Source organism: Sceloporus occidentalis, unplaced genomic scaffold, assembly GCF_023333645.1.
Source record: "Sceloporus occidentalis isolate IW3139 unplaced genomic scaffold, rSceOcc1.0.p SCAF_68, whole genome shotgun sequence".
Classification (NCBI taxonomy): Eukaryota; Metazoa; Chordata; class Lepidosauria; order Squamata; family Phrynosomatidae; genus Sceloporus; species Sceloporus occidentalis.
The window spans coordinates 1,733,829-1,849,301 of record NW_028317048.1 but is presented as its reverse complement, the minus strand read 5'-3'; the positions used below and the strand labels follow the sequence as shown (position 1 = coordinate 1,849,301).

At 39.9% G+C, this 115,473-nt stretch overlaps 4 protein-coding genes across 4 annotated transcripts; 2 read left to right on the top strand and 2 right to left on the bottom strand.

The window, feature by feature from the left end:
- Positions 1–8,264: 8,264 nt before the first annotated feature.
- LOC149286487 (phosphatidylinositol 3,4,5-trisphosphate 3-phosphatase TPTE2-like) lies at positions 8,265–32,475 on the top strand. Its single transcript, XM_089493994.1, has 18 exons — positions 8,265–8,314; positions 11,411–11,485; positions 12,357–12,404; positions 16,399–16,560; positions 19,968–20,087; positions 20,335–20,434; positions 24,031–24,094; positions 24,732–24,796; positions 25,452–25,512; positions 25,719–25,800; positions 27,078–27,166; positions 27,647–27,708; positions 28,289–28,369; positions 28,513–28,618; positions 29,781–29,878; positions 30,284–30,379; positions 31,007–31,077; positions 32,376–32,475. Exons 1-18 carry the CDS (start codon positions 8,265–8,267, stop codon positions 32,473–32,475), a joined length of 1,530 nt encoding a protein of 509 aa, XP_089350120.1.
- Positions 32,476–38,950: 6,475 nt separating this feature from the next.
- LOC149286486 (mitochondrial ornithine transporter 1-like) lies at positions 38,951–44,134 on the bottom strand. The gene is made up of 6 exons (XM_089494005.1): positions 44,080–44,134; positions 43,027–43,285; positions 41,087–41,224; positions 40,690–40,862; positions 39,712–39,870; positions 38,951–39,075 (listed from the first exon to the last, which is right to left on the bottom strand). Exons 1-6 carry the CDS (start codon positions 44,132–44,134, stop codon positions 38,951–38,953), a joined length of 909 nt encoding a protein of 302 aa, XP_089350131.1.
- An 11,101-nt stretch (positions 44,135–55,235) lies between these two features.
- On the bottom strand, positions 55,236–58,625 carry LOC149286485 (mitochondrial ornithine transporter 1-like). The gene is made up of 6 exons (XM_089493913.1): positions 58,571–58,625; positions 57,178–57,436; positions 56,906–57,043; positions 56,286–56,458; positions 55,900–56,058; positions 55,236–55,360 (listed from the first exon to the last, which is right to left on the bottom strand). The coding sequence occupies exons 1-6, from the start codon at positions 58,623–58,625 to the stop codon at positions 55,236–55,238; spliced, it is 909 nt and encodes a 302-aa protein (XP_089350039.1).
- Positions 58,626–65,058: 6,433 nt separating this feature from the next.
- Positions 65,059–90,638, top strand: LOC149286484 (small ribosomal subunit protein mS31-like). The gene is made up of 7 exons (XM_089493912.1): positions 65,059–65,153; positions 66,472–66,783; positions 68,371–68,523; positions 70,502–70,645; positions 80,912–80,982; positions 86,992–87,135; positions 90,406–90,638. The coding sequence occupies exons 1-7, from the start codon at positions 65,059–65,061 to the stop codon at positions 90,636–90,638; spliced, it is 1,152 nt and encodes a 383-aa protein (XP_089350038.1).
- Positions 90,639–115,473: the final 24,835 nt, after the last annotated feature.

The window sequence follows — 115,473 nt, the reverse complement described above, 5'->3', positions numbered from 1 at the left end:
TATTGTGCTAATAGAAGTACTTTGCACTTGTATTTATCTCTTGCTCCTTGCACCTCCATATTTTCTCACGCTCATACTTTACGACCAACTTAGATTGCGGTGATCTATACCTTATCAGTTTGTTTTACTCTTGGAAACGGCCTCTGTTCGTGAAAATAGGTAGAAAAATGGAGGAGGGACACATTTATGAATCACTGACACTGTGTGCTGAGAAGCGATGTCATACCTGGAAGTGCAGCACAGTGAAGATGGTACAGGCTACAAGGATATACACACATGTGTATGTGTGTGTGTGTATATGTATATACAGTATATATATATATATATATATATATATATATATACATGTCCTGATGAAAGTCAGTAATGACTGAAACGTCGACTTGACTTTGAATAAAATGAAATTGTCAATTTAAAGACCTGGAGTGCTGACCATCTTTCTGAAAGTGTTTTATATATATATATATATATATGGGCAGTGTTCCCTCTAAGCTGTGAGCTTGTGCGCGCGCACATAGTATTTTTAGAGAGCGCACGCATCCAAAAATTGTGCGCACAACAGTTTTTCCCAATAAAAAAAAAAAATATATATTATTTTTTTGGATACTTTAATGCGGTGCGGATATTGTGCGCACATAATTTTGGCTCTGGGAAAATTTTTGCACAAGAGAAATTTTCTGCGCACGCCACCTAAGAAAAATTAGATGGAACATTGTATATGGGTGGAGGGGCAGAAAAGAAGTAAGAAATGTAAAATCAGCAAGATAAAAGAACAATGGAAAAAGAGATAGGGGAACTTGCCAAAGAAAGAGGAAAGAATAAAACAGAAGGAGAAAAGAGGAGGCAGAAAGCAAATAATGAAAAAAGGAGGAAAAAAGCTGTGTACTTACAGGGCCCAAATCTCACGTGAAGAGAAAATCTACTATGAAACCGTAAACCTCATTGGAAACTTGGTTTTATGTCATTTTGTTGAGACAGAAATCTAATTCTTAATCTAATTCTTATATCTTAATGGTACATTTTTATATAGAAAGCTTCACCACTTCACCATAGCATTTGGTGAAGCGGTGCTTCACTAGGAGAATTTATAGGTTTGGTGGTGCTACGACGAGCCTGATTGGCCAAGAGGAAGATAGGCCCCCTGTTTTGCAGCAGAGGGTCTGTTGTCCCCTGGACCTGTCACCCCCCTGGACCTGTCGCACCCCTGGACCTGTCCCACCCCTGGACCTGTCGTGCCCCTAGGCCACGTTGGCCTGGACCAGAACACACCACTGGTTGTAAGGGCTGTAGAACACTATGATTTATGTCCACCAAACCCTCTGAGCTCCTAGAAGAGAGGGACATTAGGAGGAGAAAGAGAAGGATTTGGTGTCCAGGAGAGGGATTACCCCCCTAAATACAGGGAAAAAAACAACAATCTATGCATAGTGTTGAATAAACATTATCGTTTCTTTTTTATTGCCCCGACAAAGGTTATATTGCAGTTTCCTTGGACACTTGGAAGGAATCCCATCCCATTGCTGCAAGGTAGGGACCTGCTCCTTTAACCCTCCATTGTCGGTTTGGCTTCTGGAATCCCCTCAGTAAAATAGGATCATCTAAAATGACCTTAAGGGACGTAGAAAAATAAATACATTTAACAGTAACAAGGAAAAAGAGAACTATAAATTGATCCAAAGTATATTTATTTACGATGCATTTATTTTCAATTCTTTGTGCAATGCCTTTTGGGACGGTGAATATGGACCCAACATGACTGGTGTAATTTAGGGACATTTATAGGTGAAACGTTTTGTTAATGAAATAACGCATTTCTTTTAGAGTTAGTTTCATCACGAATGGCTGAGAGTGATGAGATGTTCTTGTCCAGCCTTGGCAAAGAATGTGTCTTGAGCTGCAGGCTGTAAAAACAGCGCATTACTTAAGTCAGGCAGAACTCCAGATGGAAACTTTTTTCCCCCAAAGTTCACAGACTGCTCAGGAAGTAAAATCTGCTGGATCTGCAGAGAAGAGACAGGGGGAGGAAAAATTAAGAGGAAGCGAGAGATACTGGAAACAGAGAGGAAGACTGGGGGAGGACAACCAGAGAAAGAGAGAGGAGAACATCAGCCGCAAGGGGTGAGGGGAATGACATCTTATCAATGACATGGGACAAGGAGCTATAAGGAAGTAAAAGAGAATCACAAGAAGTAATACACAAAGGTGAGATCAGACTGCTGCCAGCACTTTGTTTATCTCCTGCCCTCCCCGTTCAGCCTATTGGTGCTTGGCTCTTCCTCTTAAATCAAGTTCATTCAAGTAATTTGAGCAGATGACAGAGAGACTGAGAAGGCTAGGTGCAGCTCCCTGCCGTATGGACTGCATTTATTGATGAGCAGGGCTGGAAGAAAGCTGCGGTCAGAGAGACACATTCCAGGTAAGGTCATCTCCACAGGAAAACACATCCACGAGGGATCAGGGACACACATCCACGGGGGGTCAGGGACACACATCCACGGGGGGTCAGGAAAACACATCCATGGGGGTCAGGGACACACATCCACAGGGGATCGGGGACATATATCCACGGGGGATCAGGGACACACATCCACGGGGGGTCAGGAAAACACATCCACAGGGGGTCAGGGACACACATCCACAGGGGATCGGTGACATATATCCACGGGGGATCAGGGACACACATCCACGGGGGGTCAGGGACACACATCCACAGGTGGTCAGGGACACACATCCATAAGCGGTCAGGGACACACATCCACAGGGGATCGGGGACATATATCCACGGGGGATCAGGGACACACATCTACGGGGGATCAGGGACACACATCCACAGGGGGTCAGGGACACACATCCATGGGGGATCAGGGACACACATCCACGGGGGATCAGGGACACACATCCACAGGGGGTCAGGGACACACATCCACAGGATTCAGAGACACTCATTCAGCGGAGTTGGGTGACACTCACACATCCACGGGGGCTCAGAGTCAGGTGTATACAGAGCTGAGACAAGACAAAGGTGGGAGGACCTGAAGCGTTGATGGTTCTGCGAAATAAACTACTAAGTTATTTGCAAAGTCCTGTGAGTGCGAGACTATTTTGATCTAATTATTCTATTCAAATCTATTTTAGTGAATTTACTTGTATGTATACATATACTTCTCTATCTGTACATATATACATACATCCATACATACCTATACCACCAATCTAAAATATATATATACTTGCCACACAAAGATCTTGTTTTGAGAGAGACACGGTCTTTGTACATATAAGGTATTAATATATAATGGTAAGAAGGCAGAGAGTTATTTTAGACAGAAGGGGAAAAAGAAGAGTAGAGCGAGTTGTTGAGTTGTCGTGAAGATCCTATAACCTGTTTGTAATGTACCCGATCCATTCCCCGCAACAAACAGATCCGATTAACAAACAGTGCGGCCCCCGCTGGGGTCTCCGCGGAGTGAGATACGTTACACTCATCCATTAAATAACAGGAACGGCGATACGTAATCAACAACTTGCTTGAAGCCGATGTCAGGATAGTTGTAAGCTTGTTACCTAATGTATGGTTTTGAATGTACGGACTGTAAGAAGCGCTGCGGAAATTGGGTGCCCTACATATATAAAAGATAATAATAAGATCTGAAATCACTACACGTGACAAAGTTCATTTACTTTTTATCTGGCTTAATGGTCACCGTGTTAACTGCAGAATATCTCGATGTTTAAAACGGCATCTTTATCTGGCACTGCAAGCTTTTGATCCATACATTGTGCTGTCCTAGTCTGTTAGCCATTGTACAGACACACATTTATCGTAAAGATTTTTCGGACCACCTGCATAAAGATTTGAGCTTCAAATATGTAGCATGAATGGGCTGATTTCACATTCTGGGACTTGATATTAATGACATTTGGCTAATATTTTTTACTGCTGTAATGCCGATATCCCCTCATTTTATCTCGAACGGGCTAAAGCGGATGCAGGCTGGTGCATACGTCACAAAGAAATCATATCTACCTTATTATGTTATGTGTGAATGAATGAATCAATGAATATGAACTACGAAGCCCAATGAATAACACAAAACATTACGAGCTGAACCTTAACTCAAGGGGTTAATTTGCTAAAATACTGCACTTTCTGTATCATAGGATGTGACGGCAGATGAGAACCGTTCATCTAGTCTGCCCTATATTCCTGATGTAAGGGATTCAAACTCCTATCAGTCCTTGGTCTGGTCCCATAGTGAGAGTAGCTTTACGTCTGTCTCATCTGCGGAGACCACAGTGGTTTCCTTTTTTTGCAAGTGAATGCAATGTTCTGCAGCCTTTAGCAGAGCATCTCTTAAATAGTTCCATCTCTCCTGGACTCCATCTAAAGATGTCCAGACCATCCTACAAATCCCACCTTGCTAAAGTTGAAAACCTTAGTTCATTTGTGGCTCAATGCAACCTTCCTCCTTATATTAAAGCATGCTGATTGATGATTGCTGGAGCCAAACCCTCTCCTGTCACTATCCTTTACTATCCACGTAACGTATATACACTTTAACTGAAAATCTCCATACTGTCATAGTAACACGGAATTTGACAGCAGATACGACCAATTTGCCCCATCTAGTCTGCCCATTTTCCTGATGTAGAGACTCAGACCCTAATCGGTCCTTGGTCTTGCAGGATAACTTTATACCTACCCCCTGCATGATTCAATCCCCTCACTGTATTAGCCTCTACCACTTCTGCTGGGAGGCTGATCCATTTATCTACCACCCTATTGGTAATATTTCCTTACATTACACCTAAAATGTATTAAAAACCTTCACTGATCTCATCAACCTCTGCTACGACAGAATGTTTTACCAGCTACAGTACGACGTGACTCTTCCTGGCAGTGGAGACTAAATGGGAAAAATAGACTCATTTAATGTTTTTAAACATAGTATATCTGGCTTATTGACTTAACCCTGGTCCAAATCAATCATTCCCCCCCCCCCCCAGCTTTTCTCCTAAGTAAATCTGATTGAGGGCGGCCGCTTCTGTGTGTTTCACTCCAAGGAGTGCTTATAGTACAATCTGTGACGGGTTACGTTTCAGCGAGTCCCTTTTATGATTGGATGGAGTGCGGTAATTACAGTCGGGTAAACAGAACTGTCTGTTCGTTGGACACATGATTACAGGGAACCTACTTTGCATGCGGCGTCTGACCTAGAATAGCAGGAACATGTGTGTTTCTGTATGCAGCACAGATTATGTGATAGTCCCCTGCTGGATCAACAAGCGGCGTGCGCTTTCCCTTCACTTAGTTCATCAACAAGACACGCTTACTCTCGGATACCAATGTACTAAATCCTCTGGCCGGCACAATGCTGCGAGTAAGAGACCGCTGTTCTTCACCTGATACTGACTGTATCCTGGGTGACTACTTTATATAGTTCGTCACACAGCGCGTCCTTTTAGATGATGGTAATTGAGAGTGTGCGGCTGGAATTGGACATTACTGTGCGGTCTTTTGTATGTAAATGTACTGCAGTTATTGGTATCATTTACATGAAAATGATCTGCCCAAAAGGCTCTGCTTTGTGTATTTTGCAAGCTTTTGTATCCGGGTAATAAACTACGTTCAACCACGTTTCCTGCTCTTTGTTGTTGTGGAATAAGTAATCCCATTGTACAGCGCTACGGCATTTGATGGCGCTATATAAAACAATAAATAATAATGGTAAGCTAGCCTTTATAGTCAGGACTGAATAGCGAGGACTGAGCGTGCTGTCTCGGCTTCTTTATTACTGGGCCTTCCCGCAGGACATACTCCATTTAGGATAGTGAGGGGTCAGCTTTCAAATTCAATCTGTGACTCCTAAGGAGGTCCAAAGAGCACAGGGTCAGGGATTAGCTGGTTAGAAAATCTCTACACTTCGAAAACTCCTGCGTTATTCATTAAACTTCAGTCGGGTAATATGATGTCATAACGCCAGACGCAGCACTACTGCAGTTTAATGACTGACTTATCATTTCTTTACATGTGGAATTGGTTGAACGAGGGTATATTTTCATAAGCTAATGGAAAGAAAATATAGTTTTAGGCAGCCTTCAGGTTTCTTTTTGGTTTATGAGTATACACACATTCAGGCATGGCTGTGCGTCTTGGACTTGGTGTAACGATCCTAGTAATTGTGTTGTGCGGCTTCACATTCCTGAACAACAAGATCATCGACAACTGGGATTAATGTATAAAGTGTCTCCCTTGTAAAATCCGTGCAGTTGCAACACATTTTGTATCTAAACCTGTGCATAGTATGACTACTGCTAGGTTTCCGGGTTCCGTTCAGGAATAATAATTTGTGATGTCACACACGGCTCCCGCTGCAGGATGTGAGTCCATAGGGAATGCCCCTATGGTATGGACCACCTCTATTTCTCTTCTACCTGCATAGTGTCCGATCCTATGCAAAATGTGCCAGCAATGCCATTAAATGGCATCCAGATGCCAGGACTCCCATAACAACTTTGAGAATGGTACCACCTATGCTAATTTAATATTATGTCAGCCTGCTGTGATCTAATTTTTAGCTGTATACAGTTTATAGTTATTTTAATCCAGAATAAGCTCGCTTGAGCCGGGCCCTCCTTAGCTTTTGTTTCTGCTATGTCCTGTCTAGTCATTGTACAGCGCTACGGAATATGATGGCGCTATATAAAAACAATAAATTATAATAATCATTTTGAGTAAGATACTTTTTTCTCTTGCTAAAAAACAAAAACTTTTTAAAAGCATCTGTGCTGACATGAGATGCAAACTCTTCGAAATCTGTGATTATTTCAGGAATTTCCTTTTGCAAACCCCACATCCTGTAATGATAGAAATTGCTATTTTTGTATTATTTACAAAGGCAAAGGTTCCGAAGTAACACATTTTTCTCTTCTTCAAAACATGTTTTTGAATAATAGTGAAACATTGTTTATTTTTCATCCAAACATATTTGCCCATGATTCTTGAAAAGAAAATATTTATATATATATATATATATATATATAAATATATATATTAAATAATACATATATATATATATATATATATATATATATATATATATATATATATATATATATATATATATATATATATATATATATATATATATATATAGTATTGAAAGGCTGGGAAACCGCAGGAAAAAAGGTCACTGTGTTCCAGGCAACGAACTATACCAGCGTTGCTGTTTTGGTGGGGCAGGGGTTACAACAACAAGGGGAACAAGGTGGATGCGTCAATAATTATTACTATTCTAATACATGGTTAGATAACGATAATAGAGAGGTGCACGTTCTTAAACACTTTTAGGGAGGAATAGGATAATGGATGAGGAATTGGGGTATAGACAAGATGTACTCCTTAAGCAGGTGATCTGTAATCCTTAGAATCATTTAAATACTTAGCGAGTAATAGGGTAGTAGATAAATGGAACAGCCACCCAGCAAAAGTAAAAAAAATCAAAAGGAAAAAATGGGCAAAATTCTGCATTTCTGTTAAATTCTACATTTCTATGTAATCACAGTGCCTTTGGTCACTGGCTGGCTTATCTTCTCCTTACCCAAAGCCTGTCTGAGGGTAATGGGTGTTGTCGCCCAACAGCTAGGGTGGGGGGGTTCGCAGTTGCTAAACACAGCTACAGAGATGGGTTTCTTATAAGGAGGCAGTTCAAGTCATAATAGTCATAATAGTCGCAAAAAGGTAGTGAGTGTGAGAAGAAAAGAAGGGGTTAAAAACAGATTATTTAAGAATTCCGAGTGAGATTATATTAAGATAAAGTGGGCAAACCTTGGAAAGGTCATAACGCGTGGTTTCCTCGCTGGTATATTGGAGTTGAAACCCCCACTTTACCAGCGGGCAAATAATGGTTATGGTAAGGACTGTTGGGCCATCACTATCAGCGAGTCGTTACATCTAATCTTGTGATGGTTGGGAAAAAGTTTGGAGTCAACAACAATATTGTTAATGAAGTCGAGAAGCCAGCAATGTCGGCAAGAGCTGAGGGTTGTGAAGGTCCTTGGTGATCTGGGCTACAGCACAATGGATTCTATTATCTGAGCTCATCTAGGATAATGTATACTTTTATCATTTTATTCACTTATTATGTCTTTGAAGTGCAGGTTTGTTATGCGGCTTTAAGATCTACTCAGCTAATCATTCCTAGTTGTCTGAAAATAATCTTTTTTATTTTTTATTTAGATCCAGACATTTAAAGGCAGCTAAGATGTCATCGGTAAGGTTTGAATCCGGCCCGGACACCTCGGCAGTTAATGGGTGAGTTATGGAAATAATGATTAGTCCGCATTCTGCGCTAAGTATTAATATGTGATGGTCGAAACCGTGTATTAAGAAACTCGGGTGACTTATTAACAGAGAAAGTAATATTTTTCTGTCTTCTCGTTTAGTAATCGCCAATAGAAATTCTCTAAATGGTGAATCATTGTGCGCCAGTAAAGTATGTATTTGTAGAGCTTCTTAGAGACAATTACAGCAGATATTATGGCTCCAGGTTATCAGTGTAATTAGTAAATTGACCTTAATGATACCATCACCTTTTCCTAAGAGTTATCAAATATAATTGTTATGTACAAGCTATGAATGGAACTTTTCTGGCATCCAAATCTGAGGTTGTGATTCACAGTCAGTTGGTGGCCTGTATTCAGGCCAATATGGTATTTATTCAGAAAAGATTATATCACTGCCTTGTTACAAGTACTGTATATTTACATTAAATTAAATGAAATAAAATGGGGTCATGACAATGAGAGCCAAAAATTTATAGGGGGTTAGAGTTTTTATTGGTGGTACTTGACTGTCATATCAAGAAATGGATGTTTCTCCTTGAGATGTATATGATTCTCTCAATACCTGAGCAGGGATTATTCAAGTACTTGGTGCCCTTCTCCCCTTTGGCGTATTCTAGTGATCCTTTTCCATTCTGTCCTGCTCTATTCTTACGTTCACCTGCCATCTCTCTGACTTAGCCCCCCTTTATTCCACTCTGAATATTATTCAGCATCCGTACCCTTTACTATGCCTATTCCTCCTATACATTGGTCTCATTTGCCCTTTTCCTAACTTTCCTGCCTTTTTCCTTTAATAACATTGTCTTTCATTCTTTCGTTTTTTTTTCATTCTTCCCTTGATACTTTCTCCTCCCCTTATTACACTGTTAATGGTGGAGTGGTAATTAAACCTCCTGCCTGTTGCCATGGGGATTTCAATTGGAAATCTACCCTTGGGAGAGGCAAGGAGCCTTTTTGTCCCTCTTTCCCTCCCTTCTGCTTCTGTCCTGGATGGAAGGGGCTCCCCACTAAAATGTGCTATTCAGAGTTTGAGGAGTTCTAGGTCAACGCATCTGTATCTAAGGAGTCAAGGTCTGTCAGGTTGGAGCCCTTCGACTTTGTGTGAAAATCTTACTTAACAACTGAGTTGACGTTCATGTCGGGCTGAGTCATGTTGAGGTGTTTCGAATTGGCACTGGATCTGGTTATAATGAATAGAAAACTTTCTCCGTTTCCTCCGACTCAGTTGAGTTGGGCCGGAGAAAAGTTGGAATGGCGTTGAGCTAAACATCACCTGAGTATCTGTAAATAGACCCTAAAGCACGTCACTGAAGAGTTTCATGGAAATAATACGAGGTGACGCAAAATGTTCTCCATACATTTCAGCTCCTCCAACAAACCTTTTGTGTTTAGGTTTCTTTCTCTCCCAATAGAGATTAATTAGGGGATTCCTGCTCCTGGAGGACCAATGACTTGTGTTGCTGTCTGGTGCACTGTTTTGAGGATTAAGAATCCGGGCCTGACTTTTTAGCAGCCTGGTATATAATCAGATTGTGTAAGGATAAGGCAGGGAGGGTGACGCCATTGGAATACCATGTGGAGTAAAAAGCCACAGGGTGGTTGTTAATGCAAAGGTCTCATTATTGAGTAATTGACTAATGATAGTTCTCATTAGAAAGATGTTATGGGTATTTTTAGTTATTTCTAAATCACTTCATCTACATTCAATAGTGATTAAACTTATAATATTATGAATTTATCAAACTTTTTAAAATTTTTGGAACTTTAGAAGTCCCCTGGGCCTCTCGGTAATATCCAGGGTATCATCCTGAGGAGCACCTTGTACCTTCTCGAGGACAACTCTCTGAAAAATTCTCTACTTCTGTATTAGTTCCCACTTTTTTGGTTATGTATATATAAAAATACTTTCAGCACAGTATTATGGATTCTTTTTCAAATCCAGCTATTCTGAACACTCTGTAGTATAAGGAATGCAGTTTAAGGAGTGTGAGCGACGTCACATTTGTAAAAGGAAAGGGAATGTGATGTATGTAAAAAAATAAATATTGTGAACTATGTTGATACCCAACATGGGTGTTACTGTTTAAAATAAATGGTCTCCAGCACACAGCTGCATAACAAATATTGCCAGCCCCCCTGTGAGACTAACGGTGGGGGCCTCAAGCTCCTCCTACACACTCACATGGTAACAAGTAACATAGTAACATGGTTTGACAATTCGATTGATTTTCTCCAAGAAACCAAAAATGTTTATAAAACAGATGAAACCTCTGTATTGTGACATGCAGGTAGTATTTACGGAAGGCCTGTCCTTAGAGCGCGAGTTACTAATGACGTTTCGCAATGCATGGATAATAACCAATAGTAAATAAATTGTCTTTGCTTTGTGATAAGAGACAGACAAGGCGTTATTTGTTTTGCCGCGATGGGTTAACCGCGATTGACAGATATGTTGTATTGTTCCAAATTCCAAGTGTGGCTGTGATCTCAGGATTAAGTGAGATTGAGAATATATTTAGCAGAACGTTGCCTTGGCAGTGTTTCTGCCACTTAAAACAGGGTTTGGGCAAACAAAATCCATATCAAGGAGCCAACCATTGAACCGAGGGGCCGGGAGCTAATGCCTGAATCCCTAGGGGCCGGGACGCTATTCCTATTCGCCATGGTGACCTGGTACCTACGTTTTGCCAAGGCTGAGTTGTACAGCAAAATAAATTATTGATAAATTATTTTCATATAAAACATATGGGGGGGGCGACATAGATCCTTCTTGCCTGGGGGGCTGTTTGGTTAGGGACCAGCCCTGTAGGGTTGAATTGTATTACAACTCCAATGCACATGCAGATTATTTGATTTAACACAGTTACTTCACATGGTTAAACATCGTCACCGTAATTATTTAATCCAACGTCCAGATCAATCCAGATGAAAGACTAGCTTTTCTATCCTATGATGAACAAACAAGCATCACTAAACTGATGCAATGAACATAATCTTTGCCTTGGATGGTGTTGAGTATTGCTCTATAGGATATCGCTGATGGGGTATTTGTCTATTTAAATAGGTTTACTAAGACAGAGGAGAAAATACAGATTGATGATGGGAAAAATGAAGCACAGGAGCCGGGGACAAGGACCAGGTAAGCGATGTGTGTTTGTGTCAAACACAATGGGTGCTTTTAACGTGGACACTGGGACGTGAAGTGCTCACTATGTACACTTGCTTGTTCTTAGGTCATGGTCAACGACTTGGAACACATAATACATCAGAACATTCCACTCATTTATATGACCCTATTTATAGAAACCTGTCGGTTACAATGTGATACTTTCTGCATCATAGAATTTATTCATTCACATATATTCTTGTGCATCAACTGGAAAACCTGTTGTCATTTATTCCTCCCCACCATTTATTATTAGCACAGGATACCTTAAGCAGTTATTGGCTGCCGATTGTAATGTACAATGAATAAGGATTGGACACTTTTCAGTACATTCTGATATATATATACATCAAATTGTGCTGTTTAAATTGTTCAAAAGGGGCTAAATGGCAGCTATTGAGGCAAAACCTTATTCAGACGTGTAGCAGCCTCTTTTGCCACCGGGTTTAGAAAGGAAAACAAAATCAGTAATTGTCTTAAATTGCATAGAATAGATTGTGGGTCCCTCAGGCTTAATATTATAAATTAACCATACTGCTGGCAGTGCCAGGGAGCTTACAATCTACTATAAAGCCGTATGTAGTGTGATTATGTAGCTTTAAAGAAATGGTTAAATGACTTCCGCTGTAAATATGGTAATTTAGTGGATTTTGGGTAATGATCATTTTGAAAGTACCGCATAAAGTAAATTCTTCTTACATATTCCTTCTGAAACCAAAGTGATATTATATATTGTCCTTTGCTGAACCGTGTCCTGCACATTTCACCACCATGTGCTTCCTATTTATTTCTTATCTTAAAAAAAAGAAGTATTCTATCAATGACTGTCTCGTTATTCTTACAGCATGTTAAAGAAAAAAATGGCTCCGTTTGTGATGTCTTTTGGATTCAGGTAGGTTTCATATCCATTTCTTGTGTTCATTTTTACACGCTGTAACATATTTATCGCAAACATGAAGAACAAATATTATTTGGCAAAGGAACATTAATCAGGCCTTATCATGGCCGCTTATGATTGTAAACTAGCGTTGTATGTTTTTTGTCTCCCAGATGCATCATATGGTTCTTCATAGGTTCTGATCCATCTCTCATATGTAGAAAACGAGCTGTATGACTTTTAAGGCTCATAAGCATTTTGCCACAGAATGAAGAGTTTCGGGAAGTTTTTCATGTTATCTTTCAGCACGTAATCCCATTTACCGTAAATATTTAATCTGGATCTCATCCACCAAGGAAAGACATTTTAAATGTTTACCGTTGACAAGCATCTGTACTTTATTGACAGTTTGATTCAATGTACAATAGATAAGTGATCGATAGAACATGCAAAGGCACTACATTAAAAAAAAAGCACCAAACTCTCAAATGTAATTTCACAAAAAAACCTCTTAAATTTGATTAAAACAAAACAAAATAAATACATTGGAATGCGGGCCCGGTGCGTGTTTGGAGGAGTGCGAATATGTGGTGATGTAAACATAAAGTGTAAAATCCAATAAGCATATAAAAGATATATACATACACTGCATTCTGAGCATAGAAAATGCATTAGATGTAGTCTTTTTGGGCCAACGTATATTAAGACTATATGGTGTTTCTTTTTACCCTTTGAGCACCAAAGTGGATTGAATCCCTCAGAGTCCTTTTGGGATAATATATCAGAAGAATCTTAAGAAACCCATCAGGATTAGATATATGAGCAGTGATAATCTATTAAAAGTACTTATTGGGGACAGCAATATAGATTATTTAGATTATATGGAACACACTATGGTGTTTATGTTTTGTTTCTCTCTTGTGTGAGTCTGGTCAAGAGATTAACTCGAATTGAGTAGAAAAGCACTCCATATATACTCCAACTGACTGCACATAAGTATACATTTTTATTATTATAGTAGCTCCATTTTTATTATTAAAGTGACAGCGCTCCATTGTTTTTTCCTTTTCCTTTCTTCACAATAGCCATTGAAAGCTTTTTTTGTACGGTCAAGAGGACTCAATCACTATTGTAAAAGCCGTCCATTTATTTATCCTCTTTTGGGCTGGTTCACTAAAAAAAAATTGCCTGATGTGTCCGGACTGATTTATTAATATTAGACTGATGGCACAAAATGTGCTCATTGCTTCAACAGTTAACCCCCCCCCCCCCACACACACACACAAATTAAAAGAAAAAGTTTGAATAAAAATAAGGTAAAAAAAAATGTGTATATAATAATATTAATAATAAATATAATATTAATAATATATAATAATATTCAAAATAAAGCACATTAACTAACGGATCCTGCAGTTACCTCCCTACCAAACCCCACCACTCTTGGCAATGAGTGTTTCGGTGTGAGTGCGACTAACGTAGAAGTGTGCCAGTTGCTTAAACTAATAACGGTGGGTTTTGAACCCACCTTCTGAGGGATAATGCATTCGTATTAATGTTACCAAATCTTGCTTATTTGTCCCAATTCTTATGCCTTCAAAAGGTCTGAGCTTGATCTACAGTTTATCTCAAGGTTAAAATTCCTTTCTTATTTCTAAGAAAAAAAACAACACATTTTTGAAGAAAAATTGACAGCTGGCGGTAATAACAATAACAATCCAGTTTAAAATAATAACTTGTCAACAAAAAGAATATGCGACGGTCATCAAATAACATTCATCTTTACCATGAGTTTGTTTTGATTTGACAAAAACTGTCTACCCAAAATAGAGTTTCTTCTTTTGCATGATTTTTACTCTGCCTTCAGGCGCCCACACCTTCAACGCCCTACGGGCACTGGGAAAAAACATTTCAAGACGCTCGTCTGTTGTGTTTGAGGACACAACTACAAAGTTCTTCTGCATTCTTTTTTAGAATCGCCAATGGCAGTGACTTTGGCTTCCATTCTGACAAAGAGCTGGGTTCCTATTAAACTGATGGCTCAAGATACTTTGGATGGAGCAGCCAGTTTTAACTGGGCCTTCCTGCTATAAATAATACTGGACCATTTTGGATTTGTTGAATAGGTGTTTATTTGTCCTGTCAACAATTGAATGGCCGACTGTTTCTTGCGTGTTACTAGAAGACTTTTCTGTTTCCTAATGCCTAATCAGATAAGAATTCTAAGGCTGTAACATGCCGTGAGTAGTTCAGAGTTGCCCGGAATTTATTTTGTTTTCATCTTCGTGTGCTGCGTCTTACACACCTAAAGAGGACATCCATTTGAAGGTCATTGCTACACTTGGCCCCAGTGAACTACATCAGATCATGCCAAGCTGACAAAGCACTTCATTTTAGAGACAACTTGTCAGGGGATGAGATTGAAGGATGCCGGTTTCTTCTTTGCTAAGAAAGTTTTTTGGCCATCTCAGATCTTAATGAGCCCTGTCGTAGGTGAACAAGCAGAGAACCCGATACTCATCGGCTCCGTAAAAGTCTTTTTCTGGTTTGAAGGGTCAAGTGTCACCTTTAATGGTGTTGCTCACATAGATGATGACGTTGCAGGACACAATTTTTGGCACACAGACCAAAACATCTTTAGGACCTCTTTAATAAGAAAATAATATTCGATAAGCCATGCTGTCCACCTGTTTACAGGAATCCACAAAGGGTTTCCCTATTACAGCTAGACGAGTCTTTAGATGAGACGATGCATGGCAGCAGATATGCAGCTTCACTATAGGTGGGGTGCAAGGAGCAAGCCCTCCCAGATACTGTGCCTGCGTCAGCCCCCTCTGTCCTTATTGCCCCCGCACAAATATCTTTGGCCACATTGTTGGAGTTGTAGTGTCAACATACTAATTTGCTGTAACATACAAATTTGCTAACATGTACAGTACCACAAAATTGTGTAAATGCTTTTCTATTTGAAATGTATTGAATGTTAAAATACAGGGAATATCTATGAATCACTTTTAGAATATCTATGAATCACTTTTAGAATATCTATGAATCACTTTCTAATTTACCTGTTCCTTTAAAAACTCCTAGCATACAATGCTTGGTCCCAACATACAGGTGACTTGCCTGTGTTTGTAAGCAAGTGCATGTAGAGAGGGGCACCTGACACATGTATGCCGGGGCCATTAGAAACCCTAGGGTTAGCCCTGATGGGGGTATGGGTTTTGTTGAAGGGGGTCTTCCTGCTGACGGGACCACTCCATTGGTTGAAAGCCGTTTTCCAAACCATACATCAGAATCTCTCTTTTATGCACAACCCCTGTTGAGTGAAAATATATAACTGCTGGAAACTGTTAGAACATCCACTTATCTCATTAGTTGCATGTTTATGTTAGTTTGAGAAACTATTATGAGATCACATTTCTGATTATTTCAGGTTATGTGAAACGGAATAATAACTATGCAAGGTCAGGTGTCTTCAGGTTCAGGGCAGTCTGATAGCTAGAAATAGACTGTTTGGAATACCTGTCCTGTTTTATCTGCACCAAGCGACGTCTCTGTTTACACATTGGTGGAACCCACTTGTATAATTTTGTGTACGTCATATATATCATTTTAATGGACGATTTCGTAAACCTCCCTGAACTACGCATAAACTGCCAGACTGGCACTGGGAGGATTTGGAGTTTCCCAGCTTGTGGCTGAGAAAATTGTTCATTTTAAGAAATGTTAAATTCATATCAATATCCGTTTACTAGATATTAATGTCATGAAATACTCTCTGGCTTATATATCAAGTTTATGTAAAATATTGCATTGAGCTGAAGTAAGGGGTAACCAAGACATAGCTCTCTAGTCGTGGAACTGCAACTCCTATGATGCTCAGCTGACTATAAGCCCATTCTTTTCAGGTTAAAAGGAAAATCTGTTCACCATATGCCAAAATGTGTATATATAACTGTGTGTTTTGTGTGTAATCTTAGTTAACTCTGTATTGTTTATATTTCAGGGTTTTTGGTGTCATTCTCATCATTGTGGATTTTGTCTTTGTTATTGTGGATCTTTCTGTCACTGAGAAAAGTGCACAAACCAGCGCTACCATATCGGGCATCTCGTTAGCCATATCGTTCTTCTTTCTCCTTGACGTTCTTCTACACATATTCGTGGAAGGGTAAGGGATCAATATATCCTTTGGTACCTGGATATTGCCCAATAATTATTTTTTAATGATCAAGCGTAATTATTAAATACTGCACATCTGGCAGTTTATTTTCATTAGTAACTGCATCTGCTTTACAAATGAAGAAAATGCAACAAAAGGAAGACACTCAGTTTGTTTGATATAGAATAGCATGAAATTATATATATTTTTTAATTTGTTTTTTCCTGCTTGCTTCCTCGATAATTATGTGAACTGCACTTTGTTCCTTAATGCCACCAATTACAGCATTAGTACACTTCATGGCTTTGCTTCTATTGAGTTTTACAATAGAAGTCCACAGCTAGGAGGAAAATCATTTAATATATTAATTTACATTTTTAACATGTTTTCATATTATTTTAAAATAAACATACATGAAATGTTAAAGTTACAGTGCTTTGCAGTCTCATAAGTATCAAAAATGTTATACAACAGATATTTTTTTGGATACAAAACACTGACCATATTTAACCACACTCATGCTGACCACTTGTTGCCACACTGACTACTCTCAGCCACCAGACTGCCGGAATCTTGGGCATAGACACTAACCTGACCAGTTACCATTCATACCATTCGCTTTCTGTCATTTACTGGTATATGTTAAAGGCAATGATAGAAGCAAAAACAGAAATAGATTTTTCAGTCTGTTACTCCCCAGTTTTCATTAAAATTAATACAAGTTACAGAAAATGTAGGAAAAATTCAACTACCGTGAAATCAGGAGTTCTAGACCGCAACATATGTTAATTACATAAAATGCATCCAGTTGTACATAACATTATATAGTAAACTGACAGTAAAATGCTTAATTGAGTGCTACATGGGAGAAACATTCTGAATTAAACATCACTACATACATTAATAATATAGTGCGGACATCATGCTATGGAACTGTGTCCACGCAGGAGTAAATACAAAATCTGTAGGTTTTCTCAGTATTCCTGGTGTATGGAGGAAGAATTTTTATTTGTGATTAAAGCTCTTCAAAAGGTTTTATCATAATTCACTGCAGCCAACTGTTGCTTAGTATTCATAGAAGAGAGCCATGGCATTATTGATAACACATCCTTTGGGGCGGCCAATTATGGACGAAGTACTTGGACAATTAAGTTCAATTAAGGCATTAAATGTGTCCAGATCCCCTTGATACAAGATGCAAATACAGCCTCTACATATATACTCACGTTTCCATTATAACCTAGCATAATGTTAATGTTATTTTCTTCAAAATATCCCAATGTTTTTTTATTATTTTTATTATTGAACAACTCAGCCTTTTCGCTTAGCACATGTATATTTCATAATCTGATTGTATATAGAAAGAAAAATAAAAACAGTTCTAGAACCAGGTAATTTACATAAATTCAGTAAGAAATAAACATGCAAGAAATGAAATGTGGCGAGTGGCAACTTAGAAGGAGGACCACGAATAGTAGTGTAAATGCAGGAAAATGGCAGTAAAAAAAACCTCATTCTGAATAATTTAGAAATGATCAACAGATAGAGTAACTGTTTCCATTTCCCCTTTCACGCGATGACAGCTCGAATGTCTGAATCGGGCTTTTCCTTCCATTCTCACGTGTCACTTACAATTTGGATTATCACCTGATATATTTGCCTTAAAATACTAAATAAAGCTGATACAAGGGTAAAGGTGATGTGTCACATTTACTGCCGTGTAGATGATACATTCATTAATACTACGTATAACTTGAATGATTTTCTTTAATATAAAAGCCCTCAGGTTAGTCAAGATTTAGTTTAGATGAAACTGGCAAATCTAATCGATTTCTCAAACCTCTCCAACCTGTACGTCTCACCCTACGTTTTCTACCATAATTAGTTTAGAGAAGCATACAATATACCCACAACCTGCAATCTGAAATAATCCATCTTTCGTCCCCACTCGACACCACTGGCCTCTCCACGCGGCCCTCTCTACAATTGAATCATCCTTACCCAAGCAGTCGTTCACCTTCTGTCTTAGTCCTCTTCAACCTCATAATTGACTGTAAGCTCACCAGAGCAGGGCCTACTTCTCCTTCTTGAACCGGTATGCTGCAAAGTGTATTAATGTTATCGGCAATTGTCATGTTGTTTTCATTTACACTCATGAGTGTAAATAAAATGTAATATTTGAGAATATGTGCTTGGCTCATGGGCTCAGCGGTCTAGAGGTGGTGGCTAAAGACTGTTTTTGGTTCTGTTGGCCACCGGCCTTCACCGGGTCATACGATGAGCTAAGGCACAAAAAGGACTTTATCTCATCTACCCTCTCTGTTATTTTTAGCAGCAATTTTATAGTTTAAGTTTATAAGACGGGTGTAAGATTCAGGGCTCTGAACAAGTTAAAATATTTTAAATAATATAGGATAGCTACTGGCTGATACGGCGCACTATACTGTATATTCTTATTTTTCTAACCGCGTTTGCTCGATTATAAGACGACCCTGATTATAAGACGACCCCCCAAATCTGAATATTAATTTATGAAAAAAAGAAAAAGCCTGAACATAAGATGACCCTATAGGAAAAAAAGTTTTACCAGTAAATGTTAATTCATGTAAACTATGTCAACAATTTTTAATGAAACCTATGATTGAGAAAAATATTTTGTTTTTATTTCCTTTTTTTTCAACCTGCCCCCCCCCCCAGTTATGCACATCTGCCCCCTGGCTTGCCACTCTGCCCCAGAAATGCCTTATACCCCCTATATGCCACTGTGCCCCATGATATGGGGCATATAGAGGGTTAAAAGGCATTTCTGGAAGCACAGTGGCATTAAGGGGGTTAAAAGGCATTTCACAGAGCACTCTGCCTCCAGAAATGCCTTATGCCCCCCATTTAACACTCACTCCCTCCTCCAAACTTACCGGACCTTCTGATCTCTGACAGCCAGGGAAGGTCTGCGCGATGGGCGCAGACAACCCCTGCTGCTAACCGCACCTCCTCCCTGCTGCAGCGGAAGTTGTGTACGCGAATCGTGTAGAGCTCTACACGCTGCCCAGTGCTTAGTCCGGGCAGCGTGTAGAGCTCTACGCGAATCTTGTACCGGTAAGTGTGGGGGGGGGAGACAGGAGGATCCGGGTCCCCTGCATCGCTGCGGGGGATCTGGATCTTAGTCTCATAGTCAGACCTATTTGAGGTCTGATTATAAGACGACCCCGATTATAAGACGAGGGGTATTTTTCAGAGCATTTGCTCTGGAAAAAACCTCGTCTTATAATCAAGCAAATACGGTAATATTTTAGTTTCCATGTGCTAATAAATTTGGTCGATTCTGTTAATTTAATTCATTCTTTGAGTAAGGCCTGGATTACTTGGATCGCTCATGTCATGTTATTTTAAACTCCGTTTTGTCTTCTGTGTTTTAGGTTTCAGCAGTATTTTAGTTCAAAGCTAAACATTTTTGACGCCGCCATCGTTGTGGTTACGCTGCTTGTCACTCTTATATACGCCTTCACGGACTTCAGTGGCGCGACAAATATCCCAAGGTATATAGCGCCTCACAAAGCGGCGAGACATGATCTAATACTTTACCTCCGCTTTCTGTCTCTGAAGCGAAATAAGTTTTGCAGTTCTAGAAAGTTGATCGATTAACTGAGACCACTGGTTATGTGAACGCATGTATTCATTTGGCCAGTCGATTTGAGTTTTCAGTCAGGACACCGATATCTTTTACTGAATATATACAATTCAAGTGACAGGTTAATTCATTGATTTGCTTTTCCTCTCATTTAGACTGGTGAACTTATTCCGAGCTTTGAGAATAATCATCTTGGTAAGAATCTTCCGCTTGGCTTCTCAGAAAAAACAACTGGAAAAGGTTACTCGGAGGATGGTGAGTCACTCGGCAAACCCTTCAGTTTATTGATGAATACCAAACAAGAAAACATTCGTCTGTTGAGTTCTTTATGGCATTTATAAAGGATATTCTGTAAATCGTGTTTTATTCTAACGACAGAGCTATTTGTGGTGGCACAACAGCCCGATTCTCAAGGAACCTTCTTGAACTTCTGTAATAGAGGTCTATAAAGGGGCATCATATACTTCTGGGCCACAGGATACATTATTATTCTGTTTTATCAAAACGCCATATATCTTAACGATTTGTTATGCAATGTCCTTCACATCCTATACCTTCTAATTGAAGATTCTTTCATGGGGCTTTCACACAGATGATGTTGGAGCTACTCTGTTCCCTAATTTTGTGGTAGCGCATTATCTTTTTTTGTGTAAATAGTGTACACAAGCATCCATATTTGTGCTCTTTACAGTGGTTCCCCTACTTACATCTCCTCAATCATCTCCCAATACACTCCTATCCTTTCCCTCCGCTTATCCAATGATCCTCGTCTCTCCTCTAGATACATGTGCCTTCTACTGGTTATTGTGGACCATCTCTATGTTTGCTTCATGAAGCTGTTTGTGGACAGCATCTATAATGTTTTTTTTTTCTAAGAGCACCTGAAATATTAATCAAGCATTTTTTGAAGCGGAAAAGTTTAATTGCAGTTTATTAAACATAAGTGCCTAGTTGTCAGGAACCACTTTTTTGCTGCCTGAACCATGGCTTTTTCATACCTGTGCCATTTACATCTGCTACCACTAGTGGCCACCCTCCGCCCTCTGGAGCACTCAGAACTCAGGTGTGCCTTGTTACCTGGGTTAAGCCCTAGTCAATACATCCAGCTGGGCCTTGTTACCTGGATTACCCTGCCTTTGTGAACCTGCCCTGCCCTTGAGTCAGGGCCTTTGTATTGAAGTCTATGGACCTTCCTGCTGTGGCTCTGCACCTGTGCTGTTCCTGGTTCCCTGCTTTTGTGTCCTTCCAAGTGGACTCCCTGCTATTGTGTCCTTCCAAGTGAACTCCCTGCTATTGTGTCCTTCCAAGTGGACTCCCTGCTACTGTGTCCTTCCAAGTGGACTCCCTGCTACTGTGTCCTTCCAAGCGGGCTGTGTGCCTTTCGTACCCTTCCAAGCGGGCTGTGTGCCTTTCGTACCCTTCCAAGCGGGCTGTGTGCCTTTCGTACCCTTCCAAGCGGGCTGTGTGCCTTTTGTACCCTTCCAAGCGGGCTGTGTGCCTTTTGTACCCTTCCAAGCGGGCTGTGTGCCTTTTGTGCCCTTCCAAGCGGGCTCTCTGTCTGTCGTGCCCTTCCAAGCGGGCTCCCTGCCAAAAGACTTATTACCTGTATTTTATTTTGCCATACGTCCGGTTACTTGCTTAGACTATTACCCTTATTTGCTGGTTCTGTTATATACATAAAATACACTGCATTACCTGGATTTTTGTTGGTAGTGTCTTTGTTTGCATAATCATGCACCCTGGGTTACATACTGAACCCCAAGTATCCCCTGCGCATGGGCTCCTACCCGACCTGATCACCCGAGTCCTGACAGAATACAAAGGCCATTACAAGGAGTCTGCGGGGTTACTTTCAGTCATCAAAGTGATAGGAGAATGCTTGCTTGAACTGTGCAAATCATTAATGCAAATCTGGGACTCCAACTCCAATCACTCTCATGAAGACCATTCACCTACACCTGCTAAAGCACCTGAGAAATCCAACGAGCGTGTTACCAGTATTAAAAAGGAATCTCCTAGGAAATCTAGGAAACGTGAACCCCTTACCACAACCGAACTACAACAAAGGCGTGATGAGGAATCTTGCTTTTACTGTGGCAAAAAGGGACACTGGATCACCCAATGTCCTCTGAAACCTCCCAAACCCTCTGTACCGGTTGAACAGTCTACGTCACAAGCACAGAGCTCTCCTAAAAGGGGAAGTAGCTTTATTCCCCAGGACAGTGAACCTATGGAGTATATACCAACCCCTGTGATTCCTAATGCTTATCAAACTCCAGTGGATGTCCAGCTGAAGCCTGATGATGATTGTTCTGTGATGGAATGCAGCGTCTGTGATCCTATAGTCTGTAGCAGTGTGGGTTGCTCCCATATGGATAAACTTCCTATTGCTTTCTGTTCAGCCGTGATTGCAACTCCTATCACTGCTACCTCAGCAAAGTGTGATACACCAGAGACTACCATAGCCCCTAATATCTCCTCTGGACTGGTAACAAAGATGCATGACCCTATTCCATCTCTGGGTAAGAAGGGGCCTTCCATCAATGCTTCCCATACTGAACTGCCCTCAGTGGTGCCCTGGGTACAGGGCAGCTATGTGACCCCTGGTACATGGACAGAGAAAGCACTGAACCATACCTTCTCCTCAACTTCAGCATCCAGTCCTACTTTGACCTACAATTGCACCACAGATAACCTCTCCTTTGATTGTGTTATTACCCCTAATGGCAATATAATCCGAAAGGAAGACCTGGAGATCTGTGAACAAGCTTTACCGAAAAAGAAAAAGAAGAAGAAAAAGAAATCACATTAAGTACACCCTTCTGCTCAGTTTATTAAAGTTGTACAGGTTTTGTTTAGACTGTTCGCGTTCTGTGACCGCTCCTTGGGGAGGGGGTACTGTCAGGAACCACTTTTTTGCTGCCTGAACCATGGCTTTTTCATACCTGTGCCATTTACATCTGCTACCACTAGTGGCCACCCTCCGCCCTCTGGAGCACTCAGAACTCAGGTGTGCCTTGTTACCTGGGTTAAGCCCTAGTCAATACATCCAGCTGGGCCTTGTTACCTGGATTACCCTGCCTTTGTGAACCTGCCCTGCCCTTGAGTCAGGGCCTTTGTATTGAAGTCTATGGACCTTCCTGCTGTGGCTCTGCACCTGTGCTGTTCCTGGTTCCCTGCTTTTGTGTCCTTCCAAGTGGACTCCCTGCTATTGTGTCCTTCCAAGTGGACTCCCTGCTATTGTGTCCTTCCAAGTGAACTCCCTGCTATTGTGTCCTTCCAAGTGGACTCCCTGCTACTGTGTCCTTCCAAGCGGGCTGTGTGCCTTTCGTACCCTTCCAAGCGGGCTGTGTGCCTTTCGTACCCTTCCAAGCGGGCTGTGTGCCTTTCGTACCCTTCCAAGCGGGCTGTGTGCCTTTCGTACCCTTCCAAGCGGGCTGTGTGCCTTTTGTACCCTTCCAAGCGGGCTGTGTGCCTTTTGTACCCTTCCAAGCGGGCTGTGTGCCTTTTGTGCCCTTCCAAGCGGGCTCTCTGTCTGTCGTGCCCTTCCAAGCGGGCTCCCTGCCAAAAGACTTATTACCTGTATTTTATTTTGCCATACGTCCGGTTACTTGCTTAGACTATTACCCTTATTTGCTGGTTCTGTTATATACATAAAATACACTGCATTACCTGGATTTTTGTTGGTAGTGTCTTTGTTTGCATAATCATGCACCCTGGGTTACATACTGAACCCCAAGTATCCCCTGCGCATGGGCTCCTACCCGACCTGATCACCCGAGTCCTGACACTAGTATATCTCTATTAAATTGCATTTACAATATCTAATAATACAATGTTTTGTTTGGTAGGTCTCTGAAAACAAAAGACGCTATCAAAAGGATGGATTTGATCTGGATCTCACCTATGTCACCGGTTCGGAGCTCATTTTCAAACCTTATTTGTACTAATTTTTCAGTGTTCTATATGCTTTCATCTGTGGGAATTGCAGTAGATATTTAGGATTCTGAGACAGCTTGAAAGAGAATTATATGTGTTTATATTAATATACGGTATATTTTTACAGTGGAAGGTTTTACATTATGTTAGAGTTGCCCTACTGCCATTCTCTATACCGCGCCTCTCTCAAACTCCTTACCCTTCACAGATCCCCAAACACCTCAAACGTTCCCCTTGCTTTTCAGAGTCTTTTTAGCTTGATGGCACATTGGCCTTTTCACGGGACAGTATGCCATTGGCACAAATGGCCGCAATCAGGGTCCAGGATTAGGAAAAGCATTGTATATGTATATTATTATTATACTTTATTTATAAAGCGCCGAAAAATTCCGCATCGCTGTACAAAGATGAAAATGCCCCACTTGCTTTTGCCCCATCTGTCTATACATTGACAGCCTCCTTTCATTTTTCCTTCATCCACTTTGCCCAAATCCTTCCTCCCATCCTCCATCTCCTCCCAATTTTCACCATCTTTCCCCTCCGTCCTGCCCAGGTCTCTGTCCTAATTATTTATCAATGACCTCATATTAATATGTTGTTTTCCTTTGAACAGATCGTATAATTGCCATGTCATTTCCCTCGTCTGGGAAACAGTCCTTTTACAGGAATCCCATCAAGGTATGATGTGTAGCAGACATTTCACACTAAAAACCATTGTTTCTAATTCTACCAGACAGACCTCGTATTCATTTCTAAATCTGCTTACCCCGAGATACATACAGATATTAATCCTAGAGGATTCTACTTATGAAGCCATCGCCAGTTGTGCAAAATGTTTACAATCTTAACTTTTCTATGATACACGAGTCCCCTTATTACATTGGCCAAGGTTATTTTGTACCAGAATTTTATTGCCATTTTTACCGAATGTTTGTTTAACGTTTTTCACGCTTAATGCATAAATGTATTGTTTCTCCAAGGTCGGAAAAAACTTTCTTTTTATCTCATTATATCGGCAGTCCAACATTTAGTGTGAATAATATTCATTTCTCTCCTTGTATCCAAAAACTTTCATGGAGGTTCAGGTCTCTCTTGGTGCTGATATTATAACACAAAAAAGGGGAAAATCACAAAATAGATGATTATTTTTATTTATCGTATTTTATTTATTATAGTAGTATTATTTATTGTTTTATATAGCGCTGCAGCGCTGATTAAGCCCACATCTATCTATCTTTTGCATTTGAATTGGTACTCCAGGAGATATTCTTTTATCAATAATAATAATATTTAATAATTTATTTCGTACATAATGTGTTATCTCTTATTTTAGGAAGTAGCAAGGTTTTTAGACATGAAACATAAGGATCACTACAGGATCTACAATTTATGCAGTAAGTACTTTTACTGTGTATGTAATAACATTTAGGTTAAGCCTTCTCGGAACAGATTCTTGCATTTCTCCTTAACAAGGCTATGTTCAATAATAAACAGCTTCGATATTGTTATCCATAAATATGGACTGATTATTATTATTTGAGTTATATTCGGCAGTATGGATATATAGGATATATAATAACCACAGTATTCTGTCTCCTAGGTGAGAATGGATACGATCCCAAATATTTCCACTACCGTGTGGAACGGATTTTTATTGATGATCATAATGTCCCTGCTTTAGCGTAAGTATTTTTTTTTTACATTGATATGTCTATATTATTCTGAGATGTTATGGTGATACAGAATTAAATACCGTATTTGCTCGATTATAAGACGAGCAAATGCTCTGAAAAATACCCCTCGTCTTCTAATCAGGGTCGTCTTCTAATCAGACCTCAAATAGAGGTCTGATTATGAGACTAAGATCCAGATCCCCCGCACCGCTGCAGGGGACCTGGATCCTCCTGTCCCCCCCCATTTAAAACCCCCCCACACACACTTACCGGTACTTCCTGCTGTATTGCAGGGGCAGCGGGTTGACGTCTACGCGATCCGCGTAGACAACGTCCGCTGCAGCCGGAAGCAGGTGTGGCTAGCAGCGGGGGTTGTCTGCGTCCGTCGCGCATACCTTCCCCGACTGTCAGAGATCAGAGTTCCCCGCACCGGTGCGGGGAACTCTGATCTCTGACAGCCGGGGAAGGTATCCGCGACGGACGCAGACAAACCCCCGCTGCCAACTCCACCTCCTTCCGGCTGCAGCGGAAGGAGAAGTCAACCCGCTGCCCCGGCAATACAGCAGGAAATTGGAAACACCGGTAAGAGAGAGAGAGAGAGTGTGTGTGTGTGTTAAATAGGGGCATAGGACATTTCTGGAATGCCTTATACCCCTATATGCCACTCTGGCACTTAGGGGGTTAAAAGGCATATTATGGGGCAGAGTGGCATATAGGGAGGTATAAGGCATTTCAGGAGGCAGAGTGGCGTTAAGGGGGAATTTAATAGAGCACTCTGCCTCCTGAAATGCCTTATACCTCCCTATATGCCACTCTTCCCCATAATATGCCTTTTAACCCCCTAAATGCCAGAGTGGCATATAGGGGTATAAGGCATTTCTGGAGGCAGAGTGCTCTATACAATGCCTTTTAACTCCCTTAATGCCACTCTGCCTCCTGGAATGCCTTATACCTCCCTATATGCCACTCTGCCCCATAATATGCATTTTAACCCCCTAAATGCCAGAATGGGATATGCGTAACTGGGGGACAGGATGGAAAATACAAGGAAATAAAAACAAAAAAAATATTTTTCTCAATCATAGCTTTTATTTAAAAAAATAGTTTACATGAATTAATATTTACTGGTAAAACTTTTTTCCTTTAGGGTCGTCTTATATTCAGGCGTTTTCTTTTTTTCCTACGTTAATATTCAGATTTTGGGGGGTCGTCTTATAATCAGGGTCGTCTTATAATCGAGCAAATACGGTACTAATTAAAATTAAAATGTAATTAAACTTTTTTAGAGACATGCTGACCTTCACTGCAAGTGTACGTGCATGGATGGCAGAGGATCCGAAAAATGTTATAGCTATTCATTGTAAGGGCGGTAAAGGTAAGAATCAGAGTGGTGGACAAGTCATAAGACCTTGGATTTTAGGTCCTTCGGTGATTTCTGTGTTCCCATAAATAAGCAACGCACCGAGTGCCCTTCATATGCTAGTCATACATTAGTGAATTCAGGGGTAGGGTTGCAACCTACAGTCTGGCTGCATCGTATGCCAAACATTTATCTAGGATAAAGATTAAAATGCACAATAGGAGCAACAGTACGCAACAAAAATCATTAAAAAACAAAGAGGCATTGTCAAACGGCTGATGTAATGGCCAGTATTTAAGTAAATAGAACTTTTACAAAGTGGCTGAATTGTTAACCTTTTTGTTATGCCTCAATACGCTAATTCAGCATATTGTGTGTGAATGGCGTGCTTTAAAGAACAGTTATAGAATTAGGATTCTTCATCATGTAGGTGAAGAGAAAGTTATTATATCCTGTGCTGAGAGCTGATCCATGGGACTTTTCTTTGTGTTGTAGGTCGGACGGGCACCATGGTTTGCACATACCTTATTGACTGTGACCAGTTTGAGAGCGCAAAGGTACAGTATGGGAATGGGTAGTTTTCTTGCCCCCATCATAGCTAACTTTGACAAATGCAACACAACGTTTAAGATAAGTGGATCTGTCATTCTGTGCCCCCCACAACTGGGACCCAAACTGCTTGCATAAGAAAATCAATCTTGTGGAAGGCGTGGAAGTTTAGTTTGGTTGTGATTTGCCATGCCATATCTCCTTAGGATGTATGATACTGTATATACAGTATGTTTGCTGCAGATACGCTGATAGATCTGCTTTAAAAACAAAGAGCTGCTGAGACTGAGCTCAGTATTTTCATGGATATTTTATTGTTTCCAAACATACTATTTTAGTACTTAAAATTTAATTGTTAATGTATGAACTTACATTAAATTCCATACTTCCGCTTTAACATAAATCTCATTTGTGAAAGATTGCCATAATCCTATTGTATGATATTGAATGTCTCCATGTTCATGAAATAGACAAGGGTTGCATGGTGTATAAAAATTGTGAAATGAAGATCCATCAAAGATAGAAGAAGAAAATGTAGTTATCCTCATTAAAACTCAGTAAATTTGTAAATTTCCTTTGACCTTTAAGGAAAGTCTGGATTATTTTGGAGAGCGCAGGACAGATACAACTGTGAGCACCAAATTTCAAGGTGTGGAAACACCATCTCAGGTAAGTAGCGCAATAGAGATTGTATAGATTGTATCTTAATAGATATAGATGTGCTCATCTAAATGAAATAAATAAATAAAAGTGCTCTGTTGATTTTTAAAATTCTACTATTAAAGAATATGTGTGCGCCTTATATATTACAGAGCAGGTATGTTGGATATTATGAAATCATGAAGAATAAATACAAGCTGCAGCTTCCTCCAGAAAAGAAATTCAGCATCCGAAGCATCAGAATTCACTCCATTCAAGGTGAAAGCGCTGTGATGACCAAATGTCCTCGAAGCTGCAAGTAGAGCAGTCTATAGGAACTGAATCAGTTAGTAAATGAATGCATAACAGCGACAAATTAAATAAAAATATGTGTTTCTAAAATATATAGTCCCAGTTGCTATTTAGTCGCTAATACTTGCAGGTCTGGCATTTATTTCATGCCAGGGGTACACAGAACCACCACAATGATGGACCACTAGTGCATTGTGGGTCGCACATCAGGAGTGTCAGGCTTCTATCATTACTTTGAGCTAGAAGCACCAGGCCCGGTGCGAGCTGACATCAGTATAGAGGCTATGATGGGTTGGTTGAGCCACATCCCTGTTGTGACCACCACAGTGTACTCCTTACAGTGCACTCCTTACAGTGCACTCCTTACAGTATACTCCTTACAGTGCACTCCTTACAATGCACTCCTTACAGTGCACTCCTTACAGTATACTCCTTACAGTGCACTCCTTACAGTGTACTCCTTACAGTATACTCCTTACAGTGCACTCCTTACAGTGCACTCCTTACAGTATACTCCTTACAGTGCACTCCTTACAGTGCACTCCTTACAGTATACTCCTTACAGTGCACTCCTTACAGTGTACTCATTACAGTGCACTCCTTGCATTCTGACACTTTACACTATGCCACTCAAGACAATAAAGACATCGTAGGTATAGGATCTGTAATGGGATGGCAGTGGAACTATAATGAGGGCTTTAGGCAGAGGCTACAGTGTGATGGTGGAAGTGGTTGGAGAGAACACAAGTTATGGATAGAGGAAATGGAACCCTTTAATGGGACCGGAGGGCTCAGGGGTAACCTGTAACGAGCCTGGAGGGCAAAGATGAAAATACAATGAAATGTATCTAGTCTATCACGATAAAGTCCAAAATGACTTTGATAATAATTATTCCCCTTCTAAAAAATAAGAGCTCTAAGTACAAAAGTTAACCCACTTCAGAACGCACAGTTCACATTACTCTAATAAATTATGGGATGAAAAAGCTTGGTAATATTGTATTAATGCCTTAGAAATTAGTGAAGTAATATACTTTTTCATTAAAACATTTTTGTTGATAATTTCTTATTACGGTTCAGTACTGGTTTTCTTCTTCTTTTAAGCTGTGTGCTCATTTCTCTCCGTCAGGTGTGGGAAAAAGCAATGGCAGCGACCTGAAGGTTCAGATATTAATGAAGAAGGAGGTGGTTTTCCAGTGTGTCTGCGGGACGCAGGAGAACTGCACGGTAAGGGATGGACGTTGGCAGTGCCCTTCTATGAACATTAAAGATAAATTGATAGAACACACTTTTTATAAAGCAAGAATTAGTTTTACAATAGTTTTAGGAAAACAACTTGTACTTTGAAAGTAATAATAATAATATGAATAACAACCAATTAAACCGTTTCCAAACTGATCTAACATCTGCATTCTATGAACCCACATGATAAAGTACTGCTTAGGAAGAGTTACCGGGAGTTGGTGGTGAACGGAACCAACATTTTTAGTTTATTAAAGGTTTTTTTTTTACAGAACCAAAGATCCTGTGTATAGGGCATGGTGCTAGAGGAGCAGACAACATTTAGATTTAAATGCACTAAGACAATGTTTGTACCCGTTTCCAAGCTATCCTTTTTGGTGTTTTTTTTAGCTGTTTTTTGATGCTGGGAATAACTCTGTAGTAATCAGTTTGAAAGGATGTCCTGTCATCTCTGGAGACATCAAAATAAGATTTGAGTCCAATGCTGTAAGTATATTTTAGATTTATACCAACAGTAGATGCTCTCTTTTTTTTGCTTAAGAGCTGCCTAAATGTCTTTAAAGTGAATTATGTGAGTTGCATGCCGTTGATGTCTGGTTTAGTGCGTTATTAGCACACTGACCTTGCACATCCTATAGATTTACTGTATTTAACACAAATACATATATTATACAACTAATTGTAAGACTATCTCTGCTCCTTGTTCACATATGCTGTCACAAACTATACAAAGCAAACAGTTTCTTGTTGTTGTCCTAGCCCAATGTGTGTTATAATTCTAGGCTCTGGATACACATTGTTAAATACTGCTTACATTGTGTAGTACATCGAAAATAGTGCTTTCCTGTCTTGTACATCACAGTTGAAATTCCCGCTTGAGTCCAGAATGTCTTTATCTTTATCTCTTGACCAGTTAAGGTTTTAACATTATTTAAACCATTTGGTTGTCATCCTTGGAGGGCCACTATGATAGAATGTTTGGGGTAAACTTTTAAAGGGTGATAGCTGTTCACCCAATTAAAACTTGTACGGTACCGCAAATTATAGCGTTCAAAAAACTTTTTGTCCTTTTTTTGATTCTGAAAATGTTAACATTGTCTATATTTTTCATAGGGTCTGCCAAAAGGCTATGACAACTGTCCGTTTTATTTCTGGTTCAATACGTCTTTCATAGAAAATGACAGGTAAGATTTGGACTTCATTTGTGAACAGAAAAATAACACAAAAAAACAAGCATTCACCTAATAAGCTCATAAATACAAGTTTTCGGGGTGCTGCTAAAATGGCCATCTATCTAAATGCAACAAACCAAGAGTAGGAAGGTTAGGTAGAAGGGTTGAACTTGATGGACTTCAGTCTTTTTTCAACCTTATGTACTATGTAACTATGTAACCCAGCACGCGCCCAGTAGATAAATACTACAAATACTAGTTAATAACTACCATCTCAGATGGAACTATTGGGGATCTGCTTATACTATATGGCCATGTATTGCTTAAATTGTGTGTGTATTTAAATTGTAAACAGCTTGAGTTGTGTTGGGAGTTTACATTCCAAAGTCAGCGTGCCTTCTGGAAACCATTTACATTCCACTTATTTTAACGGAGCAGGGCATTTTTCAGCATGTGAGACTTAGATTCTCATTGACGATCAATGATTTTCAGGCACAAAAAGGGTACACAAGAAATTGATTTTCCTTATCACACTTTACAGTGCAGGCTCGGTCACAGGTTGGATATAATTTCAAATATATATTTTGGGGGAAAAAAAAGAAAATCAGTCACATCCAAACCTGAATAAAACCAGAATTAAATGTTTTCCCATTGATGTGTGGTTGTGTTGGAGTTCTCACTTCCAATAAAATGTGGAGGAGGGGGAAGCAACGCTCTACCCCAACTTCATATGCTGTTATATATAAGTAACAAATAACTTTATCTGGCTGTGGCACTCTACAAGACGGGGCAGAGGACAAACAGCAACATAGGTCAACCACTAAGTATCCCGTTTGGCATGAGGTTCGTAGTGCGCCGTGGACGAATAATGTTATTTCATAGAGGGCTTGTAGGGTGTCATTTCTCCTCTCCACTCTATAGTGTCACAAATTTTGGTGAGGGTACAGGGGACAGTTCTTCTACACAATTAGTTAAGAAGGTTTTTGAAGATGCTTGGTGTGATCCATAATGCCCTGGAGTAGGCATCCTCAGTATGTCACAGCAGCCAAATAAGATGTCAAAAATATTCTTCTTGTGCTCACCCATAATTATTTATTACTCATTATTACTTTTCCTAATCTCTTGATAAGGGATGATTCAGATAATCAGGTCAAGTTGTAGGTCCATGGCGATGGGAATTGGCCTTTCCATTTTCATTTGCTTAAACAAAAAGTCTGTATAAATTCTTCTAGGTACAAATGTTTACATCAATAATCCAATGCAGCTAGTATTTCATCCATGTTGTGTGAATACATTGTTTCCCGTTGCAGACTTTATCTCTCCAAGAACGAGCTGGATAATCCCCACAAAGAAAAATCTGCCAAGATCTACAAGGAGAACTTTGCAGCGGAAGTGATCTTCGAGCCTTGAGTCAGTCTGTCTCAAATATGGATGATCAACATGTGTGCCCACGTCTGTTATAATGTTTCTTAGAGTTTGAGTTTGCAAAAATGTACAAAAAAACCTAACGTGCCAAAGTGTTTTTTTTTTAAGGTAAAGTATTTTCGTACATTTGTTAACACGTAAATCATTTCCATAACGGAGCAGTGGCATCTTACACTGAGTTTTCTGTAGTAACTGTTTCTGGTGTTTGGAATAAGTGCTGTAGTTCTTCTAGAGTTGAGGCTCCATTGGAATTATTTTATAAGATATAGATATTTCATACTGTGTGCTCAAGCAAAGGGCACAATTTACCACAATAACAAAAATGGTCAATTTTTAAGGTGCTCCTTTATGTGTTTTACTTTATCCAATTCAAGTTGGAAGGTACCCTTTCAAAGATATAAACAGTCGCAGCTCTTGCCCTTGTGAACGTTCTCACTTAAAGGAACACGTCCCTTCTGTTTTCATAGTAAATGCATATTGGAGTCCATTTTTTTCCTTTTCGTTAACTATTGAAGTTAGGAAATGAGGCTACCTGAAAACATAAAGCATACTTAAGTATGCTTACTCAACTGACTGAAGTGTAGGCACTGGTATGTATGCAGTAGAATTCAAAATGGACTCCATTGTCCATTAAAATGAGAAAATGGCGGAACTAGACTGAGTATTTCATATATAGTTTCTTTAGTTTTAAAATTTCACTCAGTATTAGATTACCCAAACTTTGTTTGCAAATTAAGATGTTTGTAATATGTAAAATGTTTATAAACTTTATTAATGTATTGATATTATATACACTTTTGCTTAAATCTAACATGTGCCTTATTCCAGATATGTTGAGGATCCCTTAAACATGTTTTTCTTGAGCATGTGGGTCATTTATTATAGTGCATCTTCAACAAACAGGGGATGGTGATTCACTTGCCTTAAATCGGACGGGAACCGGTTTTCAAAGGCAAACACTAGAATAAACCTGAAAAAACTAAACAACAACATAACAGATCTCATGGAGGAGCACAAGGAAAAAATGTGTAGTACTAAACCTTCAAATACAACATTTTATTGTAATTAAGATCCACTCATCTGTGAACAAAACCCTTTGTTTTCTGTGAAAATAATTATGTATATTTCCTTCAAACTATTTCAGAAACACCACAAGAAGTTATGTACGGTTTTCCCCGCTATAAATGTTTATTCAATGGTTTACAAATAATCTTAAAAAAAGATTTGCTTAAAACTGTGATTTCTTGGAAATATTAAAAATGTAATTAAAATAAAGTATGCATTTTCTACATTTTTTTGATAAACACATCCTTTTTATATATTTTTTTTCCAAAATGTCTAGGCCACGATTTTTTCTTCTAGAAATATAGTATATTTTTGCTTATTTACATAAAAAAAATTATCGGACAACGTTCAGAATCATGCTGAAGGTTGTTCTTCATCCTTGATATTTATTTTTACTTTGAGGCTAGCATGTGAGAGCTGGAAATCTTGATTAAGGCTCCCTGTTTCATTTTTAATTTGAATTAAATTTGCCTTGTATGTAATATAAGGTACTACATCGGCTCCCAATTACACGTTCTTTTACATTGGGCATGATGGGAGTTACAGACACAGCCGTTAAACTACCAGACTGAATATCCCTGATGGGATTTATTTTTCCATGTGATGTAGTAAACAGGAGCCATGATGTAATAGAAATAAAGAAGCAAAAGGTACGGGTCAAACACTGCCAGCTCTAACCCATAGATGCAGCTCAGTTGCTGATGGGCTGGAAGAATCCAGTTTGTAAATGACGTACTATAGTAATCTCAAACTGGATGTTACGGTGAGTGTTGTAGCTGCTACTTGCTCCTAAAAAGAGGACAGGTTGTTCTTGTACTGCAGAAAGCCTGTATTTAATTCCACGTGCCGCACCTATGTTCGTTAATAACCAGATTCGTCGGGTATTTCTAGACTAACATTAACCTACAATCATTCATCAAAGTTTCAAAGTTTGTTAGGTATACAATCTTTATTTAGCTATACTGGGCACTGCGTGTTATAGAAAAAAAATCACCAGCGGACAGATTTTCCAAGAGAAAACATCATGGACATCATAGGAGACATCATGGGAGAAAATAGCATTCCTCCTCTAGAATTTTGGTGGTTCCTAAACCTACTCGATGGTCCTAAGTTTCTACTCTACATATTTTTCACAGGGTCAATAAGTTATGGGAAATCAATATATATTTCATTCCAGAGAACTCCTTGGCTTCGACCCCGACTGTATTTGTTGTGGTTTATTTTATGTGTCATCAGAACCTTGAGACGGCCGAGTTATTTCACAATTGCCTGGGCTGTGGTCCTAATTTGTCAAGCGCTTCACCTTCTTTAAGTCATGTGGTTATCCTTTTTATTTAGTGGAATTATTTAAAGTTTATAATTTGCTCATAAGAATCACATGCCATATTTTCTTGTTGAAGAGGACCACAATCCTTGGTTAAGTCCTGTGCAAATAATGTGGACCTTTTTTTGTCAAATGGTCCTATAAGATTGTCAGGACTATGACCCACCAGCTTAATTCTTGTGGCATTTTAAGGTAATTTCTTGCTCTTTTAGTAGTTAACTAAATCATTACTATAGTGTGTCAGCCACTGGCATGGCTGTAAGCAAGTGGAGGCAAATTGGTGGTATAAGAACTCCAAGTCTGTGACACAGCTTGCAGAGGTTACCGATGACTTGTTATTATGGTCCCGGTAGATTAAGTTTACTAATATTCAGACTGATATCATACAACAGACATGGCACATGGTGTAGCCATTATCATAGTGATGGCACATGTGTCAAACTCATGTGTTAGACAGAACAATGCCAATTACTAGTTCTGAACTACAATGAACTCTTGGTATGGCATCTGGTTTTTGTCCTAGTGACCAACATAACTGCACACAGTACATGTACAGGACCACTCATTGAGTCAATGGGATTCTACATAAAAAAGCATTTTATAGGAATGGAATGGAGTAGAAACTTCGTGCCAGTAATCTGGATATGATAACTGAATGAGAAAATCTGGGTACCGACTAATACAAACAGCAAAGCGCACAAAGAATGCTTCAATCGGTTACACACTTTGCCAAAAGTTCTTGTACTGGTTGGGATGGGGTGTTTTGGAGGAGTGCATGACGTCACATATGCATTACATGAATGGTCATTGTTATGATAAAACATGAATCACATCACGTGATATAATGGTACAAAGGTAAATAAATCACATATTTTCCAAATAACTTTGTCACATGGCAAATTTTATTGAGAGGTTTCAATATTGACAGAACTTGAACATCCCTCCAACACAATAATGATTTCTACTATGTGACAGCAAATATACTTTGGTCTATCTACCACCCTCTCAACAACGTCCCTACATTACATTAACCCTCTAACACTGTAGTTTTAGATTCTGAACTATTGTCCTAGTGTGTTTGAAATAAACGCTCCTGTACTTTTAAAAAAAGTATTTCAATGTTTATATTACGTCCCACCCCTCTCTTCTTTCTTCCAAGCTATACGTGTGGGGTTCCCTTAGTCTTGATATTTTTTATCCTGCAAACCTTTTGCCATTTTGGTAGTTCTCCTCTAAATTCTCTACACAATAGCAATATCCTTCTGGAGACGGGGTATGGAGTACACAATACTCTGGACGAGGCTTGTAAAATGACAGAACACCTCCCTTTCTGCTACTAATACCTCTCGCTATACGACCCAATACCCCGCTTGCTTTTCCTTAAGCTTTATTGCATTGTCTGCAGCTGCCACACTCTTGCCCATTCTTCTAATTTACTAATATTCACGCTGTTGCTGACCTTTGTATCACGAGCAAAAAGACATACCCTACCATTAAGATATGTTGTTTTGCATAATGAGGTAACAAATATCCCTTATAGCTCTAAAACTATTACACCATTGTGATTAAAGTGTATGCTCCAAAAGCTTTGACCTCCATCAATTTCTTAGCTCAGTGGGTCAACAGGCCCATGACTCCAACTGACAGCAAATTGCAAAGGCTGTAATTTCTTTCTTCAGGACACAAAAACCAAGTAAATTATTTAAGGTTTCATACTATGGTATGGCATTCTTTCTAACATGAACACTGGCAGTGCTGTCTGGGATGCAATGCAACCCACTTTTTGAGGTGTGGATAAATAGAGTGACTTAATTGGGATTGTGGAGTGTTGGAACACATGAGTGTTCGGAAAGTGATCACATGGAGTGGTCTATTCTGTGTCTTTTTCTCTCTTAGATTTATTTAGTGTTTCTTGGTATATCCCAAAGAACGCGGAGTTTTCTACCCAAGTCTCCGCATTAATTACATACTGATTGTTCCCTGAATCCTTTAGCTGTATGTATTACTCTGATCACATTTGAATGACATGATCTCTCCATGTTAAACAGCACGGAATAGAACTGTTCCACGGACGTGGATCCATGCAGTGTCAAGATACAATGCATACAGGAGCATAGTGGGACAGCACCTTATGCTCAAGAGGTATTTCCATCACATAACGCAAAAAGTAACAGATATTCCATAAACGTATAAAAATATTGTTTTACACAACTATGCATTTTAGACTGCAGTACTCAGTACAATCCTAAACAGTCACATTAACAGTAAATATGAAGGCAACGGCCCCCCGATAAGTGCTTCCATGACGCTCTACAAAGCTGATAAGCTTCTCCCTCTCACTGCTATCGGACCGCCAGACTACCTAGCAGGCTCGACAGGTTCCTGCTGGGTTTAATCCTCATCCCGGCCGCTAGGGAAGAAATGTATTGGAAGCATATGAACATTTCCCCGATCGGAGCATGGCTGTCTCTTTAACACACCCGTGTCACACTAGACCCAGCAACCTATTCGTAGAGTCCACAGGAGAGTACGCATGAGAACTGTGGTTTCAACTCCCTCACAACACCATACATTATGACGGGCTTAATCTTGAAGGGCCCTGTAAAATGTATAGTTAAATCAGTGACATTTTTTTCTTCTTCAAAGTCTCCTCAACCATTCAATTATGCATTATACAGGGACAGGTTAGCCATCCTTGCTTACAGAACAAACACGTATAGAAGTATTCATCCACTCTTCATTCATCTTAAAAACAATAATTAACCCTTTGTGTGAGTGAGTAGTACCTTGCATATTGCATGATATATACGGGTTAAATCACTGACAGTCATTAACTAAGCTAACTAAAACGGGATAATAGGCACTAATAAAACAAAATAAGTTCCCTTACTCATATAAGGGAGAAATGTTGGTTCTAGATTTGTGCGTTGTGATTTTTTCTAGAAGGCTCGAATGTTATACAGTCGGACAAACAACGTATTTGTGTATTTCACACATACCACAAAGGGCTGGATTCAATGCCAACGATAAATCTATCACAAATAATTTAAGAACAACCCTTAATAGATTGCTTTGGAAAAAAATTAAATAATCCTGGTGATACATTTTATCTCTTGGCTTTTATCTCATATTTCCCACTACAACCAATGCAAAGACTGCTCTTCATTTACTTGAGAGTTTCTATTTAAAGCTAATGTCTCTTTAAGAAAAAAGATATTACAGCCATATTACCGAAAATGGTGTCTACAGTAAAGGTGGATACCTTTTATTGGCCAATATAGAAGAATATCTAAAGCATATATGCTATCGGGACTATAGGGGCCTCTTCAGGTCTTTCATCTGAAGAAGAGAATTCTGAAGTCATGAAATGTCACACTAGATCTTCTGCGTTGGCTTAATGAAAGGTATCACCTTAGACTAAAGACGTTATGTTCTCTTGGGGCAGTACGGTTTTATCCATATTCCGTACATCGAATGACTTATGATAGAATGATATCCAGCATTGCATCCAGCTTCATTATCTACTGGACATCCTATAAAACCTAAGTCACATAAAGCAAACAGAAGGATTCCTATCCAAAATCACCTAGCTAACCCTCTTCTGCTTTAATGGCTTCTGTCAAGGCAGGGACTCCTGTGTCATTTAGAAACACAGACCATGGCAGATAAAGACCAATCGGCCCATCCAGTCTGCCCATAATTTCTAATGTAACAACCTTAATCAATCCTTGATCTTTTCTTATATATAGGACAGCCCTATTCCTATCCCATATTTCCCTAGATTGCTTTGAGAAGTAAATATACTCCTACTGGTAAATACTACATATCTGATATATTGTGGAGGGGCAGCTAAGTATTATATACCAAGATCCAATCTTTTCTAGTTACACCCCCTAGCACAAGTGCTCTGTTCTGTATCTCTGTATAAAACCATAGCAATTATGTCTAGTATTTAGAATTCTGCTGGTGTAGAATTGAGTTTCTAGAATATCAGGAACTTTCCATTGTGCGCATTCTGGTATCAGAACCCTGAGATTATGTACAAAACCTGCAGAAACGGTGAAATGGACATCAGCACAGATCCATTTGCTTCATCATGAATTTCCTGCTGTATTCGTAGGTCAAAAACAAAACCCCATTGGCTGGGAATGCACGAATCAAAGTGGGCTTTAACCCAGAATACAATGCCAGTATTCCTGAAAAATAAAAAACATTAAATCAGAAAATAAATCCTCTGTGGTATTTCAGTTGTATGTGGTAGAACTGCATTCATTAAATATTGAAATAAGTTAAATATGTCACTAAAGTCTGCATTGTCATCCATGTTTCAGAACAAATGGCAGATCGTTTAACTACAACTCCCATATGATATATATATATATATATATATATATATTTCAATACAGGATGCATTATAAAAGCTACAGAGCTTTCTAATGGCTGCTACAGTAGTATTTAATAAAATATAACATCTTATAAATTGTTTTGTGAAAAACATTGGATAAGGGGAAAGTAATAGAGTAATAGTAGCCTAAGAGCACATCTCATGTGTTTAGTTGATATTGATACCTTTTATTGGCTAAACAGAGACTTCCGAGGTCCTGGAATAGTACATATTTACATATTTTTCTATATTGGCCCAATAATAGGTGTGAACTTCAACTAAATATGCAATTTGTGAAAAAGGATAACTGGTCAGATAGCACCATCTGCTGGCTACTGGTATATATTTATATATATATATATATATATATATATATATATATATATATATATATATATATATATATATATATATATATATATATATATAGTTATTTTTTTAATATTACCTTCATTCCTGACAATGTTTGAAAATGTTCCCATGAAGCCAGCTTGTTTTCCTGTGATAGAAAGGACCTGGATTCTGGATTTAACGCAATCAATAGGGAAAACTGCCAGCCACAAGGCAATCCCGCCAACACCTCCGCTTATCATCAAAGCAAATGGCCCTAGCGAGAAACAGTGATAAGTATCCTGTTACAATAACCACATCAACAACGTAAAGCTATATGAGGCACGGAGAAGCCGGGGTGAATGTGGACAGAGACAAACATTATCCGCCCCCCCCCACTTCATTCTACCCAGAGATCTCTCAGGTATACTCGCTAACCGGTGCTGCTCCCAAAACTTCCAGGACACATGTACGTTTCACATATAAACTGTTTGCTTACAGTGTAGGGCGATCAGCCATTTTTTTTCCAGGATACGTATACATTTCACATTCACCTCCACACACATCTTTGTATACCTGCATATACCTGTATAGTTATATGTGCCTCTAGATTGTAAGCTTGTTTGAGCAGGGCCCTCCTCACCTGTTATCTCTGTTAGTAAATTTGTTAAGTTACATACTACTTGTTGTGTTCTGTCCACCCATTGTACAGCGCTACGGAATTTGATGGCGCTATATAAAACAATAACCTTGTGGTATTTTTTTCCAGTCTTTCCTGGTAATGTTTTTCATTTAAAATGTAACCAGGTTTTCAATCCAAATGAGAATATTATATCTGGTTAATTATTATTATAAGGTCATTTAATTCAGCTGAATCAACAGCTTATGAAACCCAACAGATCTATGGACGCAAGTCATCCATTTAAAACTGAATTCATGGCAGATCACTTTGAAATGGCTAATCTGGCAATTCTTGCTGCAGGTCCAGTCTGACGTACTAATGCACTGCTTAATATCTTTTTTTCAAACGTGATTACAATGTGGCTACGGCACACGTCTGCAGTTTCTCGACAGTAAACAAGGCATGAGAACACACCTAAATCTTCTTTGGATTTTCCTTCTGATGCAAAAAATGTCTTGCTCAGTTCATAGCCCCCAAAGAAAAAGAAATAGCCTGGCATTTCTCTGCATATTGTACTTATCAGGCCCTGGTAGAAGCCCAGGGGCCCCTTTCTGTGGACAATTCCTTTCATTACTGACCACACTGTGCTGAAAGAAAGAAAACACAGCTGTTATTTTCTAGATCAAACACACCTTACTGCTCATGCGCACTCTTGTCAGCAGCTAGCCTCATAAGCAGCCAACTTGGCCATTAAGCCAAATGGGCCACATAAATACACTCTGCAGAGCAAGGAGAGAATGAATGGACTCTAAGATCTCATCTAAAGTACTCTCATGCATTCTCTGTGCACACATTAGCATTTCTGTCTTACTTTTGCCCTTGCACTATCTTGCCAGATAACTGCAGCTCGTGCATGGCCTGGAGTCTGCACTTCACCAGTTCTGTAGGACACAGTACCAAGGCAGCGAAAACTGAAGCTAGTGAACCAGCGGCAGCACTCTGCAGATCACTGCAAAAAAGGGAAATAGAATCTGTGATACAAACAAATACAACAGCAAACTAAAAACAGACAAAAGAATGTTATATACTGCCTCTAGTGGAAGTATGAACCTACTGCATGCGGGAAGTGTCTACAAAGTTACACAACCTTGGACAACTTGTAAATCTAAATTACATACATGACTATTATGTTTTGTTACTGTAGCACCTGCCTATGATCTCAGAGTTGACTTTTGAGAAGTTGGTTGAGCATCATGGAAGTTGAAGTCCAGTGGAGATATAAAACCAGAGGCTGCCAACGACTAGGAAAGCAAACATTTATTCAATGGGGCAAAACAAAATCTCTTACATCAATTGTGAGAAACGCAGCATGGGGAGAATCATTACAAGGTGGACGGTTGGAGGATGACATTCAATTTAAAGGTCCTGTGCTACTGTATGGAAGATAATTACCAAGCTGATCTAATAAAGACAAACAGAAAGAAACAAGATTTTTTTTAAATCTCCCAATCTTACAAATTTTAATTCTGCCGCTTAGTAACAGGAAGTGACGTGTCATTTAGTCATTTAATCTATTGTTTTACAGCAGCCAACGTATTAGTATAATGTATAACTCAGGGGCATCCAGCATTTATTGCTCCAGTCACTGTTGACCTACAACTACCACAAACATCAGCCAGCATGTGAACGAGGATCGGCTGGTTAAAGATAATGGAAAGAGTCGCTGAGCATAGCCTGAAGGGCCACATGCTGGAAGTCATCACACCTTCCCAAAATGTTAAATGGTTCTTTGTTTTAGATGCGGTGGTTAGAGGTGGGGCTTTACCTAGACCCTTTTATGCACCGTTGTGACCAATTGTTGGCTACAAGAAAAATAATGTATTTTACTTAACACCTTAATGACAAAGCCCGTACATGTACGGGCTCAAAATGCATTGTTTTCAATGGTTTTAGGGACCGCCCATTGTCCTTAAGGGGTTAAGCAATGTGTTTCTTATAGATACCTATTTGTAGTTTATATACATATTGTTTAGTGTTTTTAGGCTGTAAAACACAATGATAGACTCATGTCCAGCAAAGTAAGCTCCTAGAAAAGAAGATCAGGGAAAGAGGAACACTTGGGAGATATGAGTCAGTGGTGAAAGTGTGTGGCACAGCTGGAATCAGACTGTTCCTTCTTAGATAGATCCTTTTGTCATCACCTTGGCTTCAGTTCAATTTGCAATTAGAGATTTAGTTGGGCTTCATTAAAATATGATAGGTGGTAGGCAGTTCTCAAAGTTGGCATTCTGCTTGTTTATTAATAATGCATCAAGATCCAATTTCTCTTTTCTGTTTACTGATGTTACTTGTTTTGACTGCTCTGCTTGTGCTAATGACAGATCCACAGGTATGATATACTCTGCCGTATCACTGAGAACCTCTTCATTTAAATATATATATATATACACATGTGAGCAGTTACACTTTACGACAATAATGAGTCACGTGTGTAGATTATATATATATACACACGTGACTCATACTTTCCAGCTTCCCAACCAATAACCATGCATTGTAGATTTACACTTTGCTTATTGTCTTAAAGTGTAACTGCTCACATAGATGGCTTTTGCCTTTGTTTTTTGTTTGATTAGCCTGGTGTCTTTATGTCACCTTTCTCTACAGTAAACACTTAATTACCCACATGTACTTTCTTAGGAAGAAACATTCTATATAAAAGGAATTCTTATATAAGTATAAAATACTCTAATGTAACGAAGTAACTCATTTGCGGTGATGCATTGACATCGTCAGCTGTTGGCCACTCACCTTAGAGGTGCATTCTTCTCTAAGCCAGCGACGCTCCTGACGATTCTTTGGCAGAATCCGTAGCTCATGAACAGTACAGAGTTCTCTGCTATATTGGCCAGAAGAGCTGGGCTGGTTCCTTTGTAAAGGCCGCTGAAACCAACCTGATGGTATGTCTTCTTAGCGCAGTCTATGAGTCCCCGGTACAGGTTGGGGAAAGTCTGCATTTTCACTTTGACCGTATCAAAGGGCTGTCCACTTAATACGCACGCCGTTCCGCCTGTGTGAAGAGACTATTTTACCTCTACTGGACAATGAATATTTACAAAACCCCAACTAAAATTATGGCATAAAAAACAGTTTTCCAGGTGAGTAGCAGCTGCGTTCAATTAGAAGCCATATACTAATAGATTGTAAGCTTGCAAGATGCACAATATCTTCTCTTACTGTATTGGCAGTACAGAACACACATTCTCTCTCCCTCGCAACTCCTCTCCTCTTCTAACAGGCACCGCTAACACTAGGCTCACCCCTGACACTAACACTATACACCAACATACACTCTAACACCATACATCAATACAGACATGCTAACAGCATACACTCACACATGATAGCACCATACACTTATACACACTTTAACATGATATGCCGACACACTCTCATGCTAACACTATACAGTAACATACTCTAACACCATATAGTAACACACTCGCGTTAACAACTTAATTCAAAAAGTAATTCATACATGTGCTAACATTATACACTAACACACATACACTCTAATGTCATAACACAAATATTCTGAGACCATGTGATAATACACGCCCACACAGACACCATACACACTCTCCAACACTATACATTAACACATACAACCACTATAACACTATGCACTTACAAATAGACACACTCGCTCTTACTCTCACATCATCAGTACATCAGCACTCTGTGCGTGAGCTGCTGCCCCTACTGTTGGATCATGTAACACGTGTTGCGTGACTCCATTGGGCACTTCAGTGACTGGGCTGATAACTGGGTAGATAAGACTGTGTTTTGTTTTCTGTGCCATACCTGCAGCTCCTGCAAGAAGATCAATTGTGGCTTGAATGGCCGGATCTGGTGCCATGTTTAAGGTGCTTCCCTTCTATCTGTGAATCAAATGTTAAAACGGTTAATGGTAAATGTCTTAGTTAAAAACTACACCCTTTTTATCTTGAGATTTAGAAATGTACCGTAGTGTGAATTTATTCGTCAGAGAGATAGGTTTATCAAAAGGCCCCTAGGTAAATACACAAAAAGTAAGTAGTAGCAAATCTAGGTGCCATAGTTGTTACAAGTGATTAAATAATTCTTAAACACACAGTGATGTGTTACATACGTGGTAATCTAAAATGAGAAACATGTTTTAACACAAAACCAGATACTGTAACATCTCAGAGTATCCAGAGTCAATGGAATGCAAACCAGTGGTTGCTATAGGGATAAAACCTGTTAACCCCTCAAAGACAAAGGTTATTTTTTCACTACATGTTTGTCCAGGAGTAATTTTATGCTTTTGAGTCTATTCACTGAGAATATATATATATATATATATATATATATATTTACTCACAAGTGCTTTATATATATATATATATATATATATATTTAGAGAGACATCATGACATCATCCCCAAAGCGTGTAACATGTTTCGCATCTTTCAAATATCTGAAATATCTCTTTAAGAGTTTAAGAGTTGTAAACATAGCCCGCAGTGAGTATGTGATAATGTGCCGGTACATACTCATTCCTTTAATAAGTCAAAGTTAATTACCTACGGGTGATATTTGAAGCTATTTATCTAGACAAACCCGATATGTAAGGGTTACTTGGGGGAATATGTGTGAAAATATGGAGGTCCATGCGAGGTATTCAGTCTGGAGAGCTGTGAAGACACATGGGAGAATATGATCCAGCTTTACTTATGGCTGTACATTTATAGCACACCCTTCCTACATGCCGATGAACTCAATAACCTCATGGAACTGACCTTGGCCTAGTTTTTTATCCAGGAACTGTCACTGACATGTGCTTACATTAATCATTAGAACCCAAGAAGCCCCTCTCTATGTTTTCCTAATTATTTGTGAGATTAAGGCCCAGATATCGTCCATCATAAAAATCCACCCCAGTGAGCTTTTCTGCTAACGACTGAGCTGGCCCTGTATAATGCATAGTTTAATCGGTGAGGTAAGCTTTAAGAAATCCTTCACGTTACCCATACTGGGCCAACTCAGGCCTTATGGCACAAGAAGCTCACTGGCGTAGGGCCTTCAGAATGTATTGTGATACCCCAAGTAACTCCCTCTTTAGTGAATAGATATCTCTGTGTTCCACACACCTCATACAAGGACTATATGCCGGCAGTATATACTCAGAATGGAGTGATATACAGCACCCTCCACTAATATTACCCTTGGCAAATATGAACAAAGACTGCTGCGAGAAATCGTCTTTATTGTTTAACCCTTTGATCTTTGAAAAATACTCTGCTCTTAGGCTAGGTTTCCACTTGTTTTTTTTTTGCTAAAAACGCCCATAAAAACGCCAATAGCGCCACCTGGCGTTTTTTTTGTGAAAAAACGTTGCAGCCAGATGTTAGCTGTTCTTCAATAGGAAATCGCAGAATGCCATATCCACTTGGTGTTTTTCTGTTCGGCGTTTTTTCAGTCCTCTTTGGCGTTTTTCTGCTTTATTGGGCTCTGTGGCAGTTTTTCAAAATCGCAGCATGTTGACACTCTGGCGTTTTTTGCAAGGAAATCTTGGCGTTTTTCTCCAATAGAAGTCTATGGGAGAGAAAAAACGCCATGAAAAAGCCATGTGGGTTTTTTGCCTTGGCGTTTTTTTGGGCGTTTTTTCCACAGTTACAATGCAGAGGATGGACCCAGTATCTGTGTGTCCTACGAGAAATAGGCTGAAAACAAACAGTTTCACACAAAACAAAGTTCATATTGAATTCTACACCATTTGGAACAAACATGCCATTACAAACAAACATACGCGACGCATCAACTGGATCCTGCGTGCCAAAAGCAACAGCAAACAATTTGCACCATCATTTGGGGCCAATCTTCCTAGAGGAGCAGACATTCGGAATAAAGCACGCCTTACAAACCACAGAAAAGTGACAAAAGGGTCCGCCGGGGTGTTTAAGTAGAACTCTACCAAGTAAATGACATCAGGGGGCAGATACTTGCCATTTATCCTAAACCCTTTTAGCTGGGTGAAACGTCTAACGTGTAAAGGCTGGAAAAACTGCCTAAGGTCAAAAAAAGCAATTTCCACAGAAAGGCTAAAACGCCAGAAAAAACTCCAGAAAAAAACGCCAAAACGCGTTTTTCATCAAGAAACAAAATGCAGGACAAAAACCCAAGTGGAAACCTAGCCTTATAGATACACAAACAATTGCTAACACAACACAGTTTTAGCCAAAAAAGGCACCCTTTTAGTCAATACTCTGTGCTACCTCCCTTTGCCCAGATAACAGGTCTGAGTCTTCTCATATAATGCCTGATGAGGTTGGAGAATACATGGCAATGGATCTGAGACCATTGGTCCATACAGAATCCCTCTAGATCCTTCAAATTTCGAGATTGATGCTGGTGGACTGTCTTTTTAAGTTCACCCCACAGGCTTTCTAAGGAGTTCTAGTTAGGGGACAGGGATGGCCTTGAAAGGACCTTGAATTTATGGTCAGTAAATTATTTTTGTGTTTATTTTGATGTATATTTTGGATCATTGTCATGCTGGAAGATCCAACCACGGTCCATTTTAAACTTTCTGGCAGAGGCAGTCAAGTATTCATCTAATATCTGTTGATATTTGATGGATTCCATGATGCCATGTATCCTCTAGCTGAGAACAGCCCCAAAACATTTGAGTCGCCACCATACTTAACATGGGCATGAGGTACTTTTCCATATGGCTACCTCTCTGTCTGCACCAAACCCCCCTATGATGTTTATTGTCAAAGAGCTCTATTTTGGTTTCATCTGACCATAGAACCCGATCCCATTTAAAGTTTTAGTAGTGTCTGGCAACCTGAAGTCGGTTGAGTTTGTTTTTGGATAAGAGTACAGGCTTTTTTCTTGAAACCCTTCCAAACAACTTGTGGTGATGTAGGTGATTTCAGATTGTAGTTTTTGAGACTTTCTGCCGCTAAGACACAACTAACTTCTGCAATTCTCCAGCTGTGATCCTTGGAGATCTTTAGGTCACTCAAACCATCATCTTCACAGCGCGTTGACAATATAGACACATGTCCTCTTCCACATTGATTCATAACACTACCAGCTGACGTGAACTTCTTAATTATTGCCCTGACGGTGAAAATGGGCATTTTTAATGCTTTTGCATTTTATGAAGCTCAGCCGCACATTACAGCTATATTCCTTGGTCTTACCCATTGTAATGAATGGCTAAGGGAACTTGGCCTATCTATTACCTAATATTTATACCCCTGTGAAACAGGAAGTCATGGTTAAACAATTTCCTGTCCTTAGCAACCCAGCTTTACAAAAAATTTTAAAATATCAATGGGAATATACCCCAAATATATTTTTCCTGTATGAATTCATAGGGGTGCCAATAATTGTGCCACACGTATACTTCACAATTTTTTATTTTTGGATAAACTTGTGTTGTGTTTGCAATTGTTTAATATCCATGAGTGCAGAGTATTTTTGAAAGATCAAAGGGCTAAACAATAGAGACAATTCTTTATCTTTGCTCATATTTACCAAGGGTAAATATGATATTAGTGGAGGACGCTGTATGTCAGTGTCATGAAGCACCACATTTTAACTGGACAGCCATATTTGTAACTATGACAACAACATAAGTGGCAACTTTCCTAAAATACTAGACAAAGATAAAAAAATATATCTATGTCGGCCATGAAGCACTACTAGGTTATTTGTACCACTATAGTGTCATATTTTCATTGCTGTTTGGTTATGGGTATATTTAAAGAATATTTTCTTCTGTAGTAAACTCCCATTACACTATGCCATCCAAGAGATAGGGCAAAGATGATGGTAGTAGTTCCCCTATTATCTTCCTGGTTGGCTGAGGATCATAGGAGTTGTAATCAGCATTACAAGGTGGCTCAAAAAATGGCACCAAAAGGTAGATTTCTGTGTTATTAGAATGCATCATTTTGACTGTATTCCTGGACAGTATGTTCAAATACCTACACTGCCCGGTGTACATTCCAGCCAGGGGTGATAATGACACCTGCCCGGCCGGAGCACCGCAGCCTGTCCGTTATTAAGGAAGGACTGTGTCAGGGCAAAGGGAATGGAGGTAAAAGGAGGAGGGCCAGAGCCGCTAGAGACAGCAGGAAGAGAGGCCCCAGCGGTGTTACATCAGCCGGGCTGCCAGTGAAGGGCAGGCACCCAATGTCACACGTGGGAACAGCAGCCCAGCTGCGGCACGTGTACTCCTGGCGCCCAGGGCACTAGGGTAATAGTGGGGGGCAGGTGTGATGAGGGCAGGTGTGATGGGTCCTGTGGGGGGCAGGTGTGATGAAGGTACTTGGAAGGAATAGCCCATCACCTGGACTAACTCAGAGAATGCGCATCACCGCCCCGGAGATCGATACGTTGGATAGGGAGGGGAGCGCCGTGTAATAGAAGCGGTGTGGCTGCCCCGTGACCCAGCAGTGCAGGTTAATGAATAACTGGGAGTAATGGCGGAACTTACCGCGGATGTATGTCCCGTGTCCCCGGCACAGACCTCAGCCTCCCTCCCGCTGACAGCCGGTCCCCGCCCACACACATGCCTATTCATCCGCCATCCTATAGCACATGCCCCGATGAGTCTCCTTAACGGGTGGGTGGGCAGGATAATACTTCCCACCTGTTACCGGTGCGTGCAGGAAGCCACCCGGTGCTGTTAGGGACTGGATAGGAAGCTGTGATTCGGGTGGAAGGAGCAGTAATCGGAATACCTAGGATCTAGTACAGTCTTAGATACCATCACTCCTAGTACGCTCAGCCATTATGCCATTATTCCTGCAGCCCTAAAGTTCCCTCAGCTAAAATATGCAATTAGCTTCCAAAATATCACGATCGCGCATCCTTTATATGTTTTACACACTGATGTGGTGATGCTAACTTACTAGACAACTCCCATGACCCTCAGAAATACTGCCTGATGTAGTATTGTAGTTTAGGTGGTGTTTGTTTCCCAGGCCAGTCAAAGGCTGATAATATTCACAATGCTCAGCATCACCTTGTTCATAATTCAGTGAATAGGAATGTCACAAAACCCTGGACACCAACAGATGTGTTTAGGAGCCATAAACACGCAGGCAATATACATGCAGGCAATATACACGCAGGCGATATACATGCTGGCAGTATAGATGCAGGAGATATACACACAGGCAATATACATGCTGGAAGTATACATGCTGGCAACCTTTTCCTGCAGGGCAGTCCAGTTCAAGGCCACCCATCTATCAACTGCACATAAGGTTACCATGGAAACATAGAACCTGCGACTGCAGGTAAGAAGCATTCTAGTCTCAGTGATATACCACGTGCTCAGTGATATGCCATGCGCTCAGTGATATGCCATGCGCTCAGTGATATACCACGCACCCAGTTATATACCACGCGCTCAGTGATATACCATGCCCTCAATGATATTCCACGCGCTCAGTGATATACCACGCACCCAGTTATATACCACGCGCTCAGTGATATACCACGCCCTCAATGATATTCCATGCGCTCAGTGATATACCACGCACCCAGTTATATACCACGCTCTCAGTGATATACCACGCCCTCAATGATATTCCACGCGCTCAATGATATACCACGCGCCCAGTGATATACCACGCGCTCAATGATATACCACGCGCTCAGTGATATACCATGCGCTCAGTGATATACCACGCGCTCAGTGATATATCAGGTGCTCAGTGATATACCACGCGCTCAGTGATATACCACGCACCCAGTTATATACCACGCGCTCAGTGATATACCACGCCCTCAATGATATTCCATGCGCTCAGTGATATACCACGCACCCAGTTATATACCACGCTCTCAGTGATATACCACGCCCTCAATGATATTCCACGCGCTCAATGATATACCACGCGCCCAGTGATATACCACGCGCTCAATGATATACCACGCGCTCAGTGATATACCATGCGCTCAGTGATATACCACGCGCTCAGTGATATATCAGGTGCTCAGTGATATACCACGCGCTCAGTGATATGCCACGCGCTCAGTGATATACCACGCGCTCAGTGATATGCCACGCGCTCAGTGATATGCCACGTGCTCAGTGATATGCCACGTGCTCAGTGATATACCACGCGCCCAGTGATATACCACGCGCTCAGTGATATACCACGCGCTCAATGATATACCACACTCTCAGTGATATACCACGCGCTCAGTGATATACCACGCGCTCAATGATATACCACGCGCTCAATGGTATACCACGCGCTCAGTGATATATCAGGTGCTCAGTGATATACCACGCGCTCAGTGATATGCCACACGCTCAGTGATATACCACGCGCTCAGTGATATGCCACACGCTCAGTGATATACCACGTGCTCAGTGATATACTACGCACTCAGTGATATGCCACGCTCTCAGTGATATACCACGCGCTCAGTGATATACGACGCGCTCAGTGATATACCTCGCGCCCAGTGATATAAAACCTCCTTACATTTCCTCTAAGCCTCTGGGCCGCTTGTTTTAGATAATGGCCTGTTGCCCAAACATCTCTCCTCCTTTTGAAATAAATGTTCTTTTTGTACTTTGTGGGTGACAGGGATATATAGACTGCTCAAAATAATAAAGGGAACACTAAGATTACACATCCTAGATCTGAATGAATGAACTAATCGTATGACATAATTGCGTCTTTACATAGTTGAATGTGCTGACAACAAAATTACACAACAATTCTCAATGGAAATCAAATTTATCAACCCATGGAGGTCTGGATATGGAGTCACACTCAAAATCTTGAAAAACCACACTACAGGCTGATCCAACTTTGATGTAATGTCCTTAAAACAAGTCACAATGAGGCTCAGTAGTGTGTGTGTGTGGCCTCCACGTGCCGTATGACCTCCCTACAACGCCTGGGCATGCTCCTGATGAGATTGCGGATGGTCTCCTGAGGGATGTCCTCCCAGACCTGGACTAAAGCATCCGCAAACTCCTGGACAGTCTGTGGTGCAACGTGGCGTTGGTGGATGGAGCGAAACATGATGTCCCAGATGTGCTCAATCGGATTCAGGTCTGGGGAACGGGCGGGCCAGTCCATAGCATCAATGCCTTCCTCTTGCAGGAACTGCTGACACACTCCAGCCACATGAGGTCTAGCATTGTCTTGCATTAGGAGGAACCCAGGGCCAACCGCACCAGCATATGGTCTCACAAGGGGTTGGAGGATCTCATCTCGGTACCTAATGGCAGTCAGGCTACCTCTGGCAAGCACATGGCACACCATTACTGACCCACCGCCAAACCGGTCATGGTGGAGGATGTTGCAGGCAGCAGAACGTTCTCCACGGCGTCTCCAGACTCTGTCACGTCTGTCACATGTGCTCAGTGTGAACCTGCTTTCATCTGTGAAGAGCACAGGGCGCCAGTGGCGAATATGCCAATCCTGGTGTTCTCTGGCAAATGCCAAACGTCCTGCACGGTGTTGGGCTGTGGACGTTGGGCCCTCATACCACCCTCATGGAGTCTGTTTCTGACCGTTTGAGTGGACACATGCACATTTGTGGCCTGCTGGAGGTCATTTTGCAGGGCTCTGGCAGTGCTCCTCCTGCTCCTCCTTGCACAAAGGCGGAGGTAGCGGTCCTGCTGCTGGGTTGTTGCCCTCCTACGGCCTCCTCCACGTCTCCTGATGTAGTGGCCTGTCTCCTGGTAGCGCCTCCATGCTCTGGACACTACGCTGACAGACACAGCAAACCTTGCCACAGCTCGCATTGATGTGCCATCCTGGATGAGCTGCACTACCTGAGCCACTTGTGTGGGTTGTAGACTCCGTCTCATGCTACCACTAGAGTGAAAGCGCCGCCAGCATTCAAAAGTGACCAAAACATCAGCCAGGAAGCATAGGAACTGAGAGGTGGTCTGTGGTCACCCCCTGCAGAACCACTCCTTTATTGGGGGTGTCTTGCTAATTGCTTATAATTTCCACCTTTTGTCTGTTCCATTTGCACAACAGCATGTGAAATTGATTGTCCATCAGTGTTGCTTCCTGAGTGGACAGTGTGATTTCACAGATGTGTGATTGACTTCGAGTTACATTGTGTTGTTTAAGTGTTCCCTTTATTATTTTGATCAGTATATATATATATATAAATATACTCACCTGTGTGGTGCAGATGCCAGATCCTGTCTAAAATGACTGATACTTAGCGCCCGCTGCATTGGGCCAGAGGAAAATCTGGCCTTTTACGCATAAACATAAAAACAAATCTTCAGGAAAACATTATAAATATATATATATGTAAATATATATATATATATATACGTGACATTTGAGGGTAGCTTTAGGTTTCCAAGGGCCCAAAAATAAAGAGATGTAAGAGAACAATCGCTAATGTTGACATTAAGTTAATTACCCGTTGGCCCTGGCACATTAAGGTCGGTGGCCACCTAGAGACATAAGTGCGGCCGACGGCTGTGTGTTACATTTTTGTTCTAATATAGCATGCAGCCGGGTATATCCAGCCTGTGGCCGAATACTGCAGCACCCCATGTTTGCATTTTGCCCGCTGTGCCAGATGGCCAGTTCTCCCCAAATGTATTGGGCAATGTATGGCGCATCATTGGAAAATCAGCAGTTACGTTTACCTCTCATAAATCAGTGTCTGTGTTGGTTTTTGGCCGTTAGTGCTACTCATGCTCAGCGAAACAGGTTACGCAAGGACAAACTGTGGATGTGGAAAACAGGGCTGTCCTTTTGAACCTCTTACTAAACAGGACTTTGGAACAGCAATTTTATGGGCTTACAAAATGTTCTAATGCGAGCGTCTCCCAGGGAACTCTGTGCATTAACTCATCAAATTCCCACCTTCCACAGGATCATGTTTTAAAATATTGTACTTCCAGTCAGCATGCCATTGTCTCCGCAGTTGGGTTATACAGACTTATTGGTTATCATCCGCATGGATCTCCTTTCGTATGTGAAGATGGACCAACAGTTTGAAGACTTCAAGGAATAATGTATCATAATGTAATGCATCATTATCCTCAAAGTAATCTCCACCAGACAATATCCACTTTACCAAATGTTCATGCAACTTTTTGAATCAATGCTGGATATTTTCCACAGTGACCCGTGATCATGTTATTGCGAGTGGTTGGAATGTCACCAAACTTTTGATCATGAGTTAAGAATTGTGAAACAGATGTTACACACATTTGACACATGCAAAGTTCTTTTGGTCAAAATCAGCTCACATGATCCATAGGAGATTCCCAGGTCATCAGCAATTTCTTCCTTGGTTAATCATTGGCCATATAAGTTTTTTTTTTAACCTTATGGCGTGGCCCCAAAGGTTACCCTCAATGTGGGACATCTCTGACTTACTTTTGTCAATTTTGGAAATGTTTTAGGTAAATAGCAGCCTTACTCAAAGATGACCAAAGGAAATGATTGTCACCTTCAAGGATTTGTCTTCCATCTTCAGTCGATTACACAATAGTAATTACAAAATCCAGTAGAATTACTGTATGCAGTGAGGTCATGAACAATTTCTGATAACGAGAAGGACATGTCTCATTGATGTAGGTGTAGCTGATGTTCCGCAGGGATTCTTGATTTATTTGTGTCCCATCCACATCATTATACTAGTTAGCAAACTCACTCCTGCGTGTGATGATCCGAGCATGTTTCATTAAAATCTATTTGCCCCTAAAAAATAGCTCTTGGTTGTTTTACATTGGTCAAAATGTGATGTCAATTTTTTTTGGCTTGTCAGCTTGTTTCTGGATACTGACCTCTTTTGTCTGGGATTTAGCTTCTGTGATTTCACTTTGTCTTCTCGTTACTGACCCAGTCCATCATGTACTATCCTGCTTAATTGGCCTACCCACAGCCTGGTCTCTCTCAGCAGAAGCCTGCAATGCTTAAGTTCCACTACGTTGAAAGAATTTAAAGTGTCTTCCTATTATGTTAGCACTGCCATAGCAGGGGGGGGGGGTCCTTAAATGGGAAGAGACCCTGCCTCCTGATCCCTGTGTTATCACATAACTGTGAAAAAACAACTTTCCATGTTGCACTCAGCTTGTTTGAGGGTCAAACTTAAGTACAGAACTGTTCCCCATCTAATTTAGAAATATCCCTTTGAAAGCCCCGACTGGTCATCAGATACACTGGGCAAATGCCGGGTAGGGAGGTGGCTTCTAATGTCTTCGACTTACTACTTGTGTCCGCTTGTTGGATAGTTACACTTATACACATAGAATCGGCTTCAGTTATCAGGATCATTTTTATTTTTAGTCTTGTCCTGTTCCTTTCTGGTTAAGGGTAATGTGAAATATTTATTTGTATTGTTCATCCACTCAAATCAAGAGTCACACAAATTCATTTGTGTCAGATTGTATTATTTATTAATAAAGGGTCAACATACTCTTCAATGCCAAATATTGGAAGTACAAAAGAATGACTTTACCCAGGGGTGTTGAAATCCAGGTCCTGAGGGCCACAAACTCCAGGAAGTTGGAACACAATTTCATAAAGTTCAGTCTGAGTGTCCGAGCCGGAATATCCGTAAGTCTGCATCCCTTGAGACCTGAGTTGGACTCTCCTGCTCACAATATATAAGATACATGGGTTTTTACATCCCAGTCTAGAATTTCTGCTGGTAAATGTCCTTGGAAATGGATAAGCATAGCTTTGGACATGCGGTATGACATCACATGAACGCCACCTTCGTAAACACTTGTGTGGCTGGAACCCCAGAGGGGGTAGAATAAATCAAACCTCGAGTTCAACGTGGACAGTGGCCTCCTCATTAGGGGTGCGACTGGATATTGTACATCCCGTAGCAACATTTTAATATCAAAAAGTAAAAGGCACAGGGCAGTCTTTTCTGTATTAGAGGTATGCATCATTCCTTACACAACAAATGTGTATTTCCTTGGTAGCCAAATGGATTAAAAATTTAGATTGGATTTACAAGTCTTCAAACTGCTCCATCATCAGTTTCCTGCTGTATTCATATGCTACAAAAAGAGCCCCATTGGCTGGAAACGCTCGGATCAGGGTGGGCTTCAGTCCAGAGTATAGGGCTAACACACCTGCAAGATCACAAAAATGATACTTAGACATTTGCCGTAAATCCCCGTAATCTCAAGAGGGCCGTCAACCGATTTGCCACTGAATGAAGAGCCAAGCTCCTTCCACCTAGTGCATAGATCATACCTTCCAACGAAGAGGGATTTATTTAATTTATTCAGTGCGGATAGGTGCGTGGCTAAAAGGAGAACTCACAATGATGTTTCATGAAACTTGGTGAAATTTCGATAGCTATTTATGTAATTGAGACATTTGGAAAAGTAATGTATTACGATTCCTAAACTGAATTTATAAATGCATTTCATACAGTTTATATACTTATCACCGGGAAGTTTAAGGCTGCAGAACACTTTTATACTCACGCCAAATAAATATTCTGAGCTCCTAGATTTGGGTCTCAATGAAACACACTTGGCAGGCATGATAGATGAGAGAAGGAATTCTTCATCTCACCGCAACTCATCAAACAATCACTGTTCACTGAGAAAACCACATATATGTTATAACAATTATTCGATGGGTAGTAGGATTCAGTATTTACCTTCATTCCTCAAAATTCTTCCAAATGTCCTAATGAAACCTGCCTGCTTTCCGGTCATGGAAAGTACTTGGATTCTGGATTTAACACAATCCACTGGAAATACAACCAACCACAAGGAGATCCCTCCGAATCCTCCGCTAATCATCAATGGAAGGATTCCTAACGGAAGAAATAAGAGCATAATGCTGATCCTTAGATTCTCAATTAAATCACTGTGTGAACATCTTGACACACCTAAAGAAGTGATACAATAATTCATGGTGCCTCCAAATGAATCATATACTTTAAAAGTGCAAAAATAACACTGTTCTATTCTTAATGAACCTATAAACTACTATGGTGTTGAAATCATTGAAGAGAAATATGTAAAATATATTGAAACGTACCAAGTTCATCTTTCGTTTTTTCTCCAGATACAAAAAACGAGCGTCCCAACTCATAGCCCCCGAAGAAGAAAAAGTATCCTGGCACTTCTCTGAGCAGCGTGCTGGACAACCCATGATAAAAGCCCATTGGACCATCCGTACGAAGGATACTTTTTATCACTGACCAGACTGTGCTATGAAGATGATCAGACTATTAGGTTATTGAGGTTTGGGACATCTGTAAATTCTTGAATAACCAATCTGAAGGAATTTATAGCTTCTATCCAGGCCAAATCTGACTTTTTAGAAAATGTCACTACATTATTTTTATTACAATAAAATCAAAATACCCCCCCCCCCCCATATGCTGTGCCAGTGACACAGCAGGACACTGGTGGAGCATAATATGTAAAAGAGTCAAGAGGCAGCCAAGAGGGTAAATAACCAAGCATTGTGTCCATCAACACCTTGTACATCAATAGCATTTAAATAAAACCTTTAAATGTTTGATTTTAATGACCATGCTTCTAGTTAGATATTCTAATTTGTGGCCACACTGGCACAATAATAAAATTGAAAATAATAATAATTATTCTTCTGAATCTATCTATCTGCCTCCCAGCAGACATACTGACACTTACTTTTGTCCTTCTATAATCTTGCCAGACAGTTTCATTTCATGCATGGCCTGAAGACGACATTTCACCAGCTCTGTAGGACAAAGGGCCAATGAGGCAAATGCAGCTGCAACCGAGCCTGCGGTTGCATTGTGCAGGTTACTAAAATACAGAGACAAGACCTTCAAAAAAGACCCTCATCAGAATAAACTGACCACAGCATTAATAAAGCTTTTTCATGGCTCATTTAAAGTCTAGATAGTATCAGCCTTTCCTCTCTAAAGTCACCCACTCACCTTAGAGGTGCATTCTTCTCTAAGCCAGTGACGCTCCTGACGATTCTTTGGCAGAATCCGTAGCTCATGAACAGTACAGAGTTCTCTGCTATATTGGCCAGAAGAGCTGGGCTGGTTCCTTTGTAGAAGCCTCTGAAACCAACCTGATGGTATGTCTTCTTAGCGCAGTCTATGAGTCCCCGGTACAGGTTGGGGAAAGTCTGCATTTTCACCTTGGCCGTATCAAAGGGCTGTCCTGTTAGCACACATGCTGTTCCACCTGGAAACATAGTTTTCTAAATAACTGTGTATTCATCTGCCATTATACACAACAATATCTTCAACATGTCATTAAATATACATAAAAACATCATTTATATCACAGTTGTATACACAAAAGTGTTACTCTAAAGCACTAGTAGAGTCTACTGGAGGTGCAGTTAGACGTGGACCATGTTGCTACAGGTTTAAATCATGGTGCTACATTTGGGCATAGCTTTTGACAGGTGAAGGTGTTTTGTGGTAGATATTTCAGAGGAATGACTATTATGTGTAGAGTTCCTTAGGTAACCGCAGCCAGTTTGTAATGTAAAAATGAGTGACACTTCAAATAAGGGAAGTATTTATTTTAGCAGATTAAACTAATGCAGGAGCATTTGAAGTCCATGGAGATGGTAGCGTCATAAGTAACCACTTAGAGAAGCAAAAACATTGGCTTTGACCACTGGGTCAAACACCTGATAAACAATAAGAGGTGTAAGTTGGAAAAGGACTCGGAGGTAGGATGAAATGGGAACCTGCTCACATATTCACAGTGAATCTTTATGTGGTAAACTTTCAGAGCTCTGGGGTATGGGAGACCTGTTCATTTACATACTAGGCAACTAAAAATGATCAAACACTTCTGAAGATGCTTCATCAGGGACAAGTAGGACGTTTGTAGTTTATGGAATATGAAACAGGTATATATAGGGTTTTTATTGGGTCAGTGAAAGCTAAAGTGGTGCATGTTATACATGCAGATGGTATATATAGTGTGTGTGTGTGCATATCATGCATTTTATTTACACAATTTAATTTAAAAGCAAGTTCCCTATGCACATAATTGTGGCTTTAGACCTGTAGAACATTGTGGTACACTTATATATAGCACATGCTGAGCCTCTAGAAAAGCAGAAGTAATAAGGGTCCAAATCGGGACTGGTCCTCCTAAAGAGGTACAGTTGGGAGGGATGCATATTTAGACTAAAGAAAATATGGGACATTTTGAATTGCCACTGGCTGCGAAAGCATCATGGAATTTGTAGTCCACCAACACCAACAAAATGTGACCGGTCCACTTTTAGTTTGTGTAAGTAGAAACTAGACAGCAGACGTCACAAGAGCCCAGTAGGATTATAGAGACGCAGGTTACCTGCAGCTCCTGCTGTGAGGTCTATTGCTGCCTGGATGGTATTATTTGTCTTCATGTTCCTAGGGAGATCTTTGCTTTAACAATAGGTTTTGATCCTAATGTAGTAAAATGTATGAATCTGAAAAAAACCATGTGAAACATCAAACAAAACATCAACAGATACAATACTAAACATATTCCAAAATAGTAACATAGTAATTTAGGTTGTTTAAGTCCATCAGGTTCAACTCTTCTACTCATCCTGCTTTAGATCCAAAAGCTATTTTTCTAATATGGCCAAAATTACTTTTTACAAATTTACTCCAAAAGGCAATTAGATTTCTCCTTGGATCAAGAATCTCTGAGATATTAATGTTTATTTCTATCATTTATAGCCCTGTATGTTCTGCTTTTCTAAAAGAACTATCCAGATCCTTTTTGAAGGCATGCGTTCAGAGGATGACTTCATGTCCTTTGTACATTTCTGTTAATCAACAGGTCACTAGAGAGCTCTTTATATACAGATCCATTAGGGACGCCAATCAACTCAACAGAATTCTCTATTTACAAGCACTCTTTGCATATAATGTTATTAGGTTGGTTTGACAAGACCTTTTTTCACAAAACCATGCTCACCTCTACTAATTATATAATGTAATTTCAGATGAATTCTTCAATGTATGCCTTTAGCAACTGGTAAAATAATTTTCTCTTAGTCCTCATAGTGCAAAACTTTAGGCAATGTTTGTTTCATTGTGAGGGCCAGTGCTGATTTTAAGTCATCCCAGGTTGGCACCCAATGTCTTGAAAGATTGCCCTGCCTTGAAAGATTGCCCTGTCTTTAGGGTTGACCTTGTTAAACCTTGATGAGTGCTCCTCAACATACTAAAGACCTTTGAGTGCCTTAAGGGCCATTGAACAAGGGAGGGACATAGGCGCACACACTTCTGGGTGTGGATGACCTGAAACCTTCAAGTGAGTTCTGTAAAGCCATGATTGATTTTAAGTGTTTTAAGAAAAAAACTGAAAAGGACACCCGAACCTGCAGTCTCCTTTCTTCTCTTTCTGCCTACCCACTGAACTTCACTTAGACAATAATATTGGATTTTCCTAGATCATTATGAATTTGTTTCTGGTTCAGAAAATGTCATCAAGTTTTTAATCAAACATTTTAACATTTCCATTGTTAAGCAGACTAAATGGGCAGAATAGATTGGATGAATGTTTCTTATCACCCAGGCAAATTCCCATACATTCATTAGGCTTTTGGCCATTTTTTGTCTCATTCTCCTCGTAATTTCTCCTCGTTATAATACTGCCATCAAAAATATACATTATTTTGTCTAACTGAATCATAACCCAAATTTTGGTTTAGTAGCTTTTAGTATCACAGACTTCATTATTTTTTGTTCATTTTTGGTCTATTTTTGTTGTCTATATTGCTGTGCTAAGAAAAGCAATCAAAACCTTACCACTAATGTCAGCAGACTTTTGTTAAAAAAAAAAGAATTCTAAAAAGTAATCCAGTGTCTAGTATTACTTTGAACCCACCTAAACTTTGCTTTAGAAACTCACTTGTCCATTGGTGCTAATAAAGGTCATGAGCCAACGTTGCGTAGCTTGTCATGGGTTGTTTGTATATGTGTATGAGGGAATGATGGCACAGGCTGCATATCACCTGACATCTAATAACGTGATCAACTGTGTCCTCTAAAATGCTCTAAAAGGTTAATACATGTGGAAGGGTAATAGTGGTATCGTCTCCAACAGAAATTAACCACAATGTTAATGATGCCACTGAAAATGTATCTTAAGGTAGCTTAGTGAATACTCTTCTAAAAGCCGAACACTAATGTATTATGCATGTTTACCGTAACCTCATTCTCTCCTTGGTGTTGCCTTATATTAATGGAAATCTCATGCATGTTTAAATCCCCTTAATCTGCTACTTCTGCTGGAAGGATGTTCCATTTATCTACCACCCTCTCAGTCCTTTAATTACATCAAGGCCTCTCACTCTTTGGTTTCAGACTATGACTGCTTCTCCTTACATTTCTCCTCCTTTGTAATACGTGTCACTTCAGTGCCGCAGTGAGACCCTCGGAGGCCCTCAGCGCTTCTTTGAATGCTCTCTGGAATATCTATATCATTCCCTCTGCCTGCTCCGAATGCCTCTCTCTCTCTCTCTCTCTATATATATATACACACACGCACATGTTAAGGATATTATCTTAAAGATTTCTCACGTGTGTTAGCAGAGGGCTGTGGTTTCAGCTCACTGAGGTCATAATGAAGTTCGATCCCTGGCTTGTTTCTTGATAAGAAGTGCTGAGCTGGCCCTGTATAATGCAAAAATGAATCATTGAGGTGAGGTCCCCCATTGAATTAACTTATGCATAATACAGGGCCAGCCAAGCTCTACCTGCAGCAGAAGCTCACTGGGCTTCATAATGTAAAAAAAAAAAGTGAATAGACCTTATTGTGAAACTAACACATTTTCCATTAATTACTTTTATATTATACTACCCTCAGTAACAAAAAGTGTCCGACAATTAAGCAAGCCCTTAGCACCCCTCTACTGCCCAAAGGGTTAAAATACATTACCTAACCCTCAGCTACACATAAAGTGGTGTGTTGGTGATTTGTTAAAAAATGTACTTGGAGGAAGATACTTTACGTTACAACTCAGTATACATTAACAGAAATATAGTGCAAAGTCCCATACTCACTGGTTGCGCTTTAATGCCAAGCTGCTATCCCCGGCGTCTGACTTGAAATGACAGCTCTGCGTGACGACTCCTTGTTCTTGTTACTGAGTCGGACAAGCTGTCTATTTGTTCAGTGTCCTAATCCCTGCCACTATGATGACACTTTCCCCCTGTCTGTTTACATATTCCATTGTGACCCTTTTCCGAATGAACCAATATGATTTTAAACTCTCACTCTTTTTCAAATAATGGCATTCCTGCTTTGTAGACTGCGTTTGTAAGCATTGTCATTGCTTGCCCATTGCTTGTGGTAGTGATGTCCTTTTTTGCATAGGGCCTCTGCTGACAATATTCACTTGAAGATATTTTTCTACTTAGACAAAACATTAATTTAATCTATATAAGCATGGGTATGACCTATGATGGCGCTATATAATAATAATAATAATAATAATATATCATTGTTAGGTTATATTCTAGTTACTTGTTACGTCCTGTGTCAAGCATAATACAAGTCATTATTCAAATCCTGAAGCTGCTCTGTTGCTTGGATTTGTGGGATCTGTGGGACCCAGGGCATGTCCCTCATGCTTGTGGTTTCCTCAGTTCTGAGCAGAGGTGTCAAGTGGCCAGTGTTTGACCGGCTTGACCATTTTTTATAAGGTTAAGCTGGTTGCCAGTTGTATTCTTTGACTGGCTCTATATCCATTTTAGTATAGCTGCTTCCTTACTGTTAGATGCAACGTAACAGCTTGCATAGATCACTGTTACATTTAAATAGAACACAGGAAATAGGCAGTAAAACCAGATAAAATGTTGCTGTATAGGTGTATGTATAAGTGTGCGTAAGCATTAATGTTTCTTTCTGTGAATATGTTTTTGATGACTTCAGTGGGTCCTCTTTTGGTGGGAAGATTTGTCCCTCATTTTCTTTCAGCCAAGAAGGGAAGGAAGAGCCAGGGAGTGCAAGATCAGAAGAAGAAAATCGGGGACCTGGTTTCCAGGCTCCTAAAATCCTGGCTCTTAACCCGCTAAGAGCCAAGATTTTAAAGCAAAGTTTGAGCATTACAAAGGAGATGTGTTAAACATATGGTATCCTACAAGGGACTGACAAGCGGTGGCACTCCGGCTGATACGCACTATGACGCCCCGGAGGAACTAATGGGCAGCAGAGGTTGTCTACGCACATCGTGCAGACGTGGGCAAGTCTGGGGATGCACTTGTAAGTCGGGGGGGGGGCAGAGTGGCATTATGGGGGCGGAGTGGCATATCAGGGAGGCAGAGTGCCATATAGGGGGGTATAAGGCATATGAGGGAGGCAGAGTGGCATATAGAGTGGTTATAAAGCACATCTGGGGGGCAGAGTGGCATATCAAGGAGGCAGAGTTGCATTTCTATGGGGTATAAGGCATATCTAGTTAGAAGAGTGGCAAGCCTGGGGGCATAACTGGTGGGCAGTTTGGCAAATAAAAAACAGCAAATGAATTTGTCTCAATCATAGTTTTTATTAAATATGAAAAAATAATTTACATTAATTAATATTTACCAGTAAAACCTTTTTTCCTATAAGGTAGTCTTATATTCAGGCTTTTTCCCCTCTAAATTAATATTCAAATTGTGGGGGGACATCTCGTCTTATAATCAGGGTTGTACTTTTGACAGGACTAGATAATGCACGTGGAGCATATCCTCTGCCAGATGTGTTCTAACAACGTAGCAAAGTTCAAAAACTCCACAGAAAACACAGCTTACAAAAGATGTGTATATTGTACAGTTCTACAATCAGCAGTTCATAAAAGAGATCATTTGTATCTAAAACACTTCCCAAGTGACACCATGTTACCTACCTATGTGATCAGCCAGGTGTAGGTCATCAGAAGTAGAAACACTTCTCGTGCCGGCTTCAGGGCCAGTGATCAGTGGGTTAATGTTCACTCTCCAGCGGTGAATGAACGTACTCCCTCTTCTTGCCACGTCCCCCTCTGTAAAATATTTAGACAGTCAAAAGTAGGCTATGCACACAAGCTGTTTTTAAGTCACTAAATCTTCTGTGAAATTGAACAAATGGACCTCTTTCCTTTTGCAACACTGAAGAGGGAAAATCTCTGGCAGGGTTCTGTAAGAATAATTTCTTCTTTAAGCTGTCAGCCTTTCCAGCATTAGCTGCGTTGGATTATATTATCATGTGAGGGTCAGCACAGAGTTTTACTAAGAGCCAGGCTTTTAAAGGAAAGTTTCAGCATTACAAAGGAGATGTGTTAAACATATGGTATCCTACAAGGGACTGATACGCACTATGACTCCCATCGTGAATAGCTGGCTAGAAAGGCAAATAATAGTTTCTGATGTCTATCTCTGCATTCTGTGAAGCATCACACTTACTTATTGTTATTCCACTTCCGCGAAACACCATTTGAGCTTTTTAGCATGTTGCGCCAATAACCCTAATCACATAAGACAACATAAAGGAACGTTAAAGAAGATGTATTCATTTTCTATGGCAACAACCTATCAGTCTCTGATTTTATGTCCTGTGACAATTAAGTGTTCCTGCAAAAACGTATGAAAGACAAAAAAATGAAAAAGATTACAGGATAATATCCAAGAACGAGCAAGAAGCTTCTTCGTGAAAAAGTTTTCAGTAAGAGCTCGGCTTCCTTCTCTCAACTCCGCGCTCCCTGCTATCACCCTCCTGTATCACTGCTCCATTGCGACTGCTCCCACCACAGGACTTCAGCGCGGTAAATGATTAAGAAAAGGGATAGATAAGGAGAAACATGTACATGAGAGAAAGGTGGCAAGTCCCATGTGTGTCATCTGGGTGCTGGGTAAATCATATGAGTGCCATCTGGGTGCTGGCCAGGTCTTTTGGATGCAATCTGAGTGCTGGGCAAGCATTGTGGATGCCACCTGGGTCCTGAGCAAGTACTTTGGATGTATCTTGAGACTCGTACAACTCATTTGCTCCTGAAATTGAGTTTGTATGACCCTTAGGAGGCTTGATGCCCTTCTTGACCACCTGAGAAATGCTGGAGGTCAGCTTGCGCCTGAATTATTAAGGTCACATGTTGCTGGTCACTTGTGGTCACCTTTCACTTAAATTTAACTCCAGATGTGCTCCAGGTTACCAACATTAATATCGAAAAGGGCAGTGATAAAATTATGTTTACTTGGTTAGCACATTGTATAGAGGCGCATCTTTGGGACCCCAACCCCTCTGCCCCTCATCCTCCCCTGCAGCCCATCTTTTCCCAGAGCTCCCCATACTTGATGGGCACGTATCACACAACCTATAGATATGTAGCAGAAGCCTTTACAATGCTTATTTAAAAGTGTATTTGGTGATTCGAGGTGTGCTGCTCATTCAAGCGCTGTACGTAAAGCAGGTGTTCAGTTAAATATTTCATAGTCTTTGAAAATAGGTTTGAGATTTATTTACTTTCACCTTGGAATCATATGTACTATTTGTCTATTCTCAGTAGGATCCTTTCCAGTTTATATTGGCAATATGCGGCATGCAGTTTTGGTGAGCTCCTAACATTTATTTACTTATATATATGTATGCATAAAAACCCCTGGTTTGTGGTTTTCTTAGCACAGCTTGCAATGACTGCTTCGCAGATACGGCACACTGCCTAGTGCCGACTGGGGCCTCACTAACTGTTGGGAAGAAGCCGGAACTCGGAACTCTTGTTCTCGCGTTTCTTGTTTTCGGCCGGAGTTAGCTAGCGTTGCACTCGGGTGTCTTCGCAATACAGCTCCCCGTGTCAGGGTCACGCTGTGTCCGGGAGTGTGGCTGCAATGTACCGGAGGATTGCTCTGACCTTATGGGGAGACGGGATTCGGGTCGCAGCCCGGGGGATAACAGCCGGCACCGGGATCTCTGCCGGTAGCAGGTACATGGACACTATGCGCGGTCATATTTTGAGAACTAATACAAATAATTTTTATGTTTAAAATGGTCTGTTATTTAATAAAATATATGTGGAGGTTAGGCAATAATTCTTAATCTTTTTCTACTCCACCGATGATTTAGCCTCTTTGCTGCAAATTTCTTTTCTTATTCATGTTATACTGGATTTCCTCAGGATTCTCAACTAGTGACTGTCCCTAAAAAATCAGGACGTCTGGTCACCTTATCTGTGATGATCCATCACAGGCCTCATAAACATATACTGTCTACATATACTTGTATATTGTGATATCGGGAAACTAACCGAGCTGTCATGTGATTACACGCACTATGTTACCAGTTCAATAAATGTCACAAAAATACTAATAATGTGTATATATATATATATCATGGTCTATTAACCTTGGTGACTAGAAACCCCTTCCTGGCCCCCAGGGTTTGTCATCATAAATCTGGCCCCCAATGTTTTCTTGTGGGGGCTCCTGGCGGTGTCACATACTGCAGGGCACTTGCCTCATCGCGCCTTCGCAGGAAAACTTAGGGTAGGGCACTGTAGTGTCAGTGTGTGTATGTATATATGTATACATTGGAGCCAGTCAGTGTCTGTGTGTAAATGTATAGAGGTATAGTCAGTATTGCTACTGTGTAGTGTGCTAGATTCAGTATGTATGTGTGCATAGTGTTAGAGTGTGTAATGTTATATATGTGTGGTGCTAGCATGCGTGTTTGTTACAGTATGGCATTAGTATGAGTGTATGTATTAGTGCATGGTGTTAGCATGTGTGTCTGTTACTGTATGGGGTGTGGAGTGTGTATGTTAGTGTATGACAAGGCTTGACAAACACCGGGCGCCAGGAAAATAAAAAGCTTCAACTTTTTTGTCTGGCTCCTAGATTCAAACCAAATTCAAACCAAATTTGTTGACTCCTGATATGTGTATATAGAGTATACCTGCTGCTTTTCAGTGACAGTACGTAGAGCATTATGATTTATGTTTAAATCTGTTACTAGCAGGGTGAATAATGACATTAAAGTACATGCTTGCTAATTCTGTGTAATGTAATTAGTAACATTAAAATGGACAGTACATAAAATTAGCAGTAACATGTAATACTTACTGGTACAGAGGAAGAAGAGGGTCATACTCATAATCTGTCCTTGTATTGTACTCATTGGATAATACTTTGGCCCCCCAACTGCTCATCTGTGTGTCATAACTAAAACCCTTCCCATGATATATAAATGTCGGGTCATTGAGCTGTTGAGGTTATACTGATATGTTATCTTGCATCATGTTTTAGGAATTTGGATCAAGCTCTTAGGTGGCTCAGTACTGGTAGTGTCCTCCGATGTGAAAATAATAAGCCTCCTTCTCCCAAGACGAATGACTCTGCCAAACATGCAGAAGATGTGCAAGAAAAGGCAGAAGAACAGCCAGCCAAGGAGAACTTATTTGGTTTAATCGGTGGCATGAAAGTTGAAATAAGCTCAAAGAGGAGATTTCAGGCTTTGAAGGTATCTAAATCCAAAAGACACGGTGCAGAACAAGTTGACAACCTGGAAAGTGCAAGCAGCATGTTCCAAAGGGTTGCAGAAGAAAGCAGTGTAGAAAGGTAGGTTGAAAACGATATGTTTGAATGTTATACTAACAGATATATTTGCGTTGTTGTTTAGTTGTGCATACAGTGCACCTTCAACACACCTTGAGTTTGATAACTTTATTGTATATTGTGCTATGCTTGAGAATATATTAATGGTTTATTATCTCAAATTGTTTTTTATTAGATGATGGCCACCAATTTCATTGACTGTGTGAAATGTGTTTCCTTAAAGGAACCAATGAACGTGGACAAACAATTAGGGATAATTATGATATAAAATATGCAAAACCAATATTATATCAAATGTGTAAAAATCTGGCGCTATCATCGTAAAGATGTAATTTATTGGGAAGACACAATCTATATAATGTCTATATGATCCATGCAGTACAACCCCCCCCGGAAGTTATTTTCAAAACATGTTCAAATATATATATATATATATATATATATATATATATATATATATATATATATATATATATATATATATATATATATATATATATATATATATATATGCATAAACATCCCAGAAAAGCAACATCTGTTAATTGTATCCAGGATTTTCACAATGGCACCAAACCAGTTAACTTTCCAATCCACTCAGCAATGACAAGCAAAAATAATTACAATAATTAGACTCTTAAACAAATTACTATATTTCACTGTACTAGTCTGGACTTGTAATTTAAAACAGACAATTACTCAAAGGTACCGGTTAATGAGCAATATTAAGCAACTAATACAGATAATTAGTGAGATATTAAATAGATGAAAATAATGTCAACTTCAGAAGAATAATATAAAATTATGGGTAAAAACATCTTTGCCATATTTTCGGGGTAGAAGCTGAAGTGTCATTAGCCATCAATATGTAATAAAGAAATATACTATTTTACCCAAGAAGACGAAATTCACCTCTATTTAGTTTTTTTTTTTTCGACCTCTTGTTGCTGAGGTACAAATTATCCTTTTTCAGAGCAAATGCTCTTATATTTAGATTTTGGGGGGTCGTCTTATAATCGAGCAAATACGGTATAAATCCAGGTTCAGTGGAAAATAATGTTCTTAAACACAAATCTAGATACATTATACTTTTAGTCTACTAAAAAAAAAGAAAAGCAAAGATTATAACTTGCTTTTAATGAATACATTACCCACTCGGCTAATAGTTTCAGAATTTGTGTTCTACATTGGCTCGAGAGTTCCCATTCCATAAAATTTCTCATAGCCATTGAAGCTGGGCCATATATTTAATCAGAACTACTAGATGAGACAGCTAGTTTTATCAATACAAAGAAAAAAAATCCATTAAGTGATTTAAAAAAAAATCCAAAATGGCCCTGACTCTATCTTGTGTTTGTGTGAGTGTAATATGCTAAAATATCATTTTCCAGCCTAAAATATCTGAAGAGAAATAGTAGCCTAATATACATCTCAAGTAATGGCACGCTGTATTGCCTACATTAAAATTAAACAATTTTATGGGTTAGAATAAACGGTATACAAGGACAAGTTTAACTGCCTAATGTATTTCTGTAACGTAATCATACCCTGTTTAGCCTTCCTAACATTTGCTGTCTTGATTTTTAGTAGCAAGCCGCTAAGTCCCGATCTGGTGGCCGCAGTCTCTGCCGTTGCATCATCACTCCCGTTAGACAAAAAGCAAGTGGAATCTGAGCTCCTACAACAGCTACGCAAACATGAACAAGAGACCGATGCACAGAGAAAAGGAGAAAGCTACATCAGGTTCGCAAAGTCCATACACATATATATTTTTTTAGATTTCTATCACTTTCCCCTCCCAAGTAATACACATGGACTGGAAATAACAAAGATGTCGCTGTGCTGTGCTCCGTCTTTGTTTATACAGTACTGTGCTTGTTTAGTTGATGGCTGCAAGGCCAAGAAAGATCCTCATGTATTAAAAGTGGATTCAATCTGCAGCATGATAATGTTTTATTGGTGTATTATAAATCTATTGTAAGGTCTCACCTTGAATATGCCCTAAAAAATATTGAGCTCTGTTTCATAAAAATGTGTTGTTTAACTTTATCCCGACGGAGTCCGCTTAGGACGTACCTGTAAACCTTAAAACTTGTGGAAAGAACCCATTAGGACTTACAGGACAGCCGGGGCTCCCCCCTGTCGGCAGAAGCCAGCATTGCTGATCATGTGTCATCGACATTCAAGGAGTGCTCGATCGCGCAATCAGGCATTCCCTTCCGGTAGGTGTCACTGCTGGCACCCACCAGAAGTCCACTTGAGGACACGAGAGCCTCAGCAGACCTTCTAGACCAGGGGTTCTCAAACTGCGGCCCTCCAGCTGCTGCAGGACTACATCTCCCATAATGCTCCTTCAGCTAAGGGGCTGGCTGAGGAGTATGGGAGATGTAGTCCTGCAGCAGCTGGAGGGCCGCAGCTTGAGAACCCCTGTTCTAGACCTTCTTTCTAGACCCCACTCGGACCCCTGCTGGCTGATTACAATTATTGTAATCAGCAAAAACAGATCAGGAGGGGAGGGAGAAAAATAAGTTTTCTTTCCCCCTTCCAAAAAATAAAATTAAAAAAAGGAAATAAATTACATATATATGATATATAAAAAAATGGGAACAGTGCAAAAATAAAACAAACAAAATAAAATAAATAATATAAAAAATTCAGGAGATGTGGCTGAACATAAATTGGGTAATTGTTCAGCTGTGGCCTTTACAGTTTTGAAAAAACTGTAAAAATTGCAACAATGTGATTTTTTTGTACAATTTAGGATAGCTTTTTTTAATCTTTTATTACTAATAATTATGTTTTATGAAATTCTATGATTTTAAAAGAAACCCCTACTTTTGAACAAAATAGTCTATAATTTGTGGGGCTTCATGAAATACGGAAAAAGGGGAATCATGCTTTAAGGAACATGGTTAAAAACGACAAAAAATATTTTGGTCCTTTGGTTATGAACCCCCCTCCCCCAGGGCTGAAGGGGTTAAAGGATTCAAGGTAATAAAGACATGATGAAATTTAGTTATGTGAATGAACTTTTCACTTTTGGATTTGTTTACTTTTAAGAAGTACCTATGAGTGTAAAGGATTATAGGACCAACATCATGTAAAATGGCACACGGTAGAGCCTTGGTGGCCAACATCATGCTTTTATGTTAAACATTGCGTTTTATTACAATACATTTATCTATATAGCGCTGCCAGATTGCGTAGCGCTATTATAACAGAGTCAGTGAAATATTTTAAAATTACAAACGGGTACAAAAGGATACAAGGGCCCTGCTCTTGTGAACTTACAATCTAGATGTGGTTGATGGGGAAATGAAACAGTAGGAGAGGACTTCTTGGATGTGGATGAGGTTGTCGAGCCTGAACAGTCCTGGACCTGACTGGCGGTAAAATATATCTCCGCCGTGCAAAATAGCTGGGGGTGTGGGGATCAATATGCAATTTTATTTTAAATTTCATGTAACGCCAAGCTAACATTTAGTAAATAGGTGTTTTGCTGTGCGTTACCAGTCTTTGTCCACACGATGTCAGTCTTTATACACAACTCGATACTCCTGAAATATAATAGCCTTTTCTTGTCAAAATAGTGAAGTTAGTTTTTTTTTTTAGATTTTGCTGATTTTTGTACCAGCTATACCAGTATGGGGCTGTAGGCCACTGATGGCAGCCCTGCTTTTTAGTGTGATAATTAACGTTTGCTTTTATGAACTTCTTCCAGTGACATAATCTCTGATATGAAGATTGGGAAGCAGTCCAGATCCAGATCTCTATCCCGGCACACTAACGAGATTCAGTTTGATGATGACAGCCAAGGGTACGCCATGACCAGGGGTGTCACACAAGAACTTGGTGGTGTCAAAAGGTATCTATTTTTAAGGGAACATGTTTATTCACTAAATTGAAAGGCTTATCCAGCGTTATCGAGCGTTTTCTCGCTGAATGAAGAATGCCAGTCTGGTGTATTGCACCGTTAACTTGGTAATTTTACATTACATTTTATTTGAAGAGTGCCAGCAGATACTGTAACTCTTTATGGGCTAACAAGAAATGTGACAGAACTATACTGGCCGAGCAGAAGACGCTCACTAGTATTGGCTCCTCAAAATGCATTCTGAAGTTAGCGACTCACGGCAGCAATGCAAATTCCCACTTTAGAGAGTAAACCTCTATTTTAGCACATTTTGACTTGGTACTATGTGTAGTATGGTTTGGCTCGTGCACTCCATATGAATGCATTTAAATGCTGGCTGCATTCCTTAAAAATTAAGTTTGAGATCCCAGCTATAGTTGAAGAGCCAATAAAGCTTTACTTAACATTAGCCTTGTGTGTCTTTAAAGAACTGCATGGTGTTGCTTTAAGCATATATTAAATGCTGACCTGTTGAGAATGACATCATATGTAATTGTTTGATATTTGGGAGTGGTCTTAAGCTCTCTTCCAACACTTTGTTGATTGCCTTATTCCGAGACGCAATGCATTGCTTTATGTTGCGTTACATTGGGCAGACGAATCATGTAAGACAAAGCCTTATCACAATTATCTAGGAGACAAACAGACATTTTAATTCTGAGCCTTTTGTCTGTTTATTTTTTTAACCAGGACTGGTTGGAGAGATCACCGATCTCCTAACCGGCCCAACATTAAGGAGCGCAAGGTCTGTCACTTTAGATCTCAGCTTCCGTGCTCCCTAATCACTATGCGCCAGCAATTGATGCCAAGGGCCCGGGATATGACGACGTACCCCCGTGTTCTGCATCAATAGCCTGCGCATAGTGATGAGGGTGCACTAAAGCAGAGGTCTGAATTGGCAGACCTCACGCTTCCATGACGGATGGAGGATGGAAGATGAGAAAGTTAAGAGATGATTAGAAAGGGGTGCAAGGGCAGTGTGTTTGTGAGGGGTGTGTGTGTGTGTGTGTGTGGGCAGTGTAGGCATTTGTATGTTTGTAAGCTGGTGTGTGTACATGTGTGTGCAAAGGCAAGGGTGTGTGAGGACAGTGTATGTTTACATGTGTGTATGGACAGGCTTGTGTAAAGGCAGTGTATGTGTTTATCTGGGTATATGGACATGTGTGAAAGGACAGTGTATGTGTATATGTGTGTGTTTATGGGAAGGTGTGTGTAAGGACAGTGTATTTATGTGTTTGTAAAGGCAGGTGTGTGTGTGTAAGGCCAGTGTATGTGTATATGTGTGTTCATGGGCAGGTGTTTTTAAAAGCAGCGTGTAAGTGCAGTGTCAATAAAATAACCATTGTAAGCTAAAATAAGTAGCGGGGGGTGAGGGGGGCACAATATTCAATTAAAAAAAAGGAGCTATCTACGGCTCTGCTCAGAACAACCAGGCAGTGCAAGTTTTCCTCTTTCCCAGGTCTGAAGGAATACCTGAGTAAGAGAGAAAAACTTTTGAAAGCTTGTCTTTTAAGTATTATGTTAATCCAATAAAAAAGGTACCATTGCATACTGGATACTCCTGTATTTAGGCCTTGTTTCTTTTGAGCCATTTAGAGGGATTTCAGTCATGAACTGATGGATATTCTCCTTCAGGTTTTTTTGGTAGAAAGTAGAATTCATGGTTCCATTAATTATGGCAAGTTGCCCAGATCCTGGAGCAGCAAAACAGCCCCAGACTATCACACTTCCACACTACACTGTTGATATGATGCTCTTATATGTGGAGTGCTGTGTTGTTTTTTGTCAGATGTCATGGGACGCACGTCTTCCAAAAAGTTTCCCTTTTCAGTCTCTTTCTTATTATGGTATCGGGAACAGTGATCTTAATTGAGACAAATGAAGCCTGCAGTTCTCTACATGTTAGTCTTCTTAAAAAAAAAAAAAAAAAGTCTTTGTAACCCCTTTCCACACCCGGGCGCACTGCACAACCATGCATGCATTAACTTTCTCAATGCACTGGAATAAAAGAAATAGGACCTGAACTGCCCAGTTACATTAACATTACTGTACCCTTCTTTCAGTGATTAGAGTTATTTAGTGGATTAAGAATAAGGGTGTATAAAGCATATTAACAGGAGACTCAATCAAAGACATAAGTATAAGTCTGTTTATCCTTTTTTACAATACAAAAGTGAAATGGGTTGTTTTGAACTGTACATAGCTCGGCACTAACCTTTTCTCATGGCTGGTCTTAGATCGGAAATGCCAGGCGTGACAGATGTTTTGGAAAAATGATTGTTGGCTGGTGTGAATGATGTTTCAGAAATAGATAATTATACAGGGCTTCTGGAAGATAATCCATTTCCCACGGATGTGAAAACTACCCTGTCATTTCCACTGATTTTCTACATGTATACATTATATATACACACACACACGTTCAAAAGTTTGGAGTTTCCTTGTTTTTGAAAGAAAAGCAAATTTTGCCCATTAAATAACATGAATCAGAAACACAGGGTGGACTTTGTTAATGTTATAAATGACTATTGTAGCGGTTGCTTTGTAACAAAGTAGCTTCATAGACGTACAGAGGCCCTTTTATCACTCCGATGGCACTTTGTGTTCACTAAGTTTACGTTAAAAAGGTTTATTTAGTGTTTATATACTCATTTTTAATGTGTCTGTCTTCATCCATATACCGTGCTCTTGCTTAAATTTGAAAAAGAGCATTGGGAAATGTAAACCCTGTCTCTCTTCTGACGCTTTTGGTTACATCATTTTTGTGTCTCCTAGAAAGTAGGAAATGCATATTTTTGTATAAGGTTATCTTAAGCAATTTGTTTTTCAAACTCCACCAAAAGTTGTAATGAAAACTCTTCGCTTTGCCATTTCTAGCCGGAACGGATGTTTCCTGACGTTTCGGCCTTGGCTACATGCTCTATGGACAGAGGATTGATATCTATTATTCAGTTGTGCCCTGTGTGGAATTATTTAGATGGTCTTATTTGTATTCAGAGTGATGATGTAGGAGAACGGTTTGGCTACACAATATTTGGGAATGGTAGCCCAACACTGGATGTCCTCATCTATCAGACTGGTTATTTGCTCATACGTTCTGTCCTTGCGTTTACCATCACCCCATTGGAAGAGTAGGAGTTTAGCAGCTTTCATTTATAAATGAATGTTCCTTTAAACAGAGTGAAGCTTCATTCATGCACGTTGACATTTAGTGTTAGGACCCAAAGCTTAGTCTAGTAAATTGTAATAATCTAATAGAAATCCAGGGTGACCGCACATCTGCGATTCTTTGGCTCGGTGTAAGCTAGGGGCTGTGAAAGAGAAAATACCGCTTTGTATTGTTCTGTTTCAATTGTTGTTGTGTTCATACGTTTTCTAATTATATAACAAGGTTAGCGTTCCATTAGAACAGTGAGCGTCCTTGGTTCCTTTCTGCGGTGTTTGCTGGCAGATACACGAGCCGAGTTTGCTCTGCTCAAACCAAGTTAAGAAAGTAGATAATTACAAGCGATGTAAAAATAGTAGTCAAGGCTAATATACGAATCGTTCGTGGAAAAAGCTATTTTTTTTGTGGAAAAAAAATAGCTTGAAAATGTGAATCATTTTATATAGAATTCAATATAGGGGAGGGGAAATGAATGGGCTTAGCCGTGGTTATTCAGGTAACTGGTTTATAGCAATACTCACACAGTAATTGCTTTAAACTTGTGTGGGTTTTTTGTTGCTCTACTTTACTTTTTATTTATTTATTTATTTATTTGTATACATTGTACAGCCAACACACTGTTTTTGCAGCATGCTCACACTGTTTGGTAGGCCTCGTATTATACATTTGTATTATTTGAGCCTGAGACTAGCTTAGCGCACCGACATTTTTTCTTTTCCCTGTTTGCACATATTTGAGGTTGTTGGCTCCTCATTAGTCTGGTTGCAGCTTGCTGTCCAGGGGTTAATAGGGAGGAGGTTTAATTGCACCTCCCCCAACACATTAATCTGGTTTTGGTAGCAGTATAAACTGCTTTGTGTGCCCACTATGTAGGAGGTGAGAGTAGGTTCTCACCCTATTGAGAGTGTGCCTTGACGTGGCAGGTGAGCTTAATTATGCTTTGGCCAATTCATATAACCAAAACCTCTCATTTATATTATGTTTATATATTTGTTGCCAACTTTATTAGGGTAAGAAGCGCAGACAGTTTTTGTTTTTTGTATACATTGTACAGCCAACACACTGTATTTGCAGCATGCTTACACCTGTTTCGTAGGCCTCGTATTATACATTTGTATTATTTGAGCCTGAGACTAGCTTAGCGCACCGACATTTCTTCTTTTCCCTACTTTACTTTTTCCAATAGGTGGCAAAGATATGTAAATAGGGTAGGGGCCGAGCTGCTAAATGGGTCTTTGTATACAAAACAGCTTGGCCCAGGTACCCCAAAAAGAAAATAGCTTGGGGGGCACTACAAAAATGTAAAGAAACCGTTAAAGTGCATATGATGGCTGGAGTGTTCATTTAAGATTTTAGTGCGAGAACACCTACACATAACATACTTATAGCATCCAAAAAAATACATTTCATCAATGTCTTCCTATTTAAAGGTAAATTTGTTCACCATATTTTAGATATGCCTAATTTACTCGATTGACCCTTTAGCCAAATTCTGAACAAAGTGCACATTTCCTTGTGCGAAGTGTGAATCTTTTCATAGTCTGACAATTGCAATACCAGTTCTGTTTATTTTGGTTTTTTTATCATATTCCGTGCTAGGATGAGATCATTTTTCTGAGATCGACTTGTTTTATTTACAAGTTTTCATATTAGAACACGCATGTGACTGGCAGGAGTGTGAAGGGATGCGTTCCTGGCACCATATTAAACATGATTTTCAGACCATGAGTCACTGAACTCTAGGAACAAATGTTGACGCATTAGGTGGCAACCAGAATGCTCCCGATGAAGCAGTGCGTACCTTAATGGCGCTCCCCAGAGCCAACGGAGGCAGTCAGGCTGTCCAAAATGACATTCTCTGTGTTTGTATAAAATACTGGGTCCAAGAACATGTTGCTACAATGCTAAAATCCCAGAATTTGTCACCTGGCTCATTGGTTTGAGTTTCCTGCTCCCAAAAGAATGCCTTTAGACTCAATGCGTAACCACAGCAGATCTATCACTTTCTGGCTCTCCGTCTCTTAAACATGCACAGCACCGGGTACAGCACCGGGTACAGCATACTATGGAGGCTCAGAAGTGTTAATGGGCTCACTATGGGCAGTAAAGCTCTCCCTTGTAACTGGGATGATTGCCCACACAAGGATACTTGATTTGCTTAACACACTTCTCTGATATTGCAGCAGGGGGACTACTGCCGCCCTAGACCAGCCGGCCCAGGCGAATTGCCGTAGGCCAGAACTTGCCACTAGTTCCGCTACACGCGTTAATATGCAGATACTGTGTCTCTTATACATACACATAACTGCCGAGTATTATGTAGTTTTTATAAAAAGAATATGCAACCATTTGTTTGTTAAAACAATAATAATAATACGTGTGTGTATATTTGTGTGTGTGTGTGTGTGTGTGTGTGTGTATATATATATATATATATATATATATATATATGGTAGAGCAGTGGCATGGCTGTTTTGCATGCTAAGTGAATGTTTGCTCTATATTAAACCTTTTTTTCCCCCATGTGCTTATTTAACTTTCAATGTCAGTGGCCATACTGGCTGAAAAGCTAGATTCCAGGGCTCTGCGCCAGTCCCTTTAAGAATGCCAAACTTTACTCTCCATTCCGATGATACGGGGAACGGAATGCTCAGAATAGTACGGTATTTACCTGAAGAATGGATGGATTCTTTAAAACAGAAATGTAACATAATATATATACATTTTTAATATGTTTATTTATCTTAGCCCCCCATCCTTTTATAAGACCTTTGCTCACTAGCCAGTCTCCAAAATATGTTTTAGGACTCTGCGGTTTTTACTGTTCTACCTCTCTTTACCGCGCGCCGTCCTCTTCCGTGGTGCACGAGATGCGGCAAGCCGCCTTGAATTGTATGAACACGGTAAATATTACATATATGTACACATCTGTCCGGACACTATGTCCAGGATGTGGGAAATTTCTGGCTACGTTAATATTACTGTGGAGATACCAGGAAACCTAGGCCAGATTGTCCACCTATATATGAATTTTATAAGATTCTGCAGCAAAGAGCGGTCCTGAGTACATAACGCAGCATCGGCATTAAGTAAGTTTTAAGGCAGAATATACATTTGAGGTGAGTGGCAGGGCTGGACGGGGTGATTCAGCCTCATTCCACCTGCCAGTTATAAGTAATCATAGGTTTCCTCTGTCGGTTTGCGCGTCTGAATCCAAACAGAGCTAAAATAGGTCATGGACGCTGGCAAGCTCTTGGACGTTTGCAATGTGGCAGTAGGAACCTTTATGCCAAATCTGAATTCAAAACAGCAGGGGGAAACATTGCTAAGGGCAAGGAGGAAAAGGGTTGCCACAGTAACGGGGGAATATGTAATAAAAAAAAAAGAAATCCAAGAAGAGCAAGAAGTTTCAGTGGAAATCTACAATGACTGGTGAAGCAGGACAGAATGCGTGTGGCTCAAAATATTTGTCGGGGGAAACATTTTTTATGGCAGAGCTGCCGTACCAACACGGTTCTTTTATGACTGATGGTGCTGGTGTGCTGCTTTAACCCATTCGTCTCCTGTAGTAATTGTGCTAAAGTTGTGCCTCGTGCAAGTATTTTTATATACATGTGTGCTTCCTCTGGTATTTCTCTCCCTTTATACTCCGTTGCATTAAACCAGGCATGTCCAAAGTCCGGCCTGCGGGCCAATTGCGGCCCGCATTCCGGACTGATAAGGCCCCACAGATAAGTTGCCCAATTCAATTTGCATTTAATTTTAATGGTTCAAAGAATGTCAGGCAAAATGGTCGGCCCTCGCACATGTTCACGTCATCAAATCTGGCACTCTTCGGGAAAAAAAGTTTGGACATACCTGCATTAAACCCAATAAAGCGGCTTCAACTTCGGGCAGAAAGCACAAAATGCAGAACAAAGTTCGTGTTTCGAGGTCGCTCGTCATAACCGTGAAAGTCTATGACAGAGCATTTTCTTTTTAGCCAAGTGTGGAACACCTTCTCTGTATCCATACCAAACAGATATCCTTAGGCAGCTGCACACGTACATCGGTTCTAAGGGATACTGTTGGTTTCTTGAGCTTGCCAAGTTTGACTGAAGGATGCATTGGCCTTTTCAGCACGTGATTGTTCAATCCAGAACACTGCTGCTAAACATTAGCGATGTTACACGCGGTCCTTCGCACGGAGGACTAATCGGCATCTTAACCAAATGTGTACCACTAACCATGTAACACAGTCATTTTGGTTGGGGAAAAAAAGACACTAGTCCGTCAAGTTCAACCTTGCTGTTAAAAATATGTGGCATAAATAAGGCTTCTTACTGACCGAAAGCTGGAGCCTGTAGTAAAAGTAGGTATTAACTGTTCAGGTGGATAGGCCAGAAATCAGGGGAATATTCTCTCACCAGGCATGTTTGATACATCTAGGCATAATAAGAGGCCCAGCCTTGGATTACGGCCGTATGTGGTTCCATAGGAATTGAGGAACATACGACATCTATAGGTAGACACTTTAAAACAAGGTGTAAGGACCTTCCACTGTCTATCGTTGAATGTGTGAGACTACCTACAAGACGAGAGATGGGTTCCGTCTCCTTTGCCAATTGGAATCGGATATTCCAATTGAGTACTTGTAAACTGGGGGTGGAGGTTCAACTCTAAATGGAATGTAGGACACTTTTATTGGTTTAAATGTATTAGTTCATTAGTATTTTCTTTTATTTCTCTTGTTTTCACTTTTATTGTCTTCACTAGCACTCTATGATTAATTTTCAGCGTTCATAGTGCATTGCTAAGTTACGTAATGGTCCTTTACAACTTTAGCACCATTATTCATATCATTTATATATTTTTGTTATATATTTTATATAGAGTGTATTGATTAATGAATCTCATTTTACTAATTCATCTGGGTACAGGTTCATCCCCCCCCCAGTACTATCTTGGGTTACGGCTTGCTTCTGACTATTTTATCTTGAATCTCATGTTTTTTCACAGTGGGTTTCCGTGTGCGTACACAGGGGTGTGGGTATGTTCTTCGGATTAACAGAATTTACTTGTTGTACCACAGGAATGTATAAGACTGTGTCTACTCTCACCATCCAAGTGTGGCCAAAAGTTATTGCTTAAATACATCCTTTTTTATTTTTATTATGCTTATTTCCTAATTCATTTAATCAAACTGTGTCCTTTTTCTCATATAGAAGCGAGCATGTTTTGCATACTTTAACAATGGCAATATAACAGTTTAAAAGAATATCCCTTTCTTGCATTAATTGGTACTTACTACACATCGTTTCACTGCCGTTATAAATCCAATATACAATGCGCCAGCTCAGTCCATAAACATGGAAGTATATTCATGGTGGCGGTAAGCCGTGTGTAAGTTAAAGCAGTTTAACGTTATTTATTTAGTCAGGTTCCCGTCATGCTGTTTGTTGTAGTTTGGTTCAGGCGGCGTTTGTATGGCTCAAGGAGACGGGAGAGAATACCAGGACAGCAAATAGATTGGATAATGGCGGCGCCTTGAGGCGGGCCATCAAACTCGCATCACAAATACAGCAGTTGACAAAATGTACGCTATAGGTAGCTTTTATAAAGGAATTTAGTTCTCTTTCACGGATGGAGTCTAGGTAAATGTGACTTATCGGGGATGAGGTGATATCTAAAGATGTGTTTTGGGTTGAAGTGGTAAACGGATGGGAGGGCATTGCTAGCAAAAGGGGAAATAAGGTAGCAACTTAATGTCGTTTAAGTATATGTCATAATTTGTCACTGACATTCATTCCTGATATTTAATGGGCGATGTTAATTACCTTGTACTTAACACTCGTTATAAATGGACATTGTTCATCAGATGATTCATCCAGTGTTATCAAACCATTCATGGGAAAAGGAAACTTAGTGCTCACCTGCTAAAGTAATGTTCTAGCTTTGTTGCATCTCGTTTATCAGAATATGGATTTCTGTCCCTTTAATTACATGATAATAGCTGAAAAACTCCTGCGTGACCATACTCCTGCGTCTCATAATCGCAAATTATTATTTTTTTGGTTACCAAGGACAAGGAAACGATATATCCAATCAAGTTACTTGAAATGAAATAATAGTTTTTTTTGTAGCCTTTCGAGTTCTACTCCTACTTCTATTTTATACCCCTCTGACAATCAAAGGATAAAACCCAGTCCATGTATCCTAGGAACAAAACTAATAGCCTGTATTCAGCGTACTAAACACGACCCATTTGGAAAGGAGGGAGTAGGGGGATGCGGAGACGCCTGCCAGGGAAACTCGTCCTTCACGTTAGGATGCTTTTTTCTTCTGCGCTCACTTTCTTCCTCTGAATTGTGCGAGGCTTGTGAGAGCCAAGGAGGATTTATCCAGATGTGATTCACCACTTCGGCTGCGCCCAATTAGCAGTTCCTCCATTAAATTCTTTTTTTCCCAAAGCATTTCAATTACTGCCAATCCTATCTGAAGTAATGAGAAATAATCAAACGCGTTTTATGAGAGGTATATTGGGAATTGGCCTGCCATGCCTAATTACTTTATATTATACAGCAGCAATTCCATTTGAGAACATTTTATATCAATTTAACGTCATGACTCTGGAGCCTTTCTTGTACGCCGTAGATTGTTTTTAGAGGCACGACTGTTGGAGGTTCGTTTCATTTGATTTCCTTCTGTAATGAATGTGAAGTCATTCTATACAACTTAATGTATGCAATAGTGGCTCCACCATACAAGAACACCATGCAGCTGCCTTGGACCCCCATTGGTGTATGGGGACATAACCTCCTAATAATGTTATGTCGTTGTGATGTATCTTTCTCGTTGACTTGTGTGGTCAATAGGTTAGTTGGCCATCAATTGTAAGGTAGCAACCTTAGAAATGCTGTATGATATCTAAGAGTTTACATACATCGACTAATTTCAATAAGTTTTTTTAATTGGATGTCCAATGGCTCCACACGCACACAGAGTAGAGCTGACATATAATTGTGATTTTTAATAAGTTGATTTTTACCCTTTTTTTTCTTCTTGTTAAACAGGAGAGGGCTATATACTGGAAAGCGTCTGAACGTATTTCCTGTTGTTGCCGATGCAGAACAGTCGAAAACAGGTAAGCAATTGGCACCCAAGCTGTGACTTGCTGCGTGGTGATGTATTCAAGTTCTTGAGGACCTTCTAAGGAAGCTGGTGCAGAAAATATTAATAATGTTAATCCTTAGCTAGGCCGTTATAGCGATTGCATGCGATTATATGCTATGTGTGTCCATAGTGTCCTAAAGGAACTCCTAGGTCTTAGTGATATTCCCAACTTCATAACCTGTATACGTTTCTGATTGTTGTTGATTAGTTCAGGCAATCACTGTAGAGATGGGGGGATTAATAGTTTTTGGTGATATTAATTATAGGTGATTTGGGGAAAAAGGGGAAGAATTCAGTATAGAAAATGTAAAAGATAAAATATATCACGGACAGACTATTGACCCAGGCCATTACATGGTAGTGTCTTCCGGTGCGTTCGTCACTTTTTGCGCAGGACACGAAGCAACCAGTCTCCCCAAATGCCGGTGTGTAAAGCTGCCACCACCAAATTATTTTTTTAGGATTTTAAAATCTTTGGAAGGCTTCGGTAACCGCCAGCATACTATTTCCCAATTATGCCGAAAACCATAATCTAGTAATAACTATTTTGCTACAAAAGTCCAATCACCCTGGTAAAACGGTATAAAAGACTATCTCCAGAATATCGCAGGGATAGTGATGTAATATATGATGGGGCCCAAAAGTTATGCACCCATCATATTTTGGACAAACTTTGCTCTGGTTTGTCCATTGATTGACTTCTCCACCCTCAAGGGACATGCCGCCAGGATATCCAGCCCCTCGCTTTTCCTTTGAATGCTAAGTGTCTCCATCTTGAGTAATTGAGTTTTATGTTGAACGTTGGACTCCACGGGGAAAGGTGCAGACAAATTTCAATAAACTGAGCCATGCAGTCATATCCATTCTGTGCCATGTGCAAGTTAACTCACGCCATGGCAATATACTTCTGTCTCCATTTGCTACTAACCTTGCTTCCTTTGACGTAAAATAGTCCCTTCCATGCAAACCAAATACTTTATCTCCAAAACAATAGCAAAATGAAAGTGTTATAGGTAGTCTTGATAAATTTAGTTATACTAAAATTGTGGAAGTGACAGTTCCAGTTTAATATGACAGGTAACTTACCATTAAACATATCACAGCTGTAACAGTATTTGCATACTTCTAAAAGTTATGTACTCCTCATTTATCAGTATTATAAGAAATCAACTTCTCACTGTACAGCGTATGTACAGCGTATGGGAACGCGCAGTCTGAATTATAGTCTCAAATAATGTGTCATCTGACTACTTTAAATACCCATGGGAGTGTTAGGGTTCCGTTTGTGGATTAGTACTTTCTGCAAACGCAAAATCATTTTTAAAAACAAAGAACTCCAGGTGCTTTCCCAATTTGTAGCACAAAACAAGATTTATTGGGTCACATGCCCATCAAACGAACTAACATTGTGGATTATAAAACAACTTTCGAGTATCAGCATGTATGACATTCTATCCTGATGATCTCTGTGTTTTATGGATTGATATGACAGACAGGTAGGTGCAATAAACTATGCTTTATGTTACTGAAGACAGGGTCTTCTCTTCCAAGTTGATATTACATGCAGTGTAAATCGACTAATACTAGAGCATGGTCTTAAATTAATGCAACTTAAAGGGACAGTTTATCGTCCCAGACAATAATGTAATGAATGCGTATTAAAGAACTTGAGTGCTCTACAGTCCATTCTTCAAAAAAAAAAAAAAATCACCTGACAAAAGAAGAGGCTGCCCTCCAGCAGCAGCAGCAGACGCAGCCCTCTTCCTCCTCCTCCTCCATGGTCCAACTCTTCTTGCCACTGATTTGCAGGAAAGTGCTCCTATCGAAATGTCTGGCAGCACTTTCCATACATGCTAACAGACCCAGGCCTGAAACTTTCCCCGTGCCAGCGCTGGAGCTGACTGGTGGTGAGGCCATCCCATATCCTACAGGGCATATTGTTGGGGGGGGGCAAATGCATATAGGGCGATACATGCATTTTCTGAACATTTAAATGGAGTACACAGCTATAATAGGCTTTAAGGTGCATCTGGTGGCTGGAGAGTCCCTTTAACTTAACGTGGTACGTTCTTAGAATGCAAAGTTCACCCTTGATAAATAATTAGGCACCTAAGTTCTGTGCGTCTTCTTAATGTAATGTTAGTATCGCTTGAAGTGAGGTGGCCAAAGTAAAGTTTAGGCTGTTATAACTGCATCCTAATCATTACCCTTAAAGGGAAGCTGTCACCTTCACACCTTTAAGCATAAGTAATTAGTTTATTTAAACTACATATAGCACTTGCTCATACTTACTAAAGGACTGCTTAGGTCTGTGGGGCATTCTCTATAATGAGGTCCTCTGCCATCTCCTAAACTCACCCTTTTGGAAGCTGCCATCAAGGAGTAGCTTAACAAAGAAGAGTGAATAATAACGCAAATCCTTAGGTATTTACAATCTATATTATTTTACCTTTATTTTTAGAATCTATTTAGTGTCTCTTTACTCAAAGAGACGGCAAAGCTTTGTAACAAAGAAATGTTATGTTGAAAAGTGTCGTTGGTCCATAAGATCCTCAGAACGTTGAAAAGCCTTTTATTTCACATCTGTGCTATAGGAAAACTTTTTCTTGAGGTCTTGGCCAAACATATAGTTTTACATTCACCGCCGACTTTCTGGATGTGCGTGACACCCAAACCTGACTAGATTGTAAGCTCCTCTTGCACCAGTTTGTTATTGTATGTGTTTATAAATTGTTCTACTGACTGTAACCGCGCTGCGGACTCTGCTGGTGCTTTATAATTAAATGTAATGTAATATTTGTACATTTTATCGACAATATTCAGTGCTGTGTGTGGCATGATATGCACTCACAAACAATATAGATGCATCAGACCCATCAGCGTATTAAAATGATTTTACACCATGCGCTGACGGGTCTGATGCATCTATATTGTTAGTGAGTGCATGTCACGCCACACACAGCACTGAATATTGTTTATGCATATTGCACTATTATTATATTGTTTTTTCCCTGTGTGTGTTTGCGCCCCAACCATCTGTATATCGGTCTATCTACACTTTGAGGAATGGTGTTTTTTTGGGCTGCGGCAGTCATCTGGGAAGTATTACGTTTTTTTATTTTATTTTCCATATTCACTTGTAAGCACGAGAATTTGGTTGTTTAAGTATTTTGCTAGACAGTAGGTATGATAGTTTTGCATAGGGTGGTGTTGCACGTTCACTAAGTCCGCTTAAGTCCGTCGATTTAGTTGTTTTAAACTGAAATGTATGGAGTATAGAGGCGTGTGAATACGGATCTTCTTCCCACGTGGTGGTTTGTGTGCAGGTACAAACGGCTTTTTGCAAATGTTAGGATTTCAGAGCTTGGATGTCTTCTTTTTTTTTATTTATTTATTTTTTGACCGAAAGAGGGATTGCAAAATACTAAGCACCTCTGGGAACAGCAGGAAATAACATACGATATTTGATACTTCAAGACTCTAGCTTCATCTATACTCCCTCGCCTTCCTGAAAAATTAAAAATTAGCACCACACTAGAAAATGAGTAATGTCTGATTTGTCCCATTTTTATGTAGATGCCTAAAAAGCTTTTATGGGAAAACAAGCTGGATCGGATAATACTGAAGTCTGCTTTTGAATGTTCTGTTATTAATGGTGCCTTCTATTGGGTCATCTGGGTTAAAAAAGAGGGGGTAGTTATATTGCCACATATTTGAGGAGAGACAGAAAAGACTTGAATTCCCTAGGAAATATCCTTAACTATCTACTTTGCCTATATTATAAATGTCACTCGGCCAGGCAATAACTCAGATCTCTTAGGATACTGGGATATCAACCTACTAACTTTTCTTGCTTAAATTGGTAGACTTTATGCATAAAGAGCCATTCTGGTGCGAGGTAGGAAAAAAAGGAGCAGTCTGCAAGAGTATTGCATTGGTTGCAATGGTGAATGCTTCACTTCTTCTTTGCTCTTGATCTACGGTGTTTTGTCAGTAGAGTATATATTAGATACTACAGAGCAAGGAAGAGAAGCTAAGACGTTATGGGTACGTTTGTCAGGTTTAGGAAAAAGAGAACTAGGCAGAGCTTTATAGAAGGATGTTGGGGTTTATGCCCAATGCAGTAAACTTGGCTTTCAGTCCAGTGATTAATAGGCATATATGTTAATTGGTCTATGTATATCATAATACCTTAAAAAATGTAAAAAACAACAAAAAAAAACTTTTAATTTGTAAAATTTCTGTTCATTGGAGTTGATTGGAGTGGGTTTTGTATGCCACAACCAGAGCTGGATAAACCCAAGGATCCAAGCAGTAACGGCTCCTAAACTTATAATCATACGGATCACTCACAAAGAATTACAGTAAAACCCACATACCGCGCGCGGTCAAACTAACGCACACAGTATTCCCAAGCAAACAACATGCTCTAAACAAAGTCTTTGCCGGCACAGATGTAAGAGACCGAATGTTTGATACCGTTATCGATTGTCTTTGCATGCTTGTCTTTTGCTGGTTATGCAACTGAAGCCACGATTGTGAGATTCTTGCAGTTTTGACCCCAGTATAATAAATAAAATGAAATATAACCAGGTTTTTGTCAGACTACGTAAGATTTTTTACTGCTTCCTTATCACATTGTGTTTGTGAGTGCATTACAGATAATTCATATTTGTTTATTTTCATTAGTATACTGCGTTATGATGGTTTTAGGTTTTATTTGAGTATTTCGGTGATTCTGCGCTACTCTGATATATTTGTGTATTTGTTTGGAACTTTGAATCGTATCAGGGAGTGCTGTAGTGTGCATCGTTTCATTTAGCAAGTATGTTTATTGTTGATCTATAGGTTTATACACATCCCATACCTCTTTTGCTATTTTATTATTACTGTATACAGCACTCTTTATGGGTAATATTTTTTTCCCGTGAGACTTCATGCACCAGCCAATAAATCAGGCCAGTGTATATTTTTTGTTTTAATGTCCATCCATGAAGTGAATCAAAAGTATAACCAAAATGGCCTCAGCAGCGCATCTATAAGCAGGCTCCTTGCTTAACGTCATCTGATGCTGGGGATGCATATATCTCCTACGGTGAGGTAATGACACTGATGATGTAAGACACAATGCGTAGTCATAACTTCCAGAATCTTTTTATTTTTTTTATTTTTTTTTACTTCTGCAAAGACGAAACCTTATTCTTTCACATCCCATGTGGAAGGCATTAATTCATAAGTCAGTTATCCAGCTCAGTTGTGCTTGGTTTTTCTTTTTCTTTTCATCTCTGGCAGTGAGATCTTTCAGACCGCTGTTAAAAAGACTTGAATTTCTTTACGTATTTCCAGCAAGCTGAAGAGTAAACAGAAGTTTGAAACTGGAAATATGATGAGTTTACAGTCTAGACATACGCTCATTCCCTAGACCGTCCTTCTGTTTGAAATGTTAAGGTGCGATAACCCTAATACGCATTTGAAGACACATTTTTTGTAAGTGGTTTATTAACCCCTTAATGTCCAATGAAGTGCCAGATACGTCATGAAAAAAAAACAATTCCTTCCTAAATGCAAATTGTGTTGCTGAAATTCATTAACACCGAAAACCCCCATTCCAGGACCACATGAGCCATAGGGAGAGATGTTGCCTCTCGCAAAATGGCGGCACCCACTGAGAAATAAACAGATTGTCAAGGGGGTCTCTTCAGAGATGATGCAGGTTGAATACGGGTACTACGTTTCACCATGCAAGTCAAGTCAATGGTTTGAAAAATGGTTTTAAGATACCAAATGCTACGTATTGCCCTATTACTTGCATTGGGTAACATTGGGTATTTCCAAACTTAGCACAAATATTAGAATCTAATCAGCAGGTTTTTCAAAGAGTTACTTGTCTCATTGTTTTCTCCTGACTCATCCTGACCAACGTTGAGTTGATTACACCTGGATTACACAATATTAACATTCTCAACCCATTCACTTTTAGAGTTGACTCCTAGCCTGTGGGAGCTGGAACTGGCCAATCAGATAGCATCATCCTGTGAACAGCCACCCAGAAACGGCTTTGAGGAGATGATTCAATGGACAAAAGAGGGAAAACTTTGGACTTTTCCAATTGACAATGAAGCTGGTAAGTTCCAACTGCTTGTGACGGCTCACATGGGGTGCTGCTGGATATACCGTGCTGTCCGTCTGGTGTTAAGGATCTGAACGCTACTGATGGGGCTATAGTTCTAGCACTGTCAGTGGGCTATGATTTGTATTAAGGGAGTAGATCTGGGAGTCTGTTAATGGAAGTATTTTGATATAGGCGTTGATTCAATTTCCAGTTAAAGTTAAGCAGGATCTAGATGTTAGTTTTCATCTTTGATTCACATTTCCCCATTCCTTCTGCTATAGTCTATCTAATAGAAATCCTGTCCCCACGAGTTCTATGGAAGGTGTGCCAGGTCATTTTTAGAACTTATCTTGTGTGGAGCTCCAGCGGAGAGTTGTCTCTTGGTAGTATGTAGCTAATGTTTGCAGATCACATGGGTAATGTAGCATATCACATTCTCATGCTAACTCTTCCCAGACACTGTGGTTTCTCAAAGGGTAGGCTAGACATGAGGCAGTGGGCAGCAGACCTTGAGTTGTGCTTGTAAGTCAGACTTTCTAGAGATTCTAAAGATATGGGGACCAACTTCACATTGTTAAACTATGAAGACCTGCACGTTTTTTTGAAGAACAGAGCAGGTGTAGATAGGTACAGTAAGCACTGACAAGACAATCCATTGTCTCCATTTTGTTAAGAATATAAGAATTTATTTGTGATAAGCTTCCTTGGAATCTCAAGTGATATAGCCCTGCTCCCCTATTCTACAGCTCTGTGAAATATAATATATATAATTATATACTGATATAAATAATATAGAAAGGGGAGCCTTAGAGCTGCTATATCCATAGCTAGGTAATGAAACTTAACAGGTTACCTTTACATCTCTTTAAAAAACAAACCCATACATTAGGTATTGAAATTATGGGACATATTTAAAAAGATATTTGCTTCACTTTTCGAAATTTGCTCTGCAATTTCTCTGCATAAATTATGCCTCCATCTTTTCTCTCTTTTTGCCCTCCATAATTATCAACATTTGCTTGGCCTTTGCTCCATGGTTGAATGTAAATTGATAAATCAGCCTAACGCAGGGCTTGACAAATTTGTTGTGAATCTAGGCGCCAGCTAAAAAAGTTAGGAGCCAGGATTTTTTTAAACTAACAGTTGGTTAGGAGTGATCTGATCATCATCAGCCCACTTACTTAACTCACAGCATTTGACCTGGAAGCACCCTGGACTTTCAGGTCAGTGCTGTTGGGTTTTTTTTTTTCGTTTTTTTTAACTCTTTCGATGCTGATGTTCCATTGGAGCACAGCATTGACTGATATTTAGTCCCCACAAGCTTTTGGGGACAAATGTTAACCCCTGCAATGCCACGAATGTGTCATACATAATTGTGGCATTGAAGGGGTTAACGCTGCACTGTCGCTCTCATGGAGCGATTGGGCAGCAGGGGAGGGTTGGGGCTGGTCTCCACACTCATGTGGAGACCGAATAACCCTGTCCCTGAAGCTGCCTCTGGCAGCTGGGACGCAATTGCAGGGGGAGTCTCTTTGATGACTACTGTAGGCTTCCATGCTTGTCATCAAAGGGCTTGTGGGGGCTCGTTTTTGCTGTTGCTGGGCTGCCTGGGCTTCCAGGCAGACCACCAGCAGCAGAGCCCCTTGCAAAACGGGAATTAACCCCTAAATGCCACGATCGTGGCATTGAAGGGGTTAACGCTGCACTGTCACTCTCATGGAGCGATCAGGCAGCAGGGGGGTGTTGTGTCAGGTCCCCACACTTGTGTGGGGACCCAATCAACACACAACCCCCTTCCCTGAAGCTGCCTGTGGCAGCTGAAAACATGATCGCTGGTTTTCCTGCAACCGCGTTTTCAGCCTACAGGATCTCAGGCTCGGGGGCGGGCTCTGAGTGGCTATGCTGTCTGCCCAGACTCCTGGCCAGACAGCAGCAGCGCCCCCGCGTGGTGATGCGGGGGCAATTTTTTGTAGATGTAAGAGGCTGACAAACACCTAGGCGCCATGGCGACCTGGCGCCTGGGATTTGTCGAGCCCTGGCCTAACGTATAGACAGCTTTTTATGCTATATTCAAATAAACACGAAGCGAACTTTTCCTTTTGTAAGCTTTTATTTTCTACGTACATGTGCCGCATGCTTTATAAAAAAAAAACCCCAAAACTTTCAAAACTAGTGTAAGGAGCTATTTAATGCTTTTTATACTCTGAAACCTTCATACGCGGCACAACAAAAAATAACTTCCCATCTTTATGTAACATTTCTGAACTATTAGAAGACAAACTGTCTTGATTGTGACTGGTCATGTGAATCACTGGTTCCAAGGTTGCATGTTGCCGCATTTGCTGTATATTGGCCGACAATAAAATCCTGGATGCAATTTTGCCTCTCTGTAAAGCATGGGGCGAGAATTTCAACAGACAAAAGATCCACAAGAGAACAAAATTACAGAGGGTACAATAGCCATCAGGAATGCACATTTGGAGATTTGCTAGGCTTTTTCTGTTTGAGCAGCAGGACTGATCGAGTAAAGAAAGCTAGGTCTAGGTCTTCAGGCCCCTCCAATTACCAACATGTCGGAAGGTTCATTGCTAGCTGTGCCAATTGGTTCTGTACAAGTGAAGAAATGCATATCCAAGGGGGTGCCTTGGTGGGAGATAACAAGGGGAAATAATATGACATTAATGTTCTGGGGAAGCAGTAACAATAAAGTCGATTAAGGTACCATGAGTTATTTCTAGAGTGATGGGGGGAAGCTTTTAATGTTAATGAACGTATTTTTGCTGCTCGTAGCATAAAAAAATGTGCCTGGATTCTTACCTTTTTAGATTTTTGTTATTGGGACTTCAGCATGCTTTGCAAGAATTGGAAATGCCAAGAGTATTAAAGTTAAACTAGTAAGAATTACCAGTTATGGTTTCCAGCAGGTTGGTAGGCATGGGGATTGTTCTTTCAGAATTTAGGTACTCGAGGTATGTAGTCTTTTTGACAAATTAGAGTTCAATAGACTTGCCTGCTTGGCCATTTAAACCAAGTTTCTACAACTCCAGCCCCTTGAGGGCAGCAAACGGCCCTCATTTTCTTGGAATGCATCTGCTTGAACACAGGTATTGCAATGCAAAATTAATTTAGCTACTTGTTTTCAGGCAGAGATACACAGAATTCCCTTTACGTTTACAAAGTTGATTTCATGCAAAGTTGATTAAGGAAAGTTTTGAATAAGAGCATCTGCAAATATACTCAAGATTCATTGGCTCAATCTTCTTTATCTTTGTTTCCTTCCAGGCCTTGACGAGGAGCAGAAGGTAGAGTTCCATGAGCACATATTCCTGGACAATTACCTGGAAAACTTTACAAAACAAGGGCCAATTCGTCATTTCATGGAGCTTGTGATTTGTGGCCTTTCTAAAAACCCATACCTTACCGTCCAGCAGAAAAGGGATCACATAGAATGGTTCCGGGAGTATTTTGAGCAAAAAGAGGACATTTTAAAGGAAAGTGATGTTTATCTCAACTAACCAGGGAGAAGAGAAGCACTCTTAAAGCACTCTGAAGATCCTGCAGTAACCCCCCACATTGGCTCATTGTGGATATCATTCCAGTCAACTGTGTCTGGACTCCAAAAACAAAACGTACGAAAGGAATTTAACGGCAGGTGTACGTTCTACATCTTTCTAATTCCTCCCATAAATCTATAAACACCATGTTACATAGTCAATGAAGATATTTAAAATAAAAATTAAGGCAATTCCACTATTATGTGTATTTTTTTTCAATAAATAATTAAACCATGAAAATATTTTGGGGTACACATTACTTGTTTATGCGATGTTAGAGTGTGTTTGTGTGTGTGTGTGTTTGTTACAAGAGGGTTTCTCAATGTAAAATGGTTTATAAATTGTGTTACCTAAATAAGTGTATTCTCCTAAATTAGTTTATTTACTAAAGTCAGCGTTCGAGGGCAAAGACAGGTTCAACTCTCACTGGCTTCTTTACATGAAAGGCCTTACTGGCAAGTTTTGGAAGAATAGCAGAGCTTTACTTCCTTGCAGTAATGCTTATTTGCAGTTGGCGTTTCACTATACAATGAAGTCCATGACTTGAAAAGATCATTTATTGATTTATACAGCTTCGTCATGTTCCATGGTGCTGAATCTGTAGTCGGAACACTAAAACTAGAAAAAGATTCAGGTACCTCCTAGGGTTCCAAAAGCTTTATGTGACTCTACATCGTTTTGTACGTTGGACCAGTAAAAAGAATGTACTTCTGATTTTCCTTCACTCTAAACGACAACTCCCGTGTTAGTCAAGAAACCCCTATAGTTGCCTAAAGAGTTTTGCAATCTTAAAGACTTTTTTACAACTCCAAACAATCATACATGTTTTTTTTTTAATGATGGATTGCCTCTTAAACTTTAGTGCTTGAACAGGTGTGTCCCGGGGAATATTTCTGTGGTTTCCTAGTTTATTCAGGTGTAGTTTCAGTGATTCTGAATGAAATAGATCCTTGTGATACTGAATGAGCTCTAGCTAGAATGTTACGGTGGAGTTATACTCAGTAGACCTGAATAAAACTATAAACATCAGTCACACGGTGTACACTGAGTCATCCTGAACATTTTCTCAGTGGAAATCACTGATTTCATTTTTATTTTGAAATGATGAAATGGAATTGAGTGTGTAATTTCCAAATTTTATTAAACGTGTATTAAAATGAAGTACATTGGCATGCTGGGTAGCATCTCATTGTATAAAGTAAACGGTTCCTACCAACCTCTTTTTTTTTTTTTAATGTATTTATTTTAAATAATTTTATGCAGCTTATACGGTGGCAAGAAAAAGTAAGTGAACCCTTTGGAATCACCAGCATTTATGTATAAATGTATTTTATAATATATGATATAATCTCCATCAAAGTTACAATAATGAAGAAACAATGTGTTTTAACTAATAACACACAAATTATTCTGTTCTTGTTCATATTGAATGCATCATTCAAATATTCACAGTATGGATTGGTAAAAGTGTCTGATCAGCAGCTACTGGAAGCGTTTGTTTGAGGTTATTGCTGCCAAAGGAGGTTCGATCGGTTAATAAATCCAAGGGTTCACTTACTTTCACCCCAGCACTGTGAATGTTTAATGAAGACTTGAAAGATTATGATTGTGTGTTATTAGTTTTAAGCACATTGTGTTTGTCTATACTTGTGTAGATCAGATCACATTTTATGAATAATTCATGTAGAAAAACCAGTAATTCCAGAGGGTTGGCTTACTTTTTCTGTATATGTTGCTATCCCAGAGTTATCTTTTCATGGCCAGCTGCTTACAAGGAAAGGCAGACCTGAGGCTAGGTTATACGTAGAGCATGTAGCTTTACCCATCCAAATGTTTAGCATTTAGACCCATGTGCGTTATATTTGTAGTTTCTTCTGATCCTTCTTGAATTTTTCAGTGGAAAGTACCACAAGTTTCCGTTTCAAGTGTTAGAAGGCCTGTCCATGTGTTTTGAAGGCTCCATGTTTCTAGGAAATGGAGCAACACCCTAACAGGAAGCGGATACATTTATAAGTTTTTACTTCTTTATCTAGAGATCAAATTTAGGTGCTGGTGCTCTAATAAAGAATTACATTAAAATAATAGTGCCATAAGCTTCTCTGGCAAGACATCATCACCCCCCTCTTCCATCTTTGGTTGGTGTCCCCCCAAGGTTCAGTCCTTGGCCCTCTGCTGTTCTCTCTTTATACTTCATCTCTTGGCAAACTAATCAACTCATTTGGCCTCCAGTATCATCTATATGCAGATGATACCCAAATCTACCCGTCTTCTCCTGATCTCTCGCCATCTCTCCTGTCCCGTATTACCAACTGCTTGTCTGCTATTTCTTCATGGATGTCACAACACTACCTGAAACTTAATATTTCTAAACCTGAACTCATTATCTTCCCTCCCTCCATCCCCACTCCACTACCTGAATTCTCTATCACCATTAACAACACGACTATCTCTCCTACTAACCAGACCCGATGCCTTGGGGTCATCCTTGACTCTAACCTTTCCTTCATCAGAAAACATACTTCTTATTTTCTTCTAAAAATACTAAATAAAAATAATAGCTCAGGTGATAGTTGTGCATTTTGTTTTTTTCCCCAGATCTCACAAACCTTTTACTATTCTAGAATGGAAAATGTTCAATCAAAGCTACAATTTTTTTATTTTTTATTTTTTTAAATTCCTGATTGGCTCGGGAGCAGGTATTCATTTGGTATAATAGAATAATTTCATTAAATGATATTCTTCTAATAGTAATGAGTTTACTGTTTTGCTACAAATTTGTATGAGCACTAAATCACTTCAGTTATGACACAGACTAATTGCAAGTGCTAAGTAGCAACACATTTGAGCTGTGCAATTATCTTTGTATAATTGCACACCCTGCTGTGCCATATTACCTAATTTATTAGTGAAGCAATTAATACATGGCAATTCTTGTAATGAAAGGTTAAGAGCATGAATGTTCTTATTTAGTAGCGCAGCAGCTGCATGGAACTCGGCAGACAGTGCACTAAAGAATTTCCACGAAGGGACAGACATCTTAAATGCTAGTTCTTGCCGAGTTGTCCCTCCAGGGTTAGACATGAAGTATAATAGCTAATACTTTTCTTTGGCAGCGCATAGCTTTCCTGGGAATTATGAAAAAAGTATTTTTATTGCCATGGGGGAACGTGGAAAAGGAGCCAGGAGTATGGCGCTCTAATAGTTAAGACTGCAATAGGGAGCTAGACCTTTTAAAAAGGTCTTAATGATTATAGAGAAAAAAAATGTTTTTATTGTTCTGAAGACAAGGCTTCTGTACAGAATGAAACTGTAGGGGAGCATTATGGTACCTTGTCACCGTTGGGAATATATCCATTTAAATGAGAAAAAAAGAGACGTTTAAAGATAATGTATACTAATTTATTGCAAAGGAGAGGATGAGGTCTACTGAAATATTAAAGGAATTCCACAGCTTGTTCATCAAAAAATCGTAATATTAGCTTCCAGTAGAAAGTGGGGGAAAACCGTATATATTGCTTTAGTTAACCTTTAGGAGTTTGATGCTACCATCAATCTACCTTATACGCCATATTTTATATATATATATATATATATATATATGTATGCAAAAAACCAGAATGTTGCAGAATCTTGTAATACCTTTTTTATTGGACTAACAGTATTTAAAATAATAGACGAGCTTTCGGGAGTCCTCCCTTTATCAAGTCAAAAGCATTTCTGACCAAGCAAGTGAAAAACACAGTTTAAAACTGACCAGTACATGTTCTGATACAGGGTTAAAACAGGGGTTAAAACAACATGGTAGAGAATTTGCAGACAAAAAACTAAGAGGGTCGTAAATAGTAAATAGTGGCATATACTGCACAGATAAGGCTAGAGGGGGAGCAGGGGTGAGCATGTAGGAGAGAGAGAAGAAGAGAGAAAAAACAAACAAAAAAAAAAAAACCACAGGTTATAGGAAGTTTTGATAGTGTGCTAAGAAGCTCAAATCCACATTAAGTCCTCTGTTTTTACAATCATAAAAATGTATCATTTTGGCTTCAAATGTCTTTCTTTCTTGGGTGTTTTTGAAATGACCTCTCAGTGTTTTGATTTTAAGGTCATGTATGGAGTGACCGGTTTGGGTGAAGTGGTGCCCAACTGGAGTGCAAAGGTTTTCTTCATCATGATGATTGATGGAGTATCTGTGCAGATTCATCCTTTTATTGAGTTGCTGGCAGGTTTCACCGATGTAACACCCTATAGTACATTTGGTGCATTGAATCATGTATACAACATTTTGTGAAGTGCATGAGTATGATCCTGTAATCTTGTATGTCTTGTTGTTGTGGGTGGCTGTGTTGCTGGTACAGATGTGTTGGCAAAGTTTGCATCTGGCTTTGTTGCATGGTTTGCTTCCATTATCTGTGTGTGTAGTTTCAGTATGTAGTTTGCTACTCACCAGCTTTTGTTTGAGATTAGCTGGTTGTCTGAAGGCCAAGATGGGGGGTTCAGGGAAAATTTCTTTTAACACCACATCCTCTGCTAGCATTGGCTGCAGATCCTTGATGATTTTTCGGATTTCTTCTAGGGCAGGATTGTATGTGGCTACTAGAGGTATGCGTGAGGATGTTTGTTTGTCTGTGTATTGCAACAGGTGTTCACGTGGTGTTTGTAGAGCAGAGTTAATTTTCTTATTGATGATCCTAGGTTTGTATCCCTTTTGTTTGAGTGTCTCAGACAGTGTTTTTAGATGCATGTCTCTGTCATCAGTGTTGGAGCAGATGCGGTGGTACCTGGTGGCTTGGCTATGGATGATGCCTTGCTTTGTGTGGGATGGATGGAAGCTGGATTTGTGCAGGTAGTTGGATCGGTCTGTGGGTTTTCTGTATAGGGATGTATGTAGTGTGTCCTTGTTTATTGTGACAGTTGTATCCAAGAAGTTTACACTTTCTGTGGAGAAGTCCATTTTGAGTTTGATAGATGGGTGAAATCTATTAAATGCGTTATGGAACTCTCTGAGGTTTTCCAAACTACAGTATATATATATATATATATATATATATATATATATAATGACATTGTGACAGGTATGCTGGATTGAAGAAGAATCCCTCTTCTGTTTTTTTTATTTATTATTTTACTTTTATGTTTTAGTTCTAAACTAAGCTTTTGTACCAAAGGACTGGTGACCGCACTGACATTTGTTCCCCAAGAGATATACATGGTTTTTCACATTTTGCTGACCAATGTAAGGTGCTTTCTTGCATTGTGTGGGACATGTAACTTTTTGTGAATCTATACTTTCCTCTACTATAGGGCAGCACTTTACATGAGATGCTCAGTAACATGTAAAACGACGATGTGTCAAGGTAAAAATGGTTGATGTTCTTACTCTAGCGTCATCGTTGATGCTACAAAGTGAGAGCCTTAATCCTAAAATGTTCTGAAATAGTATCTGGATGTATCACATGCATGCTTGTAACAGCAGTCCAGTAAGTTCTGTGACCAGACACTCAGCCATTGTGTCATCAGAGAGCAGAGGGACCCGAAAGAATGTGATCAGGGCCAGCCTTAGAGGTCTACCACCTATGTGGTCATACAGGGTACCAGGAAGAATGCGTTTGTATGACTTTGTGTTGGTCCATTTTTTTGGGTGGCGGGTAACTTTTTTGGGATTTTACTTATGCTCCAAGCACAAGCCACAGGTCACGCAATTACCCAGTGTATTATAAATAGTACAAAAAGTGTAAAACCCCTGTAAAAATGGTGACAGAACATTGTTAGTAAACCTCCAGATTCACATATTCCTGAAGTAATATTCCAATCCTTGTAATATGTATGAAACATATTTTGACTGCATGAAATCATTGGCTATTTTTCTTTCTTATATTTATTGATTTATTGGCATTTTCTATGATACTAATATATATATATATATCACATGGAAAAATGTTGGGGGCATAAACATTATTCTGGGGAGAAATATGATAAATGGAGTGTGATAACAGTGGAGGAAATTTGATTATTATTATTATATGTTTATATAGTCATATTCCGCATTGCTGTACAATGGATATTGGAAAACAAAAGAGTAAATTGTTTGCCCCATGGTCAACTCGCCCACCTCTAGAGAAAATTGGGTGATTGGGTAAAATGACTGAAATCTGGTGGCGCATGACAGAGCAAAGAATAAACATGAATGAAAAGAACTAGCATTTTGCCCCTGACTTTTTGCCTTCTATGGCTAACCATGGAGCTCTAGATACTTAGACTTCCATATTCAGAATCTAGCCCTGATGACATCAAAGTACAATTTCTTTCACTTGATGATATCTCGTTTGTCATTTATTTATCAGCCAATTAAACTCCTGTGAGAACTATACTAAAAAGCTGCTAGAAAATGAAAATATAAAAAGAAATAATAAATATGACATGGTTACTTATTTAAGAATAAGACAATTTCTCCCTCATTAGATCTTTATCTTTTTACCTTTATCATTTGCGAAAAACAAATATTGTGGTATGCGTAACACTAGCATTATAGCAAAAATTCACAATGAACTTTAAAGATAACAAATAGGAGAAGCCCCCGTGGAACTAATTACACGGCGAGGCACCTCGGCATATTCTGGATTGCTGGACGGCTTGCTGGACGGCTTGCTGCTCCTTACTACTGTACATTTCTATGAATGCTATAATGGTAGGGTACTGCGCTGCTTGCATTGTAATAAATGTTCGCATGACATAACTACGCAAGACATCAGGTTACAAGTGTGCTAATTGCTTATCTTTCCCGCATGAATACAAGTTCCTGGTAGTATTTACAATGCATGCAATGTAAATTACAGTTTCCCTGTGTAATACCACGTCATCATAAGATGTTTACATGGTAGAAATTCAGCAGTTCATTTATCGCCAGCTCTCCATGTGGTCAGGTGTTCTGATTTAAGTATTGGCTTAGGTTGTTGAAAAGTCTATGGCCAATAATGTTATGTTATAGATTAATGTCTAATGTAGTAAGTATTCCAAATGGATAGCTTTGCACAAAGATTGTTCTAGATGATCTTTGACAAATATTAATTATGGTGCTTTGTGTTCCCTTTTCATGTTGTACGAAAGACCCTACAACAACTAAAACGCACATGTGGAGTGGGTCACAGAACAAACTGGTCTAAGTGGGCATCTGCTCCAGACCCCTTAGGGGGACATGACAGCTGTTCCTTGGGCTCCCTCGATACCCACTAAGGGTGCACTGGCATAGATCTCTCCACTAGAAATGTCTTCTCCATGGTCTGTGCAGAGCTTCATGATATGACTTCATATCTCCTGGCCTCGGGTGGTACTCAAACCACAAGAGAGTAATTAATTAAGCAAGTAGAGAGCTTTGCGTCAGAAGCTACTCAGACTTCCACCTATAGCACTGCTGCAGCTTGGACTGGGTTGGAGTCATCTAGGGGCCCATGTTTTTTTTTTTAGATGGCCCTAAAAATAAATGTTTTAAAAACATATATAATAAATTATTTCTCAATGATATTTCATATTTAACATTTTATCATTCTCCTGATCTGTCTGTAGAAATTGGGATAATTGCGGTGCATGGTTTTTCCAATTTGCCAAGTATACCCAAAAGCCAGTGTATTACGCCCAGTTGAACCCATTTTGATTCAATTGGGCACTTGACATTATTTAGAGGGTTAGCTTGAGAAAGATCTCTGACTAGAGTTACTGTTGCATTTTCTCCAAGTTAAGTAACTTAGGAAAAGAAAAATCAATGTGGCATTCGTCAATGTTCAGTTTATGGTCATTTTAGTCTCAAATAGCTCGACATATTTGCATTATTATGCAAGAATTGGAGCAATCTAGAGAGAGAGATCGACTGGCAACATTTAAGTGCTTTTGTGTGGTCTAATAATAATATGAATATTTAATGATTTCTAATAAGATACAAAGGCTAAGTAGAACATTATTTAGATAAATTCTTACATTTTTATTAAACTTTATTGTTTAATTAAAATCTTTATATAAATTAGCAAATTGCACCTGATCTTCTCCTTCTGTAACAGTACATTTTAATGTGTTAAGTCTCATATATTGTCAATTTTAATGTTATAGTGCTACAGAATTGTGATTTTTTTACTGCCCCCCTTGTTTTAGCTGTACGGAATCCGCTTTGTAAATAAATGCAATGTAATCTCCATGTAGCTAAATATAATTTATTTATCTCACATTTTAGTGAATACATATATCCAAATCTTAATATGATTTTCAGGTATTAGTGGCTAGAAGAAGAAAGACATATCTGTTAGGCTAGGTTTCCACTTGGGTTTTTGTCCTTATTTTCTTGATGAAAAACACCAGGAAAAACGCCAAGAAAACTGCCACTGCATTCTCCTGCGTTTTGGTGTTTTTTCTGGAGTTTTTCTGGCGTTTTAGCCTTTCTGGGGAAATTGCTTTTTTTTACCTTAGGCAGTTTTTCCAGCCTTTACACGTTAGAATTGTCACCCAGCTAAAAAAGATTAGGATAAATGGCAAGTATCTGCCCCCTCCTGATGTCATTTCCTTGGTAGAGTTCTACTTAAACGCCCCGGCGGACCCTTTTGTCTCTTTTCTGTGGTTTGTAAGGCGTGCTTTATTCCGAATGTCTGCTCCTCTAGGAAGATTGGCTCCAAATGATGGTGCAAATTGTTTGCTGTTGCTTTTGGCACGCAGGATCCAGTTTGTTTGTAATGGCATGTTTGTTCCATATGGTGTAAAATTCAATATGAACTTTGTTTTGTGTGAAACTGTTTGTTTCCAGCCTATTTCTCGTAGGACACACAGATACTGGGTCCATCCTCTGCATTGTAACTGTGGAAAAAAACACCATAAAAAAACGCCAAGGCAATAAACCCACATGGCTTTTTCATGGCGTTTTTTCTCTCCCATAGACTTCTATTGGAGAAAAACGCCAAGATTTCCTTGCAAAAAACGCCAGAGTGTCAACATGCTGCGATTTTGAAAGACCGCCACAGAGCCCAAAAAAAGCAGAAAAACGCCAAAGAGGACTGAAAAAACGCCAAACAGAAAAACGCCAAGTGGATGGCATCGTGCGATTTCCTATTGAAGAACAGCTAATATCTGGCTGCAGCGTTTTTTCACTAAAAAACGCCGTGTGGCTGAATTGGCGTTATTATGGGCGTTATGGGATACATTGTGTCTGTGCTCACTTCCAATTTGCTTAGTGATGATAAAACACAAAAACAAGTTACCTGCATCCAAAGCCAAAAAAAGACTGTAGATGTCGTTTCTGTTACTACATTTCCCAGGTATGGTCATCTCACAGGGTTATGTCTTTCTGTAATTTTCTCACCTAAGTGCAAATGGCCAAGAGAAATGTAGTTAATGGAAAAAAAATTATATTGTTTAATTTGTCCCAAAGATGATAAAGTATTTAAACGTTTGTGCGACCTTTTTGTGTGACTGAGTGACCTGAGGGTGCATTGCAGACATGATCTTGGTGCTTGCTCTCTAGTGATCTAGAATGAGTTGGTAATAGTCATGACTGCTTTGCCAGTCACATTCCCTTGACTTTCTCCAGAACGGTTTCCAAATACTAATGTCGATTTTAGATTGGGACTCACATGGCATTCCATTAATGATATTATGCAATAAAATCTGTGAGCTTTTCAGGCAGGATGGGGACTGCACAGAAAGCATAGAAACACAGAATTTGATGGCAGATAAGAACCATGGTCCACCTAGTCTGCCCATTTTCCCTGATGGGAGGTTGTTTCATTTATCTACCACCCTCTCTGTAAAATAAAACTTCCTTACCTATGACCTCTCGTTCTAGCATTTCTCCTCCTTTGAAATGAACTTCCCTCCTGTACTTTGTTAAAGTCCCTTTAAATGTTTCTATCACATCCCACCTCTGTCTTCTTTCCTCAATACTATACATATTTAAATCTCTTAGTCTTTCCTTATAATTTTCATCCTGCAAACCATTTACCACTTTAGTAGCCCTGCTCTGAACACAATATCCTTCTGTAGATGAGTTCTCCAGAGCTGTACACAATACTCTAGGTGAGGTCTGACCAAAGATCTGTAAAGTGGCAGAACCACCTCCATCTTCCTGCTACTAATGCCTCTCGCTATACATCCCAGCACCCTGTTTGCTTTGTTTTAACGCTTTATTTTTACCTTTAAGAAATAATTATTCCCAAATCCCTCTCTTCTGTTGTCACTGACAGTATAATCCAGCCAGGAGGTTAATAACAATGTTGTCCCACATGGGCTGGGAACATACCAAAAGGTTAATTATATAATGCAACATGACCTGTATGTTTTTGAGTGTCACTTTTTCCCCGCAGAGTACCAGTAGCTTGCTGATCATCACAGAAGCACCATTGCCTATACACACTGTTTTATATAGCAAACCCATATCACCTGGCTTCTCTCCAGGCTTTGTATGTATATATATATATATATATATATATATATACCGTGACACAATACCCTTTGGTACTCTGTCCAGGGATCTTTACTCACACACAGTCTACCAGGCTGCAGAGACGGCTCAGACAGGAGGAGGGTAAAATAAAAGGCTAGGCCTGTTTTTATTTTTCACCACAGGCATAACAAAAAATAAATAAATGAGTACTAGGAGAGTATCCGTGAATCTCCGGACTGGATTCCCACCTGCTGGTCTTCGGCTGCTCACAAAATGTGGAGTGGAGCACTGGCCCGCCCTACTCTCCAAGTGCTCCACGCCAGGGACCCAAAATACACAAATAACAGACATACAACAATTCCATTATTAACAACACATCTCCCTGGGGCTGGTAGAAACTATTGTGGGTAACCACCCTGCAAAATATAAGGGGATAAGTACACTCCCTCCATTATCATCCCCTGCTTTCTGTCACAATATATATATATATATATATAATATATATATATCTCATAGTGTGTTTATTTCTCTGTGGTGGTATTTTCTCTGGAAATATAGTGGTTTATTACATTATAGTAATGTTATGGCCTCAACAGTATTGTTGGCGATTAGGGAAATTTAACAAAATAAATAAAATCAATTCCAAGCTTTCTGAGAAACTCACAATTTTTGGCTTTTATCATATTTGGAATAGGTTTAGTCCCAAGCAGTTGTGAATTCCTTTGCTACACTGTTTTTTTTTCTTGGATATTCTCCTTGATTTCCAAGAAACTCTGAAAAGTTGAGCTGTAGCTTTATGAAAGCGAATGCCAGAAAGTCTCTAATTGTGTTTCCACTTTATAGCTAATTTTCTTTTCTCACTTACGTGCCCTTCTTACCCTCTTAAGCTGGTTTCCCCTTAACGTTCCTTTTATTTCCATTTGTGGTCACCTTACTTTAATTATGTTACATAATAGATACTGAGGCTTTTTTCCATGTGAGCCTACTCCTTAATGAAACAGGACAATCACAGACAAACACAACCCTCTATCTCCTATCTCTGTTCCTCTGGTCTTCAATGCAATTAGAAATAATTATGGATTCATAGAGGCAGGGGCGTAACTAGACGCCTCAGGGCCCGGGTGCAAGAATCTGTTATAATAATAAAAACTCACATGTTTAATAAAAGTAGGTAACACACAATTGGACAAAATTAGCAATATGACTTGGCATGATAGGAGTGTGATTGCTAACAGCAATCACACTCCTATCATACCCAGGCAACCAGTAAATGCAGGTACCTAGGCATGATGGGACTGTGCTCGCTGTTAGCAATCACACTCCTATCATGCCAAGTCAGCCAGTACATGCTGGTACAGGGTGGCTGTAAGTGATGTGCAGACCCCATACTGCTGGCAGCATCACTACACAAGGGGGGCAGCTAGCTAGGTTTCAGCATGTACTGGCTGACTTGGGATGATAGGAGTGTGATTGCTAACAGTAGTCACAGTCCCATCATGCCTAGGTTCCAGCACTTACACATCCATCCAGTAAATGCTGGAACCTAGTCAGCCAGTACATGCTGGTACAGGGTGGCTGTAAGTGCAGACCCCATACTGCTGGCAGCATCACTACACAAGGGGGGCAGCTGGCCAGGTTTCAGCATGTACTGGCTGACTTGGCATGATAGGAGTGTGATTGCTAACAGCAATCACAGTCCCATCATGCCTAGGTCCCAGCACTTACACATCCATGCTATCACACACACACTCATTTATTCATATAATCATTAATTCACAGATTCATTCCCTCAATCACACACACTCATTCAAACACCCTCCCCACCCCCTTACCTGCACTGCAGCTCCTCGATGCCGCTCACAGACTTCAGCAGGGGGCGCGGCCTCCCTCTGCTAAAGCACAGAGGAAGTAGGATGTCACGTGAACTCCGCTTCCTCTGTGCTGTCCAGAAGACCCTCCCACAAGTAAATAGCAGGGCTTGAGGTGCGGCTCGTGTAAGATCGGTTGCCCTGGCTGCCGATCTTACGCGGGCCGCACCTCGAGGTCTCGCGGGCCGCATTTGGCCCGCGGGCCGCATGTTGGACGCCCCTGCGCTTATTTAAAAAAAAAAAAACGTAAAAAAGATTTCGGGCGGCCCCTTGGCTTGGGCCCCCCTGCCGCCGGGGCCCGGTCGCAGTCGCGACCCCGGTAGTTCCGCCACTGCATAGAGGGGAGATACAGTCCTTGGGGAGGATAAGTGTTACTTTAGATGATCCAGATGTGCAATAGAAGCAAAGACAGCTAAATATTCTGTCTGTTTATTTTACAGTATGTTGACGGCCATGTTATGTAACATGTAGGAAATCTGGCATTTTTTGCTGCCATATGCTAGATTATGTCCAAGTGTCCTCCTATCCACAATCATTATACCCTCACCTGTCTAACCCTTCCTCTCCAGACACCATGAGGGAACCCCCTCATTATGTTTTAACAGAGGAGACGTTTGATCCCTGGCAGTCTACCTGAAGCCTGACCTCTGCTGACTCAAACTTCTCTTGTATAGCGTTCGCGTACTGTTGCTGGCAGGCCCGGACTGGCCATCGGGCACACCGGGCATTTTCCCGGTGGGCCGGCCAGCCCAGGGCCCGATTTACGTGGGGGCTGATGGAGCTGCAGCTCCAGGCCCCTACCTTAAAATAGGCTCAGTCAGGACCGGACTGACTGGGCCTATGCGGCCACATTAACGCAGGGCATAGGGGGCACCTGCCTCTTAAGCCCGCAGCAAGTGCGACCGGGTCCGCCACTCTAGGGGGCCAGGCAGCCCCCTACAAGGGCCGGCTTTAGGGGTGCGCGGCCGCACAGGGCTTAAATTAAAACATCGAGGTTTTTGTTTTTTTTGTTTACTTTAACATCCTTCATGTTAAATAAAGTTTGTTTAACATGGAGGATGTTAAATAAAGTAAAAAAAAAACAAAACCCCCCAGATGTTTTAATTTAAGCCCTGTGCGGCCGCACACCCCTAAGGCCGGCCCTGGTGGGGGCTGCCCGGCCCCCTAGAGTGGCGGACCTGGTCGCAGTTGCTGCTTACTCCGGCAACAAGGTAAGTAGGGTAAGGGAGGGGGGTGCAGTGAGAAGGGGCAGAGGGGTTAGAGGGGATAGATAGTGAGAGGGGGTACATATTGAGAAATGGGGAAAGGGGTACATAGTGATAAGGGGGAACATAGTTAGAAGGGGCAGATAAGAAGGGGATGGGGAGAGGGGGTAGTGTGAATGCGTCCAAGAATGAATGAATAAATGTGTGGATGAAGTGTGTGAATGCGTATGAGAATTAATGAATTCATGTATGGATGAATTGCTTGAATGATTTGTGAGACTGCATTAATGAACATGTTTTAATGATTTGTGTGAATGAGTGAGTAAGTGTTTGTGTCTATCATGAATGTTTAAGTGATTTGGGGAAATGCAAAGATGGTACATAAAAGTGTGGGCTTTAACAATAAATAAATAAATAAAAATCGGCTGCTCAGTCTTAAATGCCCGGGCCTATTTTTTGTCCCAGTCCGGGCCTTGTTGCTGGTCACCATGTTGGAAACATGAGGAAAAAATACTATAGAGGTTTGAGCCAGTGGAGGCACAGACGCAGTCTGTTCAAGGCTGGATTGTGGGAAACATGTGAACTCCACCAACCGGCAATGCCCCCTGCCCTCTAGGGGTAACTGGTTCAGTCTTCCCCCGATTCCAGCAGCAGACATGGAGCTGCCTGAATTGCCTAGGCCAAAATATGCCACTGGATTAAAATGAGGTAGCGGCAATGTGGCGCCTTCCTTCCCCCCAAATAATGACAAACACAATGGTTATGTTTCACAATGCTCTTTATTAAAGTCAACTATGGATATATTTTGGCAACGGCGCAGACTGCTTTCGCCTTCCACACCGTGACACGGATATCAAATAACTTATATTACCATATAAACATACAGCATTTTAAAAACATGATAAAACATGACATAATGTGATAATGCACGTGCGCCAACACCTTCAATTGTTAAAACCAACCACTTGCTTAACCGTTAACTACACCGACACAGCTGGCACAGATGTAAAACCGTAACACTGTTGCAACCACCGGTGTCCCATGCACGGCAGCCCTTGTCACCACTGGATTCACCAAACCTAGGGAGTGTCCTGCACTTAGGTCAAGGGCCTGTGACCCACGAGTTGAACCACACCTAAAGGTGGTTAACCCTTGCTCCATGCCAGCCCAAGAACCAACCACAACTCTACCAAAAAAAAAAAAAAAAAAAAAGACGGGAGGGAGGGAATGCTGTCCCAAGGCCAGTTTAGTTAATGCTCTAGGTGGGGTGGGCTCACATATATATGATGTCCCCCACCCCCAAACTAACAGGAGTGACAAGCCACCTCTGCACCTGTCACCTACTAGCCCTGTTGATTGACAGCCCCTTGGTAATTAACAGTAAACAAGGAAAAAGGGGGCTGCCTGCCGTCCCCTCGGTCATGTGCCCCTTTTGCTCCATTCTTTCGCCCGGGACTTTCTGGAAGGACTGAGCTTGCCCTGTATATTACACAGATGAGATCCATTCCATCTCATCAGCTTCACCATGCATAATGAAGTCAGTGACATGAAATTTCTATTTTACCTGCAAGCTCCTAGTTTATTGACACCACCCACCCACATGCTAAGGATTTTGATGACTAAATATCAAGTGTATTAACAACATGTTCCCATGTATGTCTAGTTACTTAAAGTGTATTTAATGCGAACAACATCACAGATGGGAAATTACACCAATTTATTTAATTTTCTTTGACTATGTAACATTGATACAAGTTGGTTGAATTGATGTTAAGAACATGCTCCTTGTATAAGAGGTAAAGTGTCTCCAATATGTTTATGCTATCTGATGTATCAAGGGTTAACTGTTGCTGTGTTACCGTGTTTATGTAAAATTGGTACAAATTTCATGGAATGAAAACATTGATAAATAACCTAGTTGAAATCCATTTAAGTAGGAAGTTCCATATTAGTGGTGTATCATACAACTAATATCCTCATTGTTTAAACCAACGCACAATTCTAGCGTCACTATAGTAACACAGTGCGTTGGAGAAAAGAAGCAAGAATATTGATAAGCTAAAGACAAAGCTTACTTTTCACAGCAGACTATTAAGGAAAGTAAAATGCGTACGACAGCCTAAGTTTAGTTCAGTATTTGCCATAAATACCACAGTTTTGAGCAAATATCATGGTAATATTTTAGTTAAAGAACAAAAACATCTATATTATTGTATGGGCCCCCACTGTACTTCCCCCAAAATGAAGAAAACCATTAAATCAGGGTGTCAGTCAAGGACATAGCATGTATATCTATGGCGGCTCTTTACACTAGTACCAAAGCTGTCTACCACCTTGCCCAGCACGCCATGACAGTAATGGCTATAATGGTGAATGGTGAAGTCGTGATCCACAAGTATGCTTGAGGGGAGCAAAATTCAAGAGATAGTGAAGTGCACCTTTTGCTCTTCTCCCCTCATGCTATTATCTGCTCTTTCTTGTTTTTCTCTTCCATCCTGTCTCTCATTTCTTTCTTATTTTTTATTACTCTTTCCTCTTATTTTTTTCTCACTTCTTTGAATTATCTGTTTTCCCTACTCTCATTTTTCCCATTCTCTCTCCACTCCACTTTTCCCCCAATCTTCTGTATGCTTTCTCTCCACTCTTTTTTCCTCATTTCTGGTTTATCCCTTCCCCTTCTCTCTTTGTGAGTTATCCCTTTTCTCATATCTCTGTTTTTCCCATTTTTCTTAGTTTGTTCTCCCTTTCATCTCCTGTAATTTTCTCTCATGGTGTAGCTCTTCTCTTTTCTCTTTTTCCTCTCCTCCTCATTCTCACTATTAAATCAAATATCTTAGCTGTCACTGGTAGAACAACACCTGTGGCCGTATCCCTGACCTCATACTAGCAACACCCCTGGGTGCAAACCAGCACTAATTGACATCTATAGAGCTAGTATGTCTAAGCAATAAATGAACAATGAAGCAGAAGATACTTTTGAAAGTAACGTAGACAGCACGTTACACCTATAGGAGCGGTGAACGATGCATCTAAAGCAATGAAGATGATGATCTTTGATTTGGAGCCGGTGCAAATTTCATCTCACGTTATCTCAGCAGCATTTCAGATCTAGTATTAAATCCACTCTTGGTGAGTGGGATGCCACTTGAAGTCTTATTGATTATATGAAGGTACTAGTACCTGCTTAGAATTATCAATAAGATCGTGAGGCGCATCTGATCCACCAGTACTGGGCAATGGGGTGATTTTACCTACACAAAGAAAGTGTTTACTGGCTCCTGGGGTAGGAGGGTTGTCCTACTTATCTACTTAACTTGATCGGTTGCCAGCTATAAATCTGAAGTGGGGTATGTTCAATAAAGACATGAACGATTAAGATTATTTGTGTGTGTCTAGATGTAGATAAGATAACATTTTATGAATTATTAATGCAGAAAACCAGTTAATTTCAAAGGGTTCATTTTCTTTTTCTTGCCACTGTATGTGAGACATGGTTACCAAAGTACGCTCAGTATGCCAAGTATCTCTGACGTGGTTGTCACTCTCCATGATTTCTAATAGTGCAGTTGTGTAAGGAGCCACAGTTTTTGAACCAACAATCCTGAATTTGGGAGGTAATGCACCTATCCACCAGGTTGGGGTTTGCTGGGCTATTTGCCTCAACATGGATATGCCACTCGGATTGCTCCCAGTTGCTGGAACATTGTTTTTATGGCCTCTAATTGAGTTCCTGGTGTTTGCACGTGTAGATTATATTCTGGTTTATATTTGATTTGTCTTCTGATTTGGAAAGCGCTTGGATCCGTTACTATCTGGTTATTGGCTTGGACTATACTTAATTATTGCTGCTGCCTAATCCTTGTATGACTTTAGCTAGCCTGACCTTTTTTAATCTGGCAGTTCCCAGTCTGCTTATCAAAGAGAGGGGCGCATGAACATGTAGAGAAAATCAAAACACAAATAGTGTAATACGTTCAAATATAAATGAAATATAGATGTGTATAATGCACTCACAAAAGTGACTTGAAATGATGCTCATCAATAAAAACTCACAAAATAGTTGGCATAACAACAGAGTTATGCATAAGAACGTCTGGTTAAAATTCTCAATCGAGACCGGAACAAAGAAACGGAATGTCCGTATGAAAAGTCCTTCGGTGAAGTGTCTCAACGCGTTTCGCCGAAGCAATATCGACTTCTTCAGGAGAAAGGTATGGAAAAAAGTTAGTCTGTGTTTCTTCGTGCTGAACGATTGGTTTTTAAGGCGTCAGGTGCCGTCCTCATGTAGTTGCGTCATTACGTTCCATTGATGTTCGTTACGTGGATTTGCTATATCGAATAATGTTCTTTGAATTTCGTCGACGAGTGGACAGAGAGAGACGCAAGGCAGAGCCGGCCTTAGGCGTTGTGGCGCCCTGTGCGGACTACTCCTCTGGCGCCCCCCCCTCACTGCCCCCTCAAACTACCCCCCTCTCTGCCCCTTCAAACTACCCCCCGTCCCTTCAAACTAACCCCCTCGCCCCTTCAAACTACACCCCCCCTGCCCCTCCAAACTACACCCCTCCTCTGCCCCTTCAAACTACAACCCCCCCCCTCTGCCCCTTCAAACTACACCCCTCCTCTGCCCCTTCAAACTACAACCCCCCCCCTCTGCCCCTTCAAACTACACCCCCCCACTTAACTTGTTGCCGGAGTCCTGCGGTGAGACCGGGAGGCATCCGTCTTCTCGCTCTGCCGCGCTGCCGGCATTTCATGTTGAGCGCCGGAATAGTCCGGCGCTCAACATGAGATGCTGGCACCGCGACGGAGTCAAGGAGAGTAAGGGGCGCCGAGCGGTTGCTGAGAACTTCACGAGCAACCGCTCGGCGCCCCTGCCCGGGACTTAGATTAAAGCATCGGGTTTTTTTTTGTTTTTTTTTAAACTTTATTTAACATGAATGATGTTAAATAAAGTTAAAACAAAAAAACCCCGATGTTTTAAGTTAAGTCCCGGGCAGGCGCCCCTGCTACCATGGCGCCCTGTGCGGTCGCACAGGTCGCACACCCCTAAGGCCGGCCCTGACGCAAGGCACAACTCCTCCCACTCCACTCGCTTTAATTGTGATGACTTGCCGGACCCGATATCAGTGCCCAAAAGAACCGAATATAATGAATAAACATAAAGATGTTAAAACAACTCAATTGTATTTGTTGATTTTCTTTCATAAAGATCCAAAGGAAGTGTACAATATGACAGGTAAGTGAAATCCGAAATATGTAATAAATAAAAGTGGTACAATGGAAAAACAGATCAGGTGTTCACCAGAAATGGAAGGATTAGTAAAAAAAGGGGGGTAAATAAATAAAAGGGATGTCTCAAAGGACCAAAAAGATATAATAAAAGGGAATAAAGATATGCATATCTGGGATACATAGATTAGATAGTGTGTGTATATTAATAAAAGGTATTCAATAGGACTATGTATAAAAAATGTATTGTGTGTAAAAAATATTTTATTTATTAAAAAACATTATACCACTGACTGGGGTATGTATGTAACTAAAATCTATGCATAAGCATATATAATGGTTATTATAAAAATATGTATGGAAATAAAATATATAAAATTCATGAACATATATACTATAATTATGTATGTATGTATATAAAATGCATTTACTATTTAAAATACAGGTAAATATATAAATGAAAATATATATGATTTATATAAAAAAAATGTAAAAAATATATGGAAAAAAGATATAGATCTATTTAATATTTGTGTATATATATATATAATAAAAATTGTACATAATAATAAAAGTGTATATATATATAGTGTATTAAATATAAATAAGTATGTGTTATAAATATGTATATACAAATGTATTAAAATGTTCCCAGTCTGCTACCTTCTGCCTGCCCTTCTCACAGTCCTGTGTGTATAGAATAATAAGACTCTGGCCAAAGCAGACAGCCGTCTGTAATCAGTATATGCCTGCGGGGTCCTCAGCAAGTACCTGTCCCTGTTCAGAGACTCTGGCATAGACCCAATACCCACAGTTGTAACAGGTGTCAGTCCCCTCTTGAGATGATTGGCAGACATTCTTCCTACCTGCAGCAAGAGCATGTCAAACTGCGCGAGACTTTAGTTAAAGAGAGAAGCCTCACGTTTACAGTTAAATGCGAAGGCTTCCTCCACGTTAAAATTAAGAATGCGGTAGACTGGTTACAGACTTCCCTCATATTAAATAAATAAATAAAGGAAGCAATCAGCCCATGGAGCAGGCAGTCTATTATGGCTGATTGCTACCATGGTAACATATCATGGGAAAAAAAGTTAGGGCAATATGCTGCCAGCTGATCTATTGTGAGATACATAGTGTGAGATACACGTTTGGGTATCCCGGGTCAACTTTATTCTGCAAAATTATTCTGCAAAATATTCTGAAATGCCGTTTTGTTAAGAAAAATGAATGCTTATAGCGTAAAATTAATGTTCTGTGAAATGAAATAAAGCGAAGAAACAGTTTGTAAATCATGTCAAAATATGTTACAGTCTGTAAACATCAGGATATACTACATATACAGAATTATTGAACTTGGCAAGACTAAGGCTAATTTGAAAAAATCTAGTAAATAAAACCACGAGATATGCACAAAAGCCATCTGGCGTCAGTAGAAATCATTATACCATTCTCATAGTAGGATTGTAAATAGAATCTTTTTTATATAAAAAATACTTGATACTTGTATTTTCTTCCCCTAATCATAGACAAATATGTCTGATTTAGATGTAGATAGAGACATACATTTCTCCTTGGTTTGAGATGGGATTGTATACATGAATTATTACTTAACAGTTAACTTAACTTAAATTACAAAAACATAGTTCTGCTAGGAAAACGACTCCACTCATAACGTGGGCTGATACCAAGGTTGCATTTATTAGCTCCTCTTCTTGCCTTAACAAAAAGAAAATATATAATATGTTACCATGTGACCAGTTCAAGGACTCTTTCAGCCTCCCTTGTATTTCTCCTACTCTATAATATTTGTAATTCTTTTTTTTTCTCCCTGGAGAAACAGAAAGAGTGTGAGATACATTAAATTCTGGATCCTATGAGATGAAAGAAATATAGAAATATACCTTTTGGTTTTGTCCACAATAATTACATTAGAAGGGTGTTGACCACATTTTATCCCAATTTATGGAAAGCGGTACCATCATTCATGAGCTTTTCATTGTTTATGTTGGGAAATGATACTCTTTATTCTGTTGAAGTGATGCAATATATGTGTATTATTCCTAAAGGTATGGGATGGCACAAGTGATTTTAGTATCTGTTTTAAAGTAAATGCAAAAAACATAAATTAATATTAACAATGACCATTTTAACCATAATTAACATTAACCTGAGGTGTCTTTAGGGTCGTGTAATAAATGTAGAAGAGTAAAAAGATAATTCAAAAAGAATGATGATGAAGACTAAAAAGGCAGAGCAGATATATGTTATGATTTATTGTAATAAGAATAATGATTAACCCCTTCATGACAAAGCCCGTACATGTACGGGCTCACAATGCATTGTTTTTAATGGGTTTAAGGACAACCCCCAAGGGGTTAAAAATATACATACAGAGTAATAAATCACATTTCAGTAACCGTTAGAATTATACTCTGTCCACATTTTTTCCTTCAGTTATAACTTGTGGGATCTGATCCCTGTTTAGGTACCCAAGAGATGCTCCAACTAAATAATTTATAGTATATATATATATATATATATATATATATATATATATATACTGAAAATATAACATAATTAGTTGGTGTCTTTATCATGTCTACACCTACGAAGTTCTCAGTTCTGTTTTGATGGGAAGATTTAGGTGACTTCTTTGCATTTTGATAAGTGAGGATAACATAAATGGTATCATATGCTTATGTAATGATAGCGTGACATGATATCCACTTGGTGTCAGTATAGATTTACTGTTGTAGTGGCTGTTAATGAACAGACATCTATTCCTTTTTATTTAGAAGTTGTCTCTGCTTTCCCGTGACTCACTTGTACTGAGCAATAGTGTTGCTAAAATGCCTACTATCACACATGATATATCATTTAATTAAATATTGTCTGCTTCTGGATTATTAAATGTGAAGTCTGTTCTTTGGCCAGTTAAACCTGGAATGTATTATATCTTCCCCACTGGTGAATCTTCTCTCCCCTGCTTTAAACACCTTACACCAAGTGACTGCAAAAATGGTACAAAACACACAAGTCACTGATATTCATAAGTTACCGGTAATAGTACTTATTCAGACACCAGTTAGTTATTTACTAATGTGCACCTGTATATATTTCCAGGTGAAAAATGTTTGTAAATAAAAATATGCACATATATATATATATATATTTACATATATGTACACACAGACATATATGCATACATACACACACATACGTTATTTAAAGGGACATTCAGCATTGTTATCACACAATTGCTTACAGGAGAAGATAGAGATATAGCTTGCCTATAAAGCTAGAAACCATAGGACTGGCCCTGGATTTACGGTAATATACCGTATTGGCTCGAATATAGGCCGCACTTTTTCCCCCCACTTTAAGTCTTTAAAGTGGGGGTGCGGCCTATATTCGGGGTCTAGCAGCGTTGGGATACAGATCCCCCGCAGCGGTGCAGGGGACCTGCATCCTACTCCCCGATACGCTTAGACAGCCTCCCCTGCCAGCACTTTCCACGGGGGGGGGTGCCGGCACGGGAGGTTGTCTAAGCGCATCGTGCGGATGGTCACCGGCTGCGGAGATTGTTTACCCGCATCGCCGCAGCCGGTGACCGTCCGCACGATGCGTTTTACCTCTGCCCCCAAGAATTACCAGAGGAGACTCCCGGGTGTCTTGCGGGGCCGGCGGGGGACATCTACGCAATACGCGTATACAACTTCCGGTGCCGGCACATCCTCTGAGTGCTGGCACCGGAAGTTGTATACGTGTATTGCGTAGGTGTCCCCCGCCGGCCCCGCAAGACACCCGGGAGTCTCCTCTGGTAAGTCGGGGGGCAGAGTGGCAGCATATCTCGGGGGGTGGGGAGGAGGAGGACAGTGGCAGCATATCTCGGGGGGAAGGACAGTGGCAGCATATCTCGGGGGGGAGACAGAGTGGCAGCATATCTCGGGGGGGGGAGACAGAGTGGCAGCATGTTTTTTTGGTGCTTTTTTAAAGAAAAAAAGTTTTCTTTAAAAAAGCACCAAACTTTTAGGGTGCGGCCTATATACGGGGGCGGCCTATATCCGAGCCAATACGGTATATATATTTATGTTCTACCCATTACTATTTAAAATAAGCCTATATCAGGGCATCAATGGTACAGTCACCATTTTGGGGCATGTGAAAGTCTTATTAAAAAAAAAAAGAAAAACAATTATACGCTCATTACGCTAAATAGATGTTTTTGATTGTGTTTTTTTAATGAGTTATTCCCAGGTATGGATACGTATCTGCATTTTCTGTCTATTTTTAAACCCAGAATTTTTCATATTTGCCAATGTTGGTAGTTAGAAGTATGGAATTATATCTCATGATGCTGAGCCAGCCAAAAATATCTAATTAATATTTTAATATTTTAATACCATTGTACAGCGCTGCATAATACGATGGCGCTGTATAAATCAATAATAATATTAATGTAATATAAATAATAATCGCTGGCTATTTATTCAGTGAAGTTTTACTTAATGTTCCATGTTTTCTATAATTTATCTATTGCTGTTCTTTCTAAGCAGCCGTACAAATAGGGCAGGTTTTCATGTTAAAGGCTCTTGTATGTGTGCATGGCTCTATCACATCAGGCTCACATTATTACTTTATAATTTATTACTATATTACTTTTAATAATTTATAATATTTCTTTTTGCAAGTGCTTTTGTCAATAGTGTTAAGCCTTGAACCTCATACCTGGTACTGTTCCCTATTATACAGTAATGTAATTGCTCAACGCAATAGTTTGCATTTCCTGACATTTCTTTTCAGGTTTGTACTACAAGCTGTATCTATCTACATTTTTATTGGAACATATGCAGAGCGAGCTAATTTCATCATTTGCAATTTGTAGTGACTAGGGTTAAAACAATGGAGCAAGACTCATACAACAATAACTTAGAAATATAAATGCCAGCATGTATTCAGCCATTCACAAGGTGCAGGTACATTGTTTGAAACTCTGCGTGACATTTGAATATATTTTTTTTACAACCTTCAGAGCAACATTTAAAAGCTACGCAGAATACATTCACAGGGCGATTCTAACATTGGACCCATTTTAGCGTTCTGTTTACTACTGGGAAAGCCTACCTTCCATCTTCATAAATTGAGAAGATGGAAAAGAAATGAGTTGAAGATGTGGGCCCCAGAAAGGATTGGTATAATGGAAATGAAGGAACGGGAGGAGAAAGGTAACTGAGAAGGTGGAATGGAAAGGTGCATTTCAAATAGTGGAGAAGAAAGTTGGGGAGTTCTTGCACAAGTGGTTGAGCCAAGGACATAATTGTGTAGGCCTAGCACCTCCACCCTCGCCTCAACTGCTGCCAATCTAATGGTTGGCGCTGGGATATGATGTCACATTCCAGTGCTTTATGTCAGTTGGGGGCATTGTAAGCAGCCCTTTGAATGGCAGCACAGCTGATACCCAAGAGGGAAACCTGTCTCCCTGTCTTGTGACTGCCGCCCTCCTGGACCTGTCGCCCTACACCTAGGTCTAGCCAGCCTAGGCCAAAATATATCACTGTTGAAGTTAACAGTTTATATGATAGAAGCCCTATTTTTCCTCAAGAACCAATATATTACTCATAATATAGGCAATGGCGTAATAATGTCAACATCACCATGAAGGTAATATTAATATACAAAGTAGAATAGTTGCAGGGTAGCAAAAAAATACATTTATATTTTAAAAATGGCAGAAATGTAACATCATGTGCATTGTAACATTTCTGCTACAGAACACGCCACGTTTCAGGGAGAAGGAAGGGTCTCTCTGCAGTGTCTGCACTATTTTTGCATTGGTGTCCATATGGGAATTGTTTGTAGGAACTCTTATGGGAACAAAATCTATTTTTGCAGAACCCATGTATCATTTCCACATTGCACAAATAAAGCAATTATATACCCAGACTCACTTCATTAATGCAGGTAAAAGAAATATAAATAAATCACATACCCAAAAATGTAATTGCAGCATTCCTTTTAAAGTAGACTTGGAACCTGAAAATGTGTTTAAAAAGATATATTAAATAGTTAACAAAGTTAAAAAC

Bases quoted from the DNA above. Each gene is read 5' to 3' on its own strand.
- LOC149286487 (XM_089493994.1), top strand. From the start codon at position 8,265: ATGTCATCGGTAAGGTTTGAATCCGGCCCGGACACCTCGGCAGTTAAT. The intron at 16,561-19,967 runs GTAAGGGATCAA...TCTGTGTTTTAG, and splicing joins CTACACATATTCGTGGAAGG to GTTTCAGCAGTATTTTAGTT. The intron at 28,619-29,780 runs GTGAAAGCGCTG...TCTCTCCGTCAG, and splicing joins CAGAATTCACTCCATTCAAG to GTGTGGGAAAAAGCAATGGC.
- LOC149286486 (XM_089494005.1), bottom strand. From the start codon at position 44,134: ATGGCACCAGATCCGGCCATTCAAGCCACAATTGATCTTCTTGCAGGA. The intron at 40,863-41,086 runs GTAAGACAGAAA...TCTTTCTTTCAG, and splicing joins AAGATAGTGCAAGGGCAAAA to CACAGTGTGGTCAGTAATGA. The intron at 39,871-40,689 runs GTGTGTTCTCAT...GTTTCTCGCTAG, and splicing joins AAAATCCAAAGAAGATTTAG to GGCCATTTGCTTTGATGATA.
- LOC149286485 (XM_089493913.1), bottom strand. From the start codon at position 58,625: ATGAAGACAAATAATACCATCCAGGCAGCAATAGACCTCACAGCAGGA. The intron at 57,437-58,570 runs GTAACCTGCGTC...CTATGTTTCCAG, and splicing joins CCTCACAGCAGGAGCTGCAG to GTGGAACAGCATGTGTGCTA. The intron at 55,361-55,899 runs GTAAATACTGAA...GTGATCTTGCAG, and splicing joins AAGAATTTTGAGGAATGAAG to GTGTGTTAGCCCTATACTCT.
- LOC149286484 (XM_089493912.1), top strand. From the start codon at position 65,059: ATGTACCGGAGGATTGCTCTGACCTTATGGGGAGACGGGATTCGGGTC. The intron at 65,154-66,471 runs GTACATGGACAC...ATCATGTTTTAG, and splicing joins GGGATCTCTGCCGGTAGCAG to GAATTTGGATCAAGCTCTTA. The intron at 68,524-70,501 runs GTTCGCAAAGTC...AACTTCTTCCAG, and splicing joins AAAGGAGAAAGCTACATCAG to TGACATAATCTCTGATATGA.